This window comes from Hibiscus syriacus, unplaced genomic scaffold (genome assembly GCF_006381635.1).
Source record: "Hibiscus syriacus cultivar Baekdansim isolate YM2019G1 unplaced genomic scaffold, ASM638163v2 tig00117000_pilon, whole genome shotgun sequence".
Classification (NCBI taxonomy): domain Eukaryota; kingdom Viridiplantae; phylum Streptophyta; class Magnoliopsida; order Malvales; family Malvaceae; genus Hibiscus; species Hibiscus syriacus.
In genome coordinates, this window is record NW_024063516.1 from 1,257,736 (window position 1) to 1,401,445 (window position 143,710).

Here is a 143,710-nt window from a genome sequence, read left to right on the forward strand (position 1 = left end):
AATTTATTTATTAAAGTTTTAAAAATTATATTTCAATTATTGATTTATTATAGTTTAGTTATTGAGTTGTATTTTTTCTGAAAAAATTTGTTAATCTTATTAAAATGCGAAAATATCTAAAATTACAATAAGAGTTTATGACTAGTATTATAAACTAAATACATAATTCATATATTTTCTTATAACATTAACACAAAAATTAATCATTTTAGATCATACAATGATAATATATTAAAGAACTGATTAAATTATAATCCGATCAAAGTCCCTTTATTCAAAATACTCGACGCAAGCTCGAGAGACATGTACAGAGAGCGTGGTACTGGGAACCATCTGGTCTACCTTGTGTTGTAGAAGGCCCTGGCGAGCTTCCTTTGGCAATTGAAGATGCCAATAACTCCAATACATTTGTTCAAGTTCCATATTTTTAGAAGACTACAAACAAACCCCCCAAGCTGTGGATATTAATTTAGGAATCTACAAATTTTATGCATTACTTTACTTTGACTTCACTTGAGAGGGACTCAAACAACTGTACCTCTTCCCATCCATGCTCGGATCGGTGAATAAATAATCTCGAGATGATCTTCCTGCGTATTTGGCTCTTTGTACTTATCCACCAGATGGTTCTGTTGGATAAAAGTCGTAGGCTAGCACTTTGTTTTAAACTGCGGCAACAAAATCAGAGCTAATCAACATGTTTCTCTATAACAGTTACTATTAATTGAAATAGCATGAGCAGAACACAAAATAAATCCGTGTTAAACAACCGATCTCAAAATTTCTTCATGCTTCACTTGCCTGCAATGGAAGAAACATTTTGAGTAATTTGATGACACTACCGGCACTGAAAATGATGAATCTAGCAATCAATTCAAAGTCCCGGTTGATTAGGAACGAAGTATTTAGAGACGAGAAACAAGGCTTGTATCATTCAATTGATTAGAAGACTCATAGCGGACCAAGGCTCACTATGGATTGCTCGGTTAAAAGAATATAAAATGAAAGGTAGTTCTTTCTCGTAAAATGCAGCTAAAGGTAATGATAATTGGAGTAGGAAATATGTTTACTAACCATAGGGAAGAAGCTATTGATGGCTTCATTAGCAACCAGAAATTGCAGTGTTACTATCTCTACAATATAGAATGAGATAAGGCTGAAAAACGATATTATTTGGTTTTCACTTTATATACCAAAGCATTTCTTTGGATTGTAATTCTTGACGATGAACATTGTGTACTATGCCGCCGGAATATTGAAACGCGTGATCATCTTTTTGTGGGATGTAGTTTTTCGAAATTTGTTTGGAGAATAGTGTTGATGCAATGTAATCTGCACAGGAGCTTCATGGATCGGCAGCAAGAATTTCAATGGCTGTGTAGAAATCTTAAAGGTAAGTCTCTCGTTACTTTGTTTTTAATGCTTCCATGGAATGCGTTGGTTTATTTCATTTGGAAAGAGAGGAACGGAAAGTTATTCCAAGAAGTGCAGTAAATTGAAGAAGAGATCTTTAGACAAATTAAGAATTTTGTTAGTATGATGAGACTTGAGGGGAAAAGATAAATATGAGAGATCGTGCAGATGCCTTAGTATAGTTTGGAATATTCAAGAGTAAATAAGAGTATAGGTTGAACGTATAGTTTGAAATGTACAGCCTTTTGAGTTTCTGTTTGGTTATAGCAGTTTATCTGCTGTTTGGTTGTTAATGAGTTCTCAAGTATCAATAAACCCATCATAAGTGAACAAACAATGCACCATTAGACATGATGCAACAACACACATTTCATATCTCTTCTATTCAACCAAGAATCCCACACAGGGTCCGGCTAACCTAGAACCTAACTGCAGTACAGTACCAGCAAAAGCCATCTTACCAGAGGATCAGGTGACCTTATAATAATCCAGGCAGAAAAAGTTAATACAAATAACCACAATAAATAGACATGGGCATGCATCCTATTTTGTCAAACTTCTTTCATATCGGCTAGGAATGAACTCCGTTTAATTTGTTTAAATCCAAAACCAAATGTCTGCCAGAATAGATTACAAGAAGATTGATTGTAACATTTGAAGATAAATAAATGAGCATAGAATAGACGAGTGGGAGCATTATCCCACACACTTTCTTCATTACTGGAAGCTGCATGCTCTATTTCTGCCTCTTGTAAATCTTCGCCAAGAACGATTTCAGCACTGCTTGCACTGCTTTGCTAGGATGAGCATCAATCGAGGTAACAAGCTTCTCATAGCTTGTGCTTTCGTACTCCTCAAATACACCCTGCCAATATGGACAACAATAGGAAATGTATTAACCACTGAACATCTTCTGTTTTCTTTTTATGTTTCAAGAAGAAATCCTGAATAATATCAAACCTTGAGATTAAGCTCATTGTATAGTGCCTTCACTTTTGCAACGTTGGCAGGGTATGGTTTCCCATAGTTCTCCTGGGAGCAAACCATAACATTAATTGAGTAACCATATCAAATTTGATTAACAAATATGCCAATTGATAACAGTTCCAATCTTACGTATAATACTTTCTTCTGCCCCTCATTGCAGATTTCCAATGCTTTAACCACCAACCAGGAGCACTTAAAATCTTCGATATCAGTCCCAATCTGAGATTACACAGAGCTAGAGTAAGACTTAACATAAAACAAACAATGGGTATTCTTATGTTCACTGGACTTTTAGTTTCATAATTCATATCTCACCTTACCAATGGTCTCAGGATGGCCAAAGCAATCCAAATAGTCATCCTGCAGACAAGGAGAAAATCAATATTAACATGTAGGATCTGGAGAAAAAGGAAGAACATTTATTCCACCTACCAAGAAAGCAGATCGAAAGAACATTTGGGGAGTCATACACCACGTTGGGTAATTCCTAAATGAAACTTTCTAAAAGTTCAATATAACAGTTTTGGCAGTTTTTTTTTTCTTTTTTAATTTTCTCATGTATTCTGCTTTTAGTTCACGTCTATCCACTCTATTTGCAGAATAAAATTGTAGGAGCTGAAAGTCAGATGAATTAGTCCAAATATTACCTGTACTTGAAAGTAGATTCCCATGTCAACAAGAATGTTCTTTACATTGATGTGATTGTCAAGATTTTCACCCGCCATAACCAGTGCACATGCAACCTGAGTTCATTTAGGTAAATATCAGAGATAGCCCATACATTATAATGATCAGACGCTGACGTAAATGATTAAGTGTATTAAGAGAAAGTGAAATATGAGAAAATATTAGCTGTAAGTACTGCCTAAATAGATAAATGGAGCATTAGAAGCAAAATGGTTAATCTGAGAGGAGATATAGCCAATAAAGAAGAGACTAATCAATCCAACTAACAACCTATTGTTGTACATAAGCTTGCGATTGCAAATAATTCAAGGTGCATGCTTCAAGTGAAATGGGGGGTCAATACTTACAGGAAGATAAAATGAATAATAGGCAGTCTTGTATTGAACAATGCGACGGTGCCTGAAGAGATATTTAATCAATATATTAATAAGAACAAACATTAGAATTACTATTACAAAGGGCTGACATGAAAAAAATTGAAACGAGGCAAAAGGTGGGATCTTTTCCCTGTTTGATTACACTATGATAAAAGGTCAGATGTACATAAAACCTTCATATCTTTGAAACAGATAATTGCTAAAGTTTCACTCACTTAGACAATGAGTATTTGGATAGATCCTTTTCTCCTTCAAGTGTTGTAATCAGATCTATCATCTGTCCTGAAGCTGTTTGAAACTCCACCTGTGTAAAACAATATGTGAAAATGTTTAGGATAGTTTTTGAACGAAGCGAGTTTAAGATGCATCCAAGTTCATTACCTCATTGAATAGATCTAGCAGATCTACATAGTAAGGTTTCCCACGAAAGTGATTTTTGAGAATCCTGCCGATGTGATTGCGAAGTATCACACCATCGTTTACAGCAATCAAACCAACCTACGAAGAGTTTAAACAAAGTTAATTGAAATTGGCAGAGGGAAAGTTAATTGACTTTATACGAAGTACAGACTTAGCACACACCTTGGGGACTCTGAACCAACAAGGCTGTCCACGCCTGGTGTGAGAGTTATCCATTATGTCATCGAGAACAAGAAAATACGCCTGAAGCTGCAGTTTTTATTGTGAGAAAGCACGAGTCTTTTTATGTCATCATGTTATGTTAATAAGGAAAAAGAATAAAAAACAAAATTGCAGAGTGGTTTAGAGGGATACCCATTCAATACACCAACCCAGAGCACTTGCAAGAAAAATCTCATCTTGGGTCAATTCCTTTCCTTCTTTCAACAGGCGGTAGCTATCAATCACAGAGAGAGTCCACGATTCAGTTTCCCTGAAAACAGTAAAAACAAAACCAAGTGAATCAAGATCCAAGCCAAGAAAAGCTTGCAAAATTAACCGAGCCATAGAATACTAGTTAAGTTACCTCCGGGTACATTGTACTCCAGCATCTGCAGGGTTAAAGTAAATGTGACGGTCAAAAAGAGTTTATTTAAAAAACCTATGGCGACACAGATAGTTCGGTATGTTTAACCGGAAAAGGAAAGGGGAGAAAATGGAATACCCGATCAACCCATTGACGAGAATCGTCGGTGAACTCGAAAGAAGGGTCCTGAAGGAGCTCCGATTTGAGCTGGGAATACACATTGAGAAATTCTGACCTGAGATCCGCCATCAATGCAAAGCCAATATATTGAGAGACCCGATGTCTATTTCCTCAATAGTTCCTTTTGGAATGATTGGAACAGTGTCTTATCTTCTCTCCTCTCCTCTCCGCTCCACAAGTACAGTGAAGCAGCAAATAAGTAGTTGACGAATTGCTTCAGTTGTAGTGGTATTTATACATGGATGACGGTATCAAAAAAGAAGAAGAATGGAAATAGCAAATGAGGATGGGTAATTGACTCTGGACTCTTGACTAGTTGGTATTTTATAGACAGCAAGAAATATGGACTGGGGAATGTGTGGCGGCCGAACTTGGATTTGGCGTTCAACTTCAACTGCAAATTCATTCAAACTTCAGCAGCCACGTTTTGGATTTGAAATATGTTGTACGATCTTTAGTATCTGATTCACGTGAAAAATATATGTTGAGAAAGAATAATGTTCACATATATTTTCAAATAAATGAAAATATTCAGAAATAGTAATAGTATTAACTAATGGTATTTATTTGTGGATATTATTTAATGTCAATTTAGGGTGTAAAACGGCGATTTTGATAGATTACCAAACTTTTTAGTGTTATCTTGGGTGAGAATTAATTTAGTTTGTAGATTATTTATGTATTTTACCCTGAAATCGAATACAATTATAGGTTCTTAACCAACTAAATTAATTCTCACCCGAGATAACACTAAAAAGTTTGATAATCTATCAAAATCGCCGTTTTACACCCTAAATTGGACATTCAATAATATCCACAAATAAACTCCATTAGTTAATACTATTACTATTTCTGAATATTTTCATTTATTTGAAAATATATGTGAATATTATTCTTTCTCAACATATATTTTTCACGTGAATCAGATACGAAAGATCGTACAACATATTTTAAATCCAAAACATGACTGTTGAAGTTTATAATTTGTAATAATTAAAGGACTCGATAAAGTAATATCCGCGGGAATCATTTGTGTACTTTATAGTTGATTTAAATACTTAAATTATAAAATAGTTTGAATATTATAATTTATATTGTTACAATATTAAACATCTCACAAATAAAACTACTATTAAATAGTATTTAATATGATAATTAAAAAAGATGCATTGAAAGTTTTAGCAACTTAAAATAATATAGTGGAATTAGGTTACATTACATTATGGTCATGGATTGTCGGATATGAAAGTTGAGGGAAACAATAAAAATTAGGAAAAGATTGTAGTAAAAACATAAAGTAGTCCTTGATCTATATTTTAGATTGCATATTAGTTTTTTCTATTAATAAAATCAAATAAATTAATCGTTGAATAATTTTTATAAAACAAAATGATTTCCTCATTAAGATTTCTGAAGCTAAATGACATGAAAGAAGTAGAAAAAATAATTTTATATAATTTTGTTACTCATTATTTATTGTATAGATTACTCTATCCTTTTTTATTTTTAGATCAAATAATATTAAACTTTTAAATATATTTAAATTCATGTTTATATAATAATATAACCAATAAAATCAATTAAATTAAAATCGAATTCAATATTTTACTTTTAAATTATGTTTCCATATATTATTCGTTTAATTGTCATGGGTATGGGTCGTGATTACATTTATGAATTGCAAGACCTAAATGCCGAAACAAACATGAAAAGGAATATAAAAAGGTGATGATTGAGAGCAGAGCTGAAACCCAAAAACAAAAACAAGAATATAACATAAAGACGAAAAGATGGGATAAGAGATACAGATGGGCAATAGGTATGATTTGATTTGATTCGATACTCAAATATTGTATGTAGGGGTGTTCAAATGGCTAATTCAATTAATCGATTGAACAAAATTACTCAAATTTCATTAATCGAATTTTCCCCCATTAATTGTTAACCAAATCGAATTTTTCTAAGAAAATTTAACTGAATCGAACTAAGTTATGTTAATTAATGGGTTAACAGAATTAACCAAATTTTACAAATAATATATATTAAATATCTAATATTTAATATTTTTTGATGTATTCGATTAATTTATAATTCGGTAAAAATCAAATTCAAACACCCATAAAAATAAATAATATATATATATATATAATATTAAATATTTAATAATTTTGATTAATTCAATTAATTAACTTATTTTAAACTGAATTAATCGAAATTAAAATTTAAAATAAACCATTAACCGTTAACTGATTAAAATTTTTATTCAATCGATTAATTCGATTTTAACCGAATTTAAGTGAGGATCACTAGGAAAAGTTAGTACTCACAGCGCATCAGCGATTTTTGTTTGTTTTACTGTTTAAATTTGAATATTAAATAAAAACATGCCACCAACCAGCCAGCCACCGTATATTATATTAAAGAAATGAAATATAGAATAGTTTACAAATACAATTCTTTTTTTTTTTTAAAAAGCGCCAACAATAATTAAAGGAAGAGACTAAAAAAACTAAACGTCAAATTCCTAATCAATAAAGACGGAATTAGAACCTAATAGAAAAAAATAAATTATTTAATTTAAAAACATAATAATTTATTAAATATTTAAACTTAAAGATTGATTTATCTAAATTTTCAAAAATTAAAAGATGAAAATCCACTCATATTTTGATTCGTCGTTGCTCTCCAACCTCAAAAGTACACACAAGAGTCCAACTATGTTCAAAACCATGGATTATTGTTATTATATAATAAAATAAATCAATTAATTCGGTGAAAAACCAACCCATTCTCCGATTATTCTGAATTCTTGACTTCTCCATTGTACAAACTAATATTTTTTTAAAAAAATAACATTTTAACATTAAGTTATGATTATTTAAATGAAATTCAGTTTTAATTTTGACTGCTACTTCATTTTATTAATGGCCGCCTCCTTAGACTCTCTAATTTATCAATATTGGTGTCCTTATCCTATTAATATATTCCTTATTCTTGTTGTTGTAAAAAAAGAAACAACAAAAATTTTAAATTTAGAAATATGTAATGAGACGAGGGAAGTGCGGAGTTAAAACTGTAAGCCCAAGATTTTTATTATGAGATTCACTCATTAATATCACGTGTCTACGCGAGTCGATTCTTATTAATTAGGATGAAACCTAATGGTGATTAAAATTTCTTTTAACTGCAATAAAAGAAGATCAATACGAGATAATTTGTGTGATATAATATTTTATATCAATTGTTTAATTTAAATAATTTATTTTTTTATTTTACCGTAAATAAATATTATAAAATTAATTTTTAAAATAATTTAGTAATAATTATATAAAAATAAATAAATACTTTTTTTTGATAGAAACGACTAATTTTATTCAAAATAGGAAATATATCAAATTACAATAAAGACTTTCAATCAAAATCGTAAATTAAGCACATAATTAGGAAAATTTTCTATAATAATTGGAATAAAACTAGTCATTTAAGATCACATAAAGAGATACAAAGAAAGATTAAATATAACCAAGAAACTCGAACAAAGATAGATACAAACATATTTTATCGCATCAACAAACAAACCACAAAAGGAGATCAAGCTATTGAAAAATCACAAACAAACCACAAATCAGACTCGAACAACGTGAAAAGTTATTCACAAAAGCAAATCAGATATCCAAATCAAATCCGAGGGTCCAAAGTAGGAAATATCAATAGATATCAGATAAACGCCATATTGATTAGTCGTGACGATATCAAATCAACTCTTAAAAAAAACAACCAAAGAATCGAAAAATGTCATAAAGAATAAAAAACGTGCCATAAATAAAGATATGATAAATAAAAGCAAAAGAAAATAAAGAATACAGCGGTCGACAAGCAACATTAAAGTTGATTTCGCCATCGATCAATAAAGATGAAAAAGAAAAGAAATGAGCCACACACGAATTAGAGAAAACTAGATTTTTAAAGTTTTTTTAATAAATAAATAATTTTTAAATCTGTAATTTTACAACAATATAAATTAAGTATTAAATTTAGTGAAATGATAATAAATTTTTAGTCAAGTTTTGTGGTTAAGTATTTATTTATTTATTTTTATTAGACTATGATAATTACAAGATAATATTTGTTTAAAATATTTTTAGTCAATTGATAATAAACACACGTACACCCTATAAACACATTTACTAAAACTTAAGAACGAGAGCAACATTTCTTTTATCGTAAACATGCTTAATATGTCCAAATATTTAGCCTTTTTATATGAAATGCATGAGATTCAAAATTCCAATAGTGCAAAAAATATATTTTTTGTAACTGTAATATAAGTATAATTTAAATATAAATTGTGGTGAAACTATCACAAATAACATGCTTACTCATGAACCAAACGATTTTAATAGTTAAAAGTATGATTGTTGTCCTTAAAGATCTCAAGTTCGAGCACCATTATATGATATTTAAATATTTATTATCAAATAATTAAAAATCTTTAAAACATATACTATAATTTATAGTCACCGTACATTAATAAAAAAAATATCTAATCAAGTGACTAGGTAGGTGGCCCCTTTCCTCAAAGATCAAAGTTTTAAATTACTCTACTAATATTCAATATTTTTTTCTATTTTGATCTTATAAGGCGGTGATACAAAAATGTCGTTAGATTACCGATGATGAAAGGAAAAAGACGTAAAAATAAAATAAAAATTATAAAATATTAACAATAATTGACCAAAACAAAGGAACTAAAATAGATGAATGGCAAAATCGATAGTTTATCCTAAATAATCTATAATATGGAGTTGGTTTGGACTTGAAATTGTGTTAAAAGCATTTTAAGTTTACTATGAGTTCAAAAAGTCAAAGTCAGAGTCCAAAACAGAAAGCAGTTACGAATTGGGCTTTACTTAGCCTCATAAAGTCATAATCGTGATTCAGAATTGGTCTGCCCACAGAAATCAGTAACATTGTCACTCCGCATATATATTCACCTCAGTCCCGTCATCTTATTGCTATTTTTATTATTAGTATGAATTGGGTATTTAATTACCATTTATATACAGTTTAATACAAAAATAAGTATTTAAATCATATTTAAAATTAATTTTTAGTGTTTAATTTTTTTGTTAAAAATAGGTGTGTAATGTTTTTTTGTTACACTTTTAGGTGTCTATCGTTAAAAAAACTCGTTAAGTGACACATGTCACATTTATATTATTTTGATTTTTTGAAAACAAAAATATTATTTATTTTTTTTTAAAAATCTAAACATGACACGCGTCACTTAATGATTTTTTTAACGGTAAGTATCTAAAAGTATAACGGAAAAAACATTAGACACCTATTTTTAATAAATTTTTTTTATTTAAACACTAAAATTCAATTTTAAGGATAGTTTATGCCCTTATTTTTATATTAATCCTTTATATACCTATCACTTTCAGTTCTCTAAAACATTATCTTTCTATATCCCCCACCCCTCACTTCCATCACGAGAAAAAAATAAAATGTATGCTTCATCTGTTCAGCTTTCCCTTTTTAAAGGAGAAAGCAACCCCTAGCATTTCCATCTTATGGTTTATTCTCGGCTGTTCCTCTAAGCAAGCAATCAGGTTGGTTTTGCGTATCTCTGTGTTTGAGGTCTCATCTACGAGAACAAAGATGGCCAACATTTTTTCAGCCAGGAAGACTGTGAACATGGTTTTAATAATCATGGTCATTGGCATTGTTTTGGCTCTGATGGCACAATCAGCGTTAGGGAAAGGAGGCGCCAGAAGCGGCGGTTTCGGCCGCAGAGGAGGGGGAGGCCGGTTTACGAATGGCCATCGTGTTCGTACTCGGGGGCACCAGACTTTATCCGCCGTTGCATTGGACCCGGGCCCTGCCCTTTGCTTCGTTCAACTAATGATGTTTGTATTTTCTCTTTTCTTTTTCGCTTAGGCAACGGCACTGCGCGAAGCTTTTTTTCCCGCCATTTTTTAATCAATTTTGTTGTACCCCACGTGGTTTTATGATTTGCTATGGAGGTAAGCCACTTCGAGCATGCATTGCAAGTCTTATATGAATATTAAATTGGTTGTCTAATATTTAATTGCTGTTGATTCTCTGTTCAAATCTTCCATGCATGTTGGTGCTGGATTTTATTTATTTCTATTATCACGTACGTTTTACTCCCGCCACAGCCTGCTATCTTTCACTGCCCCTACTGCCTTATAATCGAAGCCAAGAATGGGATACTCTACACTTGGAACTTTGTTCGTTTTTGTAACTAAAACCAGCTGAAAGTTTTCACCGAAGAACCGAGAGATCAAGATGAGAGACAAAAAGAATTAAGTTAAACTGTAAAAATTAGCTTACACTGTTAATAAATGGCTTGAATTTCAAAGCCAATTCTGATGGGCACATAAAGTTGCAAAGCAACTTAATTTGTCAAGTGGCTGCACCAAATGCAGATGGAATTAATGCACCGACAGCTAGTGGCAAATTTTCTTCATGGGACAATTATTTTTAATCCTTAAAATATTATGTTATTTACAATTTGGTCTTTATGATTGAACTATATACCGGCTTAATCATTTGCCATTTCAAATGCTCCAAAGTATACAATCATTTCAACGCGCTCTCTTCTCTCACGTGATCACATGTAATGTTTGAAAATTCTAAGGAACTTTATTTGTTTATAATACTTTATAAATAGTGAAGTCACTATATCATGGTAGTGTCCGATGAATAAATTATATTTTATCTTGTAAATTTGATGTATTATTTTTATTATTTATTTATTATCGCATATCAATAATTAATTATTTGATGGATAAATTTGTTTGTTGCGCATTTTGATATTTTAATTTAGTTTTAAAATTACATTAATAACTCCACTAATATTTACATCATAGCCTCAATGAAGATTATCTCAATTATTAAATTATTAAAGAAGTAGACTATTATTGTGATAGTGCATGTGTAGAAAAAAATTGTCTAAGAAAGACCTAATATTTAGTGATCTTTATGATTTGACTCTCTTTCTTCAAAACTTAGTTTATGCATTATTTTTTAGCAACTTTTACTATTTTAAAATTACATTAAAATTTTGTCTAAGAAAGACCTAATATTCAGCTGATTGCTATTTTTATTTTTTTGGCATTTTTAGTATGAATTAGGCATTTATTTAATTACCATTTTTATATCTCTTTCTGTCCTCTAAAACATAATCTTTCTATTTCCTTTTTTTTAAACGTGCAAGGCTCTTCATCTCCTTGGAATGGTATAGTCATCATGGGCCTAGGAAGGCCTGAAACGCCACTTAAGTAATATTGGACTACTTCTCTTGTACTGACATCGGTTGTGGACTTGTGGTTAGTGACAATATTATTATTTATCATTATTATATGGACTGATTAGGCATGTAAACGAACCGAACATTCAGTTAATCGTTCGGCGAGAAATTCATTTATGTTCGTTTGTTTATTAAATGAATGAACATGAACAAGATTTTATGTTCTTTTAATTAAATGAACGAGCATGAACAAAAGGCTTATTCATTCATTTACCTTCGTGAATGTACGATAATCCGTTCGTCTATGTTCATTCGTTTATGTTCGTTTACATTATCCAGACCTGTTTGAAATATAAAGACTTAATAAATTTTAACGTTAAACCCATTAATATTTTTAATCTCAATTAATTTTAAACCAAAATAAAAATTATTCAAATCAATTAAAGAAAATTGTCGAAAATCATTTTCGTCTTGGTTTACGTAGTAATATAATTATATTTATTATTACTATTATTGTTATATTATTATTATTATTAAATAATTAAATAATAATATTACAGACCCGATTCAGACCCAGAGGCCTATTACAAATCCGAACCCAAAGGTCCATACTCAAACAGCAAATCGGGTCAATCCGTCAGTAGACCCGAAGCAGATCCAGGACCAGATGATTCAGACCCGAAAAGCTCAAACCCGGTTAGGGTTTCCACATTTTCGTCACCAGCCGCCAGTTCCTACCACCGTCCGATCAAAGAGGGAGATCAACGGCCCAAATTGATCCAGCAGAAACCCTAGGGTATCATTATCACCATAGGGCTATTCCGACCGCCGCCTCCAACTACTCCAACCAGCCATTTCCATGCCACCACCGCCTCAGCAGAAGAATCCAGAAGTAGAAGGACAGCCGCACACTTCATCGACCCAAGGGTGACTCACCAAAGCTTCATCATTACGAACGGATCTTCGAGGCCTATAAAAGGCCACTGATCCTGCATAACAAAGGGGGAGGAGAGCAAGTATACACACAACAGACAGAGACAACGAGAGACACGGACATAGAGAAATACACGACAACAAAGAGAAAAACGAACGGTAACCAATGAAATATAGCAACCAACAGAGTATTTGAAAGCGAAAAAGAAATGAGAGAAGAACTTACCCTCGCCGAAAACCAAAACGTCGTCGGAGATCTAAGTTCAATCGAAGGTAACAAGTTTGGTTTATTTTAGATCTAGGATAAAATAAGAGGTTTTAGGAGAAAGGAGGTTCAGATTCAGGATCAGGGTAAATCGGGCTTCAATTTGGAGTGTTTTCCAGAATTCTGACCACCGTGAATGGTGGTCAACGATGGTCGACAGGTGGACAGTTTCCCTCCGGCGAGAGAAACTTAGAGAGAAGGCAGAGAGAATTTTCATTTCTCTATTTTTGAGAGAGAAAATTAAAAATGAAAGGGTTAAGGCCCTTAAGGGCCAGATTTTGGGTATAAATACCCCTCCCCATGCGACGTCGTTTTGGGGAGGGGCTTATGAGTAATTTGTGAGTGGGTAAACCTCGTTTGTGGTCTCTGTATATTGTAAGCTTTACAATTTGGTCAATGAGATCAGGTTTCTACGTAATTCAATTTGGTCTTCACATTTTATTTATTTTTTATTTTAGTCATTAATTGCATGTATATATATATTTTAGGTGAAATAGCTTATTTAGTCCCTTATATCTTAATAATTTTTATTTTAGTCCCGTATAATTTATTATGGTTAAATCACACTTCCAGTACCTAGCTTTCCATGATATTTCGATCTATGGCCACTATTTTCGTTATTTTACAATTTAATCATCGAACTTTAATACTTTAATTTTTAATATTACTATTAATTTATTTACACTTTTAATACTACAAATATGATTTATTTACAGTATTGGCCTTAATTTTTTATATTTTCATGTTTTAATTATTTTATGTAATCGGGTTATATTATTTTATACAATGAATCATTAAATATTTCCTTAACTTGTTAGAAATATATTTTAAATGATTATTGGTATAAAATAATAACCCTGATATTTGTTGAAGGGATCATAAAATAAATTAAATAAAATTTGTAAATTTTATTGCAAATACATTAATTAATGAACAAAGGTAGCAATTTTAGGCTTTGTGGGGTGCTAATCATTCCTCAAACGTAACTAACTCCCAAACTCATTTTCTGGTAAGCAGACCCTTTTCGTGTTGTTTTAATAATATTTTTATAATTTTTATTAAAATAACCAAGCATTTTTTGTGACCAATCACACCTCGATAAATGATTGGTGGCGACTCCTCAAATTGTGTTTTATCTTATACCAGAAGAAAAACACTTATTTTTCGAGACGAGATTTAGAAAATAACGACAATTGTTTTCGCCGGGCAAATATCGTCCTGACAAAAAATATAAATTTATAATTATTTTAAAAGAAAAAAATATTCTCAAATATAAACCCAATTAATTTTATGTTTGTTCGTTTGTTTAGCATTTAAACGAACGAACATGAACAAAAATGAACAAGCTAAATTTCTTAATGAACGAACACGAACAAAAATCTTTTAGTTGTTCGTGCTTGTTCATGTTCGTTCATTTGTTTGGTTAAAGTTAAACGAACGAACATGAACATAACCTTGCTTGAGTTCGTCTGGTTCGTTTATAGGCCTAGGACCGATAAAAAAAAGATAAGAAGTTGTTATTGTTATTGTTATTGTCATTTTATTATTGTTATTTTTAACTATTTAAGAAAAGGTTATTATGTATTTATAAACAAATACTACATTGTATTTAGTCCATGTTAATAAAAAAAAGTCATTATTAATAGAAAATATATTATAATTACTAATCTGCATTGGTTGTACCAGCCTAACAAAAAAAAGGGGGTTTTGGCCCATTACAGCAAACATGCTATATATTTAGCCCATTAGAGCACCTGACTTTTTATTTTAGGGAATGCGACATTTGCTATAGTGTCATCTCGAGGTGACGAGTTCCATGATATATAATTTTTTAATAGACCTCGATGAGTAGGCCCCACGTGAGGTATTAATTTAATGTAAATTAAAAGAAATTATCACCCATTTAAAAATATTATTTAAAAAATTATAAAAATAATTTGAATTTTAAACCTTTAAAAAAAATTAATGGAACTCGTCAAGTTCCTTCGAATTTAAAAAATAGTTGTTTATAATCGTTGGTTAACGAGCAACAACGGTCACTTGGGCAACAGTCATCATAGAACTCATTACCTCGAGGTGATGAGTTCTGCTGGATTAAATTTAAAAAAATTAATTACAAAATAAATTAATAATTGTATTAAAAAAATAAATTGCTTGCAAACTAGTACATAATAAAATTTATTTATATTTTCTAAGTTTTTAACGATGTCGAGGAGTGGTCGAATGATAATGGTGTAGTGTTCGTCGAGTACGACGGGGTCGTCGGTCTTGATTGTCATCTTTGTCATATTTATCTTTATCTTGGTTTTGTTGATCAAAAGAAGGTTACTTAACAAACTCTAAGATCTACCTTTGAAATACGGTAATGGGCTTATGGTATTTGATCCCATCATTGTTGTTACTGAATCAACTTGGCTACCTTGTTGACCATATATGATATGATCTCATTCACCTCACTCGCATGTTCTGTCGAAGATGCTTGAGTGTGTTTCATTGCATCCCATGAACCTTTAACCAAGTCGGATGAGTCTCGGTTGAAGTATGATATGCATGACAGAAATCGAAACTAACCTGAGAGATGCATAATAGTAACTTCATATGTAGATGCTGAAGCAGAAGAAGAAGATGACGATGATTTTTTCGACTTGGCAAATATGACCTTATGTTGTTCCAATTTTCCCCTCTCTTTTGCTATCGTGAGATATGATTTCCTATTTTCTTTGTAATTTCAAAGATAGGGAGAATGGTCGAAATATAGGTCCATCGGTGTAATCTCATAACGCACCGGGAACAATTATTGACGCTGATTCCATCACTCAATGTAGTAAGCATGCTTCATCGGCCAATTTTCTGTATATTTCCTACGCGTATCAATTGTATAGAGCGCGTCCATATCAAATATTTGCGTAGGAATCAGTTGATGAGATGCAAATTGTTACAACACTCTATCAGCGACTTGCAACTCAACAATAGTAAAATATAATATAGGCGTCACGATACACCATAAATCAGACCCATCAAAAAATCCCGATGGTAATAACTTGTAGATCTCTTTGTCAGAATAAGGAAGCCAAGAAAATTGTAAATATTAATTATAAAAGTTTGTATATATAAAGTTAAACAATTTCAAAATAAAATAAAATAAAGAACTAATATTTATCGCATGTCGACCGACAATGTCGATCCTCATCCGTATATCATTTTTAGTGGCACCCGACAACTTCATCTCGGTTATTTTATGGCGCCATATAAAAATATTAAAAATGATTAAAAAATTAGTTAAAAATGAAGTTAAAAAATTACCTTCCAGCTAGAGAAAACTCAACTGAAGCTATTGTAATTTGCGTAAAAAATGAGAATCGATATCAAGCCCATGATTGTAGCAATATTAGACAGCATGCTACATCGGCTTTTCGACCCCGCTCGACGATTGCACCTTTGCAAAGCTCCCAGAACAAAAAGGTTAAAATCGTCGAGCACCAACTAGTATTACAACCCTCAACAAAATTATTTAAAATAGATAGATACTGAGTGTATGCCAAAATTACCGAATTTATCAAGTAATAATACTCATCTGATCAACAAGAAAATATATGCCCAGGATGTAAAAATAACTTCCTCCTCAAAAGAGTTGCCCATCACTTGAAATTTGGACTTCTAACCACGTTATCCGTATCCGATAGCCGTCCATGACCTCGAATAGTGGCAACCTTCCCAAAACTTTGTAAACCATACCCATGGGGTTATAATTATTTCGCCTCACGATGACGACACCATTCACAAGAACATCAAGTTGTAAGCGACATCTTCCAAAGTAATCTTCGTTTCACCACTCAAGAAATAGAAAGTGTGAGTCTCGGGCCTCTAACGTTCAATTAGAGTAGAAATCAACGCCAGGTACACCTTAAATCCACATACAAATATGGCTAGATATAGATCGGATTGTTGAAGATATATCATCATCCGTTGATGCGGATCTGTCGATATCATCCTGCGTTGACGAATGCTCCGTTCTTCTTCCGAACAGAGTTTGATCGATGAAATATTAACATTATGGAGGCGTAACATTTCTTCTCATGAAGCCATTTTTCGAGATTTCTTTAAGAAGTACAATTTTTTCTCAAATTTGTTCGTAACAAAGGATGATAAAAAACTTAAACTCTAAACCCCTATTTATAGTCCTAATCCCAACGACTATAAACGACAATAAATTTAAAAAATCGAGGTGACAAGTTCTATGATGACCATTGCCCAAGTGACCGTTGTTGTTACCCGTTGACCAACGACTATAAACGGCTATTTTTTTTGGATTCGATATGACGAGTTTCATTAATTTTTTTAATGGTTTAAAATTTATATTATTTTTATAATTTTTTTGAAAAATAATATTTTTAAATGGATTCGTCTATGTGGAGCCTACTCATCGGGGTCCACTAAAAAATTATATTTCTGAAAACTCGTCACATCGAGATGACCAGTGATAATGTAGCAAACGTCGTATTTCAAAAATGAAAAGTTGGGTGCCGTAATGGGTTAAAACCCGTTTGCTGTAAAGGGCCAAAAAGCCCAAATAAAGGACCGAGCAATTTGGATGAGGCTGGTATGAACTTTTCAGGCTTGGTGTTTGACCAAATATCTTTGAAACGGATGGTGCGAAATAATGAATGGTATTATCATAGACCAATAACAACGGTGATGAAAATAGACCTTCACTGCTGTTACAGCTGCTGTGGTACTGATATGTATTCCAAATGTATTCAACCTTTAATTCTCTTTCTTACGTTACGAAATTGCATATTAATAGTATATCCTCGAAAAAAACGAGTTCCTGAAAATCAAAAGGACACCAAGTGATTGAGAAGTCGCGTTCCATCTCCTATCATTAATTGAGGGTGTTGGATGATTTATAGATTGGACATGGGATTAATTTGAGCCACTTGGGCATGGGACACTTTTACGGTTGGGCGAATGACGCATAATTGCATTACATCATCAACCTCGCGTACGATATAATTTATGGTTTCCATGTAGTAAGGTGAGATGTATCCATCAACGCCAGCACATGGGAGGCTGAATATTCTACTGCTACACTTCGTTTTTAATTCACACCCCTTCGCCCCCTGCCTGCCTACCTACATTTTATAACGTTCTTGCCACCTTAACCCTAAACCGGAGTTTCCACAGCCTCGCACAGTTTTCACTTCAACATTGATCTTCAGCAGGTCCAAGGTAACAGACATGGCGGAGAAGGTAAAGGTTTCACTTTCCACTATAATTTTATTCTTTAATTATAGGAGTATCATTATTATTATAAAAGAGGCTAACTAAGATATAGCTCATCTGCTCATTCTTCCATGCCGGAACCGGAATACGTTATTTGCCTTTCTTATGCTTAATAATGCGGCAAAATTCAAGAATGCTAAATTTGGGATATGGAATTATTTATCTCTATAACTTTCATTTATCATACGTAATTGTTTCATGAAATATATGCTACGTACGGATGCAGGAAACGATAATGGTGTTGAAGGTCGACCTTCAGTGTTGTCGCTGCTACAAGAAAGTGATGAAAGTTCTTGCTAAGTTCCCTCGTGAGTTTCTAACCTTTTTCATTTTTATGATTTGTCCGCACCTGTATGTACATACGTAATTGTTCGTATTTGTCATTTTGTATTATTATATGTATTATTATCATTGAATTGCAACACAGTACTAGGTAGGTCTTGGGTGATAATTAAGCTCAAGGCGAGAAATAGTCTGAGTTGATTTTTGATAATGGCTATTGTGAACAAGAGAAATACGAGACCAGATATACGACAAGAAGGCCAACACGGTGACCATCACGGTGGTCTGCTGCGATCCAGAGAAGCTGAGGGACAAGTTATGCTGTAAAGGTGGCGGATCCATCAAGAGTATCGAGATCAAACCACCTCGAAAACCCAAGGAGCCCAAAGAATCACCGCCAAAATCACCAGCGAAAAAGGCTTCTCCACCGCCGCCGGCGGAATGTCCGCCGGTCAGATGTTGTTGCACAGAATGTTACCATGTCCATCTTTGGGGTCCTCCCCCTTGCTACTTTGGTGTACCACCACTTCCTCCCCCATGCTATTCTTATGGTAGGCCAGTTTACGATAACTGGGGCGGCTGCTGCTACAGGTACAAATGTGCGAGTCTCGGTGATTGTTTTAGCGACGAGAATCCACAAGCTTGCTCTGTCATGTAACTGTTTTAACATGGCGCATTCTAAAAGATGGTAGTAATAGCTTGGATATGTATCAGTTCTTTTATGTGAATTTTTATTTTTTCTTCTTTTTATTGAACAATGTTTTATTGGTCATAAATAGGAAGATTAGTGGTGATGGGTGTGTTTTATATTTATCTTAATTTGTGTGGGGTTAGTAGTTTGGTGACTGGCCCATTGTCCTTCAGTTGCGGTTATGAATTTGTCTTTCTTAAATGTTTAAAGCAGAAGTTTAGGTTCCAGTTTCCACATTCACGGCATGCAACGTAATGGCTTTGTGCCTGCCTTGGACAAATATTAAATGAGACCCAGATTCATTGCCACGACCAGTCATTCTCATTTCAACGTGCAAAGTCGTATGGATTTTGATGGTTTTCTTAATGAATCAAAATGATAACTATAAACATGAAATTAGTCAAAGGTTTCTAAACATAAAAAAATTATTTTAAGAGATTTAAAATTTATATTTTATCTACTGAACTTTTGCAACTTTATTTTCTTTTTTTACGGTTCAAGTTGATATATTTAATGACCTTTTAACGTATTTGATAAAAGTTTAAATTGTTCAATATGGTTTTATAGTTTGATGGATATGGTAATTTCAACATGTGATAATATCATACCTTAATGCTTTATTTCAACGAAAATTTAAAAAATGTATTGAAGAAGAAAAAAAACCATCAATCGCTACGGTTGTAATATGATTCAATTTTATATTTCCAGGAAATAGAAATATAGATATGAACGATTTTTACAAGTCATATACTAATTAAGTCGATGAACCTTAAACCTTAAATCATTGCAAACTTTCAATGAACCAACTCCCATCACTCTCTTTTTATTATTTCAGATATCACCATCTTTCGTATAATACCTAATAAACCAAAACATAGCTTCATTTTCTTTGACTAAAATGATAAATAATATAGAATGACTACAAGGAAATATCTGTTTAAAAAAAATTAATCCAAAACTTCAGTAATACTCTCCACTCACTTAGATCGTAGATTCATGATTATGATGTTCACTGCTTTTGTTTATTATTATCATTAGTTATCTCTATTTACGCAACTTTAGTTAACAAAACAGGTTTATATGTGTATTATATAGTGATCAGAAAGTCTTAGTCTAAAGCGTAAAATTACACCTTAAATATGGAAATGAAGTCACTCCTAGTGCAAGTCAACATATAGAAAGAGTTCAGCGACTGAATTAGTGTCGCATGATTAGACAATCACTCAAGAAAAAGAAAAAAAGCAATCATTCCTTAATCCCTGATGATTATTATTATAGCTGCAGCAGGCTGCCTCACTTAAGCTGCTGGGCATATGGTTCCGCATTTGCCACTGCAGCCTGCGATGAGCCTGCATTGGACTCACCCTTGAGATATCCTCCCATGGTTCCATTCCAAAGAAGCCATGGCCATGGTGATGGTGATTCCCCATGTGGAAGCTAGCAGGTACAAAAGAAGCAACACCTAAAGCTCCATAATCAACCACTCTCTTCACCAACGGCTCACCCCTGGTCGATCCGCGTTCACCCTCCAGTTCCCGGTAGCGATGGAGATATACCATCAAAGGCTCGATGTAGTCGTCGAAGCCTAGCTTACTCATTGCCCACAGCACATCCTCCGCAGTGATGGTCTTGCGTTGCTCACATTGGCAGTGCTCGTTGGCTTCTCCCGTTACGAAGCTGATGTACTCTGAGACCCATTCTTGGATGGTTTCCTTGGCATCATCGGATATTTTAGCGTGCGGAGGGACAATCTTGCGCATGATCCTTATAACATTAGCAATCGGCATGAAGCGGTCTTGTTCTTTCACGGTGCACTCGTTGTCATCGGAGTTCGAGTGGCTGTTGTGTGTATGGTTGACTTCACCCGTTCTCACGTTCATCTCTGGCACCTTCAATCCTGGACCAAACAAACTTTCCCAACTTATTTCAAAGACATAAAACACTAATCACATTATTAAAAATTAACTATTAATTAGCAAGATTTGGTCATTGAAATCGGGTGAATGGGACAAAATATATTAAAGTTGAGTGAACACAAGGCGAGGATGAGAAAGAGGAGTCCTTGGGAAACATGAAAGGCCCCATGAGTTATAGTTTAGGTACCCAGGGGCCATGGCACCAGTTAAGCATGCAAAAGGCCCGTTAGAAGCTCAGAATTGTTTAAGCTGAAAACATTTTTTTGACTTAAATTTGAAGTTTTGAAATGAAGATGCTTTCTTTATTCATTTAGCACAGAATGAATGCATGGCTGCCACTTGTTATCGTGGGGTCAAGTGCCAATGCGTTTCCGATTGGCTTCACACGCCTGCCGTAAGCCATTTGCTTTGGTTAAGTTAGTTTCCATGATCTTGTGTCTCCACTTAAATCTTCGCAAGCACCACCAAACAGAGGTAATGCAAACAGAAAATCAAGCAAGGTAAAGCATCCCGATCGAAGAAGAACTCGGAGGAAATCCGAAACACGGACATGCATCAAATTAAGAAAGTGAGAAACAACAAAAAGGGGAAAGCTGAAGACACCATCTGCATGTTAATATCGATGGATGGTAGCAAATCCAGGTCAAAGACAGAAACCAAAATAGTATCAGTTGGATGCAAGAGATAATTCAAATACTGGATTTCATGAATGAGAGGGGTAGATATAGTAGAATCATCTCATAAAGAAAGATAAATATATTGCAGGTGCAGCTGCATATGGATAAAATGGGGAAATTATCATGGATCCAAGCAGTAATTTTCACCATTTTTTCAAGTTATACACACACACACACACACTTTACCAGAGGCATTGTCGGGGAGTTTTCGGTAGCTGCGGAAGCCTCCGCGTTCCATCTGTCTCTCCTTTCTTGCAAACTCCCCCCTAACTGGAGCTGGATCCCTCTCTCACTCTCTCACACGCAGACAAGTTTAGGAGTAAAACTTGAGCTGTTTGTTGATTTTTAATCAAGAGGATACCAAGGAGAGCACTTGGCAAGTGTCAATATTTATAGTGCCAAAAAGGTTATGCCACGTGGCAAGGCGATGCAAACGAAGTATAGAATTAGCTCTTAGCAACCTCCCGGACCCAAACCCATACCCGAACCCGAACCCAATCACAATTGGCTGACTACTGGTCTACTGTATGCCAGGGTTCAGGTGGCATGCAGCAGTAGCTTCTTTTCGTCTCTTAGATATGAAGACTTAATGTGCCAATGAACTAAAACTAGCTATAGTTTTTATTACCAACTGTGTTCGTTCAAGTGGTACGCAACTTGATACAATTTAAACAAGGTCTCAGGTTCGAGTCCTTATGTATGCATAAAATTTTTGTTAGGAGAGTCACTCAACAAAGTTAGGTGTGCTACCCGGGTCGATCTAGATTAGCCAAATCTAAACCTTGGAACCGAAGGACAAAAAAATGATAGTTTTTAGTGGTGTATATGAAAAGAGAATAAATGTATATAACACCACTTTCAAAAGCACTTCCATCGGGTGAAAAACTTGGGGTAGATAGTGTGGAACTTCGATGATAAGATGTAAATAGAAAAGGCATAAACGTGCCCTAGCTAAGAAAGAAGAAAGAAAAAAGAAACCAGAAGAACAAAAGAGAGAGAGAGAGGAATTAATATTCAATTTTATTTTATTTACTTCACTAATGAAATACAAAAGTAAACCTACAAATATATAGTGTGCTAGAAGGAGCAATATAGCCCAACAAATACGGGTCATTCATAACAGAATGACCCAACAACCCAAACCAACGTAACAGAAACAAAATAGAATAACAGTGCATAAGAATATATATCCTATCAACGCAACAACTAGAAACAATCATATTAGAGCTCAAAGAAACAAAACGAAAGAACAAGCAACCAGCACAATGAAGAAAAGAAAAAAAAATAGAGGAAGAATATTACCAGGAGACCAATCAAAGAGCGAAACAAATGGACCAAACACATTGAGGGTTGCGCAGAGGAGATCGCGATCTCGCGAGACAACAAACAAACCTCGACAAAACAATAAAAAAAAAATCATTGATCTACCTTTGATTCACCATCGGCGACACTTCTTTTATCGAAAAATCGCTGTGATACCATATGAAACTTCGGTGATAAGATGAAATTAGAGAAGGCATAAAACATGCCCTAGCTAAGAAAGAAAGAAGAACCAAAAGAACAAAAGAGAGAGAGAAAAATGAATTAATACTCAGTTTTTATTTTATTCACTTCACTAATGAAATACAGAAGTAAACCCACAAATATATAGTGGACAGAAGGAGCAATATAGCCCAACAAACACGAGTCATTCATAACAGAATGACCCAACAACTCAAAAAAACTTAACAGAAACAAAACAAAATAACAGTACATAAAAATATATATCCTAGTATAGATTCTTTTCACTGTTCTTGGGGTATTCACCATTAAGAAACTCTACATTTTTTTTTAATTTTTTGTTGTAATATTTGTAAAATATTTCTAATATTCCAACTGTTACAAATAAAAAGTTCTGGGTGATGAGCTTTTATCTCTAAAATATTAAAAATTATATCACTTAGTAATAAAAGTTATGAGTGATGAGTTAATTAATGATTATATATATATATATATATGGATCTTACATGAGAGATCAAGCATTTGGGTTATTGTCACTAAAAAATGGAGGATATACGAACTCGGAGTTGTACTTGGATCAATAATATTAAAATTTCTTGATATCACTAGTCTTTTTATGATCATATTCTCCATCTCCTCCTCCTTTGCCTTCTTCTTTTGTGCATCTTGTTTGTTGTTTCTTCATCCTTCACTATGGATACTTGCTTTCTGGCTCTCTTGTATATATGATCTACCAGGTTTGTCGGATTTATAATCCCTTTCACTGTTGCTCGACCATTTCGCACATCCGTTTCCGCTGCCTCTACTCCTGTTAACTTGTTTTCATTACATACAAGATGTGTGGGAAATTAAAAAGATGTTAATTGGGTTGTAAAACACTAGGATCATCTTTTAATACTCTGAATGGGTTGCAAAATTACAAGTAATTAGCAGAATAAGGCTAGAAGTATAGATTCAATTATTAATTGAACGTCTGTCGGTCAATAATTTAATGCGAGAAGCGAATGCAATTAAGATGATTGATCACCATGCATGCTTGGAAGTATTGTTAATTCTAAATTACCTTATGATGAACATGGATTTGATAAAATATTATATTTTCAATAACATAAGAGAAGAGTGATTAAAATATATTGTTGACATCTTAAAGCTCATGGACTTAAACCCTCGATTAATAACTTCACTCAATATATAACCCGTGAAAGTTAGGGCTTGACCCCATGGCTGCGAATCAAAAGACAAAAACCCTTAACAACGGCCTTCCTCCTTGTAATATGCTCCTCTGTGTTTAATCTGTTAATATCAGCAAACAGAAAACCACTCACAGGCTTCACGGTAAACGATAATATGAAGTACAAACTCAATATCCCAAAAGGATTTGTATTAACTAATCGTATTCCAAATCTCTGACTCAAAAAGGTGGATTCACAAATCGACAAGACACTGGAGGTATGACAATAATTATCTTTCCACTGTAAATTCATCATCATGTGGATTTTGATACCATAAACTATGAAATCAATCACCAGCCTCTTCTTTTCTTCTTTAGGCTCTTCTTCTTTTTTCTTCCTTGAGTACAATCTGTGCAGGCTCTTCTTCCTTCTTTTCTTCCATATTCGCTTCATCCTGGTTGCCTAGGAGTAGGAGTACATATATGCTGGATGCTTATTAAATGATAAAGCAAAGCACCATGCATGCATGTGGGCTACTAAAGGTATTGTGTTGCAAACAAATTCATATTCAGTTGGATTTGGGTCGTTCCATATATATAAATTATAGTGCTTGTAAAAACTATGATTCATATATACCTTTTTCGGATGCTGATAAATCATAAAAGTCTGAAAATGATGTTGATAAGGTTTTGTTTTCTAAAGAAAAATGAAAATCAATATGGCTTTTTCTAAAGAAAAGAAAAATGAAAATCAATTGTGTTTGATTCGGAAATCCAATGGCTATGGGTGTCTAGTCAGTCTTTAATAAATCATTAATACCATGTCCATAAAATTATTATTTATAATATGTGAATATATTTTAATTCACAAATTCTTTTATATTGTCTTCGTAAAGCAATTTAACTTAATAATTCATAAAATAGAATTTTTAATCTAATTTAGTCTAATCTGTTACAACTCTATTCCATCCTGTTGAGTTAATCGATTGACTGAATCGGCCAAGAGGGTGGTGAATTGACAATAAAAAATTTTGTGGAAGCTTTTGCAGAAAATTGAAAGAAATTGCACAGCGATCTAGAGTGGTTCGACTTTATCAACCAAAGTCTACGTCCACTACCTTAGCTATCCACACTAAGGATTTTCTAACAAATTCACTAATTTGTTCTTTCTTTTGAGGCCAAAGAGATAACCTTACAACTCCCTCAAGAATATACCCCAATTCTTGAGAACACTCTTTTCTCAAAGAGAAATACAAATTTGCAAACTTACAAGAAAAACCTCACAAGGCAAATATGTTTGCACAATTCTAGAACAAAGAAAGAACACTCAAGAATAAATACAATTGAGTACAATAAGTGTTATTGAAAGCAAAATGAATATTGAATGAAAAATAGGCTTGAAATGCTCAAACTTGAGGTTTGATGCTTTCTCTTTGATTCTCTCTTGATTCTAATTGCTTGATGTTTCTTGTTTTTGATCAATGGCTTCTAAGCTTGCTTAAATACACCTTGAATCACTTCTGAACGTTGGGGATAATTAGAGAAAATAATATAGCCGTTTTAGTGTGAAAACAATTAATAAAACAATTTGGAGCGTAGAGGGAAACGATACCCCCTATGGGGAATCGGTTCCCTATGTGTAAAATTCAAATATTTCGACCGTTATACAAGGGGGGAATCGGTACCCCCTGGGGGGAATCGGTTCCCTCCGAGCATACTGGAATTCTCGGAGCCAAACCATTCAGGGGGGAATTGGTACCCCCTTAGGGGGGAATCGGTTCCCTATGAGCAATCTAGAATTTTTGGCTTTGAAATGTTTCGAAATACTTTGTAAAATTATTTTGAAATTGTTTTAAGATTAAAACTTAATTTTACACTTTGAGTAAGGATTAAAAATGATCTTTGAAAGATTTGGAGTAATGTTTTGATATTCGAATAATTTTATCGAATATACTTAGAAAATCATTTGGAAAATCTTAAAATTCATTTAACTTAATTTGTTATATCGAAATATCAAAATGTTTTCAACAATCTCCCCCTTTTTGATATAACAAAACATTTTAGTAATTTTAAGATTTTGAAATCAAGTTTTGAAATTACTCCCCCTTACTTTAACACTAACACTTCTCCCCCTTTTTGTTAAATCAAAAAGACAATTTAAAGAATTTAAACAAGGATTTGAAATCATTTAGCCAATTGATTATATATAATATAAGCTGCTAAGATCACAAGCAAGAGAAACGTTAGCCATTAGTTTCATAATCAATATTCATAATTAATGTGAAATGGCAAAATTGGTCATTTATCTAATCATGAAGTAAATGATGCAATAATGAATAAATTTAATCACACCAAATAGATAATTTCTAACCATTCATAAAAACAAATTCAAAGTCAATCAATCCACAAATTCAAACATTCCAAAATATTCAAAATGTTAAAACAATAAGTTTGGAGTTCAAAGCAAAACATAGAATCACATATCAGGATCAGAAGGAGGAAAACGAGCTCGCATAGCGGCCATTTCGTTAGTGAGGTCATTAATACGCGCGTTGGTTGCTTCATTATTTGTACGCATCTCCCGAAGAATTTCTAATTGTTGAGCTCCCATTGTGGATAAATGGGACTCTATAGAAGTAAAGCGCGAATCCATGGTAGCATATCGAAAATTGAATGTCTCCATAAAGGTTTAAAAATATGGAGGCCTTTGATGCATTTGTTGTGCTTGCTCCTCGGGCTGCTCAGGCTCATCTTCGGCTTCATCGATGTCTCGCATTAATTGCTCAAGCTCGAGATCTTCGTCAGCTTCGGGTGGAGCCTGTGAAGAACTAGCTCCCAGAGTATTTGCAGAAGATCGAACCCATTCACCGGTTTCCTTATCCTTAATCCATCCCACTCTCGTTAAGGAAAGAAGGTTAATTTGTTTCTTAAGGGGAAAAACGACATCTAGACCGACTCTAAGCCCAGCTTTGGAAAACAGATTACTCAAAATACAACCGTAAACAAGAGATGAACAGAGTTTTTTGTTAGGAACAAGATTTACAGTTTCAACAATTTCAGCAAAAATAATCTGAGGTAGGTTGATTTTAATATTGTTTTCGAAACAATGTAACCACCAAAGATCTAAGGCTCTAAGAGTATAATAACGACCTCCGGATAGTCGAAACCACCAAGAAATCATTAGATGAAGAAAACGTTCATGAAGGTCTAAGACACTTGCACTATCCCTTCTTTTATAACGAGATCCTAAAACCTATTTTTCATTTGAAATACCATCATTATCTAATCCGAATGTATTGGCTATGTAAGCCGAGTCAATATATAAGAATTGTCCTAGGAGGTAGGAACGAATTCCTATGGTTTCGGTTTCAGTTTGGTTTTTAACACAAATGGCATTAGAATAGAAAATACGAACAAGTTGATGGTAAACGATGGGTTCAAGGTCAAAGAGTTTATCAAATTTCCACTCTTGTAAAAGAGGAAGATATTTAAAATTGATAGCTAACATAGCTTGACGAGAAGGAATACGTTCTTCCCAGATTTTGTAAGAGTCAAAATATTGAAAATACCAAAAACGATGATTTCTAGGACCAGGATGATTGAAACACGAATTTTGGATAGTCAAGTTAAGATCAATGTGATTAGGATTAGAAATTGGAATTGGAGGAGGATTTGGAGGTTGATTTGGTTGATGGTGTGAACGACTAGATGATGACCTAGCACGTTTAGGATTGGACATGGTTTAGAAAATCGGAATAGAATTGATAACCTACAATTTAGAAAACACATGTATATAATTCAATCAATCTCAAAACTCAATTGAGTCCTCAATAATTCAAGGTTCTCTAAATCAATCCTAATGGGCAAAGTTTTTGAAAAACTTTTGAAAAATATGGTTTTGAGAAACAATATATGTATAGTTTTCATAACAACAACATAATTTAATCAAAACACAATAATTTGAAAATTAAAAAAAATTTTATTTCGAAAATTTAGGAAAATTCTTGTGTTTTTGATGAAATGAGTTGTAATATCTAGTTTCTAATCACTAAATAATCAATGTCCGATCTAAAATTCAACCTAGAACTAATTAAAACTAGTTCTATGTTCATAAATTGATAAAAAAGAAGTTTTGGAAAAATACCTTGAATGATTTCGGATTTGAGTGAGATTAGATGAAGTTTGCACGTTTTTGATGATTCAAACAGGTTTAGATGATGATATTTAAAGTGAATTCCGATTAAAAACGTTGATTTGAGGCAAAAATGGAGATTTGAGTGATTAGAGGGAGAGAAACGACGGAAGGAAGAAAAATAGAGTGTTTTGAACAAAAATAAGGGTTCTGCCCGTGTTTAACCAGAACCCCAGGGGGTATCGATTCCCCTGTGGGGGGAATCGGTTCCCCTTCAAAGGGTGAATCGGTTCCCTCAAGGGGGGATCGATTCCCTCTGCACCAAAATGCTAAAATCCGATTTTAAACACCCAAAATGCTAAATTAATTTCCTCTAGTGGTATCGGAACTCATATATAGAAAATTAATCATGTTCAAACAATTCAATTAATCTTTAAACGATATTTGAACATAAAATTAATTTTTCATCAAGAATCATAAACTCCCCCTAACTAATAGCAATGAATGCAATAAAAAATTACTATTATAAGCATTTTTCATTTATTATTAAAAGTGCTAAAATTATTTTAAACACTCAGTGAAGATAGATTGGTCAAACCTAATTCTCTCCTAAGTGTCCAAAATCGTTCCTTGTCTAAAGGTTTTGTAAAGATATCCGCTAATTGGTGCAAAGTATCAACAAATTCTAGAACTACATCTTCCTTAGTGACATGGTCTCTAATGAAGTGATGTCTTATTTCAATGTGCTTAGTTCTAGAGTGTTGGATGAGATTTTTACTGAGACAAATAGCACTAGTATTGTCACACTTGATAGGAATGGTACCTACTTTAATTCCATAATCAAAAAGTTGTTGTTTCATCCATAAAACTTGTGCACAGCAACTACCAGCTGAAATGTATTCGGCTTCAGTGGTAGATAATGCAACACAATTTTGTTTATTTGAAAACCAAGAAATTAGCATATTTCCAAGGAATTGGCAAGTACCGGAGGTGCTTTTCCTATCTAATTTGCATCCTCCATAATCCACATCAGAAAAAGCATGCAAGCTAAAGCTAGAGTCTCTAGGATACCAAAGTCCTAAACTAGGAGTGTCTTTAAGGTATCTAAAGATTCTCTTAACAGCTAGTAAATATGATTCCTTAGGACATGATTGAAATCTAGCACATAAGCAAACACTAAACATAATATCCGGTCTACTTGCAGTTAGATAAAGTAGAGATCCAATCATTGACCTATATAATTTAACATCAACACATTTACCTCCTTCATCTAAGTCAAGCTTTGTTGAAGAGCTCATTGGAGTGTCATGAGGTTTCCCATTTTCCAGTCCAAACTTCTTGAGCATATCTTTGACGTACTTAGCTTGATTGATGAAGATGAAATCTTTTCTTTGCTTGATTTGGAGTCCCAAGAAAAATGAGAGCTTTCCCATCATGCTCATCTCAAACTCACTTTGCATTAGCTTAGAAAATTCTTGGCAAAGAACATCATTAGTAGAACCAAATATTATATCAGCAACATAAATTTGAACTACTAATAAATCTTTACCTTTATGCTTCAAAAACAATGTAGTGTCAACCTTCCCTTTTGAAAAACTTTTTTCAATTAAATAATTTGACAATTTTTCATACCAAGCTCTAGGAGCTTGCTTTAAACCATAAAGAGCTTTTGTCAATTTTAAAACATGATCCATAAAATTTGAATCTTCAAAACCTGGAAGTTGTTCCACATACACTTCTTCTTTTATAAAACCATTTAAAAATGCACTTTTAACATCCATTTGATATAATTTAAATTCATTGAAACATGCAAATGCTAATAACATTCTAATTGCTTCCATCCTAGCTAAGGGAGCGTATATTTCATCATAGTCTATGCCCTCTTCTTGAGTATACCCTTGAGCAACAAGTCTAGCCTTGTTTCTCACTATATTACCACTCTCATCAAGCTTATTCCTAAATACCCATCTAGTACCTACAGTAGATTTATTACTAAGCCTTTCAACTAATGTCCATACTTTACTTCTCTCAAATTGATTTAACTCTTCTTGCATAGCCATAATCCAATGTTCATCATTTAATGCTTCTTTAATATTCTTAGGCTCTATGCATGAGATAAATGCAACATAATTACAAATATTTCTAAGAGAAGATCGAGTTGTTACCCCTTTGGATGGATCACCTATAATTTCACCATCCTTGACATAGTTGTACTTTCTTGGATAAGATACTTCCCTTTCTTCAATGGTTGGATTCTCAAGAGGATCATGAGTTTCCTCATTTTTCGTTTCTTCCTTTGATGATGGTTCTCCAACGTCATGTCTAACGTCATTTGTATTTATAACACCTACATCATCATTCACACAAGAATCCTTCCTCGGAAAGGGATTATCATCGAAAAAAACATGTATAGACTCTTCTACAACTAAAGTTCTTTTATTAAATACACGATAGGCTTTAGAATTTAAGGAATAACCCAGAAAAATTCCTTCATCACTTTTAGCATCAAATTTGCCAAGGTTTTCTTTACCGTTGTTTAAAACAAAACATTTACATCCAAAAGGATGAAAATAACTAATGTTAGGCTTTTTATTTTTAAAAATTTCATATGGAGTTTTCTTTAAAATTGGCCTAATCATTACTCGATTTACAACATAACAAGCGGTATTTGTGGCTTCCGCCCAAAAATATTTTGGCAAATTATTTTCACAAAGCATGGTTCTAGCCATTTCTTCCAAAGTTCGATTTTTCCTCTCAACAACTCTATTTTGTTGAGGGGTTCTAGGTGCTGAAAAATTATAGCTAATACCGTTAGAGTTACAAAATTCAGTAAATCCAAGATTTTCAAATTCAGTTCCATGATCACTCCTAACACTAGTTATAGAGTAACCTTTTTCATTTTGGATTACTTTTGAAAACGTGATGAATTGTTCTAATGCTTCATATTTAGTATTTAAAAATAGAACCCAATTATATCTAGAATAGTCATCTACCAAGACAAATGCATATTGTTTTCCACCCAAGCTAGTAGTTCTAGTTGGCCCAAAAAGATCTAAATGGATCAATTGTAAAACTCTACTAGTTGATACATCATTAATGGATTTAAAAGAAACTCGCTTTTGTTTTCCTTTAGCACAAGCATCACAGATTTTATCATTATCAAATTTAAGCTTAGGCAACCCTCTTACTAGGTCTCCTTGAATTAACCGTTGCAAAACACTCATACTAGCATGTCCTAGTCTCCTATGCCATAACCAACTATCATGTTCATCCTTAGCAACTAGGCATAAATTAGTCATATCAAAAGAATCTAAATGCACCATGTATATATTTCTTATTCTATGACCAACAAGCATAATCCGATTAGATGCAATGTCAATGACTTTACAACCATTAATTTCAAATAAGACATTGAATCCTTTATCACATAATTGACTAATACTCAATAGATTATGCTTTAATCCATTCACATATAAAACATTTTTAATTTGTATGGAAGATGTATTATCTATTGTACCAATACCTTCAATGTGACCTTTTGAATTGTCTCCAAAAGTCACTTCTCCTCCATTTTTGGCGTTAAGCTCAATGAACCGGCTTTTGTCTCCGGTCATGTGTCTTGAGCATCCACTATCAAGGTACCATGAATTTGAATTTGTTTCCCGTGCCTTGTAGCAATGCTCATTTCCCTACAAACATAGATTAATTTTTGATTTTTGGTACCCAAATTCTTTTGGGTCCATATTCATTAGTTTCCAAAATCCTAGTCCCCTTAGGTATCCATTTGTGTAGGATATTTTTATCTTTAGTAGTAATGAGTTCTTTAGGAACCCACATACTTCTAACGATTTTTCCATTAGAGGTTCTTTGGGGACCTCTATGATTGTAGTTTCTAAAACTTTTTCTAACAATGTTGGATTTTGAATTTCTACCTTTTTCAAAATGTTTTGTTCCAACTTTATCAAAAGAAGTTTTAAGATCATCAATTTTCTTTTGATGATCATCATTGATCTTTGAAAGTAAATTTTGCAAATCTAAATTTTTCTTTTTAAACTCTTCTAGTTTGACTTGCAAATCTTTGATTTTACTTTCAAGATCGTTGTTGGTTTTGGATATGAGTTTGTTTTCATTTTTCAATTTTGAAACATCATTTTTATATTTTAAAAATAATTTCTCATAATCCGAAGCCAACCCATTATATTCCTCTAATAACTCATCATAGGATAAATCATCAAAATCGGATGAGTTAGAGGTTACCTTAGAATCTTCCCCAAATGCCATCAAGCACAAGTTAGCTACTTCTTGTTCCTCTTCATCGGCACTTTCTTCATCGCTCCATGTAGCCACATGAGCCTTGTGCTTATTCTTTGATTGACCATTTTTCTTCAATTGTGGGCAATCATATTTGACATGCCCTGGCTTTTTGCATTCGTAGCAAATGATTGGGTCATTCTCTTTCGGTTCATTTTTTAGGCCTTCATTTCGTTTGAATTTTCTTCTTCGATAAGGTCTCATCATTTTTTTGAACCGTTTGGCAAACAATGCCATTTCCTCGTCATCGTCATCGTTATTCGAATCACTCTCATCTTTTGTGGATTTGAGAGCAACTCCAATGTTTTTCATCTTCTCCTTCTATTTTGGTGTCTCGTCAATCTTGTCGAGGTCCATCTCATCTTCGAGCATCATTTCATGAGTGAGGAGTGACCCAATTAGCTCTTTAAGAGTTAAGGATGTTAAGTCCTTAGACTCGATGATTGTCGTCTTCTTTGATTGCCACGATTTTGGGAGGGAGTAGACTAACTTCCTCACAAGCTTTTCATTTGAAATGATCTCTCCATATGATTTGAGACCATTGACAATCGTTGAAAATCTATCCGTCATAGCTTTGATATCTTCATTTGGTTTCATCCTGAAATTTTCATAGCTATGCGTTAGAATACTAATTTTAGATTTCTTTACCTCATCGGTACCTTCATGAGTGACTTGAAGTTTGTCCCATATTTCTTTGGCGGTTGTACACGATGAAACTCTTCCGTATTCATCTGGTCCAAGAGCACAAAAAATGATATGGATGGCTTTGGAGTTGAGCTGGAACATTCTTGTCTCTCCTTCACTCCACAACCTTTGATGAGTGAGAGGTTTGATGTATCATTCTTCTACAGCATTCCATGCTCCCATGTCACTTACTTGAATGAAGTACATCATTATATTCTTCCAATAGGCATAGTTAGCTCCATTGAAGAAAGGAGGCTTGTTGACGGGCATCGAGTCGAGACTGGAGTCGAAGTTTGAAGCGGAGGCCATTGATGACTTTGATTATCGATATAACTCTTCCCGAATCGACTCAAGAGGCGATTAAACCTTCAAATGAGTTAGGCTCTGATGCCAATTGTTGAGTTAATCGATTGACTGAATCGGCCAAGAGGGGGTGAATTGGCAATAAAAATTTTTGTGGAAGCTTTTGCAGAAAATTGAAAGAAATTGCACAGCGATTTAGAGTGGTTCGACTTTATCAACCAAAGTCTACGTCCACTACCTTAGCTATCCATACTAAGGATTTTCTAACAAATTCACTAATTTGTTCTTTCTTTTGAGGCCAAAGAGATAACCTTACAACTCCCTCAAGAATATACCCCAATTCTTGAGAACACTCTTTTCTCAAAGAGAAATACAAATTTGCAAACTTACAAGAAAAACCTCACAAGGCAAATATGTTTGCACAATTCTAGAACAAAGAAAGAACACCAAACCGGCGTTTCCAAAGCCTCGCACAGTTTTCACTTCAAAATTGATCTTCAGCGGGTCCAAGGTAACAGACATGGCGGAGAAGGTAAAGGACTCACTATCCTCTATAATTTTTATTCTTGAATTATTGGAGTATCTGTCGGAGATAAATGTATTTAGTTTCTGTTTGTTAGTTTCAGTTAGTTAATTTGTTAGATTAATTAGTTTTGCTTAACGTTATAGACTCTTGGTAGAATGAATAAACGGGCTGAAATATTTTCTCATTCGGCTACTTTCAACATGGTATCAAAGGTTCTTTAACTCGGTTTGGGCCTTTCTTTGCTTTCCTTTTGGGTTGTTTTTTCTTTCCCTTTCTCGTTGGTTAGGGTTCTCTCCTCTTCTCAATTTTCTCCTAATTTTCTCTCTCGATGCATTCATCTACTATTGCTGCATCGCCTGGTCTTTCGGCCGATGGTGTTGATTTCCACCATCCTCTGTTCTTGCATCCGTCTGATACGCCGGGAACGTTGCTTGTTTCTCATCAATTGACGGGGATAGAGACCTATAGTGTTTGGAGCCGCTCTATGAAGATTGCTTTGATGGCCAAGAATAAGCTTGGTTTGATCGATGGTTCATGTCGCCGGAGTGATTTAGGTGATCATCTCCAGTGACAATGGGATTGGTGTAGTGCCATTGTGCTTTCTTGGATCTTTAACACGGTTAGTATGGAGCTTGTGTTCGCCTCTAGTGCTGCTCTCGTCTAGCAAGATTTGCAGGAGCGATTCGATAAAATTGATGGTTTCAGGATTTTTTTCTTTATCGGGAGATAGCTACGCTTTTACAGGGAGAGTTTACTGTTTCGAGGTATTATACTTTTCTAAAAAACTTGTGGGACGAGTATGATGCCCTTGTGCCTTTCAGTTCTTGTGAGTGTGCTATTTCGCAACAAAATCTTCAGCGTTCAGTTCAACAACGTCCCTTCCAGTTCTTCATGGGCTTAAACGATACTTATGTCGTTGTTCGGAGTCAAATCTTGCTTTCTCAGCCTCTTCCTACTGTCAACAAGGCGTACTCTATGCTCGTTCAAGAATAATCCCAGTGGATTCTTACATCTCCTAGCTCGTCAAGTGACTCTTCTGTGTTCTTTTCTAACTCGGTTACTGGTTCTACTCGGCATCGTTTTTCGGGGATTTGTGATCACTGCAAGATTAAGGGTCACAAGAAAGAAAGTTGCTATAGGCAAATTGGGTTTCCCCCTGACTTCAAGATTTCGAAAGGAAAAGGGCCTCAAATTGCTAATGTTAGGCATCATGCGTCTGTCGAGGAGGGGTCTAAGGTGCCAGCTGTGTCGACACCCGGTCAGTTTGCTCCTACTTGTACCAAGGATCAGTACGATCATATTTTGCTACTGTTGAATAAGGCTACAGCGATTGAGACGACTGTTAATCTGGCAGGTATTGTTGCTAGTTGTACCTTAGATGTTTCTTTTAACTGGATTATAGACACTGGTGCAACTGATCATGTTTCTTGTGATTCTAAGAGCCTTCATCCTCTAGTTCCTTGCTTGTCTCCTCGTGTTGTTCACCTTCCTGATGGTACCATTACCATTGCTCCTGTTTTTCATCTTGGTTCTTTCTGTTTGACCCCTCAGAACACTATTCATAATATCCTTTTTGTTCCAAATTTTAATAACAATTTGTTTTCTGTTTCTAAAATCACTCGTGAGTTGAACTGTTCTGTCACCTTTTACCCAGACTTTTGTATTTTTCAGGATCTCTTAAATGGCAGGATGAAGGGGATTGGTAGACAATTCAATGAGTTGTATTTTTTAGTCTTTGGTATGGGGTCTGTTTCATGTACTGCTTCCTTTTCTGATTGTCCTTTGGTTAATAATTCTTTACCTCCTGTTGTACATTTGGTTAGTAGAAAGTGTAATTCTTCTTTGAATAATAAAACGGGCACGCTATTTTGACCAAAATGAACAAAATTACTAGTTTACCAGTTAATCACCTTGATCACGACACCATTCATACTTGCACCATTTGTCCTTTGGCTAAACAGACTCGCCTTTCTTTTCCCACCAGTACTTCTCGTTCCAGTTTACCATTCGACCCAATTCATATAGACCTATGGGGACCATATCGTATTTCTACTCACGGTGGCCAATCTCTGCATCCATAGCTCATGTAATATGAAGAAAGATAAAAATAATGGGAATGGGAAGAGAATGTAGATCACTGAGGGAAACTAGTAAATCAATTTTCTTTGAGAGCTTCTCTCCACATTTTTAATTTAAGTTTTAAAACTGTGAATAAAAGTACCATTGAATCAAAACCAAACAATCTTCATGTAATGATTTTTCTACCTGTTAAATCTAAGATTCAACAAAAGCCAAAATTAAGCCAACCCTTCTAGTCATGAGAAAGCACTTCCAAGGCACCTCTTTTTCGTCTCAGATTCCTTAACTTCCTCCTCGATCTCTTCTCCACCTTCTTGGCAGATTTCTGATTCACCGCTTTCAGTTCTTTTCCTCTGAGGAATTACTTGAAAGAAGGAATCTTTCCAGTCCTTGGTCTCCAGGAACTTGAGGATCTCTATATCTTGGTTCACAGTAAGGACCTGCACTCATAGGAATGAAATGCTAATTAGAGAAGAAACGCTTAGAATAAAAATTTGCTTCTTTGATAGAAAATTAGTCTGATAAATGAGCTATCAGCTAACTACCAAGCATGACCATCCTCAGAAAAAATATTCCACACCCTAATCATTCTTTGAAAGAAAGTGGCACAGTGATAAGAGCACTTCGCATAGCAGGATTAATCCTCAATACATTCCAGGCTTGCCTTCTCAGGTTAATGTATAATTGCTTCAAAATAAAGAGGTTAAAAAAATATTCAAGACCCTCTTTGCAGTGCAGTTGTTATATGTGATGAAAGAAAGTAAAGCATAACTGCGAACTGGACATCTTCATATAATCTCCAATTGGGAGTTTTTCCGTATGAATTGCCTGTTCCTCCGCTTTCTTCATGGTTATACCTTTCCATCGATTTCTGTCCACCAACCCGCCAACAATATAAACTTTAGTGGGATCGAGTTCATGCAGCACAGTTTCAGAATCTGCCGTAAGGTAGACTAAATCATCTTTCCGTTCGGAAAAGGCTTCGACATAAGATTGTTTTTCTTTCTCAATAATCCATTTATCAAACCCAGGGAGCCTCTGCAATTGAGTTTCCATTTCCCCTTGGCATCCAGTCAACCAGAGGTGAGAAGGCACACTGCATCTTCCATTTACAGCATAGCAGTACATAATCTGCAGGGTTTCGACAACAACAAAAAATAAATGATTAATACAATGTAATAAAAGGAAAATCTTTAATCATTTGCTAAAGATTTGAAGACAAACCTGTTGGACGAGGCTGTGGATCTCAGAGTGGGTCATGAGATGAGAGAATTCGAGATCGACGACAATGTTTTGGCCGGTCTTTTTGGCTTGAGTCAGTCTCTGGATTTTCTGGCCTCTTTCCTCGGACCTTTTCCCCATCCTCTCTTTCCTTAATTCTTTCTTGAATCTATGAGTTTAAGCCTTTCGTCTTCGGGTAAGGCAGCCAGTTTGTCCTCCCATTCTTTCCGATTCCCTCTCTTTTTGCTCTTTCATTTACGCTTTCTTCGCCTCGTACTTCTGTTGCTTCAATAGCTTCTTTTGGGCGTTCTTCGAAAGAGTTTGAGGCTGGGGATCGGTAGGGTTTAATGCACTGTTTTGCTCATTCTGCTTTGCCTCCATCGTTGAGTTCATCTGGGGATAATTGGATGTCGCTTCTTCGCCTTTTGTCTGTTTGGATGTAGGGTTTTGCTTATGGGCATTGGGCAGGGCACAAGTGTGTGCAGTTTTTCCCCCTCTAATTAACCCGACGTCGTTTCGCTTATGCAGTTTTTATTTTTTTGAAGTGGGATTTCAATCGGTTTTTCGGCCAGTTTCTAAACAAACCAACCCGATTTAAAACTACAAAAATCGAACCAACTAAATTTTATATAAAATTTGATCTGTTTAAACGTCTAACAGATTAAACGGACCTAATTTTATATATAATCAGTGCGGATGTATGTGGCTGAGAGCAACTGTACACCCATTACTTTAAAAAAAAATTAAATTTAGTTTAATTTGTTAATAAAAATAGAAAAAATTTAAAAAAATTTGTATACCCAAATTTTTTATAATATGAACATTAAAATTATGGATCCTCATTTTTTTTAATTTCTAGATTTGCCATTGTATATTATAATATATGGATAAAGTACATAAATAATTATTCGACTACATGTTGATTTTTTTTGAGTCTTTTAACTATTAAAAAATTAAAAATTATATCTATTATTTTGTTGAGTTATTCAACTATTAAAAATTATAAAATGATAATTTCGACTATTCATATGTTAATAAAATTATAAATTGAGAGTTGATAAAATATGACCCTAGAACCGTTTGAATTGTATAATCGTTTTAGATTCTGAGTTCATATTTTATTATATCTTAATTAGCAAGTTAACGTCCAACTTAGACGAATATAAATTTTAAAAAACGTGTTTAAAGCATATAATTAGTCGGGTGACCATTCTGTAGCTTTTAATAATCGGAGACTGAACAAAGAAACATAGTTGGAGGGTGATTTGTGTACTTTATCTTAAAATATAGTATATTATTATTTTGTTAAAAATATTACTTAGTAAAATCAAATCGAAGATGTCGATTTTTTTTTCCGGTTTAAACCGAGAAACGCAGCCCATTGGCAAGTGAATGCATGCACGACACTCATGCGTTTCATGATTTCGGATCCATTCAAAACAGTAAAAAAAAAAAATGGGATCCTAATTAGACGCAGGAATAAAAATTAGAATGGGTAATAGGTTCGTTCCCTTCTCTTCATTCCTGCCATATTTCTCTTCTTCTTACGACCAGGTTACATTTTCCTTTTCATTTGCTATTTAAAATTAATATATGTATATATATATATATATATATATGATTTTTTTCCTTCTTTTTATTTGATCATTTCGCTTGTGTGTTATTCTTCAGATCAGGAGCGCAAAAATAATGATTTAATGGCGGTTTAGCTTCCTCTTATTTCCATCGTCTGTTATCTAAATATAATTTTGAATTCATTTATTTATCAAGGATTAAAGCATAAGTTTTTAAAATTCGTTTTGCAGAAAAATAAAAATTATAAATAAAAAGGTGCACTGGAACATATATATTTATTAAGGCGGTGATTCTGTTGAATTTGTTTGGCGATGGTTATGGAAGGGCTAGAAAGCAGATCAGAGTTGCGCAAAGAGCTAGAGAGAGAACGCCGTCGTTTAAGGGACCGGCAAAGAAGGCAGTCTATGAGCCATGAGGAGAGAGAGAAGCATCTCGCTCGACGCCGAAGAAACTATCAATTGCGGAGACAGAGAGCTGAAACTGCTCGGTTGTACACCCTTCCACCTCCCGTTCAATTTGAAGAAACCTCGAGCATTTCAACAATTCACTCGCCCTTAAGCAATTCTGTTTCAAGTTCAAGTCCTCAGTTTAATGCTGCTGCTGTTGTGGATCCCAATCATGGTCACGATAGACTAATGCTGGATACGAGAAGCTCCCAGAGTTAGCTTCCACTACTTTACTTCTAGCATTAATGGTTGCCATGTCTCGTGTTCTCACTTGTTCCTTGTAATTTACTCAACAGGTTTGGAAATCCCTGCTCATAAGTTACATATTCTGCCCGGTAAGCTACGCTTGAATCGCATAAAACATCTGGCACGAGCAAAAAATGACACTGTTTGTAACGGGCTTGCAATTGGAGGGATGATGAAGGAATACGGAATTTCCAATTGTAAGTTTACGGATTTCATCTTAGTTTATATTGTTTTGAGGGTAGATGTTAATTATCTAACTGATGAAACCATTTATAAATGAACTGACCAATCACAAATTCCAAATTTATATATAAAAAATCTGTTGTTCAGGTTTAGTATCGAAAAGATTACGACTAAGCCGTATTAAAAGCATCGCTCGGTCAGTAAATCCTATTGTGCAAGAGACTTATAGTCAAAACCATCAAAGCATAACAGAAGGTAAGATTGTATATGTATGTTCTTCAGTCTGTACCATGGCATAAAAAAGTGCATTTTTCTGTGGTAAATGTTTTTGATTTCATGATTCATTCTTTTATGTTGCTGAAATGAATCAGCTTTGGGGAGAAACTCATTTGAGAAGGCATAGTGTATGTATATTTCACAGTAAAAATAATCTCTGATTTGAAACTGATGATTTAAACAAATTATAGCTTTTGATGGTATATGTATATCTGATAAACTAAAAGTTGCTTTTATGATGCAATTTAGTCAGTCCAACAGGTGTATTTTCTGAGAAGAACTGAGAACTTTTTGCTGTTATGTTTTAGGGTGAACATCTCTGCTGTACTCCTGACGACCAACAGCCTTTTCAACGAGTCTTGCACAAATATGTTTCAATTCTTCACCAGATTCTTTCTGTTGAAGATTTTGTAAGATTATTACACTAGTTAATTCTTTCAGAGACTTGCATATAGTTGATATTCTCTTCACGTTGCGTCGCATATCCTACTGGACTGGTTTCATCGGAGCTGTTTGTCTTAAACGGGTGAAATGTTTATATGAAAACTGAAGTCGTCAGCCGAGGAGCATCATGGATGTAGAGGAGTCGATGAAGAAGGTTGAGGGATGTTTAGAATTTAGTTGCATGATGATGAGAAGAGTCATCTATCTGGTAGGACTAGAATTCGACATATCAAGGGGAGGGCTGCTATCTATGCTAACAAATATATTTGTCGTCTTGAGATAGGTTCGGTTTTGTACATTCAATTTCTAATTTTTCATTCACTTGGTTCCTTTACTCCTCCCTCTCCGACAAATATATCTCATCAAATTCCATGATAAAGTTACTCAAAAGTTGAAGAGTTCATAATACTATATAACTAAACAGACGATTAATTCATTAGATTGTAAAAATATGTATGGTATGGAGTTCCAAAATTGTAATTTATCCTAAATTTTCGTATTTTACCCTGTTCATCGCCTAATTTTTGGAAATAAATATCATTTACAATGTGAAAATATATATTATTACTATGTATTTAAATGATTATATTATTAATATTTTATTGATATTATTTCTTATGGTTCAAGTATAATATTATAATTTATTTAGTAGTATAGTTCAATAATTTAGACTTATCCCAACTATTTTCATTGAATTAAATATTAATCCCGAAATATTTTCTCATTATTCCCCTAAAAAAAGCCGTAAAGTATATAACTATTGGGCTTTCGGCTTGGGCCATCTGAAATTTAGGTCTTCGGGTTCCATGAATATATTGGATTTTTATCTCTAATGCAATAGTAAACCCTAGTGAGCGACGGCCACTAAATCCAGGCTATAAATTAACAGCAGAACACCTCCTTCCTTAGTTGTGCAACCCCTTTAGTGAATTCGATTTTAGTCGATCTGCGTTGGGGAAGTTGCATTTTGCTTCAAGTGTTTCATTTTTAATGAAATTCGTACTTTTTTTGTTTTTTTATGATTATTGATTTTTGTTCAGTCTACTGTGAGTCTGTGACGGGGGTTTTAAATCCTATTCTCTAAATCGGGGCAAACCTGATTTTGTTTGTATATCCCTAAGATAACGTCACATAAAAAGCTCATTGATGTAGACGGTGCTTCCTCCGGGGAGTTCCTCCGTCGATGGGTTTTCTCATATTCCATTGCCTTGTGGAGCGGCGTCGCTGCTTTTACCATTTGGGACTTGCCATGAGACGTACATTCCAATTCATTTACTTTTAGATATTAGAAATTCTCACTTTTCAACTTTATCTAAGTTAAAGATGTAGACATTGATTTGGTTTTACTGATTGTAGCATGAATATGACGGGGGATCAAAAATTCCTTTCCTTCGGTTTGGGGCAAATCTATAAATTATATTTGTATATCCCAAAGGAAGCGTCATATATAAACTTCGTAGACGTTGACGGTCCTCCTTCCGGGGAGTTCCTCCGTTGACGGAAGTCTCATATTCCATCGCCTTGTTGAGCGGCGTTGCTGCATTTACTTCTTGGGATTGGCCATGAGAATCACATAGCTTTTTATTTAATATATGAAAGTTATGTTGATGTTTTCTGATTGTGAGCAATGAGGATTGCAATTACAAAATACCATCTTTCGGGACTGAATGGCTTCCAAAGCCTTGCTGTTATTCTGCAATTCTGATGCCCTTTTAAATTACAATTTTTGAGTATGTATTCATTTTTAAATTAAATTTTGAATGTGTAAAGTAATGGCATAATAAAAAAATAGTATATAATGTTTGACAAAATGATTTAACTTTTATTTTTGGATAAAATGTTTCCTAATTGGATGGTAATTATTAGTTAATTAACATTAAATACTTGCTGTTAATGTGACATATTCATATATGATGTCATGTTAGTAAATTTTGTTTTTAAATTAATTAATTATAAATAATTATTTTTTTATTAAGTTAACAACAATCTATTGAAGAATTGAGAATAAATCAAACCCAGGTCTAGTGGAAGAAAGTCATCATTGCGTAACCACCAAGCCCCAACTTCCATCCTTGGTAGATTTTATCAAACAAAGCTTTTTGAACTAAACTGGAATGATTAATCCAAAAAAAAACCTGAACTGGAATGATAATTAATTATATATGTTTGTAAAAATATATTAATCATAATACAAATTAAATTAATTAAATTTATAATATATACATCGAACTAATTTTATTTTAAATATTTATATATTTTAAATATTTGTATTTTTTAAATGTTTTTTATTGATCAACCCTTTATTATTTTTTATTTTTTTAGAAAAGGACGAATATTATTAGTACGAAATTAACTGAGTTGGTTTTGGTGATGGGAATGAATAGATGTTGGTGCACAACCAATCCCTTCTGTCTTTTTTAATTCTTTCTAATAATTATTTTAATAATAAAATTTAAATCTTTCTTAATTACTACAACAAAACTGCTTGTTTTCTATCCAAAGGCTCCTACTACTATTGTTTTTGTTGAGAATAAGATTAGTATATGGTATTATTTTATTACGTAATTTTAAGCATGATCAGGAAAAATATAAATATTTTTAAAATAAAAGTTTAATTTACCTCGTGAGAAATATTTTTAATTTGATTTACTTTGATAAATTAAATCGGATTTGTAATAATTATTTATATGATTCGATTTTCATAACCGATCCATTATCGTTTTTAACTTCAAAAATTTTCTTAACGGTTCCAGATATATAAAATTATGAAAGCTTGATAATAATTTGATTTGGTTTAATTTAAACCGCGTTAGGACGACATTTTAAATTAAGAAAAAAACATGGAAAACAGAGATGAAAATCTTCCGTCGTCTCCTTAACAACTTTCTTGTAAGAAAATGATAGCCAACGCCATTCTCTCCTTCTCTTCTAAATATATATATAAAATACAAAATTTTCATATCCAAATTCATTTTCTCTTGGCCTCTCTGTTCGATACACAAAATCCATTCATTTACACCACAGTCATATTTTATAATTGTTTATACATCTCAATTCCATTGATATTCAAAAACAGTACTTGGAAGAAGAGGAAAAGGAGGGCCTTTCAGCCCTCTCTTCTTGTTATGCTTCCTCTCAGATCTTAGATTCTACTGCTTTCCCTTCTGGGGTTTTCCCTCCACTGGTATATTTAATAAACCACCAAAAGCTTGTGTTTTTTCTTTCGTTTTTATTTATTAATTTCTCATTAAAGTTGATGCTTTGGTTTCTGGGAAACCTGGATATTTGGTCGCTTCATTATCGATCCGTAATCCGTCTTATGTTGTTCGACTGAATCCAACAACATAAATAACCAAGCTTGGGTTGATTTCCGTGTTCCGACAAGCTACGGTTATCTTCGTTAAATCTACATTACGGTGTTTATGTTGGTTTGCATTTTAAGACATGATGTTTAGCTTTTTAAATTGAAGAAAGCAACGTCTCCATTGTATCTGGCTTTATTTGCATGAAATTACGAGTCGAATTCTAGCTCCGATGCTTGCTTTCTTCTCTTGTTGAATATAGTTTGGCTTTCTTCTTATGATATGTTTATTCGTTTTGTGTATGATTGATTTGGAAATCGAATATTGAACTAGATTATATTGATATTGTGTTCAGAACGGAAATGGAGGTTGGCAAGCTATTCATCGGTGGGATTTCTTGTGGCACAAATGAGGACCGTCTTAGAGAGTATTTTGAAACTTTTGGGGAAGTTGTGGAAGCTGTGATAATGAAGGATCGGACCACCGGTCGTGCACGAGGGTTCGGGTTTGTTGTTTTCGCCGACCCGGCTATTGCAGAAAGGGTTGTTATGAAAGAGCATATGATAGATGGTAGAACTGTAAGTTCCTAACCTTTTCCTTTTAATTGGACATATTCTGAAATATACCTTTGCTCAGATATTATGAACTGTATAGCATACGATTCAAAATATTAGAGTTCTCAAGTTTCTCGTCCTGATGTAGTGGATGGCCATTCATACAATCTTTTATTTTTCTTTTTTAATTAAAACAGGACATTAATTTTTGTTAGTTTTTTTACTGCTTATATTGTACATTGTGAGGTTTAATTGGCAGCATGTTGCTATTGAGTATGAACTACTCTAGTAAAATGAATTTGCCTTTCGAGGGCTATTGAAGGTGATAGATTTCCAAACATCAGTCGATGTCAACAGCTTCATTCTGCAGCTTTGATCACCAATCCGAAATCGCTTTATGTGGTAGAATGAATTTTACAAAGACCAAATGCTTGTCTTAGATTATACTCGAATGAAACAGATCTTCTTACAGCTCCATTGGTAATTATTTAGCATCAAAGAGATTTTGTGGGAAAAAAACGTTATTTGTATGATGGAGAAGAACTCCGTCATTATAGATCTTATGTTTTGAGTTCCTCAACTGTAAAATAGTGAAACTTTCTAAGATCCATAAAACAAAATTTAGGGAAAGTTGACCAGCTTTAGGTGGTGGCTTCCTTTAAGATTCAGAGAGTTTGGGTACTTCTGATGCTAGCATTATGTCTTGCGACTGAAATCATGTATAAATCCATTTTCTGCCTGGTTTTTTCTTCAGGTTGAGGCAAAGAAGGCAGTTCCTAGGGAGGACCAGAACTGTCTCAACAAAAACAATATTAGCATTCTTGGATCATCCGGTCTTCCTCACACAAAAAAGATATTTGTGGGAGGCTTAGCATCCACTGTCACTGAGAGTGACTTTAAGAGGTACTTTGATCGGTTTGGTACAATTACTGATGTTGTGATGTATGATCACAACACTCAGAGGCCACGGGGTTTTGGTTTCATAACTTATGATTCAGAAGAAGCTGTGGACAAAGTGTTGCAGAGAACATTTCATGAACTCAACGGGAAAATGGTTGAGGTCAAGCGAGCTGTCCCGAAAGAATCATCTTTAGGTCTAAGTCGGAACCAGTTAGGTGGATATAATCTTGGTCTCAGTAGAGTTAATAGCTTCCTTAACGGTTACATGCAGGGTTATAATACTAATTCAGCTGGAGGTTATGGCGTTAAAATGGAAGGTAGATATAGTCCTGGTAATATTGGTCAGAGTAGATTTTCTCCATCGTGCCCTGCTTACGAAATGGGACTGAATTTTGAGTCAAATTTTAGTCCAATCTTTGGATGGAATTCAAACCTTGGTTCTAACCTGCGCCATGGACGGGGATTGAACACTTTATGTAATGAAAATTTGAACCGGTTTGCCAGTCCTTTTGGGTATGGTGTGGGAAGTGGAGTGCATAGTTATGTCTTAAACTCAGCAAGTCCAAATATTTGGGGAAATGGAAGTCTTACCTATGCTACGAACTCCACAAACTCTAGTCCAATCGTGGGATCTCGAAGTGGGAAAACAGGTGCGAGTTCTCTTGGCAGTATTGGAACATTTTGGGATTCCTCTACTAACACAGGTCTGGGTGGAGGTGCTGCTTCTGCTTACGGCAATCATAGGTACGGAAGTGTAGATTTTGGTGTTGCATCCCAAGGAATAGGCCATGAGAGAACCGGTGATACCCAGGTATCATTCCATGGTGCCTCTAATGGTGGTTATGCTGATTTTTATGAAAATGGTTCACTTCATGGGGATTCTACTTGGAGATCTTTGCCCTTAGACCTTGAGCTTTCTAGTTCTTCCGATTTTGGTCAGAGAAATACAACATCAGATGTTATAGCTAATAACTCTGCTGGTTACATCGGTGGTTATAGAGTTACTAATAGGTAGACAAATGGGGGTAGGACTTGATTTATTTTCTATTTTACTGTTCCATTACTCGAACAAAATAACAGCTCTGCAAATTTGGTCTCATTTCGGTTGCTTACCATTTTTTCTCTCCAGGAATTGCCACATAAGTTGATGATGATATGGTAAGATAGGATATTTGTATGGTGGAGCGGGTGAATGACCGGATTTCGAGATTTTCCCCAGCGAGACATTTCGGTTCCACATGAAAATATAAAGCTAATCCGGTTTACCTGTCGTGATCGACCTGTTATAGAGACAGTTGCATAGGATTCATGTACGTGCTGGAAGTTCTCTTTTTCATTTTCTAGCTCATGTTTTTTCCTTTATTGGGATCAATTAAATGTAAAATCAAATTATGGGTATACGCTGATTACTGTATTTATTTTTTAATTTCTCTTTCATTTGGCCTTTAGAGTGGTTCATGTACATTGTAGATCCTTGTGAGATGTTCATTCGGTTTGCATTTACATTGTGAAACTGCGTGTGGGATACTCATTTATGATCCCCATAGAATAATAAGAATCTGCAGAAATGGTGATATCATTGTGAACACAAGAGTTGGCATGAACCATCAAGTCCAATTGCACCCGATGAGGCATCTTTAATTAATAACAGAACTCTCTGGTCATTTTGCTCTCTTATCTTCTTATCCTTTCCTCGTAGTCATTTTCTTCGCCTTCAACTCCCATAAATAGGGATTTCTAGTCACCGGCTGAGTGGTCCTTCATATTTTCAAAGGTTAACTACTTCAAATACTACTTATCTTTGAGTTCGGACTCGTTTATGTCACTGACGTTTTAATTTTATCAATTTTAATACTGACATTTATTTTTAACTGCAGTTATGTCACCCACCATTAATCTATTAACAGGACGATAATATAACATTTGTTTACCGTAAAAGTGATGATTTGGACGATTTCATTAAACGACATAGTTTTATTAAATGACTATTTTTATTCGTTAAACGATGTAATTTTATTAAATGACTATTTTTAAACCCCAAATGACTTGGTATTATTCCTCAAACCCATTTAATTATTCATTAATCTTAGAAAATTGCTTTCTTGGCTTCATCATCTTCTGTCCAAACCCGTGTTTCCCAAACATTTTCCAATAACAGGCAATATGCCAACCTCATTGATTTTCCAGCGTCGAATAGTTAGGGTTGTTTCTTTAACCTCTAAATCTCTAATTTCACCCTTAAAAACAACCCCATTCTTTTCAAAAGATTCATTTTTTCATATTATTCTCTGAAAGAGCCTGGGGTTCATCAACTGAATCAGCTCCTACACCTATATTTCTGCTCTCAATCTTCACGAATTCCAAATTATTCTCTTTACATTCTTAAATGGAGCCACTTTCTGCACTTGAGGGCTTGTCTTCTTGGTGAAGGGCCTCAGTTTCAGTAGCATTTTTGGCTTGTTCAAGCATGGCGACTTCTTTCCTAGCAGCAGGGTCTTATAATGAGCTTCAAAGAATGCTTTCTTTTGAGCCACTGAACCAGGCCTCGCAAATCTCTTCGTTTCTTCAACATATTTGTTATGAGAAAACGCCGACCACTTCTCCTAAGACAGATTCTGACATGAATCTCTCTAATTATATCGACTGTCCAAGACCATGAATCGGGTTTCCCTAACAAAACCATTTCTGAAAATTTGGGTTGCTTGAATTTTACAGCAGGTTCCAACACAAAATTTAGAGTTAGTGTTGCTTGAGTTTTCCAGGTTCCAACACACAAATTATTCATTTCGAGGTTTTTAAAGTTGGGTTGCTTGAATTTTTCAGGTTCATAGAGTTTTGAACACTGTCGGCGGGGAATGAAACAAATGATTTTGTGATTTAAGGTTAGGGTTGCAAATTGATATTTTTTTATCAAATAAAATATTATTAAAATGTCTACAAAGATCTCACTTTTATTAAAGGGTTTTAATGAAATCATTTAGATGTTGTGTCATCGTTAATAAATTAACAGTATAGTGATATAATTACAGTTAAATATAAACGTAAATATTAAAATTAATAAAATTAAAATGTCAATAATAAAAACGTGTTCGAGCTCAAAGTGAATGATATTAGAAATACTTAATCTTATTTTTTATTAATAATATATTTTCATATCTTAAAATTTTATAAAGTTGATTGTTAATATAATTTTTGAATCCCTGCGAGTGTTATTACTGATCCAAAATTTCAAAACAGTAGCAAAGTTGTCGCTTGAACATAACGACGTCAAGTGTTGTTACGATAAGGGCAGTTTCGGGATTGTGGGAATTAAGGTTGAAGCCTTCAAAAAATTGTCCTCATCAATGTTATTAAAATCGGATCGGATCGATCAGTTCGATCGATTGTCTGTCTAGTCCAGTCATCTTTCAAAATTAGTTTTACAATGAATTCTTAAAGAATTGGTTGAAAATCGACAAAATCAGTGTGAATCAATGGTTCAAGCGGTTCTATTTTTAAAAAAAATTAAATCAAACGACGTCGTTTGTTATGATTTTTTTCAACCCCAAATTAAACCAGTTGGTCAATCATAAAAAATAATGAAGATTAATCTTTGTTTGTTTATTTTAGTTATATAATTATATTTATTATTTAATATGTTTTACACTTTTTTTAATTATTAAGTATTATTTGAGAATTTAAATTTAACTTTGTATCTATTTATCATATTGTTAGGTGATGAAGATCTTGATGCTGTGGACTTTTAAGTTCAAAGTGATGCTATGAAATTTCAAATACAAAGTGGTGATGGCGGTGGCAGTTCAACTAATGAAGAAATTTTTCTCAATATTTTGGAATTTGAAAGAATCAATTTTAATTAATATTATGATAATTGATACTTGTATTAATTATGTACTTCTTTTATTTAGTTGTTGATGAATTTAATTAGGTATTAACCTTAAATGTTATGTTGTAGTTGATTTAAATCATTTTGTTTCACTTGATATTATGGTATTTAACTTATATATGTTATAACTTGTGATATTTTTATATCTTTTAATATTGTGAACTTAAAAAAAATATTGTTATATATATATTGCTTTGAATATTATGTAAAATTAAAAAAAAATTATTTTATATAAATCGGTTCAACTGCGATTTAACTACGGTTAAATCAGTAAATTAGTATCTTCATCGGTTTAATGTTCGATTCGATTTTAAAAACTTCTAAGGCAATGTTTGGTTATCGAGATTCTCAAAGTCGTCGTTTGTTCAACGAGAGGACAATGAAGACGTGAGGGTACCAAACACGTCTCAGTAAATTTGATGGATGGGTTTAACGTTGGGAAGATATTACACGAGGATATTTATAAGTGATTCAAAAAGGGAAGAAAACGAAAAGAGAGGAGCAAAATAGATCGAGTGTTATCTTCTTTCTCTAATCACTAATGACGGATGAAACGAGAGCCTTAGCTCACTACTCACATTTCTTCAAAATTGCTTCTTCTCTTTGATCCCTCTGTTTCTTTCTTCTCTTTACTTTTACTTCTTTCTAGAGCTCTATAATTATTGTTGCTATGGCTTCTGCTGCTAACTGTGCAGTATATTTTAGCAGCAACACTATCTGCCTTACTGTATTTGAAATCAAAAACCATTATTTGCCCGCTACCTTCGTTAGCAGACTACCCAACACTTTTGGGAGAAGGTAGGATTGTTCAATCTGATTTATTTTTTCTGTTTTAAGTCTCTGGGTGTCGAAATTGTCGATTGGGAAATTCTATATGGTGTTTCTTATGTTGCTTGAAGTGAAACAATTTAATGCATTTCCATACCCATTGGGATTGGGTAAGCTCATTTGGATCATGTAGTTAATTTAATCATCTTATCCATATTTAATACAACTTGAGGGCGTCTTTAGGACAAAAATGGGTTATTATGTTGGGAATCGAATTAGAAATGACATTTTAAGGCACGTTTTACTCTTTAGTTATGTCTGAATATGATTATAGTGTTAAACTTGCTTGTCCATTATAGTTTTGGCTATATTTTTGCTTCCAAACTTTCTTCAATTGCGCTACTGTTATTGTTCAGCTGGCTTTGCACTTGCTAAAATTATATATATGTATATCTTGACTTTTGATCATAAGTCATAACAGTGTCATCTTGACATCATCGTCGACCGGAATCAATCCACGGACAGCACCATCGGCCACTGCTGTAGAGGTATGGAAGAGCAGCTATATATTTGGTTGATTGTTTGCCATCTGTTAACTGACTAATGTTCCGTTTCTTGTGGTTTTATGTTTGAAGAATGATGGGAGTTTGCTTGATACAGTTCCAACCCCCAAAGTTATAATTGATCAGGACTCTGACCCGGATGCCACTGTCGTGGAAATAACCTTTGGTGATCGCCTCGGAGCACTTCTTGATACCGTATAAATCCAATTTTACTTGACCGATTTAGAACGTCTATATTTTGCTTTCCAAGTACAATTTTCCATATACAATTTTGTATTCTCTCTTGTGATACGATTTTCTTTTTCTGTGTGTATAATTTTAACTATGAGCTAGTGAACTGCAGATGAATGCACTTAAAAGTCTTGGGTTGAATGTTACTAAGGCAAACGTCTATCTGGATTCATCTGGGAAGCACAACAAGTTTTCCATAACTAAGGCGTAAGTCGTATGCCTTTTAAGCTATTTAGCAGTTTGTATTTTCATGGTAAATTTTTCTATTTGAAAAAGTTAATGAGTTTAAGTTTCTTCTTGTTTGTGGTTAATGATCACCTAATTCAGCATAAGTCGGTTTTTCGACTAGGATTATTTTCAAGTGAGATTGAAACTACCCAATATATCTCTAGAGACATCAGAAGTGATTAAATCTGTATTTCCGCATACTCCTAAGTAACTCAAATGTGACAATGGTACAATAAACATAACAGATTATATCTTTCATGCACTGCATGATTATCAAACATATACATTTTATAAGTTTTGAATCTTCAAAGTTTAGATCACCATTTTTCTTGAATTATTGAAAAGGAGTAATTCTTCATTTCCCTTGAACTAAATTCTTATTATTGTGGCAAATCAATCAGAATCTCTTTGTCTGATTCTTGATGTAAATACACCCGGATGGGTTAATGCCAAAATTGAATGTCCCGCCTCGGTTGTTGTAAAAGCTATTTTAGGTGCAGTTTTACTAATACAGTGACAGCGTGTTTCTACAGTAGTACCGGAAGGAAAGTTGAAGAACCAGAACTGCTCGAGGCAATACGATTAACGATTATAAACAACTTACTTCAGTATCATCCGGTAATCATCTCTTGTTTTTTCTTATCCCTGGTGAAGAATCTCCTAGTGAAATCTATTGCCATGTTATGTGGTCCAGGAATCAAGCTCCCAGTTAGCAATGGGTGCAACCTTTGGTGTTGAGCCACCAAAAGAAATGGTATTCCTCTTGCAAAATCTCTCTTTTCTTCTCAATGAGTTCAGGCATTTTCCTATGTTGAATGTTTGTTGAAAACTGTTATATTGATATTTGTTGTATTCTAAAGGATACTTTTCATACTTGTTACTGGGACGGGTGCAACTGGTCATAAATGTTACAGATCAATTATTGATCTGAGCGTGACATCCCACATTAATCCTGGCTTAAATTTTGAATTCCTCAGGTTGATGTGGATATTGCAACCCATGTAAGAGTTCGTGATGATGGTCCTGACCGTAGGTAATGGTTACCGACTTACCGTAGTCTCTCTCCAACTGGCGCTTATAGCCTTATTCAATACAATCCCTGCTCCTGAAATTTTGATACTTATGACTATAGCCTTGGCCCCATTTTGTGGTTCCCATTCCGGATTATTCTTTGTTGTATTAGAGTAAATGAAAGGGCCGATATCTTTGGCTTTTTACATTCTTCATTCCAATAGAGTTTTATTTGGTTAAAAGAAATTTTGGTTCAGCTTGCTATTTGTGGAGACTGTTGATCGCCCAGGGTTGCTGGTGGATATTGTGAAGACTATTACAGATATCAACATTGCAGTTGAGTCTGGGGAGTTTGACACCGAGGTGATCGATAGTTATTTGTTTTCTTTCCGTCACCCACGAACTAGGATTAGATGATTATCTCTTCACCTGCTTATCTGAGAACCGGTGTTAGTAACTTAGTATTAGCATAATTAGTAATTTTGTCTACTTTTGGACCTTTGCCACCCAGGGGTTGCTTGCAAAGGCAACGTTTCACGTCAACTACAAGGGTAAAGCCCTCATCAAGCCTCTGCAGCTGGTAAATAACACTAAACTTCAGCTATGGACAAATGTGAGCTTTTTAATAACATGCCATAGGTTTAACCATTGAGGTGAAATTTTGGTATATGAAATCTTGCAGGTTCTTGCTAATAGTTTACGATATTTCTTGAGGCGTCCGAGTACGGAGGAGGCTAGTTTTTGAGGCACCATAGCCAAGTTTAGGAGCAACTTACCAATACCAGTGGGGTGAAGTTTTAGAATGTTTTTGCCAATAATCTCTTCCTGTAGCAATTCTACATATACTCTCCCCTATTACTGTTACTGCAACCATAATTGTTGTATAACTATTTTAATTATTTTGATCACAACTTGTTCTACACTCCAGGTGTGACTTTTGAATTCTTTGCTCAATTTGTGGATTTTGTGTGTAATTTGAATCAAACCATGCCCACTTTTTTATTTTATTTTATTTTATTTATTTTATTTTAATATTTTGTCTAATTAATTAATTTTTTTAGAGTTATAATTTATTTCATATAAACAAACTAAAAACAGAGAGATTCTGAGTCATAAATGTTTTTTTTTCGCGTACTATTATTTCATTTAAATAGGGATGGCAACAGGATGGATAGATCAGACTTTGTCACCTCAATCCCGACTTAATATATGGACCTCAACACATGACTCTAATCTTGACCCGATATGTGGACATCAGCACTTGACCCTAATCTATCTTGAATACCTGGGATATTATATATCCATGTCCTGAAATTAGATATATGTACTCGATCTCGACTCGATTGAACTTTCTCATTTTAAATTTTGAATCGCAAAATGAAAAGATGTTTTTTTTTTAACTTAAAGAATGGCCTATTTGCCTAAATATACCAAAAATTTCTCAAATATCAACCCTTGTTAATGAGAAGTGAAACATTGTATAAATCAAGAATTATATTCTTAGTAATTTTATGGGTTTGGTGAATGCTGGAACACATGGAGAACTCCTTACGTTATGAAACTTGCATTATCAGCTGGAACTGGAGGGCTTCTATTTGGTTATGACAAGGGTAAAAGGGTCTATTTAGTCGCTCGAGGAGGAGCGCGTTCATAGTTTTACTAATATACAATAATTAGTGTTGAATTGAGTAGTAGTATCTGGTGCTCCACTTCATATCAATGAAGTTGACAAGGAAACATGGCTGCAGGTTAGTTTCGGTGTTTACGATGTTTATGCGAGAAATTAAGAATAGAAAATTGTCCATAACTTGATTATATTGCGGGAAACCATTGTGAGTATGGCTGTGGCAAGCGCTATATTAGGAGGGTGGATAAATGACACGTTTTCGTTGGTTCAGGAGTTGGAATGGCTTCTATGACCGCACCTCTTTAGTCTTTATAGATCGGAAGCTTCTCCTGCTAGAATCCGAGTTGCACTTGTCAGCACCAATGGCTTGCTGATTACAAGAGGCCAATTTCTGGCCATTAACCGAACAATGATATATAGTGCTTGTTATGTTCACTTCAGAACAAGGTGCATGGAAGAGGCCAGGGCCATGCTAAAAAAAGATCCATGCTGCTGACGAAGTTCACGAAGAGATTAATGCCTTGAGAATCTCTGTACAAGCAGAAAAGGCCGACGAGCATGACATTGGGGACACTTCAATGATGGAAAAGTTGAAGGGTGCTTTGTGGAAATGATGTAGTCCGAAAGGGGCTGCATGCTGGGGTGACAGTCCAGGTGGCTCAGCAATTCTCAGGATTCACCCTGGTGATGTATTAGTACAGCCCCCTGATAGTTGAGTTCGCGGGGTCTGCATTGCATCGTACAAGATGGTCGTTGACAGCGGTGGGAGGAGGAAGATGGTGCTCATTTCAATGGGTATCATTGTATGCATCGTAGGGTTATCCGTTGTGTTCTGGAAGGCTGCGATCCTCGCTTCAAAAATTAACCCGTTGGAATCCACGAAATTTTGCTGCAAATACTACGTGTCCATAGGTCAGCTGCTAATCCAGCATCATGGAATTGCATGTCTTGCATGAGAGCTGAATGCGGTTTCTGTGATAATAAAGCAAATGAAGTAAACATCCACTTCTTTATCAATGGGCTTGTTTAAGTATTGTAATCCCATCCCAAATCCAAATTTTGGTTTTACTTTTACTGTCCATTGATGGCCTTTATAAATGTCGTACAATAAATCTTACTAATGAACAATCTATTGATATTTGCTCCTAACAACGATTTATTCTCTTCCAAAATTCTGAACATTGGAAATACCAGACCAGACCCCAACATGTTCAAGCATTCAAAAGAAAACATTTGAAGTTCGACTCTAGATAAAATGTTATACATGCTGTGGAACTTTTGCCTTTGGACTCACAGGATGCTGATAACACTAGAACGATCCAAGTGAAACATGTTAAAGCCACAACGGATGCCAACACTTGCTCTGCCAGCTAATTCATGATTAACATATGGTTGAACCAGTTCGCAGGAATTGTTAGATGTTTACAAGTAGGACTGATCGATGGTGAAGGTAATAATATACAGCAGATTACCTTACTTTACACCAAATAGGAGCAGATCAAGGGCCCTATGATTCCACAATATGCAATCCCTCCATAAAATGGCATAGTTCTCCTAGGCAAATTGGAAAATTGCGGGAAATTAAATGAAAACAGATACTGAACCATTTCTACAACATTAATCGAGGCATAAACATGCTATGAGCCTATGACCATATATCCGGAAAAGAAAACTTGAGGAAAAGTATTTTTCAACCACCACTTCATTTCTGTATCTACTACAGCTAGACATGATCAAAGAGTACTAGAACAGAAAGTTCATGATATGTGATCCTTGCGCAACTGCAGGAGGCTCAATCTACAAGATGCGATGATAAAATTACAAATGCGTTCGGCTGCAGATCACATCAAATTAACATAACCTCCATATTCACAATGCAGAAAACATACAATCCAATCCATGCAATGGAATTTCGGTTACTTGGACAAAACATATGAAAATAATCCAAATCTATCAACCTGAAATCCACAAGTCGATCCGGAGAACAGAAGTCAACAATAAGAGGGGGAAACCCCCCAATAATCTAGTAAAAATCATACAACTCAATGTCAGTCTCAGTCCCTTGCAAACTAACCTCCCCCCATTTGTCTTTTGTATTTGTACAACACAATCAAACTGTACAAATGATGCATACACTTCCTGTACAGTAAAGAAACCTGGTATAGTTATTACTAATTAAACGTCTCTTCTCTAAGGACTGGAGCACAAAGGCTCTGGTCTGGATCCTCTCAGATACCGAAGAAGAGTTTCAGCCTGCAAAATTAACATTCAACAAATAAGTCAATTGCTGATATGAAGCAAACATTACATAATGTTCGTCTTACAGATGCATAGGTAGAGTCGATGCAAAAGTAAAGCAATTCAGCGATGCTCGGTTTTGATCGTTCAAATGCAAATTACTTATTAACAGAACAATGTTTAGTCAACAAAGTAATTGGATCAAACTAAGCAAGCAGCATTGTGATTTCCAGAGACATCTATTACATTATCTTCACTCAACTTTATCATCCAGCAATCAATTAAAGGAATAAGTTATATTCATTAAAACACAAGTCAACCAACATGAACTAGAATTACCTTATGCTTAGCCATAGAGCTCCCGGTCTGAGAAAGAGCAACAAGAGGAGGGATCCCACCTTCCCTAACAAGCAACCCCCGATTCCTAACGCTATCAGAACACAACTGCAACAGTGTCAACACCGCGAACTCCTTCCCCTTGGTAGATCCATCCTCAATTGCCTCCACCAGTGCCGCAATCCCACCGTCTTCAACAATTGCTTCCCCGCCTTCTTCAATTCCTGCCAAGCTACTAAGAACAACCATCGCCTTCTCTTCCATTCCGGTCCCTTGCTCTACTAACATCCCCACCAAAGGCCTGACTGCACCTGCACTAACTGCCCTTTCCTTGTTCTGCCTTGCCGAACACAGCTTATAGAGAGTTGTTAGTGCATCTTTCTTGCCTCTGTTGGATCCGTTGATAAGAAGGGATACTAGTGGTGGTATCGCCCCGCATGCTCCGATTGAAGTCTTGTTTTCTTCGATCAAAGCTAAGCTCATAAGTGCGCACGCCGCGTTTTGCTTGGATGTTTCGGTTCCTGTCTTGAGAACATACACTAACGATTTTATAGCTCCAGCATTTATAACCCGGGCTTTGTTAGCTTCGAAAAGCGACAAATTTAGTAATGCAGTCACTGCGTGCTCTTGAGTCCAAGGATCGCTGTTCCTAAGGAGCGGAACTAGAGCAGGAATCGCTCCGGATTCTCCGATTAACTCACGGTTATCGACGCGGTTCTTTGCTAGCAGTCTGAGCTTCGCCGCAGCTGATCGTTTCACATCAACGGAAGATGACTGGAGGCCGTCGACACAGATCTTGATTGTCGGTTGAAGATCTTCGGGTGAAATACTCTCGATAATTTCCGTGGAGAAATTCTCTCTCAACAGAAATCCATGGCACGGCTCCGGCTCACACTCAGCTCCACTGGTACTCTCATTAACCAAGGCAGTTCCAGGTGAAGGCAGGGTGGTCAGCCTCTGCAGCTCGCCGGAGATATCGCTGCTACAAGCGGAGAAATCGCTGAATGCTTGAGAAATGTCTAAAAAGCCCTCGCTTCCTGAGTCGGACTTAACAGACTTGGTGTTGGGTTTGGAAGCCAGTTGGCTGAGGCGCAGTTCGACTACCGATTCGGTGAGGTTTTCGGAGACAAACCCAGACCTTTCAGTTAAGCAGTGTCCGCTGTTGTCGTTTTGGTAGAAATTGGAGCGTATCGTACGCATGGAACGGCCAGTAGTGTGTCGCTCGAGTTTGGTGACCGAAGCCGAAACTGGGTTGCAACAGTTTCGACCAATGCTTGAACTGGAATCTTCAGCAGAAACCATTTGCTTACAAAGGAATTTTGGAAATAAATGGTGAAAGTCGACGATTGAGGAATAAAGAGGGTGGGTCGATTTTATCTATTTATGGACTGGAACTGGATTTACTTCTTATGGTTAGATGTGTATCTGGTCTGGCTTTGCTGGTGAAAAGGTGAATAATAAAAAACTGCACAGCCAAGATAAAGTTAAAGTAAAACTTGGTGAGCCCTGAATTTGTCAGGTGGTTTGTAGGGTTGGCAATCGGGTGGGCGGAAAAACCGAAAATGGTGTATGAGAAATAATCGAAATCTTTACCTATGAGAGAATGGGGATGGGATAAGTTTTATCCTCAAAGTTTGAATGGGATGGGATAAATTTTATTCTTAAAGTTCGAATGGGGATGGAGACGGAGATTATTATATCCAAATCGTAAGATAATCAAACTGTATTCGTGTAAATAACTATGAGAATTCTAAAAAAATATACGTAAAAATCCATGATATTTTACAAAAATTTAAAAATATATTTATAATAATTTACCTATATAACCTTAATATATATTTTAATAAAAAATTATATATAATAAAATCGTGAGATTACGTGTTATCACTGTTATGTCTCAAAGGAACTAAAATTAAAGTTTAGATTTTTTCTCATTTAATATAAATTGATTTGTTGATATGGAAAATATAAATTGAGTGTTAGATAGATTTTGACGTTTGAAACTTTCATATCATAGATAGAGATCAATTTGTGATAATCTGATATATCTTATAAGTTTTAGGTGTTGCATTGATTTCAAAAATGTTTATTTAATTTTTGAGATTTGAATTAACCGAAATTCGCAGGAATTCGTAAGGGATTTGTACGAGTACAAAAAAATCTCCGAAACATATAATGGAGATTCTCAAAAAATGTACTTATAAGTATTGAGGACGGATTGAATAGTGGTTGGTCACCCCTGGTGGTTTGGTTGGTCAGATTAGGTGTGACGGTGGTCGGAGCCGTGTGAGGCTTGGAGCCAATGTGGTTGAATCCATTTCAAATTTCAATGCCCTTTTTCTCAACCCTGGCCAGCTTCGAATTTAGTTTATTACATCAAGTTTCTACGCGAATGCCCCAATGGCTTTACTTAACTGCCGACTCTAGTGGCGGCAGCCGGTAGGTATAACTTCAAATCCAATAACCACAAAGTTCGACTCCTTAAATTAAGTCAACCTTACCCATAATCTAGTTTTTCTAAAATGAAAGTTAAAACATTTCAAAAAATAAAAATAAAAAATAAAATGAAAGTTAAAACACAGCTTCAAAGTTCACACACAAGTAAATAAAGATTAAGATCTTTTATTAGTTTCCCCAATATTAGACTTAAAAGACGTGATTTTAATTTTAAAAACTTCAAAATTATATTCAAAAGCATGCATAATCTCACTTCACACACAAAAGTTAAGTATCAGATTCCTGGTAGGCGTTGCCAAAGCTTAAGAAAAGTTCCCATTTTATATATTAAAATCTTAAAGCATACTCTTCCATGTTGCAATATAATATGATATATAGTACCATCTAGCACTTTGTTTATATATAAATAAATAAAAGCGCAGTAAGTAATTATACGACATTCTGAGCTGTTTAGCACCCTAACCACTTTCATTCGTGTATATATATCGGGAGACACTGAAAAGATGATGTTTGTCCCTACACTACGCATGGTGATGGTGTGTGTGCATAATTATTAATTAATTGTTTAGCTGCTTTGCAAGCATTTGAAAACCGCAATAGTGACATTAGTAGTAGTAATAAGCAAGCAAGGTCGATGCTTTTGGTTCAACTAAACTAACGTCATGTGTGTGATACATGATAACGCGCATTTGACCACTTAATCAATTAAAGTAATTTAATGGGGGTAGTTGTTTCGGATAAATCAAAAGATGCACTAGCCTTCTCCTTTTTAACATTATCAACAATAAAACTCAACATTATGATCAGGGGGCGGAGATCCCTTATGGCCCAAAGGGATCGGGATCTGTAAAATTATTTTATGTTCGATAGATTTTAATCTAATACTATTTTAGTTAATGTAAAACTAAATATTTAAATTAAGAAATATAAGAATTTATTAGATATTTAATTAAGTAGGGGTGAATTAAAGAATGATAATCAAATACCAACAACCGATTGATTTAGTAAGTTAAGATACTAGATATTTCGTAATTGTTTCAACTTAACAAAAACTATAGTATATATTTTTATATGAACTATTATATATTTATATATCGCAAATTGATTTTACTCGAAAGTGTAACATAGATTTTGACAATAGTAAACACGATATTATTTAATGCAAGTAGCAAAGAAAAAGCACGTAAAATCCAGAGGATTTTTTAAATATGTTTTCCATTTTGATAAATATGGGGTAAATATAATGTAATATTTATTTAAAGACCGTCAATCATTTGATTATGAATGTTTATACTCTTATATATGTAAGATAAGAGTTCTTATATATGTAAGATAAGAGTTTAATATGTTTCTCATTTTAATAAATTTGGCGTAAATACAATATGATATTTATTCAAATACATCAATTATTTGATTACGAATGTTTATACTCTTATATATACGACCTTGAGACCTCAACAAAATAACAACTAATGTTTTAATTACTATGATCGTTTGATTCGTTAAATATTACATTATAATAAAGCGAAGCCACGAGGAAACAAGGTAAATACCATATGATTGGTTTATTCTGTTTAAATCCATAGATTAGATTAGTTTATTACAGTACGTGATAAGTCAACAGATCATTTATATCTGAGTTTTATGGTCGGTTTTGGATTAAGATTAGTTTTGGAAAAAGACGAGGCGGGAAGGAAATTCATAGAAGTCGGGATTTGTGCATGCAGCAAGCAGGACAGGGCGACAAAAAAATAGGTTATATAATAATTCAGTCACCAGCGAGTATTATGATAAAAACATGGACCATAACCTTTGGGAGAGTCAAGGGCCACATCTTCTTCGTGGACATTTCCCTTTGGATATGCCAATGGATCAATGTGCTGCGAGAGGCCACTACATCAGGCTAACTTAGTCTACATCAGGCTCAAGGTGGTCCAAATTGTTTCATTGAATTGGGCTTGTAGAAAAGATACATACACATTTGCATGATATAAATTGGGTTCAGCGCTCAGGGCCATCAGCCTATTCCAAGAATCATTAATGTTTTAAACAAAATCCCACAATCACAAGAAAGAAAAAAACAAGCTAATATATTATATCAAGTAGAGGCAATTTCAGGTCTTTGAGATTTATCCATGTTGCAAAGCCTCTAGAAATGCATCTTTCAAGGATGGATTCGAAGCTGCGACCTGTGGAACTGTGATGTCAAAATCTTTACCAAACCTGTTGCACAACAACACATCCATCATTTAGATCGGCAAACCTTAAAGCCTTAAACATAGATATAGAACAATTAAAACACCATGTTAGCTACTTGCGGATCATACACAAGGCCTCCAGCTTCTTTAACAATTAAAACACCAGCTGCAACATCCCTGATCGTAGAGGCACACCATGTCAGTCATGTAGCGAAAATTTTAACCTCCTAAAATATCAAACTGATTAAAAGCATACCATGTACCCCCGTATCCAAGTTCATAAAACAGGTCAAGTCTTCCACATGCAATTCCACAAAGATTCAATGCACACAAACCAGTCATTCGAAGTGATCTCACCTGTTAATAAGAGGAAGCAATTATGGATTTCAACAGATAGTAACAAAAAGAACGAATGTGGGCACAGCTTCGCTTTTACCTTGAAAAGCAAGTTATTGATTCTATTCGTACTAGCGTCCAAATTTGACTTATCTCGTTTTGTTCCAGCCTGCTCAATATGACAGAATTTGATTAAACTACACATATTTTATCAGGTCAATTAGCCTAACTCTATTTAATAATGGGATTGGAAGTTGGAGGCAGAATTTTCAGGTTCAGTTTCACCCAAAAAAGGAGGAAAAAGAAAAGGAAAACTTTGAAATTTCAACAAATAAGACCGTTAATACCTCTGTTGCAAGGAGAGACTTTACAAGTTCAGTCTGAGATGACACTGCAAAATTTCAAAAAACAAGATACCGGCTTTTAGAGATTCACTCGAAATGAAATTTGAGGACCGTACATCAAGATCACTGGATTCACCTGTAATAGGGGATCCATTGAGAAAAGCACCTTTCCCAAGTATACCAGTAAAGAGCTGCATGTCATAAAGTCAGTAATAATCATCTAGCACTTGCTAAAAGACACAAGTCTATTCAATGATATCAAAGAGAAAATCTCACTTCCTCCATTATTGGATTGTAAACAACACCAACAATAGGAACCTTTCGAATGGTAAGACCAATGGAGACGCAGACAAAGGGGAACCTGCAGGATTGCAACAATATAAACATGAAAAAGGACTTAACAAATGAATTAAGACACAATTCAAGGAAGAGCTATTACCCATGCACAAAGTTCGTTGTTCCGTCAAGGGGATCAACTATCCAGGTAGGTTCATCGGTAAGTGCTGATGCACCATTGGCAGCGGTAGTTTCTTCCCCAATAAACTACAATAAATATCAAACTATAGGAATCAGAAAAGATTCACTGATGAGAAAACTAAATTTTCTCTTAAGCTCAAGTTAACTTTTACTCTTGATAGATAGATGTTAGAGAACTATAAAATGTGCAAACCTTGTGAGAGGGGTAACGCTGCTTAAGATGATTAAACACAAGATCTTCACATGCTTTATCCGTCTCCGTAACCAAATCCACCTGAATTTAGATAAAAGAGAGAACTTTAAGTAACCATTTCCAATACCAAATAGGAAAGTTGTGGTGTCTACTTTTGGCTAGACTAAAAAACCAACCTCTACGGAGAATAGATACTAAAACTCCGGTACCAACAAATGAAAGCATTGATTGAACCTCAGTAATTTATCGGCATTAACCATTATAACACAATTTTCATCATACTGTTACAGTCAATAGAAATAGAGATAGATTTGAGAAGAAGAATTAGAGAATTTAGAGGATTCAGAAGAAATGCTTCATTCAATACTTGAGGAATTCAATCTCTCAGCCGTTGTTTATTTAGTTACAAGGCTAAAATGGTAAACTAAGTACTCCAGCTGGCAGTACTATATAACAGATATAACAAACTGCTTTTATCTTCCCTTCTCAGATATTGGGCCATCACGTGGGCTACCTTCTCTCTTCCTGGACTAGACTTGCCTGCTGATCCAAGCCTTCTTGACCCACGTGCTCCATCTGCTCCCTTTCAAAACACATCTTTACCTCTTCATTTCCTTTAATCCCTAATTTCCCAATTTCTATCTCCTCTCTCACCCCGATTCCCAAATCACCATCTGAAATCCCTAACCCTTGACCACTGCTTTCCCCAATTATTTCCCTGCTTCCTTCTTTTCTTCCGTGCTCTTCTCCTCCAACTGTAACAATACCCGCCGCTGGAAAGGATCCTTGTCCCCAAGGATCAAATTCATGGAACTGTCCCCGAAGAACAGTGTAGTCCTCCCATGTATCACTGGTGGCATCCAGATTCTTCCAGCGCACCAACAACTGCGTGACAGGTTTGTTCTGTCGATTGATGATTCGTCTACCCATTATCTTGTATGGCTCAATTCTAATCTGATCTTCATCGTTCATGTCAGGAGGATCCTTCGAAGAGATAGTTGAATCCCCTACGTGCTTCTTCAGAAGGCTTACATGAAAAACAGGGTGTATCCTCGAAGAAACTGGTAAGTCTAACTTGTATGCGACCTCACCTATCTTCTCAATAATCTTATAAGGCCCGTAGTATCTCGCGACTAATTTTAAATTCTTGCGCAGTGCCAAGGAAGTTTGACGATAAGGCTGTAATTTCAGGTAAACAGTATCTCCTACTGCAAAAACTCTTTCTGTTCTTTTCTTGTCTGTGTATTGTTTCATTCTGTTACTCGCATACTCAAGTTGTAGCTTCAGTAACTGCTTGATATTCTCCCTATTTCTCATTAATTCACTTACAGACTGCACATTAGTATCTTCCTGCCAAACCATAGTAGGAGGCTTGTAGCCATACAATGCCTCAAATGGTGTAAGCTTTAGGGCAGTGTGGTAGGTTGTATTATACCACCACTCTGCATGTGGTAGCCATTTAGCCCACTGCTTTGGCTGAAAGAAACATAAACCCCTCAAATACTGTTCCACACACTGATTCACCCGTTCTGTCTGACCATCTGTCTCTGGATGGTAAGCAGTACTAAATAGAGTTTTAGTACCTAGTTGCTTCATCAGTTCTCTCCAAAAGAGACTGGTGAATGTCTTGTCTCTGTCAGAAATGGCCATTTTAGGCTGGCCATGAAGTTTATAAACAGTGTCCAAGTACAATTTAGCTATATCAGCAGTTGTATAAGGATGTGATAAAACTAGGAAGTGGTTGTACTTAGTAAACTTATCAACTATCACCAAAATGGAATTCTTCCTATGAGATGTAGGTAATCCCTCTATGAAGTCCATAGTAATAATTTCCCAAGCCTGTTGAGGAATAGGCAGTGGTTGTAGGAGTCCAGGCTTAGCAACATGTTCTACTTTAATCTGTTGACAAACTGTATAGCATTTAATATAATTTGCCACCATAACTTTCAACTTAGGCCAATAAAAATTAGCCTTAATCTTTTGGTATGTTGCCTGTGTTCCAGAATGTCCCCCATGAGGTGAATCATGTAAGATTTGAAGGATTTGTAATCTTAATGATCCCGTAGCTCCAATATATACCTTGCCCTTAAATCTAAGAATACCCTTAGAATATGTCCATTTAGGGTCAGCATTAGGATTGACTGGTAATATAGATAGCCAATCAGTTGCTATCTTATCTCCTTTATAACTGCCTTCCACCTCCTGCACCCAACTAGGAATGATTAAGGTAGCACCCATAGCCATATGCTGACCTTGATCTTCCCACTGTCTAGAAAGGGCATCAGCAACCACATTAGACTTACCCTTCCTATACTGAATAACATAATCCAGACCCAATAATTTAGTCAATCCTTTCTTCTGAATAGCAGTAGTTAATTTCTGCTCCAACAAATATTTAAGGGGTTCATGATCAGTTTTGATGATAAAAAGATTACCCTCTAAATAATGCCTCCATTTAGATACTGCCATTAGAATAACAAGGTATTCCCTCTCATATATAGATAAGGCAACATGTCTAGGGCTAAGGGCCTTACTAAGGTAGGCAATAGGTCTACCATTCTGTGATAATACAGCCCCAATTCCTCCTGAACTGGTATCTGTTTCTAAGTAAAAACTCTTGCCAAAATCTGGTAATGCTAACACAGGAGCACTACACATAGCATGCTTCAAGTTTTCAAAAGCAGTTAGAGCCTCAGTAGTCCACTGAAAACTATCTTTCTTAAGCATCTGAGTCAAAGGCTTGCTGATGGTACCATAATTTTTTACAAACCTTCTGTAATAACCAGTCAATCCCAAAAAACCTCTCAAAGATTTTAAAGATTTTGACACAGGTCAATTCTTCATAGCTGCCACTTTAGTAGGATCAGTAGAAACCCCAGAAGCTGAAATAATATGTCCCAAATATTCAACTTGAGGCTGTCCAAAAAAACATTTAGACATCTTGGCAAATAATTGATTAGTCTTCAAAACTTCCAGAACTAGTTTTAAATGAATAATATGATCAGCCATAGAAGTACTATAAACCAGAATATCATCAAAAAATACCAAGACAAATTTTCTTAAGAATGAACTAAATAATTCATTCATTAAGGCTTGAAATGTAGCAGGGGCATTAGTAAGCCCAAAGGACATTACCTTGAACTCATAGTGGCCCTGATGAGTTCTGAAAGTTGTCTTGTATATATCCTCAGGCTTAATTCTGATCTGCCAATAACCAGTTCTTAAGTCAATTTTAGAAAAATAAACTGCTCCATGTAATTCATCCAGTAGATCCTCCACCACAGGAATAGGGAATTTATCCTTCACTGTCATACTATTCAGTTTCCTGTAATCTACACAAAACCTCCAAGTTCCATCATTCTTTTTTATTAAGAGACAAGGAGAAGCAAAAGGGCTCTTGCTTGGTTGAATAACAGATGAGGAAATCATATTAGCAATCTGCCTTTCTACCTCAGCTTTCTGATTATATGGAAATCTGTAGGGCCTTAAATTGACAGGGGTAGCTTCCGGTTTAAGAGGAATAGCATGGTCATGATTTCTTGTAGGAGGCAGTCCTGTAGGTTCAGTAAAAACAGGGTGATACTGGTCCAAAAGAGGCTGGATAACTGTAGGAATAATCTTGGAATCCTCCCACATATTGAATAATACAACATGTCCCAAAATAGGAGAGTCAGAAGCTGTCATCTTCAATAGTGTAGCTCCTGAAATCTGCTGCAAAAAATTTGACTGTTGTTGGCCTTTTATAGTAATTTGCTTTCCCATATGCACAAAACTCATTGTCATTTTATTAAAGTCCATCAAGATTGGACTAAACAACTTCATCCAATCCACCCCTAACACCATATCACTCCCCCCTAACTGAAGTAATCTGAAATCATGCAGAAAAGAATGACCTTGCATCTTCCATTCCACCCCATTACACCTTGCTGAACTGTAGAGTTGTTGTCCATTAGCTACTGTAATAGCCAAAGGATGAGTAGTGTTAATCTAATCCCCAGCCTCAGCCCACTGAGGTGTTAGGAAACTATGGGTACTACCACTATCAATTAATATATTTAATGGTCTCCCTTGAATTGTTCCTTGTATCCTCAAGGTATTATACCCAATACAACCAGTAATGGCATTGATAGATATTTCTAAGCTTTCCTCTTCTTGCACCAATTGCTGCTCTACTTCTTCTGAACCTTCTGGAAGTAAAACAATATCATCTTCAATCATCATATTTAACTGTTTACTTTTGCATTGATGACCTAGAACAAATTTATCTCCACACTTGAAACATAAATTGTTTTGCATTCTGTAATCCAGTAAGTTTTGCCTTGATGATATGTTTGCTGCATTTTTCTGTTGTATTGGTAACTGACTTGACTTTTGAGTAGATATAGGATTTGGGTAGGATGAGTTTCTAAAGGCTGATCTCAGTCTTTTGCTCTCAAATTCCACAGATAACTCATACAATTTAGCTTGCCTACAAGCCTCAGAGAGAGACTTAGGTTCTAAAACTTTAACTCTGTGTTTAATATCTTCCCTCAACCCACTCACAAACAAAGAAACAAAAAATTCTTCCCCTAGTGTAGGGTTTTGCAATAACATATGTGGCTGTAATTCTTCAAATTTGTCCTGATATTCTTCCACAGTTCCTTTTTGCACTAACTTTGTGAACTCCTCCACAATATCAACAAAAAATTTATCACTGAACCTATGACATAGGTCTGCCTCAAACTCATGCCAAGTAACATGATATTTTTGCATAATATAACCATCAAACCATACTTTAGCCTTCCCTGCTAAATACATTGTAGCTACTTCAACTCTTTGCTCATAAGCAATATTACAAAGAGAAAAATATTTAAGGCATTTTTGTAACCATCCTCTTGGATTAAGTCCTTCAAAAATTGGCAGCTCAATTTTTGGTCTTTGCCACATTACCCCTGACATGTTAGAAGACCCCCCAGTACCTCTTTTATCCACATCTACTGCCATTAGCTGATTCCTAGCAGCACTGTTCTCTCCCATTAGATTATCATTCTTTAAGCTAGTCACTTGGACAGGCAATTCTCCTGGTTTAGACTTAAGAATTCCAGGCTCCTCAGGGTTATAAGTAAACCTAGTCTTATCATTAATCACCGTCACTTTAACAGGCTGTTTACTACTCATATTAACTGAGTTAGGAGTCTGTACCTGGTCCTCAGCAGACTGGTTTTGGTCCTCCTTCCTACCAGTCAGGATCTTCAAAATTTCTTCCACATATCCATGATTCATAGCCATCCTTGATTCCAATGCAGAAATCCTATTATCCTGAGTCTCCCACCATTTAGGAGGGTTAGACTCATCCTGTCCCTGTTTCACCAATGCTGTCAGCTCCTCCATTTGTTTCTGCAACCCCATTAAATCATCTGCCATGTTCTGATTTTTCTTGGGCATGCCCCCAATTTTACCAGAAACAGAGGCTCTCGATACCAATTGTTATAGTCAATAGAAATAGAGATAGATTTGAGAAGAAGAATTAGAGAATTTAGAGGATTCAGAAGAAATGCTTCATTCAATACTTGAGGAATTCAATCTCTCAGCCGTTGTTTATTTAGTTACAAGGCTAAAATGGTAAACTAAGTACTCCAGCTGGCAGTACTATATAACAGATATAACAAACTGCTTTTATCTTCCCTTCTCAGATATTGGGCCATCACGTGGGCTACCTTCTCTCTTCCTGGACTAGACTTGCCTGCTGATCCAAGCCTTCTTGACCCACGTGCTCCATCTGCTCCCTTTCAAAACACATCTTTACCTCTTCATTTCCTTTAATCCCTAATTTCCCAATTTATATCTCCTCTCTCACTCCGATTCCCAAATCACCATCTGAAATCCCTAACCCTTGACCACTGCTTTCCCCAATTATTTCCCTGCTTCCTTCTTTTCTTCCGTGCTCTTCTCCTCCAACTGTAACACATACATGGATATCATGGCAACTAACCAGAAATGGGGGGAGGGGAGGGACAAAGTGAAATTATACATATGGTTTAATCGAAGTTTGAGATAGAAATTAAATAAAGACCTGGCCTTTATGCTCTACATGCTTGGTCTGGTAAAACCCTTTACGGATTATCTAAAGAATCATTAAAGACCAAAAAAAAAGGAGGTAAGAGAATTCAACTGAACGTACCAATGAAGTAAACTGCAAGACAAAAAACGGAGATAAAAAAGAAGATAATGAGATAAAGAAATGAAATCTTGAATGAACCTCTCCGGCTATCTTAGCTGCATCGACTGCAGTGGCCAAGAACTCTTCAACAGAACCTGAAATCCAGAGAATTTACAGAAACAAATAACTAAAACAAGAAATAAAAATCCCACAGGAAAAAATGAACCAAGGAAATCAATGGAAGAACAATAATGCTCAATCAAGTGACGAAAAGGGGGAAAAGATGAATGGGGGTCCTACCATTGTCAGCCATTGGCGGGAGAAAGCGTTGGGAAAATTGATGGGTTGTTTTTGGAGAGCTTTTCACGTAACAACCAACAAGCGACAAGCAAATGGAGACCATGCGTTTTGGGTTTATATAGCACAATAATTTTACCAGAAACAAAATGCCCCTGAAATTCCTTGAAATTCTCTTATTCTCTCTATAGGTTTAATACGCTTTAGGTTTATAAAAAATTTTGGTGTTTAAATAAATTTTTGTTTAAAATAAAGTGTTAAATGTTTTTTTTGCCTATCTTTAAAAATTTATTAGATAATAATATTTAGATTTTTAAAAAATATATTTTTAAATAATATTTTATTATTTTAAAATATCAGTAAATAATAAGTATGATACATGTCACTTAACACTATTTTTTTAACAATAAGAACTTAAAATTATAACAGAAAAATGTTAAACATCAATTTTTAATAGAAAATTTTTAAACATCAAAAATCAGTTTTAATATAGTTTAAACGTATATTTTAACATTAAGTCTCTCGATAAATATCGTCCTCTAATCATACTTCCTAATTTGCTGTTGAAATATAGCAATAGTAGCACATCGGATATATACAATTTTTTTAAATCTAAATTTTAATTTGAAGGTGTAAATTTGCTTTAAAATTTGTTCTTTGTGGTTGGTAAATTTAAGCTGGTCGTCCCAATTTGATCTAAAATTATATAAAAGCTTATATCGTACAAATCAAGCTACCTCAGTAGTTGAAAAATTGTTGTTATTTCTTGAGGTTTCGAGTTCGAGCACTAGAAATATTAGGGTTGTGAGCGTTTAACTTCAAATAATTGAGAGTTATATTTGAACATATATTATCTTGTACTTACCCTAGATTAATAAAAAACATATTAATTAGTAAAAGTAAACCAAATTAATTCACATACTAATTATGACATATATTAATTCATTTACCGGTTAGAGATATCACTGAAAAATTGGATATTACAGTAGTTATTTATTAAGGACTAAAAGGGGGTTCTTATACTCCTCACACTGCTCGACGAATATGCCTAAAACATGTGTTGATATCGTTAACACTGCCGAAAGCGTTGAAGGTTATTCTAGCCCAGTCCATGTCATAAGAATATCCATGGAATACGCCTAAAGCTTCTCGTTTGAATTTTGATGATGACCACAAACGTCCAGCGTCCATGGAATACGCCTAAAGCTTCTCGTTTGAATTTTGATGATGACCACAAACGTCCAGCGTATCGAGATCACGTGATTTGTGATCCTGAAATAGCCCAAATCCATGAAAATGTTACTATCACTAGCCTGGCCTGGTCTTAAAGCTCAAGGCAGCGATTTCCTTCACAACTTGAGCCTTGTCCGCCTCAAACTGTTTGTCAGCTGCAAGAGATCCATTTGGAAAAGATAAATACAAGTGCCAAGCCTATAAATTTACATGGATTTTTTTTTTTTGGTTACCATATTGTACCTTTACCAGGCTTGAAATCAGCAAACGGAAAGGAAATGGTGAGCCATTTAATGTTTCAAATTACTATCCAAGTGACCCAAGCGGAAAGGAAATTCAACACAGTACCTTGAAAACATGAAAAGCTTCTAATTGGATTGCTCTTGCTTGATTCCTGCGTAAAAGGGATTCCATGTTTAGTGTTTGAATTTTATAGCTGTGTTTTAATACTTGAACAAGAAAATCTCTGTGATCGCAGCTACTGTAGCTGGTAATAGCAATAAGCCAGTACTACACGACAACCATAAACCCATAAACTAAATGAATTACAATATTTGCAGACTTAGGTCTAGACAATAGTCGATGGAGGCTAAAGCTTCATGCCGAGTATAGTATATTGTTGGAATAATCTAAACCATGACATCAAGCATCAGAAAAATAACATTTGGGTAATAAAAAATGAAAGCAAAAAATCTGAGGAAGTATTTATATGATGTCATTGTTTTCCTTTTTGTCCCCTAATCAACTATTTATATGATGTAAATAAGGCAAAGGGTGTGGGCATTGGGCAAGACGGAAGAAGGCGAATTGATGTAATTACACAGTGGTGCAATGACATCTAGACTCACAGAAATCCTTTAAATTCCCCCCCACATTTCTCGTTACTAATTTCTGCTTCTGTTTGACAGAGTACAAACATCACATGTATGTATATTCCTGAGGATGGTGGAAAAGAAAATAAATAATTTTGCATTATTCCGTGTAGATGGTCTAGTAGGATAAGGTATCAAATTTTTTAAGTGATGTCAGTGATTTGAATCTTCAATTGTAAAAAAGAAAAGAGAATTGTGAGCGTCATTCTCGTAAAGATTCGATCAATATATTGTATATCAGTAATTAAATAAAAATTTGTAAAAAAATAGTAATTGATAAGATTTATGAACTTAAATTGATTCTTTATTATTTATATTTAATTCATATTTAAACTTTTAAGAGCCTATTATTGATATAAAAGGTAGGTGATTTATATTAAACAGTATAAATTTAACAATTAAATTATCAAAATGTTACCATTTGAAAACTGAGTGACTTTTATATAAATTATCCTGATTATAGTTGGTTTACAAAATTTATACAAATTACCCCAATTATATTTTTTTTACAAATACTCCTAATTATAATTTATACACTTTTATATAAATACGATTCAAGGGATCTTAGAGGAATGGTCGTTATCCCTAGATGTCTCAATTCACACACTTATTTGTTGGAATGTTTGAACGTTCATCGTTAAATAATTGTCTTTCGAACAGATACTACGTTCTAATCACAATAAATCATCTTAGACTAATCAAAAAGTAATTATTTTACAAACTACTTGTAAAAAATGACAGGGTAGAAGTATTTTACCTTTTAAAACTTTGTTTCCTTTGTCTTCCTTAATTTTCCCCTTAAAATTGAGATGATTTTTTTTAGAAAACAAACAATATTCAATTTCCTCACTTTATTTTATTTAAATTTATTTAAATAAAAGAAAGAACGATGTTTTTTCTTACTTTTATTTCTCTTCTCTCATTCTTGATAATTATTGTGCTTAAAATTAAAACATCAATGAATAATAACAAGTTCTTTTATCATTAAGCCCCGAATATTACAACACATATGTAATGCTGTATAAATACATATACCGAAATACAAACTTAGTAGAGATCACACCACACCATGTCAAACTGAACCACACACCAATCACCGTGATATGTGACGTGCGCTTAAATTAATACTTATATGTATCAAACCCGAAATAGAGCGAAAAGAATTTAGAAAAACTCCTCGTCACACATCCATCTTCCATACTTACCGTAAACAAATAATAGACGCAGCAGAAGTTATCCCCTTGTCTACTCCTCAGCCTTTTCAACTGGAACTTGTTCTTCTTTCTCAGAAACTCCCTCCTCTGCTGGTGCTTCCGTCTCTGCCTTCACTTCTTCTTCTGTAACTGTTTCGGCCTTCGCCTCTGTAGTCTCTTCTTTCACATCATCAGCAGCGGCTGCCTTCTCTTCCTCGTCAACTTTGGCTTCTTTGGTATCAGCTTCAGGAAATCCTGTTGTTGCTTCCTCTTCAACGAGGGCTTCTGTTGTTGCTTCCTCTGCTTTTTCCTCCTCCTTCGGTGTACTCTCATCAACCAGGGTCACCTCTGCTGTCTCCTTCTCCGGCATTGCCGTTGATGTTTGTTGAACCTGCAAGGGAAGGCCCCCGTATCATTGAAAATAAATGACGGATTAAGATATTGATGTTGCTCTAAATCAATCTTATATTAATTCCAAGCAAATTTCATTACCTCAACACTGGCCATTGGAATGATTAGGCGAAGCAAAGCAGAAGAAAATATTAAAGAAATGGAGAAGAGGAAGATCTTGAAAGTGCTCTGAGGGAAGCGAATGGACGGAGAGGTATTTATAGGATGTAAATGACTGATTTTTGTAATATAAAATAATTGGACGATAACAAGCTGACACACCTCCGTCTCACTTACTCTGGACATTACCATTGTTCATGTTCCTACTTTTCTCATCAATAAAGTATTCATTTGATAAGGTTTCTGATATATATATATATGCATATTATGATATGAAGTATGCTGGGTAGGCTTTCGCAGAACCTAAAAGACATGCGACATGCAAATAATCTCTCATAATTCGATTATTTGTATATATAAATATATCAATTTGGCATTTGAATGGCATCAAAAGCCAATCTCTTTTTATTTTTTTTGTTCTGTTCCTCCGATTGTTGTTAGTATAGTGTTATTCATGTTACAAACCAAATAATTTTACAAAATAATAATTAATAAAGCAATGAATGAATAAATTAAGTTCTGAAATTAATGTTGAGTTTGAGTTCAATTAAAATTGATTTTGATTAGATATAGTAACTGATGTATCCGTGATGCATGTATTATAAGAAAATGGACCAATGGCCAAACAAAAGAAGAAAAAGGAAAGGGCAGGCAAGAGTGTAGGACGGTGGCAAAGCAACCAAAAAGGCCCCACTCTCCCAACTCATTTTTTTAAAATTTGCTGCATTTTTTGCATATGGTTTCGGAAGATGGGTTGTGTCATGTGAATGATGCCCCTCTGCTTTTATCCTGGCCCTCTGATTTGCCGCGCATCATCCCAACGTGGTCCTCTCCTCATAAAAAGCCATTAAGCCTTCCTTCGTTTTATTCCAAAACAACATTTCTTCAAATCTCATCATCATCATGTTCCATGTTTTTCTGTCCACCTTGTTCTAGGCAGTTTTGAGTAATTCAGTTGTTGAAAGTGGTTTCAAAATCTTAACCATATTGTGAAATCTATTTACATCACAAATTAGTCTGAAATTCGAACAAAGATGATTCGGTTACATCTTATTGCCAGCACCAACGCTAATGATGTTCATGAGAACGTTCGGTGTTTGTGTGCCTCGTGTGACATGGCATAGGGAATAAGCTACTGAGCTTTGATGATGATATATCAATCGATTTGATTTGATGGATGGAGACCGAGCTCGTGAGTCGTGAGTATCTTTTGAGGTTCTTTTTACGATTCAACAATCTGTCGCTCTAAATATGCACATCCAGCTAGCATAGCAAGGCCCCGTGGACCGATGCTCAAAGTTAATGGCAGTGAAGGAATGAATAGTACAATCTATCTTAAATAATTATCAATAATAATTTTAAAACCAATCTGCAGCTTTTGCTAGCAGCAAAGAAATAAGAACCGGGGCAGATTAAAGGTTTCTGTTCGTGATTAAGTGAGCCTTTTTGAAAGGTTATGGGCCAACAAGATATTTTAAAGTTTCGGATCACCATTATAAAAGTTAGCCGAATGCAATGCTAATGATTTGGGTCTTCAAATAATTCAGACAGCATGATGACGGTTACTAGAAACTGAGTACAAACATTAAGTCATCCCCCACGGTAGGTTGACAAAGAAGGCTTCCCTATATATATTACTAAGCCATAAAAAATTATGAAGCAAGTCGTCTTCTAGCTTCTAAAGCCTAAAGACATGGTTCCTCAAGGTATTTCATCTATCAGGCAAACTTCACCTCAACCACCCTCTTCTGAGAGCTGTTTATATGTTCCAGAGGTGTTCACCTGATGAGCTTTTTCCACACTGCTTCAGCCGATGCTCAAATTTAGGGAGTGCACACTCATGTTGTACAATATCAAGACCATCTTTCTCAGCACCGTCTCTAATAAGAATGACAATCAACGTATTTGGAGGCATGCAATGTCAAGGAATCAAACAAAATCTTTTTTATTCTAAATTTCTGTACAGGTTGCTTTATAGATTTAAATTATTCAACCAAATAAAAAAGGCAATGCCCTTCCAGGATAAATCTATTATCAAAAAAATTAAACCAGATATCAACCACAAAAACAGTTTGGTTCATTGAACGTAGTTGTAATCATTTTCGCTGTTGATTTGATTGCTTAGCAAAGCAAAAGGGTACAGGAACACAACCTGGGGCTGTTGAGGAAAAGCACTGCCTGAAATTCCTACCACAAGGATTCTCAACAGGTAAATATCAAACCCCCAAAGTATGGGCGGTTCTAAATTGTAGAGTAAAAAACAAAAATCTTTACTAAAAAGTTTATCATTCATGATAATGCCTCAAAAAGACAGAGACACATTTTTTTTATGAAGAGCTTGACCCACATATACATCAGGGCAAACCTATTTAAATCGGGCAGTCCAAGCTGCACAGAGATTAGAGACACAAAAGATTGTGGTAGCACACTGATGGGGCAGTGTTGGTTCATCATCATAGGAATGGAATTCCAAATTCCCTGTCTAAACAATCTCCTAATTGACAAGCAAGTATTGCGGACAAGATCAAATCATTAACAAACCGCCCAGCCCACAGCAACAGCAATCATTTTTCCCTTGGCTAAAAGGCTAACACCCATGTGTCTCCAACATTTAAGATCACACTAGTTATTCTCCTAAGAGATATAATAAAGAATTCTTAGTCAATTGAAAAAAAAAAGACGGATACAATATCAAAAAACTGTGCCTCCACAAAACAGCTTGGGGATGAGTAGAGAACTTGTCATAAATGTATGTATATAAGGTGGCAAACCATTGTTCCCTGTACGACCAATTAAATTCTAAGCTCAAGGACTCTTTGGAAGACAAATTGTCCAAACTATGAGGCTGACACCCATAAGTTCTATTATTCTATATTCCCTACTAAATACCATTTAAGGTGTTATCATAAGCTTGTCTACCAAAACAACCCTAAGAAACTTGAGTATTTCAAAAGGATTTCAACTAGACTAATATCAAAATGTTAATAACTTGGATAAAAATTCTATTTTGCTTCACATGCTACTTATGGGGGGAAATCTCCATTACACGAAAATAACAGGTTTTGACGAATATAATACCTTTGATGGATCAAAACCAAATCCACTCATTTGCATCATTCGTTGTGTACCATCCATTGCTGTTAAAAAAATGACGACTTTCATTAAGAAACCTACAATAGATGATAAAATCCAAGAACTGAAGAAAGTTCTGATTGCTATCTATATAAAAGATCATATAAAGTTCATGATCTAACACTAACCATTTTCCTCTCCTAGAATCAGACTAAATAAACCCCTCAAACCAAACAAATTGAGGAAATACCTAGATATGAAATAATTTGTCAATAATTGGTGTAATACTTAGTCAAGAAAGTATCTCAGAAAAGAATAGATCATAGAGGGGAAAAAACAATTAAAAGAAACTTTATGAAGAGCTTCTTGCATACAAAATAAGACCAATACCATGAACGGCGACTAACATAGGTCACATCAACTGTGCTAAGGTCAATTCCATTCTGCAACATTGATCTGAACCTCTGAGTCAATGGGAAGGGTATTTTAGCTGCAAGAGAGAAAACAAATAGAAGAGGCAACCACATTATCATTACCAACAGCGCAATAGTACCAATAAATAAAAATCTTAATAACACTAACATGATCACTTGAGTTAGACTTCGATTGTCACACAACAAAATATTGTGTCCATCACCATGCAGAAAGAATGAAAATGGAACAGATCCAATCAAATAGGAAAGGGATTAACTTTGGAAAATTCGGTATATCAGATACATGAAACCAATTTTGTGCACAGATAGCATGAAAACGAAAATACTTGGAAATTTTGGAACTAAAAAAGTAGTAAAGGGCCAGACTTGCAACAAATCCAGAGAAGAAGAAGTTGACCCATGCAAAAGTGAGAGTCTGACAACAGCAACAAATAAACAGTGAGTTCTATAAAATGAGCAATTACACCAAAGCATACGAACACCAAAGGTGCAAGCACCACAAAAATACCTGAGGTATAATCATAGAGAGGTTTTTCTTCATCATATCCGTAGCCATATTAGGGTCAGAGAACATTTGAGCTTGAGCATTTTGTGCCTGCCCCCTGGGGACAAACAGTAATCCATTTTCCTACAAAGTGCCACAAAATTAGCTTTAGTTTATTCCTCTCTGAGAAGGAAACGAACTTACACTTGATGGATTGTTTTCATGAATTTGAACTGATTTTTACAAAGCTTAATATTAGCATATCCATAGCCTATTGATTAGTTGCAATCCCAACAAAATAATAATTCATCTACGGCTAATGAGCAATCGGCTAACAGCACAATAAGCTCTAAATAAAAGAAGAAAAACAACAAAAAATAAAAAGTTCAAAAAAAGGCAATTACTAGTAATAATTGTGGTCACAGAAGTTATAAAAGAAGAAGAAGAAGAAGAAGAAGAAGGCAAACCTCATTGCTGAAATAAACCCTACGTGAGCGGAAGGACTTGGGAGGGATAAAATTAGCAGCAGCTGGCAAATTCCGAGCCCGAACAATTACTTGCCTGGAAATATAAATTCGGGAATCGATGAATCTGAGACCTATTTATCTTTGCCGAATTTTCGTTATACAAAAAAAAAAGAGGTTGGAGAGAAATACCCCTCTTTGACTATCTTAGGATCAGGAAGTTGAGAGGAGCGCATGAGCTTAGACACAAAGTAGCGGAGGATGCCAATAAGAACCATCACCACCGATAGGGGTATCAGAACCCAATCTCTGATCGCCGTATCCAGCACCAGATTTTTCGCCATGATCACTACTATTTCCTCCCACGACGCGACGAGAGTTCCACTTATTTTTTGTTCCTCTGCTTCTTTACATGTATCCAATTGTTTGAAAATAATATTTTTGTAATCATTGTTGTTTATAAGGGTAACATTATACAAAAGGTTACTAAAGTATTAGTAACTTTTCATTTTAGTCATTAATGTTTTTAAAATTACATCATGATCACAGCGTTATAAATTCGTAGACGTAAGGCTAATTTATTTAATTTTGTGCAGGAGACCAAACTAGTGTCCTGACACATGAGGCATTTAGAACATTTTATGGTCAATAAGTATCATTTAGACATATCCACGTCATTAATTTATCATTGTATTACAAAGTATTTCTAAGAATGTCTTCGAGATTAAAAAATAATTTTATGATTAAAATAAAATACAAATGCTAAAAGAAAACAATATCAGTCATTCAAAGTATGACCAATCATTTAATGGACAACACCCTGTGAACTTGCTCCTAAAAGAATCCAAAATTCCTTTTAACAATAGTTAGTTGAAACCGCAAATAAATATTTAATGTTGAGAATTGAGGAACTTAGCCTAGTGGTTTAGTCTTGGTTTGCATATTCATCTGAAAAAGTATAATGTTGAGACAATATTATAAAATTTGATTCGACCTATATACTTCCTCTCAACTCAAATAGCAGATCAGGGCAGTGAATCAGCAAGATATGCCAAAAGGCCCAAAATTATGCGCAATTTCTAAACCCAAACTATCACGGGTCATCGTTCTCGACCCGAACCCCATCACTTGGCTTCCAATCTCTCACGGCCTCCCGCAATCAAATTGTTGATCTAATTGAAGCTCTCTGCCTAAGAATCTCGAGGAGACGCCAGATTTTCTTGGCTTTTCTCCTCATATGAACATGGACAGGTAGCACCAGAATCCCACACTTTCACCAATCTATATCTTTTCGCCCCTTATTTTATTCTGGCCACTTCATGTTTGATTGCTAACAATTGATTGAATCTTTTGGGCAGGCTGGTTACAACTCGGAAGTTTATGATTTTACAGCCGATAGTTTGATTATTGGAATTGGTATTCACAACCCTAGATATTGAAAACAATCAACTAGTATGATTCAAAGAATTTGTCCGTTTACTCTAATTGATATTTACTGTTCAAGTACTTTGTGCATATAATTTTACTGGTTCAAGATTTGGTCGTCTAATATTTTCGAATTCTTATTAACTTGTCGACAATGTATATATTTCTTCCAACATAATCTTTTAAATCCGGAATCTTTAAAAAATAATATATTTTATCACCAAATCCATTCAATAAATTCTCTTATAGTATATTAATTGGGTTTTGTTCTTTAGATTATATTTAAGCTTAAGGAAAGCTTAAATTACCTTAAAATTCAAGGATAAGAGAGTTAGATGGAATTAAAGAAAAGAAGGGAACAAGTGAAATATTGATAGAAAGATATTAATTAGATTTCAAGACCAAATTTGACTTGTAAATAGTGGAATTAAGAAGTATAAGGTGTTAGAATTGGAATTAGAACATGTTGGAAATTGAGTGTGATTCTTGAATGCCATATAAAGGATATGATGTTGAGTTTAAAGAAGTGATTATTGAGTAGAAATGAGTTTAAGTTATGATTATTAAAAGAGGTGAAAGATGAAGAGTTGAGATGAAAAGAGATTGAATTTAGTGCTTAAAATGGAATTTCTGGGTTGTGTGCATCGATGCATCTTCAATGTGTATCGATGCACTCTCAAATAAATAAACATCGAATGCAATTAGTGCATCGATGCATAAGGAGTGCATCGATGCACCCCCTTAAGATTAAAATATCGAAGGTGATTTGTGTATCGATGCATGAGTAGTGCATCGATGCACATGTTAAGGGATGCATCGATACACTATAGAATGTATCGATGCACTTCAATGGGAAATGGAATAAATATTTCTTTCAGACTAAGAAGTGATAGATTATAGTATATCAATTGGATACTGATAGTATAAATACATGATTGTGTAGACATCGATCGAAAGCAAAGTTTGGATAGGTCGTCAGAGTAAGATTCGCAAGAAAGAACAAGAACTTGATAGTGTTCATTGTGACCAGGTGAGTACATGATATTAACTGTATGTTATGTTAAGGAATTAAGACTTGCGATGAGTCTAATTCCGATATTATGTGATATGAGTACTGAAGCATAAACATGTAGTGATATGGTGCTAGATGTATTATATATGAGTAAATGCGTATGTCTAATTGTTGAATGCATCTTTATACGTGAAGTATGTAAATGCATGTATTTATGATAATAGGTCTTATGATCATAAGATATAGGATAAAATATATGTGAAAGTAATATGACTCATATGTGTTTCTATTAGAATGTCATATGATATGTTATGTATGTGATAATTGAATGAAGGGATTATATGAGAACATGTGTTATGAGATAAGAATCAGGACTATGAGCTATGTGAAAAGGAATACAAGTAAAAAAGAAAAGCTATGTGATAAGTGAATGTGAATTACATGGAAATATGCTATGTGAAAGTGAACTATGTGCCTACGTGAAAATATATGAAAAGATATAAAAGGTAATGCCCATGTCATGTGTTATGAAATCTATAAGTATAGTTGGCATGCCAATAGTCGAGGGATTATCAGTGGTCCTTCGGGACACAGTGGTCCTTCGGGACATAGTGGTCCTACAGGACAAATTCTACGCGCCCCTAGTGGGATTTATACGAATTGTGGTGACAACATTGTGCACAACCTCTATGTACTCACATACCTTAAGTTCTCAATAGTGTGCATGGGCTCTGAAAAGAAAACATAATTTGATATAATGATACGTGTGTTTCTCGTGAAATGGTACATGTGATATGTGATATGTATAAGTGATAAGTTAGGATTATAAGATAATAATGGTAACAAGTGCATATGTGTAATGGTGATATGAGATGTTATATGGTTATGTATGATATGATCATAGTAATTATTCATGTATTGTTGTGTTTTAAAGTTATATTATACATTTATGTTCAATATATGCTCATATGATGGAATTGAATTAATGACAAGGAAATAAGTAAGGATAAACATGTTAGTGATGAGTTCAATAGGTATATAAGTATAATGTGTATTACATAAGATGTTCATGCATTTGTTAGTTTACTTTATGTATTTACATGTCTCACTAAGTTTATGACTTAGTGTGTAAGTGTCTTACACGTAGGTGTGGATAAGTCAGAAGATCAAGCTTCGGATTCGTAAAGCATCATATCTCTGCGCAAAGTTCATATCAGAAATATTTTGTAAAGTATGTCTTGTCATATAATTTAGTACGTTGGCATGTAACTAAGTCATTAAAAATGTACGCTTTGATGGAGTCTGTTAAGGTTTTAACATGTTTATGTAAAAGAATTTCTTTATAGAATAAAAGTTTTAAATTTTTTATGGTTTATTTTATAAAAGTATGTACTTTGACTAGTCAATGTGACACCTTGGATTCGTATCTGGGTCGGATACGGATTGGGGTGTTACAATTGCCGTTTCAAATTTAAGCAAGTTAGTTGTTGTTGTTGATTACATGCATTATGAGGACAGAGAGAGATGGAAGCAACGTGCAGAAAGCGTTTGTTTTGCTCACGTCCAGTTTCAGAGTAGGCTTCTCAATCAAGACAAACCAGCTTATCACTAATCAATTATGAAATTGGGTATTTTCTGTAACTATGCATGTGATTGGTTGATTCAAATTGATGATTGTTTATCCACGAATCAGGCTATATTATATCACGGCATGCAGGGACTTCTATGTTCCTGTAATCTTTCTGCGGGTTCTTCCGATCAATATTGGATTCATCATTTATCCGGGTAACAAGTTGAAATGGAGATATGAGATTAAGACCTGGAATTACTAAAGTTTCAAAAAGTACGATAAACTGCATGGAGACCAATTAATTATGGGGTGGTTCTAATTTAACCATTGATATGTACGAATCGAGCGACCTTAGTGTTAAAGGAATTATTGTTATTTCTTGAGATTTCGGCTTTGAGCACCAAGAATGTTAGGAGCGTGAGTGTTTAATATCAAATAATTGAGAGTTATCTTTAAACAGATATTGCCTTGTATTTATCTCACATTAATAAAAAATCATTGATCTATTAATTTTTTCAATCAATTACATAGTTATGTAAATGATATTAATTAAATCATATATCGTTAATATTTAACAAGTAAACTAAGGTGACAATTAAAAATTAGTAAAATTACATATTTGAATCAAATTAAAATAAAAATCAAATTTATAAAATATATAAATAACAAATATCAAATATATAATCATACCTATTTTAATTGCCACGTCAATTTATGCGTTCAATACATGCAATTCTCCTCGAAATTCTGGCCTCCTGTAAAATGTCATAGAGATAAGGCTAAACTGTGTGTGAAGCCAAGGAAGCGACTTTCACAACCTGTCCAAAGGGTTGCAGCTTGCAAGTAGGACATGTAATTGAGAAGCATCACTTAGAAATTAAAAAAGGTTGGGAAAAAATAAATTTAATCGATGTATTTAATATTTATATTAAAGGGTAATATATATATATATATATATATATATATATATATATATATATATATATATAATTCATGAACTTTTAGAGCATTTGCATTTTGGTCACTGAATTTTTAAAATTTACAATACAATTATCTACTTTTAGTTCATTTTCATTTCTATCCCTGTTGTTACCTCTGTTAGATTTTTGCTGACATGACAGATAACGCTCGTTAACCCACCCCCTCCTCCTCCTCCTCCTCCTCCTCCTCTCTTCCTTCTTCTTCTACCTTTGAAAATCCTAACCTTAAAAAAAACAAAAACTTAAAAATCATAACCCCATTAAAAATCATAACCTCCACAAAATCATAATCCCAAATAAAACTACAAGTGAGAATAGTAATTATATTTAATTAAAATGTAGAAACGAGAATAATTAGGATAAAATAAGACTAGGCTTGTTTGAATGCTCGAGAAACGACCAATACACCCGAATTCCTTTAGAAAAGATAGTTGAGTTGAAAGTATAGTTCCAGTTTGAATATATTGTTAAGGAGTACGCAAGGCACTTAAAGTTGACTAGTTTGGGCGCAAGGTCCGACACTCAAGGAGTGGGCTAATGAAGAGTGTGGTGCCCGATGCAGAGATTCTGGGGACTAGAGGGGTGTGTGAGCTCCGAGATGTAGAACCCTCAGCCACACCATTATGTCTACAATAGAGTGTGAGTATACAAGTATACTCACTAAAGCAGAGCAACAGACATGATAGCTTGAGCCTTTTAGTGATATATAGTTAGTATGATTTAGTTGTTAGTGTGACACTGAGTTAGTTAGCTCAACGTTTGGAATTTGTTTCCTTACACATATTAGGTGGAGCAACTGAGGAGCTTTAGAGTGATCGAGGTCCAGACCAGAGCATATCAATGTACATCTCATCATTTTTTAAAGGCAAGCATATTTATAAACCCAGTTGTATAATTGAGTCGTAAATATATTTTAAAGTCGATCTGTATTATTATTTTTAAATGTAAATTATTTTATTTTGGGAGCTCTCCAATGTACAATTTAATTATATTTTTATAGTTAATTTTAATCGAGAAATAGTCATTTTAAGATAATAAAAAAAAGAAATGAGTTGATCAGCCCATTCTAATTAGTCAACTGTGTGTCGTATTGGTATAGGTGTTACATGTTCTCTCTCCTCTCTCTATCCGATCGTCGTAATTGGGACAATATCTATTTATCATATTTCCTTGAGAGCCTTGAACTTTTTGTTGGATCCATATCTCTCATTTGTTTAAAATGTTCAGGTTTTCGAATCTTTTGGTTATGTGGAGCTGATCCAGTTGCCTCTTGATGAAACCGGTCATTTTAAAGGTTTGGTTTTGTCCAGGTAATACTTAGTGAAGCAACCTGAGAAATTATTGGGATTTTTCTTTAGCAAATCCTTAACCCATATTTTATAGAATCTTTTGCTTTGACATTACAAAGTTATGTTTTTGCTCTATGTTGATTAACTATAATTAACTGTTTGTAATCAAACAGTTCTTTTTGGGTATGATACTGCAATTATTATTGACAGCAAGGATTCTGTTTTGAAAGGATAATGAAAGGATACTGAATTTGAATGGACAGCTGGAGATTGGGGGTCAAGTAATCAAGGTAATCACGGGTATTGATGTCTCAGTTTTGAAGCCGGAGAATCTGCTCTCAGTGCTTTCTCGGAACACTTGAAACAAAATGGGTTATTATTGTACACAACGTGTGGAACACCAGCGTATGTTGCACCTGAAGTTATCTCTAAGAAAGGATACGACGTATCTAAAGCGGATATTTGGTCTTGTGGGGTGATTCTTTACGTTCTTCTTGCTGGGTTTTTTACCATTTCAAGACGATTACTTGGTGGCAATGTATAGAAAGATTTAAGAGGAGATTTCAAGTGTCCGTCATGGTTTTCCCCTGAAGCTCACAGGTTAATCACTAATCTTTTAGATCCCAATCCAAGTTCACGAAAGTTGGAAAGAAAGAGAAAAGGGGAGGGAAGAAAGAAAGAAAGCTAGTGAGAAGCTAGAGAATCAATGAGTTGGAAGCTATGGAAAAGAAAAGTGAAGAAAAAGAAAGAAGAAGAAGATGGGCTGAGGAAGATGGGTTGGATCAGAATGATTGTCAACTATTTATCACTATATAATGATTTAGTTGTGTTTTTTTTAAGGTCTATTAATAACTATTAATATTGAGTGATTATTTTATAATAAGCGATAATATTAATAAATGATTTGTGATTTTTTAAATATTAATGATAAAAACGAACATTACTATTAATATTGAGTGATTATTTTATAATAAGCGACAATACTAATAAATGATTTGTGATTTTTAAAATATTAATGATGAAAACGAACATTATTTTAAATATGAGTGACCAGTTTACCCATATAAAAGAGTCATCATGAACCAAATTTGCGGCTATGCTTCTCCGCTTGTCATTACGTGAGAATGGAGACGTCCAAGACCCAGAAAGTTCCACCTACACTAGCTATCATGAATGAAAGATGTTTGGAATGAAATGGATGCCGTCAATTCATGCATGGTTTCGTGCCAAATTTGATTCGCCATTCGTATTGATAGCATTTTGAACCGTGTAACTTCCTTTGTCCGTTTCCATGGTTACTGCATAAACCAAGTGACCATTTCCCTTGGAGATCACTACCCAGAGATGATGTAACTCTAGCAGCCCAATTTTTCTTCATTTCCATTTAATGGTGGAAGTATACAAGAAAACCAATTATAGTTCGCAAGTATTTATGCCATGTATTCTCAGAGAGTTGATACAATCATGGGAGGATAAAATCATATATATTGAATAAGGTTGATCACAAAACCAAAATATCGGTCAGATAACAATGGGATTTTGAATTTTATTCTGATTAACTTGGTGAAAAAACTGATGCAACGGCAATGATGTTGCAATAGCCTTGGGGTATTTTAACTTTGCACCAAGAATATTAAGCCAATTTGATGCAATGGCGATAGTGCTGCAATGGGTTTTACTGTTTTAAGTCTTGAAGAAGCTTCTACCTGTTCCAATCATGCTTATCGCTTAGCATAATTATCAGATTGGATGGGACCAAAACCATTCAACATCAGCTGGACCTCATGAAGAATATAGGTTCTCCCATGTGCTCGTCCATTTTATATTTCTCGCGTTGCACCTTCAAAATTCTGTAGCAAATCGCATATTGATGTTCGTTATTTCGTCCCACTTTATTTGTATATTTCTATAGATTCCCCACTGATGAAAAGAAAAGCATGAGCAGAGGATTATTTTTTGCTGAATGTCAACTTTAAAATATGCTCTTTGAGAAAAGAATATCATATCAATCAAACCAGGGTTAGGGAAATAAAGGGAGAATATTGTACCAGCATTTTCCACGAGACCTTGTTGCTCTGCTTTTCGAATCAAATATATCTTTTAGATACAAATCTTTAGCTTAGTAAACAGCCAGCCAGCCTTGTCTAGGGTAAATGTTCGATCGAGTTGAATTGATTCAAAAAATTTCAAGTTATTCGAGTTGACAAGTTATATTTTACAACTAGGAGTTGTTTATTTTTTTCGAGTCGAGTCGAGTCGAGTCAATTTTTCTAGTTTTTGTTTAAATTTAATTGTAAATATTTATAATATTTTTTTATTCTAATTTAAATGGCTTTCTATAACCATATATACAATACAAATATATATATTTTTTCATATGTGATATACATATATCATATAAAATTGAAGGACTCGACTCAAACTTGAAAATTAATATATTAATTACTAAAAATTTTGAGTTATTCGAGTTATATTTTACAACTCGGTTTGAACTTGAAATTTTTTCGAGTAAAGTCGAGCTTATGAAATTACAACTTGAAGTTAATTCGAGTCGAGTTTTTTTTCGAGTTGAATCGAGCCGAAAAAATTAATTTTTCAAGTCGAGTTTTGAGCACCCATGTATTTCTCAATTTTGTTTCTTTGAAGAACATAAATTGTCATTGAACATCAAAATCAGTCACCAGATAAACACTATCACATTTCCAAATTTGATCATTTGATAGGTATATATGAGAAAATTCCAGACCAGGGAATAAAAGGCAAGCTCTAAACAATAGCCTTTCGATTTTTCAAGATTAGAAGAAAAAAAGGGTTACATTTTGATTTTGGTCCCTCAACTATAATTAAATATGAGATTTAGTTTTTTTTTAATTTATCATAACTTGATCCTTTTATTTTTATAATATCACTAGTTAATCCGATTAATTTAAAAGGCTACTTTAATTTAACTTTAAATCTTGATGCGATTTTCTAAAAGCATCACTTAATGAGTTAAAAATAGATGTTTTTAAGAACAAAAAATAATTCAATATTTTCATCGAATAGTGATATTGACTTTTTGAACTAATTAATGATATTGTACATTAACCGAGCGACCTCAGTGATAAATGAATTATTGTCATTCATTGAGATCTTGAGTTCGAGCACTAGAAATATCAGAGGTATAAGCATTCAATGTCAATTAATTGAGAGTTATCTTTGAACATATATACTTACCCCATATTAATAAAAACAAAATGAATGATATTGTAAAAATAGATTATTAAAATATATTAAGATAAAGTATACAAGGGATGAAGATCACAATTTACAAAAGTAGAAGGGTGGAAAATGTAAACTGTTCAGAAGCATGTTTCTACATGTGACCAGAAATATTTTGTTCTCCAGGAAAAAGGAAATTAAACCAAAAAAATTTACACAGCTGTTTTGATAGCATTTCCCTTCGAGTAGGAAAGGTTTATTTTTCAAATATTATTTTACTACACAGTTTGCGCTTGGCCGCCTCAGCCTTTTGTTACTTTTATTATTCTATTCGTCACTCTTTCGCTTGCTCTCGGGTTTCCAAGTTTTACTGCAAGTGAAAGCTAAACCAAGGTTTCTAACTCTCTCTTGCTCTCATTCTCCTTTAATGTTTGCTGCTTTAGATTGATCGCTGGTTTTCGATCCTTAGGTTCAAGAATTTGAGGGGTTTTTTTTTCTGCTTCAGATTTGATTTGTAGTGGTTATTGCCGTTATTTACCATGTCATATTTAAGTTTAGTTGGTTTACTTTGCTGGGTTTGTGTTATTGGATTCATTTCTATAGGTTTCTGTTTTTAATTAGCTTAAGATTTTGAGTAGAGTTCTATTTCTTAAAGCTTGCTGTTGCTGGTGGAAACTGGAATTTTAAATTGCAAATCTTGGACATGAAAAGACTAATAGAGGTAGTATATGACTGTCTGTTTACTGTAACTGGTTACTTTCTTTCTTGGTTTAGCTATCTTTTTATCCCTGACTTATAATCTCTTTACATAATTGCAATGTGATTAGGTTGTCGTTAAATCTGTGAAACTCTTGTTTGGCGTCCATCAAAACTTCACTTCATGGTTTGTGCCTAATTTTTAGTTAGAGTTTGTACCTTTAAAGTTTATAAAAGAAGGAATAAAGGTGTGGTCTTGTCAAGTATACCAACCCTGCACTTTCTCCGGTTCTCTCATCTTGTTGGAATACCACTATTTGTCTAAAAAAATACTTAAGCATCTGATTCCACTGTTATTTTTTAATAAGAAAAATACTTTTTGGTGTTTTTTGTTCTTTAGCTTTTGGACTTTTTCCCTAGGGAGTGGGTGGTGGGTGGCAACGGGGTAGCTCCTTACAATGAGAATGTGTTGGTTGGGACTGGTCTTTTCGATTGGTATAAATAACTACCTAGTGAGAACGACTTCATTATGAGGTAATAAAAAGCCTAAATATTTGGATAGTGAAAGAATACAGAAAACCATAATATATACATGATTTTGAGCTGGATAGAATTTTCTTATCTTTTTAAGATGAGATTTATTGAATAAAGAGCTTATTTTCTGGCTTTGTTATGTCTATTTATTAGTTTAATGGTTGGTCATTGTGAATGTAAGGCGCTGGATTTAACATGTTTCAGAAAAAGGAAAAGGCTGAATTGGTTGTCAAGACTGAATATTTTGCTGCATGAATGTTTAAGAGATTTTGATCTTCTTCTTTCTTGTTGCATGTTTTCTGCACCTAGCTGATTATAGCTTTTCTGTGAAATTTTGTCACCATTATTGTTTCCTAGATTTCATCTTTTTGTTACTACAACTCTTCTTCCAAGTAAGTTGCTTAATACGAAAGATCGCATTTCTTTCAGTAAGTTCCATTTGCTTCTCTTTTAGAGAGTGTAATTTAGGAGCAGCGCAGCAATTTACCCTGCACCAGAAATATATGTGAGGTTTTCCATTTGACGATCGACATCTAAGTAAAGACTAAAGAGCCATGGAAAAGGAGAATAATACAGCTGTGCCATCATCTGCTACTGCTAGAGTTCGGCACCGTAAACGGTCCAATGAGGTTGGTTACTCAAATACTAATGTGTTTTGCTTGGTTCCTTTTTCATGTCTATGATCATTGTTCCTGATGTTGCATTTGTAAAAGACGTTTTCCATTGTTAGCCAAGGAATATTTTCCCTCAACCTCATAAAATTTAAACATTCTATCAGGTTGTTCCAGAACCTAAAGCAAATGGTGGAAATTTTCTTGCTGATGACCGTAACAAATACAAATCAATGTGGATCCGCGCACACTCTACTGTTTGGATGATTGGGGGTTTCGCATTAATTGTTTACATGGGTCATCTCTATATTGGTTAGATTACTACTTTTACCTTCCATATGGCGACCAATACTTTTGTGCCATAAAAATTACTCTAAAATCTTACTTGCTTTCATCTGATCAGAATGTTCTTCGTTTTATGGGAACAGGCACTTCTTCTTCACTGCAATGTTTTTTGTTTATGGACGCCTTCTCAGCCAACCACTTGTCAATACTGTAACTTCGGACAAGTTTTTGTATCAGTTTGTTAGCAGCCTTGTCAAGTATCATATGGCTATCTGTTACTTCTTGTACATTGCAGGTTTGTTAAGCATTTTTGTTTTATGTTTTTAACGGAAGGGATGTTGGAAGAATTATGTCAAGAATTCATCTATTGATATCTTAAATTTCAATTTTGACCGAAGTTGGACTAGATGTTCTCAATTTCTGTAAATATGTTATTTTCTCATGTGTTGTATGGTTTTCTTGTGACTATTGATATCCTCATTATTATTATTTGGCTTTTGGGATTAGGTTTTATGTGGTTTATTCTTACATTGAAGAAGAAGATGTACAAGTATCAGTTTGGCCAGTATGCATGGACACATATGATTCTGATTGTGGTATTCACACAGTCATCCTTTACTGTAGCCAATATCTTTGAAGGAATTTTCTGGTAACTTTTCTTTCTCAGACATCCTTTACTAAATCGTACCTGCCTTGGTGCATTGCGTACCAGATGTGCACATACATGTGTGCATGGATAAAAAAGGAAAATAAAAAGTTCTAAAGGGTAAATTCTCTCATTAGTAACAAGTAAGCTGTTACCATCACCGAGCCACTGATGTAGTGATAAATGACTAGTGTTGCTGAAGTCCTTGTTGGCACTAGGTCTCGGGTTCAAACCTAGGCAACCCCTTGATAAAAAAATTGTAAACTGTTACCTCTTAAAATTTACAGCATTAATTGCATGCTTTTTGTATTATTGATTGTATTCTCTCTGTACTCTCCATCTCGTTGAACCAAAAGTACTTTCTTTTTTCCAGGTTTCTTCTTCCAGCATCACTTATTGTTATCAATGACATTTTTGCTTATATCTTTGGTTTCTTCTTTGGAAGAACCCCATTAATCAAGTTATCGCCTAAGAAAACATGGGAGGGGTTTATTGGAGCATCTGTTACAACTATCATCTCTGCATTTGTGGTGAGCATAGTATTTCCATATTGGTGTTCTCTCCATCTTGTCTTTGATAAGGGTATCATTTATCTTAAGCCAGTTTTACAGCAATACATTAGAAATTCACTAGTTGTACATATATGTGGAATGAAATAATGCAGGTTACTTGTAAATATTCAGGTTAATCCGGATCTGCATGAAAAGATTATTGCAGTGGTAGTCCGTTCTTACTTATTGCATGTCTGATCTAGCATTTTTAGCATGTCTGATCCTTCTAGTTGAATACATCATGGGGCCTGTCATTTTCACTATTCATATATTTTTCTTCTTTTTTCAGTGGCACTAACTTCTGGATTCATAGTTGTCATTTTATATTCCTGGACCAGTTTAATAGATTACATTTAACCTATGCGCTCACGGCATCCTTCTGAAGATCATTTGTGAATAATTTATCAAACGTGTTCTCTTTGGCATTCATGTGAAAAAGTCATCCTGAACCTGTAATCGAAAGATCTAATGCTAATGCTTTGATTAATTGTGCTGAATCAAGAATATTGTTAGCACTTTTTATTTATGTATGTATGTAATTTTCATATTTTCATTTTGCTTCAATAACCGGAGCACATGCCTTCGGTGGAACTGGGAAAGTTGTATTTTGTGCCTGTTGTTTGATGTATAGACTTCCATTATAGTACTTATCATAAACATGGAGTTTCTGCATATGCAGCTTGCAAATATCTTGGGTCGTTTCCAGTGGCTAACCTGTCCAAGAAAGGTAATTATTGGATTCGACCACTTCTTTGACCCTTCAATAAGCATGATGATTCCTTTGCCGAAAACTTAGTGTGTGAGGGTAATGCTTGCAGGATTTATCAACCGGTTGGCTTCAATGTGACCCAGGTCCATTGTTTAAGCCTGAGAATTTCTTCTTACCAGGATGGATTTCGCAATGGGTGAGCTTAATTAGTTGTCTCTGAATTTATCTTCCTAATTATTCCTTTTTAGTTGGTAAGGTTTGGTTTTCTTGGAAGAAAGGATTACACGTTTAAGTTTCCCATGAAAAAAATCACTTAAAATTTCTGGTATGATGGTTCTTGACTCGCTGTTTAAAGGGGAAAAGACTAGATGTTTGAATTGTGATGGACAATCAATAGAAAAGTTATCCTTCTTTGGATATGTATCTTGCTTAACAATTAACCATATCAACATATGAGATGCCATATTTCTCATTCCTTCTAGTTAAAGATCACAAGCCTTTTAAAATATCTTTAGCGTCTTTATCAATGCCCATCGATGATTATCACCTCAGATCAAAGTGCTTGAGTTCTTTTAACTCCTGGAGCCAAATTCTAAGGCTGGGAACTTTATTGTGGATGAATGTGGTTGCTGATGGATTGGATATGTTAAAACGCTAGTTATCTCATTGAAAACTCGTAATGCTATTGTCTCGGCTACAATGCTCTATCACTTGTTATACTTTTTCTTGGGCAGTTTCCTTGGAAAGAGATCTCTGTTTTGCCTGTTCAGTGGCATGCTTTATGCTTTGGTTTGTTTGCATCAATTATAGCACCTTTTGGGGGATTTTTTGCAAGTGGTTTTAAAAGAGCTTTTAAGATCAAGGTGTGGATTCCTTCCCTATTCTCTTTTCCCCTTTTTTTATATCTTTCTTTAAGATACCGACTCAAAGTATCTTATGTTAACTCCCACGTCTGATATTCCCACAGGATTTTGGTGATAGTATTCCTGGGCATGGTGGAATTACAGATAGAATGGATTGTCAGGTGAGAAATTGGGGCCTTGTAACTTAGTTCATCGTTTTCAACTAAATGTCGTATCTTTATATGTAAGCTAAATATACTGATATTTTAGCTGTTACAAATGGAAAGAGGAAAAATGTAAGTGGAAGGATGTGGATCATGAACTCTTTTACTAATTTGTATCCTTAGGAGGGTTGTTAAGTGGTAAAGGTCCCACTGGATCTATGCAGCTCTGACTTGTTTGACCATTCAATGTAGATGGTGATGGCAGTATTCGCATATATCTATCACCAGTCGTTTGTTGTGCGTCAAGGTATCTCAGTTGAAATGATCTTGGACCAGGTAAATTTATTGTCATATCATATGTTCTTCGACCCAGCACTATAAAATAAATGATCTTATAACTTATAGGTTGTGTTAATATGTATGCAGATATTGACAAATCTTACGTTCGAAGAGCAGCAAAGTCTTCTTATGAAGCTAGGGCAGATCTTGCAGGAAAGACTTGAGCATTCTTAAATATGTGGGCACAATTCTGTGCAAGTTACCATCTCTTACTTTCCCCCATAATATATTGCTTGCCCATCGTGGTTTAATTTGTAACAGCAAAAGGAGGAAAAGAAAATGCTGTATATGGTCTTTGTTAAGTTTCATGTTTTCTCCATTCAAATATTTTTAGAAAGTGTTCGTTATGCGCTCACTCTGTATAGTATATGTTAAGCCAATTAATTATTAATTGCCTCATTATGTCTAACATTTTCGTTTTTAAATTCAGAATTGGGATATGGATTGCTGCATTCTGTCATTATACACGCATGTTATTGTTAGTCATTATCCTCTTTCTAAAGGATACATATGTCTGGTAGGATGTACATATTTTCTCCTATTCAATTTTGGGACGTTATTTTGATATCACTTATCACAAGATCATTACCGTATTCCCAAAAGACATGTCTAATAGTATATGTAGTGTCGTTGCTTACAAATTTTAAGGACCTTTTTTTTCCTTTCTGATGTGGGATTAATGTTCCGAGACTAAAATTATTCGCTTTCTGATATTACATCAGCTCTTTAATTGTAGGAAAATATCACCTTCATATCTGTCGATTGGTATCTGTTTTGTGTAGTATTCCTTTGTGTTAAGATGAAGATTCATATAGGTGTATTTAAGGGCGACAAACCCTTACGGAAAAAGTTAAGCGTTTAAAAATGACAATTTTAAATTATTAATTTATAATACGATTCAATAGGGTGGGGTGGGGTATTGACACTAACCAAAGATGCATCTGGTGTAGAAGAATACTAGGTAGTTGATAAACTGAAATGCTTTTTCAATTTAAGTTGGTCATTATATTTCAAGAGCGGATATGATATTGCTATGCAACCTTGGTGCATGCCAGGTCCACGGTAATCCCAGAAAACATATGTCACGGTTGGAGGAGAAGCACGAAGCGAAGGGCATTGAGGATTCAGAAAATGAATTAGGGATTGAGAAATGCGAATTGGGAATTAAAACACGAAATAGCCAGGTGATTATCTTACCGGATGAAAGGGAGCAGGCCAGAGGGATACGAAGCATGCTGGAGCGGCCCAAATGAGACGGCCAATACCTGCTGAGAGAGGAAATGACACAAAACGATTCTGTTAGTAATCTGTTAGAACATATGACAGGTGGCAGAAATTAGATTATGCGTACTACACTGTAACTAAATAAAATACATGCTTGTAGTCATCTTTTTCTTATGAAATGAATGAATGAATTCTCAGCATTCTTGAATCCCTTTTCTTCTCTTCTTTAATCTCAATTCTATCCAATCTTCGTCTAATTTTCTTCTCTAATCTCCTAGGGTCATAACAATTGGTATTAGGAGCCTTAATTCCTAGCAAATTGCATACTGGATATGTAAAAGAAGAACCAAACCATAGTCGAATCTACTGATCTCTCTGCCATCAAAAAGCAAATTGAGGATTTAAAGAAAACAGTGCAGCAATCAAATGATGAAACCAACCCTCCCAAGTGGTGGGAGGCACAAGATAAACGTATCAGTTCGTTGGAGTCTAGGATGAACACTAATCAAAGGTACATTGAGCAAATTTTGAGTATTTTAATCGGTAAGAAGGATGGGCACGAAACTGAAAGCCCAAATGATAAACAAGAAAAGACATCGAAACCTTCTAAGGGAGATGTTATCTCTACCCAAAGTGTGTCTGGGATTTCATTTTCAAGCAAGTTTTTTCAAACTTCTAGAAGAGTCCACAAAGTGCTGAAGGACTTTGGAAGGGAATTCATAGACCAGGATTTATTTAAGCAAGGTCTTCAAGATTGGGTTTTGGAAAATTATGGTGTGGATGATGTCATCGGGAAGCAATCCCTTTTAAATTCTCCATTTCTGATTGATGAACTGCACAAGCTTGATCTAGTATTGGAAGGGGTTTTATTTCAACAACTATTCCGAATGCCATGTTCTCCTTTTGCTTCTAAAGGTTTGAAGGAAAATGGGTATCTTGCTTTGGAAGACTTTCTTAATGTTTTTGTAAATGGTCTGTGGCGTACATTTTGGCGTAAAAGCGGACCAGTGCAATTCACTCTGTTATGTGTGCAAAAACATGATAATTCTCACGTGTTCGATAAAATGTCTGTGAGAGTAGAAGATGATGAATTTCAATCAATCAATAACTCCATTTTCCAGCTTCATCAAAATGTCAAAATGGCGAGATCTTCGCAGTTGTTCTCATTGAAAACTCACTGTATATCCCTATCGATTCAGGTTGCTACTCTTGCATCGCATATTTTTTATTCACCCACACTCTTTGATGGCACAATTCAAAAAGCTCGAACGACAATTAAACAATTAGTCGGTTCTCCTTCTACAGTAAATGTGAATCAGTTTCCACAGTGCCAAAAATCTGGTAATTCAAATAACCTGAATTCTATAGTTCAATCGATGTTTAGAGAAAATTATTTCAGGGTGTTTATGAATGTCAGTGAACATATCTCAATCTTTTATCCTTATGTGTTTCGGTTTTTGTTGATGAGATGGAATAGGTTATTTGTTTGGACTGAGCCCCAAGAAAAGAGTATTGTCACATTTGGCTCAAAGTCGATGAAAAATGACTATGTTTATCAGTTTTTGAGTGAGTCTGATGATTTTTTTTGAAGAATGATATGATTCTGGTGATGATTTTCGTAGTTCAATACAAAATGGCATGTATCCAGAGGTGAACTTGAAGAATGTGTTGACTGGGTTAGTTGCAATTGTAACTAGGCGTAATAAAGGCTCCTCGAGTGTTTCTGTGAATCAGCAATACCAACGTTTTAATGTTTCAATTTTGGAGTCTGAAAAGAATAGGGATACATATTTGCACTCTGTTTATATACTAAGTGCCACTCCGCTTCTGGAGCCGAGTGGGTTAAATCATAACACATTATATGAGAATGACGACAATTGGGGTTTTAGTAGCACTGGAGACTTCAGGGACGATAATGATGAACTGAATGTTGCGTCGTGTTATGTTAAGCGGACAACAAACATGTCTAACCAGTTGTATGCTACAGCGCACCTATCTCCACTTTCAATTACTTATTATCGATATTGTTTAGAGAATGGGAGCTATTAAGTGAGATTACACTTTGCGGAGATTACAATCACCAATAGCACGAGATATGGAAGACTTGGGAGGCAGATTTTCAACATTTATATTCAGGATCAGCTGGTTGAAGAAGACTTCAATATAGAAGCTGAAGCTGGTGGGATTCTTACTCCGTTAATGAAACACTATAATGCCAATGTCACAAATGGTGAACTAGAGATCCGATTTTACTGGGATGGAAAAGGCACTCAAGATATTTCTGTTCGAGGAGTCTATGGCCCACTCATATCAGCCATCTCAGTCGATTCCAATTTCAGACCCAAGCATGAGGAGAAGAAAACAAAGACTTTCCCAATTATCATTGGTGTTGTAGGATCAGTTCTCGTATTCTTGGCATCTGGGATTCTCTTCTGGAGAGACTATTTTAAAGCTAAGAGCCAGAGAGAACAAGATCTCAAGGGACTAGATCTGCAAACAGTTTCTTTCACCTTAAAGCAGATAATGGCGGCAACTAACAACTTTGATTCTGGAAACAAGATTGGTGAAGGTGGATTTGGACCTATTTACAGGGGTCAGCTAACCGATAAAACAATAATTGTTGTCAAGCAGCTCTCTTCAAAGTCGAGTCAGGGAAACCGTGAATTCTTGAATGAGATGGGCATGATTTCATGTTTGCAGCATTCCAATCTTGTGAAACTTTACGGATGCTGTATCGAAGTGAATCAACTGTTGCTAGTATACGAGTACTTGGAAAATAATAGCCTTTCTAGGGCTTTGTTTGGACCGGAAAACTCTCGAATAAAGCTGGACTGGCATACTCGGCAAAAGAATTATGTTGGAATAGCTAGAGGTTTAGTGTTTCTCCATGAAGAGACTAGACTGAAAACTGTCCTCGAGACATCTCAGGAGCCATTACTTGAAGTTAAGGATAATATTAACTCAACTTATTCCTTGAGCGTTGAAGCTGCATATATAAATCAAAAGTTTACACAAGAGGTTTTAGTTATACATGGGAATAAGGTTAGTTTCGATGAGCTAAATCCGTTTGTCAATGAAGGCGACGAAGTGGCTTCTGTTGCTTATAGGTATAGAAGGTGGAAGCTTGATAATGATATGCAGTTAGATGTTCGGTGTGAGATTCAGAGTGTTGTTGATGTTAATAACCAGAAGTCTTTCCTTACTTTGAATGCACTTAATGAGTTTGATCCCAAGTACTCTGGTGTTAATTGGAGGAAGAAGTTGGAGACTCAGGGGTGTGGTTTTGGCTACTGAGTTAAAGAACATTGCGAATAAGTTGGCTAAATGGACTGCACAAGTGATTTTAGCCAATGCTGAATTGATGAGATTGGGACATGTTTCGAGGGTGCATCCTAGGGATCATTTTATCCATGTGATATTGGGTGTTGTTGGTTACAAGCAATGGCTAATTAGTTGGGATGGACTTCCTTCTTTTGCAACTTGGAAGGATTTTGTGGTCTTGCTATCACAAATTCGATACTTTGATCCTTGGGGACAAGGATCGTCTAAAGGGGGAGGAATTGTCACGGTTGGAGGAGAAGCACAAAGCGAAGGGCATTGGGGATTCAGAAAATGAATTAGGGATTGAGAAATGCGAATTGGGAATTAAAACACGAAATAGCCAGATGATTATCTTACCGGATGAAAGGGAGCAGGCCAGAGGGATACGAAGCATGCTGGAGAGGCCCAAATGAGACGGCCAATACCTGCTGAGAGAGGAAATGACACAAAACGATCCTGTTAGTAATCTGTTAGAGCATATGACAGCTGGCAGAAATTAGATTATGCGTACTACACTGTAACTAAATAAAATACATGCTTGTAGTCATCTTTTTCTTATGAAATGAATGAATGAATTCTCAGCATTCTTGAATCCCTTTTCTTCTCTTCTTTAATCTCAATTCTATTCAATCTTCGTCTAATTTTCTTCTCTAATCTCCTAGGGTCATAACAACATAACTAGAATCCTTTGGCGGTGTTAGGAAGGAAATGGCATGCATAAGCATTATTGATTGGTGAAGAAGTCAACCGTCATGGAAGGTGATCTGAGGGTAATCTGAATCATGAGAGAGAAGGTCGGAGAATAGTTAGTTTGCCCCCAATCCTCTAGTCTCTCTTGTGTGGTTTTTTGTAGGATCTTGGGTTTGTCTTGGAGTTGTCATGTCACTGTTCTTGACTAGGCTCTGATTGATTGTTCTGGGAGGTGATATGATTGGTGCTAATTGATTGTTCTTAGTTGTCATACCCTTAACCCTGATTGGTTGTCTTGTGAGGTGATAGGTTACATTAGGACTTTCCGTGTATTGACATGTGATTGTCGTTGGTCACTTATAAGGTGTGTTCGCGTGAGTGACACTCGATTAATGAGTAGTTGTTCGCATGGTAAGGAGGGTTCGCGTGAGCATTATATCCGCAAGTGGGAGTCGCGAGACCATAGGTTCGCAAGTGGTAACAAGCATAAAATGATGATAGTAATCAAACCCCAAATGCAATCAAATATGTCTAGAATAAAATGGAAGTACAACTACAAGGAGCCTGATTCTAACAGAATGGAATGCTCAATGACACCTAAATAACATGCTGCTCATGACAATCTGAAAACCCAAGATATTCTCTAGTGCTCAAATCTGGAAAGTTTAAAGAACTCACCATGTGTTACAGATAGACTTCGCCCTTCTAACTCGAACACCGAAACGTGCTGCTACACTTTTGTGTCTTTACCAGGTGATCTTCAACACAGTGAACTCTGCAAAAAGCCATCATTTTGATGAATTCATCTATTTTACCTTATTCTCTCATTTCTCAAAAGAACACAAGAATGTCAGGAACACCCTGTCATTTGGGGCTAAATATTACTTGTATTAAATTCTTTTCTAACAGATGATCATCATAGCAACATGTGCCATTATGGGTGTTAAACCTACTTTGAGTCCTTCTAAGTACCTAATTGGACAATTAATTTATTAAGACAGTGAAAAGAATACTCCATTTCAGTCTTCATGACAAACAAATAATTATATAATGTCAAACTCCCATTAAATAGTAACTCTTACCCCCTTCTGTAATTTTTTTTTATCTTCCTGTCTCCCTCATTTCGCAACATAAAGAAGAACCACAAGAGATTCCATCCAGCTAAGCAAATCTTTGTTGATTTCCTCCATAATTCAATCAGGCAATTAAAAGACTGCATGTTATGCTCTAAAAACAAGGGAACAAAAGGTTCAATTCAGTTCATCTAATCACTTGAAACCTAGAGAAGATTTAGAGTAGGAACCAAATTCTCAAGCTATAATTTTTTTAAGTTCAGTTGGTACTAACAAATTCTCAAGCTAGTAGTCTCAACTTGCTAAATGAAAGGCCAAATTAAAGGCTTCATCATTGATGGACCCAGTTTTTCCATTTAAGCAACGCCTTTGATAACAACACCACCTAACACTACCTATAAAGGATGGTGGTATTATAGATTTATTAATTCCACATGATGAATACAAGCTCAATTAACAAATCTAAATGTTCCCCTATTGCCTTTCAACAACCCCCTAATCTTTTACGTATTCAGTGCCTCGAACTGTAGACACAACATGCTTAACGTGACCCACTTTGCCTAATGAGCATAAATTATTACTTTGGCACAAATTTTCATTCAGAGATTTATGTCCATGCTAGAAGATGAAATCTTCTAAAGAATACAAGAACCAGAAGCTTCAACAAAGAGGATGCAGGGCTTTGTGCTGCAGTTGCAGGCTTAGTGTCTCTTCTTCAGAAGAGGCAGAAAGCACAAGTTCAGTCCGATATGCGTCGATCTCGAGTCTAGCACACGCTATGGTTCAAGAGAGGCTTGACCAAATGATAAGAGAAAGGCAGGAGACAAGGCATAATATAGAAAGAAGACGACAAAGAAGTGAGGGGACTAAGTTCGTTGTTATGGTAGCCATTGAGAAGTGTTCTTATGATCCGAGAGAAGATTTTAGAAGGTCTATGATCGAGATGATTACGGCGAACAGGATTCAAGAGCCCAAGGAGCTGCGCAGCCTCTTGAACTATTACGTATCTATGAACCCTGATGAGTATCATGGGATTATACTAGAAGTTTTCTATGAGGTTTGCACTGATTTATTCTTAAGTTGTAAACGCCATTGAAAGCAATGTGATATTCTTCTTCTTTTTTCCCCTCATAGAAATGCTCTGGTAGTCTTGAATAACCATGAACAATGTATAATGCATATATAAGGTGTTCTTCACCCATCATTGTGCAGATTGATGATCCTTGTGGATTTTATTATAACTTCCCCACTTTGACGCCTTCAGTTAAGGATACATGAGAATCGAGTCGAGAGCAGCAATAATATAATTTGCGTTTCAAAAGGACTATAACTAATAACAATGAACTATAAAGCTTGTCCACTGAATCGCCATTAAAGGGTATTTTCGTCGAAGGGAAAACCGGAAAGTAGGACAACATTGTCGTCGGCTTGCTTTGGTGCTCTTAAGGAATGGAAGCCTAAAATATTCTGTTGAAGAAAAATATATGAAAGTTTCATATATTATTACACCTCTCGCTCACTTGAGACGGCAAGTTCGAATATGGTCTTACAACAAATAGTATCCATGACCATGTATTATTTACCTATATAAGTATATAGTTCTTACATCAATCTAACAGAGTTTAAGTTCATGGGTTCAAGAGACTGCTGCCCTCCTTGAGGAGCACAAACACACTCCCACCATCCCCTCGTGAAATCCGCAGTTCATCGTCGAGGTATGTTGTAAGTAACCATGATTCGGCATTGCTGTTTGACAATGGGATCTTCAATGGTGGTTGGCTGGAAATTGTCTTTGCAACAGATGAAGCTGTGTCTTGCACTGAGGTGAGCAAGCCTTTAAGAGGAGTGAGATCGATTTTTTGTCCTAGAAACTCCACATTTTCTGGTAACACTATGGAGTCTGTCAGCTGGGGAGTTCCAATGATACCCTCCTGAAACTTGATCTGCACACAATATTAAAAAAAAAGTGCAAATTTATGTCACAACCAGAGGTCCAGAACAACTTCAAAATTAGTTTAGCAGAAGAAAAGTAGAGGCCTAAACTACGTACCTGCACACGTTTGGGGCTTCGGACCTCGAATTTAGCATTGGTGCTAATGGAACTCGAGGCTAATGGTCCAGAGAGCTGAACAGAGTTCTGCACAGTGAGATTTTCGGCATCGATGGTCTGTGATATTTCCTCCACCTTGACTAACTGAAATTGACCCCTTGACAACAACGGAAACATACCCGGGAAAGACGTGTACCTGTGCCATAACACAATAGTAGGTGTAGTATCTACTTAGAATTTTTATTATTTTATTAGCTGCAAGACAAAGAACTTACGCGAGAATCCATTTGCCGTTGAGCAGAGGCAACGCCTCGGTGGGTGCTGGAGTTGGGTTCTTCGCCTCGAGCTGAGTTATAAGCTCAACAATCTCAGCCCTGGTCTCACTACTAGCTTTCAATCCACGATCAGTCCCATAAAACGAATCCACCAAAGCTTTCTTCAAGCTCTGGATTTCCACCACTTGGTCAGGCTTCTTCTCTTCTTCTGCCACGGCCACTCCAGGACTCTCTATCACAACCGGCTCCTCCTTGTCTGGGCCCCATTCGTCGTCGGTGTCCGAAGCACGGACCCGGAAAACAGGTCTTGCCTGGATTGATCTCTGGGTCAAATATTGAGATTTCTTTATCAAATTCTGAGTTGGTTTTGCAGAGTTGGGAGACAGAGCCGAGAGTTTTGAGGTGAAGTTATTGGGCTGTGAGGTTATTAAGAAGGTCCTGCATGGAAAGTTAATCAACTGAGAAACTGTAGCCATGGTTGTGTAAATATGAAGAGAGGGGAGGAATCAATATTTGCAGGTCTGAGTGTAAGCTATACGATTTGGACAGTGACCAAATTAAGGAAAACCACCGTGTGATTTGCTAAATAGTTGACGGAACGAACGCTTGGGGGGAAGATATTGTGTCTATTTTGTATAAATAAATGTACATGCTTTCAACACGTGGATGTCTGTCTATCATCTTAATGAGCAAGGCAACAAAAAGAGGGCGAGTGGTTCGAAAATATTTTGTATTCCAATTGAGTCCTCTCACTTGTGACGTGTCGGCACACGACAGATTTGGAAGCCAGCGCTATTGGCGCGTGAACCAACTCTCGAAGCTTCTAAAGCTAAAATATCTCTTCTGAATTTAAGACAAAAACAAACAGCAAATTGATTATTTTTAAAAAGAGAAACATTTCAGAAACGACAATCCACCCACCATTATTGTCTCCGATGATCGTTTTCGCTTCTGTCAATCCCGAATTCCCAAGTTCCGACGTCCCAATTAAGCAAAAAAAGAAGAAGCTATTTTGAAGGATGCCATCCGGCTTGAATGTTACTTTAATGACCTTTATTTTTAAAGTTGAAAGTAGTAGCAAATGTAATAGGTTTTTATAAGTTTACAATTGGTTATGAGTTAGTTAGTGATAGGTAGTTGAGTTTCTGTTATGAAACTGTTATGCTTCTATTTCAAGTCAGTTGTGTATGCTTATAAAGCTAAATAAGCTTTGTTGCAACAAGAAATGTATCTTGAATCTTTCTCATTAACAAGGTTTTGAGAGTCGTTTCTCTCTTATCTCTTTTCTCTTTTCTTTGTTCATTAAGTTGTATTAATGAACCTTGACATGGTATCATTCGTCAATCCTGATGATCGTTTCTTCTGCTACTAGATCGTTTCTTGCCTTATCTTGTTCATCATTGTTGATCTAACTGCATATCCAATTCGAGGTTCTAAAACAGTGTCTCCAAATACCTCTCCCATGAGCTCGATGATAGTTCCGTTGGGGATTAATGAGATTCAGCACATTCCTAAGCATGCTACTGTCAAGCTTACCGAGAGCATCTACCTGCTTTGGAAGCATCAAGTGGCGTTGATAGTCGATGGCTATGGATTGACAAGCTTCCTTTCCAATGATGCAGTTCTACCAGATGAGTATGTTACAAATGTGTCTGGTCAGACTGAGATTAATCCAACTTTCTTGATCCATAAACATCAAGATAAATTGCTAGCCTCTTGGTTGCTCACCACGATTAGGACTGAGGTTCTTCCTTATCTTATTGGCCTTACAACAACCTTCTCCATATGGTCTGTGGTCTCTCGATTGTTCGGTGCTCGATTTGCTGCCAAGATCTCAGCCCTTAGGCATAGCTTACATACTCAAAGGAAATCCGGTCTGACTATTAGTGAGTATCTTGCAAAGATTAAGTCTATATGTGATTTACTTAATGCTTCTAATATTATTGTTACTGAGCAAGAACATGTGAGTGTTGTTCTTGCTGGTCTCTCGATGGAGTTTGAGTCGATCATCGCTATTGCATCTCGTGATAGTATGTATTTATAAACTCTGATTGATATGTTAATAGATTGTGAGGCTCGACAGAAAGTATTCTTGAATGAATGTGCTATGGTTAATGACATGTATACCTAAGGAGGTAAATAACGTTGAAGTGGATACTAAAGAAAGCAATGCATCACAAATGCGTTTAGGTCAAAATCGAGACCAGCAAGGTGGCAGTTATTGGGGTCGAGGCCGAGGACGGAGTTCAAACAGACCTCAGTGCCAATTGTGTGGTAAGTTTGGCCATGTGGTGCAAAAGTGTTATCACCGCTTTGATCATGACTTTACTGGTGTAACTGAAGGTGAGGAACAGGCTGGTGATGTCCAGAAACAGTTTGCTCAAATGAATCCAGTAAAACAACAACCTGGATGACAAGTGTTCTCTCATACGTTTCAACCTTTCTCGCCATTTTCTCATCATTTTCTCACCCGTTTGTTCCTTATTCTCACCTACCATTGTTTTACTCGGCTGGTCCTGGTTCATCAGGGATGATTGGTGTGCCTCATGTCTCAGGATACTATCAATTTCCCGTATCTTCTGGGCAACCAGCCTTTACTTCTGTGGCTCCTACATCGTTTAATTCTTCTGTTTCTTATAATTCAATTCGTTCATCAGTACCTTCAGAGACTGTCTGGTATCCTGATACAGGTGCTACGCATCATGTCTCGAATGATCTACAAGCTTTTGACTCATGTACAGTTTATACTGGTGTGAATACCTTACTCACGGGTAATGGTGAGGGGGTCAAAATTGATCATATTGGTCAAAGTTTTTTACCTACGAAACAAAAGTTTTAATTTTACAAAACATGTTGCATGTTCCTAATATTAAGAAGAAATTATTATCTGTCTCACAGTTCACGTGTGATAATAACATTTTTCTTGAGTTTCATGTTTCTGAGCGCTTTGTGAATGATGCTCACACCAGAATACTTCTTCTTCGAGGGAAGCTCACGGATGAGGGGCTATATCAGTTGTTTCCATATGATAATCATCTATCATATAACAAGTAGGAGGCAGGTTTTCAAGCTCATAATGTTTCTGGTTCACATGATGTTTTGGAGCTATGACATAGGAGGCCAGGTCACCCTTCTTTAGATGCGGTCTTGTCGGTTATGAAGTATTGTAATATCTCTTCAAATAAATCTAAAATCAATCGTGTTTGTACTGCGTGCATGCAAGGCAAAGCACACAAATTACCTTTTTTGTAAGTCTTTGACTGAATACAATGAGCCTTTTAAACTGATTGTGTCTGATGTTTGGGGACTTGCACCAGTTGTTTCTTCAGATGGCTTTGCTTATTATGTTTCGTTCATTGATGTTTTTAGTCGATACACGTGGGTTTTATTTGTTCAAACGTAAATATGGAGTCATGCAATGTTTTATTGACTTTGTTAAAATGTTTGAAGTTTAATTTGGTCATAAAGTCAAGATGTTGTAGTCTGATGGAGGTGGAGAATATCAGGCTCTGTGATCTTGGTTCAGAACGAATAGGGTGTTGCATTGTATATCTTGTCCTGGCACCTCTGAACAGAATGGTAAAGCTGAGTGGAAGCATAGGCATATTGTTGAGATGAGTCTTGCTATGTTGTCTCAAGTCTCGTTGCCTTTTAAATTCTGGAGCTATGCTTTTGTGTCAGCAATATACCTGATAAATCGACTTCATACGAGTGTTCTAAATGGTTGATCTCTGTTTGAAGTCCTTTATGGACAATCTCCAGATTATTCTCTTATTTATTTGTTTGGCAGTGTTTGTTTTCCTTGTTTGCGTACCTTTAATCAGCACAAATTGCAAGCTCGTTCTCAAAAAATGCGTATTTCTCGATTACAGTTCTTCTTATAAGGGTTACAAGTGCTTGGATGATTCAGTCAAGGTTATTCTCTCTCGGCATGTTGTTTTTGACGAGGAGGAGTTCCCTTATAAGAAAACAAGTTGTGTGGATTGTTCATGTAATCGAGGTAAATCTGTTGTAACTACTGGTGTGCTGTCAGTTGTTGTCCCTTATAGCTCTACCCCTGATACTGGCCACAGTCAGGAAGCACCTGTTACATCAAATAATACAGGAATACTACCTTGTAATGGCAATAGCTCATCTACTACAAGGTCTCCTGCTACCTCTGTGATTCCAGAATATGTGGAACCATCTACTGAATTTCCTCTTGCAGGTTGTGTGTTTTCAGATCATGTTGAACAACCATCTGCTGCGCAGGAGCCCCTTCCTCCAACTGTTGATCCAGTTGTTGAGCATGTTTCAAGGTCAGTACCTACATCAGAGGACAATATATCCGCCTTAGGTAATCCTCAGCTGCCCTCTCAAAATTCTCATCCCATGATTACGAGAGGGAAAATGACATTCGTAAACCGAAGGCACTTCAGGTTACCTTCCTAGAGAATGAACCCTACTCCATCAAGGAAGCCATGCGTAGTTCTCACTGGGCTAAAGTTGTGCAAGAAGAAAATGAGGCTTTAATGAAGAATGAAACTTGGTCGTTAGTGCCTCTTCCCAAGGGACGACAAGTTGTTCACTGCAAATGGATCTTCAAGGTGAAAAGAAATCCCGATGGGACTGTGTCTCGTTACAAGGCTCGTCTCGTAGCCAAAGGGTTTCTTCAATAGGCTGGAGTTTATTTTCATGAAGTATTTAGCCCAGTGGTCAAGCCAACCACTGTTCGTGTTATTATCTCACTTGCCTTGTCCAAGGGATGGCAGCTTCGCCAGGTTGACATCAATAATACATTTCTGAATGGTGTGTTGACTGAAGAAGTTTACATGAAGCAGCCGCCTGGTATGAATAAGGAAATGAAGGCTTGGTGTTCAAACTTAACAAAGCCATCTATGGGCTGAAACAAGCTCCTCGTGCCTGGTTTGATAGTCTTCGAATGTATTTGATTTCGGTGGGATTTGTTTTGGCACGATCAGATTCATCACTATTTGTTCGAAAGTCACTATTAACATAATGTATGTGTTACTTTATATGGATGACATAATCCTAACAGGGAGTAGTGCAGTTAAAGTTTAAGAGGTGATCAATGACTTGAACAAGTAGTTCTCCTTGAAAGATCTTGGCTCTCTTAGTTATTTTTTACGCATTGAAGTATGCTATGATGCTGATGGGTTAGTTTTAAGTTAGAAGAAGTACATTCGTGAATTGTTAGAGAGGTATGGCTTCAGTGATGCAAAAGAGCTTCCTACTCTTATGGTTTCTACAAGCAAGCTTTCATCAAATTGTGATGAGGTCATTACGAATGGTGCTGAGTACCGTAGCATAGTCGGTGCCCTTCAATATATCGTAATAACCCGTCCTGATATTGCTTACTCAGTAAACCGGGTATGTCAATTCATGAAGGTACCATATAATACATACTTTCAGGCAGTCAAGAGGATCTTACGTTATCTTCAAGGCATTGCTGACTATAGGTTACGGTTCACTTCATCACCAAGATTATCGTTAACCGGGTTTGCTGATGCTACATGGGCCTCTAATATTGATGATAGGAGGTCCACCTCGGGGTTTTGTATTTATTTTGGAGGGAATCTTGTTGCATAGAGCTATCGTAAGCAGCAAGTCATTGCACGATTTACTGCTGATGTTAAATATAGGAGCGTTGCCTCTGCTGCTTCTGATCTGGTGTGGATTATGACTTTGCTCAAGGATCTGCATGTTGATGTGCATGGTCGAGCTACCTTGTGGTGTGATAATAGGAGTGATGTGACTGTTTGTGCTTATTTTGTGTTTCATTCAAAATTCAAGCATGTTGAGCTTGATTTGTTTTTTGTGCGTGAAATGGTGGCTGTGTAACACTCCAACCCATACCCGACCCGGATATGAGTCCGAGATGTCACATTGACATTTCAAAACCTTTATTCTTGTAAAATAACTGAATATTTGAACTTATATTAAGAAAATACAATCTTATATTGTTCAATTGTGTTTGGTATAAAATTTTGAGATAAAACGTATTTATGAACAATGAAATACGGTATGAACAATACCGTGAACAGTAATGAACAGTGCTATAGTACCTGCTATAGTGCATCGATGCATGAAACTTCGAATGTCAATTGTGCATCGATGCACTGTTACAGTTATTTTCGTAAAATGTACATAAATCTCGTAAAAATTTAACCGTTCATTACTATACATTTACATTCACATAAACACGTTTAAAATATTACAAAACTCGATCAGAGCATAAATACTTAATTTACCGACTTTGTTTACATGTCAACCTATTTATCACATAATAATACATACTATACATTTCTTTTCTGATCTGATCTTTGGAAAGGAGAACTGACATGTCTTGCATAACTCTTATCAATCTTCCTCTTCTCAGAACCTACGTGTGAAACAATCACACGCTAAGTCTACGACTTAGTGAGGCATATAAAACATATAATATAATCATATAACATTTCATATAAACAAAAGGCATATATCTGCAAATACTATCATTAATCCCTTTTACTTACCATATATTCATCATATAACACATATATCACTATACCAAGGAATAAACATATCATCATGTAATTTCTATAACATATTTTATATTACCCAATATACATGTCACATATATCATTTCATAACAGAACACATATCGTATCATATTAATTAATTTATTTACTCTCTTTAAAGTCTATGTATTAGCCTATGTATACTTTTGAGAACTTAAGGTATGTGAGTACATTGAGGTTGTGCACAATTATGCTGTCACCACAGCTCGTATAAATATCCCGAAGGACCAGTCCATAGATTCCGAAGAACCTAGGTAAACAATCCATATATCTCAAAGAACATAGGTAAACAGTCCATATGTCCCGAAGAACATAGGTAAACCCTCGACCCTTGGCATGCCAACTATACCCCTAGCTCTCATATCACATAACATGGGCATTATCATTTATAACAGTTCACATTACTTATTCATATCCTTTCTCTTATAAACATATATCTTTTTTTTTCAGTCACGTATCACATGTACGTGTAATCATTGATCTTATAATCACATGTTCCTTCTCTTCTGTCACATACCACGTATGTGTAAACATATATCTCATATGCATATAACTTATAACTCTTTTATTTCATATCATGCAATACCCTTACAAAGTATCATATTTTCTTATCATGTATTTCATATCACATGTTCTTGCTTTCATACAGTCTCATAGCTCATGTCAATTAGTCATTTATATTACATATTCCTATAATTACTTATATCAATATCACATATATCCCAAGTGCGTGTATTCACGTAGATCGTTTCATATGGCTTATATCATTTCTCATTTGTTCATGTAAACTCGCATATCATATTATGTAACCTATATCACATGTTGCATTTTCACATAAGCATGTAAATCATGTAACATATAAGAACATACATCCATTTCTATGTACTAATGCACACATAATAATCACATAATATTTTAGAAGTTACTTCTTACAACAGTAACTCCGTCATTGGCTCATCGCAAGCCAATTTATGTTCAATAACATACATACAATTTAAATTGCACTCACTTTAGCCTTGCTTGCTTTGATTCAATTCTAACTCTTCGATTGTTCCGTAACTCGTTTAGGCTCGATATCTACATAAATATAATTTCTGAGATGATTATCAAAAGCCTAAACCTTATAACTTGATGTTAATAACTCAAGCTAGTTTAATGAACCAAAATTTCATTTTTCCTTTAGGGGTGTATCGATGCACTATGGGTGCATCGGTACACAAAATAGCTTCGAACTCCCATACATCGATACACCCCTTAATACATCGATGCACCTACCCAGAAATCACTGTTCATTGCACGAAAATTCACTCTTTCAACTTCAATTCTTCAAGTTTCATTCCCTTTCATATTCTTAACTCAAATATACATACTTAAACTCATTTATATCTATTTATTTCATCTTAAACCTCAAAATTCTATTCTCCATATAAAAATCAATAATCATACCAAATTTTCCATGTTATCCAAACTTAATTCTAACACTTCTAACTTCTTATTCTCGTAGATGACAAGTCAAATTTATCCTCCAATTTCATTTAAACCTTCTTATTCAAAATTTCACTTAAAAACTCATTTTCTTTAATCTATCATAACTCCTTTATCTTTTGATTTTAAGATAACTTAAGCTTTCGTTAAGCTTAGTTATCATCTAAGGATCAAAACCCATGCTTAAAATTAACAAACAATCAAGAAATCAGAGAACTCACATTTGCTTTGAGCTTTCACGTGGAGAAGAGAAGAAGATGAAGAAGAGAATTGCTTGGAAGCTTATCTCTTCAATCATTCTCCACATGGGTATTATAATACCCATTAATTATTATTTAATTATTTTCCTTGTTCAATTACTCATTTGCCTTTTGACTCCTTTAATATTTACTAACAACTTTCAGGAAATATCTATACATAAATCATTAAACTATTCAACTATTATACTTTAATCACCATATTCTAAAATTTTACAATGTAGTCACTAACCCGTAGTTTGGGATGTTACAGGCTGCTAGGAAACTGCAGGTGCATGAGGTCCCGGCTTATGAACAAGTTGCTAATGTATTGACAAAACCCCTCTCAGTACCTATGTTTGTAAAGCATCGACAAAAACTCTTAGTCACCCGATTGTTTAGAAGGTTGGAATAGCATGGGGAATGTTAATTCTCAATCTACTGTTTAAAAGGTTTGAAAGCATGGGGAATGTTGATCCTCACTCTGCTGCTTAGGAGGTTAGAGAGCACTGGGAATGTTGATGTTATAGAAATGCAGAAGATGGGTGAATGTAATAGGTTTCTATAAGTTTACAATTGGTTATGAGTTAGTTAGTGATAGGTAGTTGAGTTTCAGTTATGAAGCTGTTATGCTTCTGTTTCAAGTTAGTTGTGTATGCTCATAAAGCTATAAGTAAACTTTGTTGCAACAAGAGATGTATCTTGAATCTTTCTCATTAATAAGGTTTTGAGAGCCTCTTCTCTTTTATATCTTTTCTCTATTCATTAAGCTGTGTTAATGAACCTTGACAACAAATACCATAATTAGAGATTTAGACGACCCTTCCTTTTAATCAAATAGTTGGAGAGATAGAGAGAGAGAGATGAGATTTCGGTTTAGGGTTAGTAGTATTTGGGGCTCATATTAATTGAATGCAACCAATACAATTAGTTGAATGCCTGCAGAGATTTTGAATATTTAATCTCAATTTTATGAAAACGTGGTTCTATAAACCACCAAAGAGAACTGGCAGAGCTTCCCCTCATTAGAAACTGATACATTCTTTTTTTGCACATAAATAGAGACGAGTGACAGATGCGGTTAAATGGAACATATGGCAATACGAGACGTAGGTTGATGCGAACTCTTTTGACTTGGTTTTTGGCCTGCCAACAACAAACACCTATATCAGTATAATCTTGAAAATTAAACCCAAACAATTAAAAACTAATCAAACACCCCCAAGGTTCTGCTCTTTGCTCTAACTCCGACAAAAGCCATCCCTAGAACCAACACTCCAAACTCAAACATCCAGCCAAGCTCCCTCATTTCCTTTTATCTTCTTCTATTTTTCCCTTGACAGTGTTTTCTTCTGTCATTTTCATTAGTGTGAATCAATGCCAGAGGTGGGAATCTCTTAATTGTTTGTTTTTTTATCTCCAGTAATAAACTCATAGGACTTCCATGCTTCATGCCTCCTTAACCATCTTCACACTCCCTTTACCTTATTATAGACGTTATTTTTTTTCCTATTCTTCTTAGTTGGTTGGTTAGTTGTATTCTGGGTTTTCTTTGCAGTTGCAGTATTCGTGATCATTACAGAAAATGAGTCAGCCCCGTGCATTGTTGCAGGAATCGTTGCAGCGGGAAGGGAAGCAAAGAACAATCTTGAGATTTCTTAGTGAACAAATGGACGGTGAAGTTAGAGAAAGGAGACGATGGATGAGTTTCAAAATACGGTTAGGATTTAAAGTCATGGGTTGCTGTGGGACCACATTTGTGTTTCGAAACAATGACCACGAGCGCCAGAGACAATGACGCTGTAGTTGAAGTTGAAAAACGAGTAGACCCAAGTCATAATCCGGATCTAGGTTGCATCAACCCGGCTACTGTTTCGTCAGGCATGAATTTGGTTGAGGCCTTAACGGCGGAGCGACATTTTCGGGCAGCACCGGGACCGGAGGGAGGTAACGTAGGGATTAGAGCGCCCGGAACGCCGCTCAGGGTGTCGTTGATGAGGCTATTGGAGGAGGAGGAGATGGGAAGTGAATCAACGTGTTGCGTGTGCATGGGGAGGAAGAAAGGATCGGTGTTTATCCCATGTGGACACGTTGCAGGATGTGTTCGAGGGAACTGTGGTTTAATAGGGGGTGTTGTCCCCTCTGCAACCGTTCAATCCTCGAGATTCTTAACATTTTCTAATGATCCATCAGTCTTCCCTGGATTACGATGATGGTCCTGGTGCCTCGACATGCAGGGATGAGGTTGAGAAAGAGAATTTCATTTTGCTATAGAAATTACTTACTCCTGTATACTATTCGTACTCACTATTAGAAGTCTTGTTCATACTCGCATTTTTCTGTTTTTATTTCAATTTGCCATTTGCTATTCCTTGGTGCAGATTGCAGGCTGAACCTGTTTTAATGGGCTTAAACAGAGCTAAAAAACTTGAGCTTATTTTCTAAAGCCCATATTAACCACAGTCGAATGTAAATACTTTGAGCCCATGATGCCATGTTAGCCTAGTTGTAACATATAACGAGAAATCCCATCATTTCTAGGGTTCTTAATGAGTTGAGCAGCTCGAACTCGACTCGATCAAAACACGACTTGGGTTGACCCGAATTGAACTCGAACTTAACTCAATATCTTGACGAGTTGAGTCTAGTAAAGTCCAACTCGACTCGATAAGTTCACGAGTGGCTCTTTAATTTTTTTAATAATTTTTTCTAGTCGTTTTAAAAAATTATCTCATTCAAAAATTACTAATTTACTAATAGATAAAAAACATGATGAATAATTAATCTATATCTATTAATGTATAGTATCAGTAAATTTTACCTATAGTTAAAAAAATAAGATAAAAATTTCAGTGAGCTTAATGAGCACGAGTCAAGTAAAATTTTAACGAGCTTAACGAGCAACAAGTCGAGTAGAGCAATAAATTTTTTTAACGAGCACAAGTCGAGCACTATACAACTCACGATCAACTCGCTCGATAATCACCTTAATCATTTCTCTAACAAATCCTTTATGAACAAAATGGACCCTCCACTTATAATATAATCCACATCGCCGACTTCTGATTACCGATCAATGGTTGAGACAAACAATGCATATGTTAGAATAGCAGCAAAGCTTTTTCGTTTGGGCCAACTCTTAAACCAAGCTGAGCGTCTAAACTCTCATCCATGGGCTTATAGTCTAATTCAGCATGAGAGTGCGATCAAACTTGTTTCAAATGTGATATTTCATGAGAGAAAAAAACATGTTAAAATTCATTTTCACTTAGTTTCATAGAAGTTGACTTGAAGGGAGTTCATACAAGCAAACAAGTTGCTAGCATATGTACAAAGACTTTAGTTAATTCTAGGTTTGAAAGTTTCATAAATACACTTGGGAGTCGTTGATAGTAAGTATGCACCGAGGGGACTCTTAAAAAGTTTCATAAATTGTTATTTAGTAACATAAGAGAATACTTACTAGTTTGATAGGATATTATGTGAGTTAATTTCAAGAGAATCTCTTATGTTTAAGTCTTTAAATTCAACATTTTATATAACGTGCTCATATTAAGAAAAGAAGAACCAATTTATTCTTCATGTATCAATTCTTTTCTTTGTGTGCTTATAAAATTATGTTCTATTTTTTATTGGAAAGAGAATTTTTTGTCAGTAGATGTATAAGATACATTTTATTAATTTATATATCAATAATAAACAATTTACTCAAAAATATACAATTTTAATCTTGAAAATGAATTTTATATATATATAGGACTGTATGAGATAGTCCAAGTCTGAGAAAGAAACACGATTTCTTCATTATTCTTATATCAATTGTTGGAAGAGTTAACATCAATCAATAAACCAAAAGGTTGATACATCAACCTCAAGTTTAGAACAGTCAAGCTTCGATCAGTCGTAGTCTCAGGGAGGGAATATAAATGAATGCAAGGTGATGACGTGAACTAATTGCATGCCACAAAGTCCCGATATGGAAAGTGATGGGGCATCAACCATGGATAAGCAGTACCGCAGCTTAATCGGAAACCATTTATGTATGAACATATTGTGAAAGGAAGCAAACCATGTGACTCCGATGGACCGGACCATGATGATCATTTTAGTTATGAAACGGATGTTTTCCTGTAATATGCAAAGTACCAATGTGAACAGGAAGCCTTTATTAATTGAACTCAGTGGTGGGTTCGTTTGGTTTGCACCATAACACTACTTTTCAATATTCTCTGTGACATCTGGACATCTCTTTCTTCTTTTAGGTTAAAATCTTTGTCGTCATCACCCTCGTCCATTTCCCAAAAGAGATGCCTTTTTTGGTCAAGTTTGGTAATCCATAAACCATCTGTTCTTGTTTTCTTCTTTTTTTTTATGAGAATTATAGTACAGTAATAAGATTTTTATGTTTTACATGTAATAAAGATGATAAAACATACTGTTATACCAGCTCATAGTTATAGGCACTGGCGATACCTGTTGGCACAAACTCGCAGCAAATAGCAGATATATTTGTTTAATGCTGGAGTAGTGCATACATATTTGTTGGGAAAGCAATACTGGAAGAGGCCACAGGGAATCTAATGGGATGAGTTAATAAAACATGGCATGTGCACCAAGTACCTACAAGAATGTCTCAGAAATTCGGGTATGATCTCTACTCGCATGCAACCATTCATGCACTGAACATCTACTACAGATATGGGAACCAATTGGAAACTAAGATGATATATATTATATGTATAAGTATAGCAGGAAAATACTTTCGACTATCAAGATTTTAGGTATGGACATAATGGAAGATAACATTTATAAATAATAGTGAGTAGAATTATTTGCGACAATATCGATTACAAAACATGGATATTATATAATTTGAGGTTGGATGGCCCAATGCAAGTTGCAGGGCAAGAAACAGAAAATTCATCGAATCTGGAACTTGATTCCACGCCAATTTAATGGACCTTGGTGCACACCATCTAACAAGGCATTTAAATAAAAATTTTAAATATTGACGAATGAATTTTTAAATTTATCATTTAAATGATAAAATCTATAAGAACAATTTTTTTTAATTCATTTAAGGAATTCAAGAGATTCAATCAGCCACAAAGAGAAACTATGGCAGATTTTTGTAATGCAATTACAATAAAGATAATAATTATATATTAAAAAATAATAATGATATATTAACAAGGCGTTTTTCTCGAAAAATCACCGGTGACCGGTATATTTATCGATCTAACACCGGTCAAATTATATTTTTCGATCTAACACCCGTAGCAGTAAAGCGCGCTCTCTGCCCCACGCTATATGTTGTTTTGGCGACACGTGGGGTATAGCGCGCCCCATGTACCGCGCTATATGCTGACATAGCTTACACGTGGGTATAGCGCGCCCCCTGATCCGCGCTATACACCACGTAGGGGTATAGTGACGCCCTGCTCAGCACTATACCTGGGAATGAATTATATTTAGCGCGGACATAAAAATTTAACTAAATAATTACATATAGCGCGGTGCAGGTACCACGCCTTATATGGTTATAAATACCCTTCACTCTCGGTTAAGTTTCTCACATCTCTCCTCTCAACTTATAAATTAATACAACAATTTCGTCAACGAGTAATAATTCTGGTAATTTTCTCATATTTGATTTAGAAGTTCGTGCGCTTTTTCGTTATAAATTTCGTTATAATTTTTTTATTATACTTATTGTTTATTATGATTATTAGAAAAAATATTATACTAATTATTTTCAATTAATTTTTGTGTTTGTAAAATTGAAAAGCAGGAGCATACGTCAAAATAGTTTTGCGGTGCATGTAATAATATAAAATTATATTATTTAAATTATTTACGTTGATGTGTAAAAAATTTATTGTGTTATATTTTCGTTCATATATAATTTATTTAATCATGTTTGTTTCAGTTATTTTTTTTGCAGATATAATATTGCCGCACTTTTAAACTCAAAGAATGGCGCGACTTTCAGCTATTGTTTATTATGATAGTGAAATTCGAGAAGATGAAACCGGCGTTGTTTTCGTATCAAATGAGCGTGTTAACATATCATTCAAGAGAAACATAACTCTTGAGGAGCTGATAACGAAGATTTCGAGGAAGATTCATGTTGGAAGTAGTAGAAGAATGTCATCGTTGCAGTACAGATTTCCAACATCATTGTTGTCATTAACTTATATAGCGTTCAAACTTTCGAACAATGATGATGTTCAAATGATGGTTGAATCTCAAAGTAATTATTCAGTCGTCGCTATTGAGATGTATGCACATTTTGTTTAAGTGTGTGCTGTTCGGGGTCAATCATTAACCTCCTACTATGGGCTGGATGAACAAGTTGACAGCCCGACTACAGTAATGTGTAATGATTTTAATGCCATAATGGGGAGACATTCATCCGCAACTCCTTACGATATGTACCGATGTGGGTCTACGAACAATCCGTATAGTAACACCGCGTCCAGTTCAAGGGGAAGGCATTCATCTGCAAATTTCTTTGACCATATGGAGATGCCATCGACGCAACCATCTGTGCAGTTTCCATTTGACACGATGGCTTCAAGCACCAGAGGGAGGCATTCGACTGCGAGTTTTTTGGATCTCAATGTCGATATGCCTTCCAGTTCAAGGGGAATGCATGCAAGTAGTAGGTTCTTCGACCTAAATGTGGAGAGCATGGAGGAACCATCATCTCCATCATAAGAACCGCTTCGTGAGCCTGGTGCGGATGGTGCTGAGACTGGACTATTCATTCACCCAGAATCACCGCAATTCAACTCCGATGATGTTGAAGTTCCAAGAAATGTGGCACAAACTAACCTTCATGCATACATGTATGAAGCTGATTATGGTGCAATGTACGAGCCAGAATTTGTGGATATGCCTCATCTTGGTGACTATGGATATTACTCATCAATAAATAATGGTGAGTTATATTTAGGCATGGAGTTTTCAAGCAAAGAAGAAGCAGTGATGGCTATAAAAAATTACAATATCCGTAATTTTGTTCAGTCCAGAGTCAATCAATCGATGACCAAAAAATATGTATGCTATTGTTCCCCGACGCAAAAACGGATGCAATTGGATGGTTCGCGTATCGAAAATGAAGAGGAAAAACAATATATGGAACTAACAGTATACAACGGTCCTCACACATGTTGTGCTGGAGGGGTCAACCAAGATCATCCCAACTTGGACTCTGAAATGATATGCCAAGCCATCATGCCCATGGTAAAAACAAGCTCTCATATAGCTGTTGCAATGTTGATTTCAGCTATACAATCGTAGTATGGGTACACTGTCTCTTATAAAAAGCTTGGTTGGCAAAACAAAATACCATTGTCAAACTTCTTGGCGAATGAGATGCATCTTACAGCGAACTTCCAGGTTGGTTTAGGCTGGTGCGGACGTTGAATCATAGGACAATTGTGGACTTCAAAACCTCTTATGCATACCATAATGATCGAGTTCTTCGCGATCGAAGTCAATTCTACCGGGTTTTTTGGAGTTACCCACAGTGCGTTAATGTTGCCAAATACTGCAAGCCTGTGGTCCAGATCGACGGGACTTTCTTGTATGGAAAATACAAGCAAGTTTTATTATTGGCAGTTGTCCAAGATGGCAATCGCAACATTCTTCCAGTTGCTTTTGCTCTTGTCGAAGGACAAGATACAAATTCTTGGGTTTTTTTCCTCCAAAATTTACGTGCACATGTTATCACGAGGGAAAACATCTGTGTCATTTCAGATCGTGGAGCTGGGATCAAAGCAGCAATGGAGTCTTTGGGTCCAATATGGCAACCACCCTTTGTCCAACATAGGTATTGTCTCCGACACATTACTGCGAACTATCATAGAAGGTACAAGAAGAATGATGAGCGTCAGTTAATTGTGCGCATGGGTAAGTGAAACTGATGTAGTTTATTTTCTTTCAATCGTTTTAATTTTGCAAAGAAAGCAAGTTAGTAAGTTATACATTTTTTGATCAGATTACGAACTACTTCCTCGAACGTTTGAATCAACGCTTCAAGATTTGCGGGCGAAGAATGAGGAAGGATACGATTACATCAGCCTCATCGATAAAGAAATGTGGACGAACGCATATGATGGTGGATATCGATATGGACACATTACGACCAACTTGGTTGAGTCAATCAATTCAACCTTAAAGGGTGCACGTCACTTACCTGTAGCAGCTTTGGTAAAAACTATATATTTTTGTTTGGGGGCGCTTTTTGCGAAGCTCGGGGGACAAGCTCAAACTTAGATGCAAGGCGATCATGTCTATCACTCTAGATTAGTTGCAGATCTACAGAAAAAAATTGATGCATCAAATAGAATGTCTATAACAAGTTTCTCTATAAGGCATGAAATGTTTCGTGTCACAGAGTTGTCGCGACCTCTTCAAGGGATTGAAGCTGTGTCGTTAAGAGTAAATCTAAGGGACAGAACGTGCGATTGCGGGTTTTTTCAAGCTCTGAAGTATCCATACTCTCATGTGATAGCAGCTTGCTCGCATACACGTCAATACTATAACCATTTTTTGGATCCTGTATACCTACTATCTGAAGTTTTTAAGGTATACGAATTTGAGTTTCCCCCATAGGTAATGACAAAGACCCTGATGAGGTTCAAGATTAGCTTCCGATTGTACCAAATCCGAGTTTATTGAGGGAGCGTGGTCGTCCAAAATCCAATCGAATTCATTGCGATATGGATATTCAAGAAAGATCTAGATAAGACAGAAGATGTGGGCATTGTAGAAACCCAGGACACACTAGAAAAACATGTCCACTTCTGTTGTCATCAAGTAACAATTGATGAGGAAATGATGTATTTGTTTATTAAATATTAATTCTTCTACTTTAATTTACATTTACTTCAAGTTAATGTCATTCGATAATCGCTGATGAAGATTAAAAAAATGAACACAATCATTAGATTTTATCAAACTAATAACAATTTGGTATTTGAATATAATTTTAAATATAACAAACTTACAATAAGAATTAAATGGTAAATGATAATCAAATTACAATAACTGATATTAAATGGTAATAAATAAAATTAACTGAAATACATTAAAAAAAGTCCAACAAATTTAACAAAATAAAGTAAGTATTAAATGAGAAATAATAAAAAATTACAATTTAACAAAATAAAGTAAATACAAATATAATAAAAAAAATATATCGATGCTTACGATGCGAATGTGTTCCGCTGGGCGGTGGCTGTCGGTCTCGAGGAGGATTTCTTCGTATCACTGGTTCTGACTCCTCGCTGTCATCACCATCATCACCGTTGTCGTCGTCGTCGTCCTAAGCAGGTACATTAGGTTGATGAGGAGCTGATGACGATGAAGCACCTCCATAGAATAAGGACCCTGGAGGTGTATGACTGACTATCCCACCGGCCTTCGAAAACTGGGAAAACTCATAAAACCCATACATCGGTTAGTGTGAAAACTGTACAGGAGGTGTCTGTGCTGCGGCCATGGGTGATGAGGCTGAACCCGTCAGATATCCAGCATATGAACCCCAAGTCGGATCTACAAACATAGACCCATAATAGACTCCAAGAGGGGTCATCTGTGACGGTGGCGGCGGCGGGGTCATAAAACCAGGTGAAGGCAGCGGCGACGACATCTGGTAATGGAAAGGCGATGACATCATATATGGTTGCGGCATCATAAATGGCTGCAGTGGCTGCTGTGAAGGTCCTGCTGGTGCAGCAGAGGATGAATCGGAAGCACCTGCTCTCCGTCCACGAGTCGGGGGACGATGGTGCTGTGTCGGTGAGCATCTCTGTATACATCACGGAAAGGTCTGCCCTCGTGCATCCTCGGGAAGCAGAAATGGTTTTCCGTTACTGTTGAACCACTCATAATAACCGTCATCAACACTCAAGAGGTCAAGTAAAATGGGCTCTCTATGGGGAAGACGCCGATGTCGATCCTCCCACAACACGACCCACTCATGATGCCTCACCAGCCAATATGTATCTGTCTTGCCGCGTCTATCTAAGCTATGCAACTTGTCCATATTGCGAGGTGCTTCTGGAATTGGTTGAAAACAACCAAACTGATAGAGCACGCGATCAGTAGAGTGTCACTCGACGGTCGCATAACAGATCAGAGGGAGCATCGCCATCCAAACATCTGATGGGCCCCTCAACTCAGGTGGGATCACCGCCCTCACATCATCAGTACAATATGGCACCCATTCAAACTAAAACAAATATTATATAATTTTTTATCAAAATAATAATCTAATTATATAACTATAATCTAAAATCAATTTTTAAACATTAAAATTCATACATTTGTGTCAGCCTTTTGATCGATTAGCACCCTAATTTTGTCTAAATCATCAGGTAGCTCCTGATGATTTATCATATCAGTAGACCACCTATTCAAGGAAAAAAATATTATACGCTGTATAAAATTATTAATATACAAAATCAGTTTTATAATTACCTCAGAAGTAGTGGAAATACGAATGAGTTCTTCACAACGGGACATAAAAAGGGCAATTGATACCATGCCCAAGACTGTAGCAGCAGGAGACATCTACCGATAGCATTACGCCTGTAGTCAGTGGCTCCACACATCTCCCTGTACAGCAAAGCCAAAACTGCCGAGCCTCAACTGAATGATCCGGCCAGACGAAAGTCGCTAAGATGTCACAACCACATGCAATGAACTAGGTTGCGCGATTTGTCCGGCATCAGCAATCCTCCTATCAACTGCAGTATGCATACCCGTGCATACATCTTAACTTCATCCTCAGAGGCGTCTGCGTTTAACTCTCGAAAATTAGCATCTAACCAATTTAACGGTATTCTACCTCCAATAAAACTTTCCGGGACACGTCCTAGATTATCCCGGCACAAAGTAGTCCAGGAACCCTGCGAGATCCCTGATATCACATCTCCATCCACCGGAAACCCTAGGTGCATAGCAACATCCTCAAGTGTAATCGTGCACTCTCCGCACGGAAGATGGAATGTGTGGGTCTCCGGCCTCCACCACTCTACTAAGGCATAAATAAGGTCTGGTTCTATCTTACAGTGACCCTGATATCTACCTATGTAACAAAATCCAGCCTCTACTAAATACGACAAGATACAACTAGGTATCACTAACTTAAGATTCCTAATAAAAGGATCTAATACACGGTCCTTCTCCTAAAATTAAATAATTACACAAATTAATTCTTATTCTAATAATCATGCATTAAATAAATCAACAAATTATTACAAATAATTTAAATTAAATTAAAACGTTAAAATGTTACCGTATCAGCAAAGTGTCGAGATATATGATTTCCATCCAAGCGAAGTAGATTGCCTTCCATTATATATCTGTAAAAAAATTATATTAGTAAAATATTAAATAAAGTAAAATGCTTAAATTAATTAAATACATAATATTAAAAATATTATAAAATATACCTTAAATAGAGAGAGTATTTGAGAGAATTTGAGAGAATATGGTGTGATGAAAGTAATAGAGGATGGGGGTATTTATAGGGATGATTGGGGGGTAATTAAAGGTATAACGAGCCCCCTGTATCGCGTTATATCCCACGTGTCAGATAAATAACTATAGCGCGAATCAGGGGCCGCGTTATACCCACGTGTAAGCCATGTCAGCGTATAGCGCGGTACAAGAGGTACGCTATATCCCACATGGCGCCAAATCAGCATATATCGCAGGGCAGGGAACGCGCTTTATTGCTACGGGTGTTAGATCGAGAAATATAATCTGATCGGTGTTAGATCGGTAAATATACCGATCACCGGTGATTTTTCGGGAAAAATGCCTATTAACAATCATTTGGTCTAATGGGGTGAAACACTAGATTTCTTAAGTAAAATCAGGGTTTTGAATATTGACATTTACGAATAAAGAAAATTAGGTTGCGAGAGGCACCCTTATCTCTGCAATACCCGATTCAGATTAGTCAATTAATCGATTAGATATTAGTGAATATAAAAATAATAATGATATGTATTTTAATAAATTTAAAAATTTTAGTAGTACATCTTAATATAATTTATTCATGATACCCGAAGTTACATGCAGAAAATAAGTTAAATATAAAATCTAAAATTAATTTTGTGATTAAAGTGAGAAGAAAATTGGATATGTTAGTATCTGCTAGTGGGTAGTGTACTTGTAAATTAAGATGAGTTCTTGCATTGTGCCAATAGGTTAGACGAATCATACAAACAGAATTATTATTATTATTATTATTTAATCGATGTTGTTAATAGGGCTGGAAATGAGACGAGATGAGATAGATCGCGAGTTATTCGATATCGACTCGATCAAGGTTCGATAAATACTCAGATCGAATTGATTCGACTCGAGCTCGACTCGAGTTCTTAACTAGCTGAAACGAGCTACTCGATACTCGACTCGAAAAGCTCGTGAGCAGCTCGAAAATATAATATATTAAGATTTTATTTAAAAAAATAAATTAATAATAATATTTATGTATTGATTTTTTTTTAAAATACAGTAAGATTTCATGTATTTAAGGTTTATGTTTGAGTTTGAGTTTGAGTTTGAGGCTTCAATCGAGTTAAGTTTAAGAATTTGTTTTTTATTTCGAGCCTTTTCGAGCTGCTCACGAGTTTCAATTCAAGATTTCGAGTTCGAGTCGAGCTTAAAAATTTTAAACTCGTGAATTTTCGAGTCGAATCAAACTTCATTTCAAAATTTTCGAATTAAGTCACTCGAACTCGACTCGACTCATTTACACCCTAGTTGTTAATGAGAAGTGAACGACTAATCGGATGTTGTAAAAATAATGACCACACTAGGTAAACGTGAGTGCGTGGATTTTTTTATAATTTTTATTAAATTGGAGAATAAAGGAACTAGGTCAAGTCACATCAGCCGATATTGAAACATTTAGGCCATAAATAAAGACGCTACATAAATTTGTAATTGTTCGTATCTTATTTATTCCATGTTGTTGTGAACATAAATATGATTAATCGAGTAGATTGATTTGATTCCGGCGGCATCATACGTCGGGCGTCTCCGTCAATTCTTTATAGTCAAGTCGGCTGCTTTTGTATCCTTTTTCGTTTGAGAAATATTAATATAATAAGATACGGCAACTTGGGTTTATTCAAGATATCCTTTATACTGTTAGCTATCGAAAAGCATTTTGCTTATTAAATAATTTATCTGTACCTACCCGAATTTGCAAATTTTATTAGCACCGCGATACTTTTTTAGATGCTCAATCTGGTTTTTATTAGATGATTATAAAATAATATTTAAATATAATTTTTTTAATTATTGATAATATATATGGACCCTTCAGATGTTATTATTTGAATTTAAGACTTTGATTAAAAATAACATTCTTGTTAATCACTCAAATCGCTTAGTAAAGTTCATGCCTAACATAATTTTGATTCCATCAATAAAATAACGAAAACATTAATTTAGTAGAGAATGACGTGTAATAATGCTGATGTAGAAATATATATAGTGTCTCCGTTTTCTAACAGTTAGTTATTAATTTTTAAAAAAATATAGCATTAACGACAATTTTATAAAAAAGAAAGTTAAGGACCAAAATAAAAATAAAAATAATTTAATGACCAATATGATAAATTGGCCCCAAAAAACTAATGGAATTATGATGGGAGATTACGAGTTTCACCAAAATTGATAAAAAGTAAAAATGAGGCGTGCAAGAGTGAAAGGTGGCCTCGGGTTCGTAGAAGTGGTTGGGGCAGGAAAGCAAGACACGGACAGGCTAGGAGGGATGGGCAAATGGGTCATATTCTTCCCTCCCAACCAAGGAAAATTAATGTTTTAGATAAACTCTAAAGTAATAATTTTAGCTGACAAATATTGACCCAAGTAGTTAAGAATCAATAATTTGAGTTTATAAAATTAAATTTAAAATTTATCATTGTCATTCTTGATAGATAATTTAAAATTCCTATACAAATCTAAATTGAATCTTAAATATATTTTAATCTTAAATTAAGAGAACCACTTTTAATCTAAATTTTTTATAACGAAAAAGTAATAATTTTATAGATCAATGAATGAGTCACTTCAATACCAACCATGTGTTATCTATCTATTTATGTGCATGCTTGCCCAGTGCCACCACTCTTTTGCCGACTCCCCACCCACCTTTACAATTTCGTTCTAATCACTTATGATTTTGTCTTTTATATTCACGGACAGTTATGAGAGCCTTCTTTAAACGGGCTTAATTATTTGTATTTCTTTTGAAACACATTTTATGATGTATAAACATATTGTTAAAATTAGATATCCTTTGTTAAATTCTATTTTCTCATCAAAACAATCATAAGTATTAATTTTTTGCATTTTCTAATACAATCATCGATAAGATCTTTTTCTAAAAATAATATTTTCGTTGTTAATATTTCATTTATCAAATATTAAGGCATTCGGAGTATTTAATATCCTTTAGACTTTCTCAAAGTCCTCAGAATATCATTTCTTAGATAATAAAATATCTTGTGTGATCCTTTAATAAGCCTACGTGATTTATGATTTACCATCTAACAAACTAATTTATTTAACTGGCCAACTTACAACTGGTCATTATAGCCCTACGTCTGATATTAACACTAAAAATCATTATAAAATCTCCTAGTTAATATTAAAAAGCGGCTTATGAATCTTTTTTCTTTTTATAATTATATTTAAAGGAGAAGCAGATGACGTGAATCAGATGTAACTTCACAATCAACTATTAGTTGTTATTTTTCGTTCAAATCAAAATGAGTGAACGACCCACTACTATCACAATCTATTTATTCTCATCAACAATATTAATTAAAATAACATACTCACAGCCTTGTGATATTAGAATTGACTATCCTATAACACTTAACTCTTTATATTTTAGAGGTGATAACCATATTCCAAGACTAACTTTTTTCACTCCAATCTTTTCTTATTTTCTAAATAAAAAGTAATTATATTTAAATATAATTAACTTTTTGATCTTTTAAAAAATTAATTAAATTAAGACCTAAGAAATTATATTATTTTCTTAATTCTAATTAATAATACTTTGCTATTATTTCTATAATTATTTAAATGTACTCTTGTTCACATCAACGAAACATTTCTTTTAAAATCTTTAAATTGTGCAAACTAAATAACAAAAAATATATTATAGTCAATAATAAATAAAATACCATTACCACTTTACCAGTGATGAAATATAAATACAATTAATATTAATATAAAATACATTTAACAATAACGTGCTAACAAAAATAATGCCAGTCCAAGAGACAGTGGGTGCGGATCAATTCGAAATTGATATTATTATTAAAAAATGTAAAAAAAAAATATAGAGAAAAGCAGTGCCAAAGAGAAATGAAAAGACTTTTGGACTATGTCTGAACCGCATAACTCAAGTTGGATTCTTAAACGAATTCTGAAAACTCGAAGCATAGCCAGGATTGTTTTTCTTTCTTCTGCAGCTAACACTACGTAAATTTGGAATGAGATTCGACCTAAAACCAGCAATGTCATATGGCATAAGTTGATCTGGTTTTCTCTCCATGTACCGAAACATAATATTATTTCCTGGATGCTCATTCTGGATCGTCTTCCTATCAAGGACAGATTACATCGATTCGGGTTACTTTCTAACGCTGATTGTATCTTCTATAATGATGGAATCGAAACAAGAGACCATCTTTTCTACAATTACAGGTTTTCAGCATCTATTTAGACCTCTATGCTCATCCTGTCCGGTTTCCATATGTCCTTCTCGTCTTGGTCCAGCTTGCTGGAATGGGCTGCAACCTCATGGAAGGGGAAATCTTTGATTTCAACTGTAAGACTCTCTTGGTGTGGGTTTAATTACATCATTTGGGAAGAAAGAAATCGAAGGATTTTTACGGGGAAAAGCCGAAGCACCAATGAAATCATCAACAATGTTAAGAAGATTGTTGGGATTGTTCTTAGTAATAGGTCCATCGATAGAAACGATAGCATTAACTTAACTTTATGTAGCAATTGGGGTATAACTTAATTTTGATTGTACATATGTCCCTTTCTTTTGAACTTGATATGTCCCTTTCTTTTGAACTTGATTGTATTGTTTTGTAGCAGGTTCTGTTAATTGGGTAATAAAGTTTAATTATCCAAAAAAAAATGAAAAGAAAAGAAAGAAGCGACAATATTTTTAGGGTAAATAATTTAGTATCACGATGGTTACTTTCAAAAGTGTGAAACTTTATTCATATGAAAAGCGTCATCTAATTCGACAATGACAGTCTTGTTATTTGGTTTCAACAACAAAATATTTTACGAATATATTTAATTCTCTGCACATATATTTTACATACATTTTGGATTTTTTTTTCCAGTTGAAATCTCTTTTATGTCTAATCTGCTTTCATTTTCTAATTTTTTCAATTTCACCGGGTTTTCCCCTCAATTCTGTGCCTATAAATTGCACTTCCCCGGACCCCGTTTCACTCACGCCTTGAAACAAACACAGCAACACATTACTAGAAAAGCTTAGTAAGATCCCGAGACCAAAAATGGAACTCACTTTCCCCGTGGTTGACTTCTCCAAACTCAACGGCGAGGAGAGAGCAACCGCCATGGAAATGATCAACGATGCCTGTGAGAATTGGGGTTTCTTTGAGGTACTAAATGCTCTGAAATATGTGCTTTAGACTAAATCAAGCATATCTACAGTTTACAACTTTTACTCATTTGATTCGTAATTGGTTATAATTAATAATGCTTCTAATCCTTTGCTATTTTCTTGAAAAGTTGGTGAACCATGGGATATCTCATGAGCTGCTGGACACAGTGGAGAGGCTGACAAAGGAGCACTACAAGAAGTGCATGGAGCAAAGGTTCAAAGAAATGGTTGCCAGTAAGGGTCTTGAGGCTGTTCAATCTGAGATCAATGACATGGATTGGGAAAGCACCTTCTTCTTGCGCCACTTGCCTGAATCGAACGTGTCTGAAATTCCTGATCTTGAGCTAGATTACAGGTCAGACTTGAGACTTCACTTCCTTTTCTTAAACAGTAAGAGTCTTTATGTTTTTAACTGACATGGTTCACTTTGTCATTTTACAACAGAAAGGTGATGAAGGAATTTGCAGTGGAGTTGGAGAAGCTTGCAGAGCAACTTTTGGACTTGTTGTGCGAGAATCTGGGGTTGGAGCCTGGTTACCTGAAAAAGGTGTTCTATGGGTCCAAAGGGCCAAACTTTGGAACCAAAGTCAGCAACTACCCTCCATGCCCCAAACCAGACCTGATCAAGGGACTCAGGGCTCATACTGATGCTGGTGGAATCATCTTACTGTTCCAAGATGACAAGGTCAGCGGCCTTCAGCTTCTCAAGGGTGAACAATGGATCGATGTTCCTCCGATGAAACACTCCGTCGTCGTCAACCTTGGTGACCAGCTTGAGGTATAACAAAGCAAGTAGTGGGTCTTTATTATTTTACATCTTGTGGATTAGATGCAATTCATTAATATCTGCTTGAACCAGGTAATCACCAATGGCAAATACAAGAGTGTGATGCACCGTGTGATTGCTCAAACAGATGGCAACAGAATGTCGATTGCTTCCTTCTACAACCCGGGAAGCGATGCCGTTATATATCCGGCACCGGCTTTGGTGGAGAAAGAAGCTGACAAATCTGAAGTGTACCCCAAATTTGTGTTCGAGGACTACATGAAGCTCTATGCTGGCCTCAAGTTCCAAGCCAAGGAGCCAAGGTTCGAAGCCATGAAGACCGTGGACTCCACAGTTAACTTGGGTCCTATTGCAACTGTTTGAGTCCTTTAAGAAACGGGTTTAATTCAGCATTGTGTTTCTGTTTATAAGTTCAGTCGGCTTACGTATGAATTATCATGTTAAATTATTACAGTTGTGGAATGTGTGAGTGCTAGCAGGTGTGGATCTTAGTAGTCCAAATAAGCTTGGACTAAGAATCCCTCCGTTTTATATGACGCCTGGTCGCTAGTGGCTGTGATATAAATGACATGTTTTGAGTGAACAAATTATATTTGATGTGCAATTTGTCTTCTAGATGTTGCGGAAGACGGCTATCGGATAGAATAAAATCGCAACTGATAATTTGAGAAAATAAAAATGAAGATAAAAGAGACACAAAATTTACGTGGAAAACCCCTAAAAATTTAGGGTAAAAATCACGGGCAACGGTAGAAGAATTTCACTATGAGAAAATAGGAATTACAACATCTCTCGATCTACCAAGGAGAAAACAATGATAATTCTCTCTAGATAAAAATGAGAAAACAACTCTCAAGAAACTCTCTAGTATTGGAAGAAAGCTAGAATGCTTTGGGATGATTTTGAAGCTAAATGAGCTAGGATATTTATAGTTGAAACTTAAGGACTAATCTTATAAATACCCTAAATTACAATGACTAAAATTAATTATCCCATTACCCAATTTCAACAAAAATTAGGTGCCTAATTTTTGACTTTGACAAAGCACCATTTGGTGCCTAATTTGGTGCCTAAATTATTTGACTTTTAACAATCTCCCACTTGGAGATTTGATTAGAATAATCATATCTTCACACCATTCTTTCTACCTTGTACCTTCATTTTTGCTTACGTTTCTGACATGCCACAGGAGGATCGACACCAGGTAAATTTATCAGCATTGTTTGCCTTCGTCATGAAATCTGCTATGTTGTCTTTGGTATAGATTTTCTGCATATCTACCGTTCCTTCTTCCACCTTTTCACGAATGAAATGGTACTGAACTCATATGTGCTTTGTCCTTGAATGAAATGCTAGATTCCTTGCTAGATGCAAGACGCTTTGACTGTCACAAAACAGAGAGACATACTCTTGATTGTGCCCAAGCTCCTCCAATAGCATCTTCAACCAAATTGCTTCTTTACTGGCTTGTGTAGCTGTTACATATTCTGCCTATGTTGTGGACGTAGCCACAACTGACTGCAATTTTGAAACCCAGCTTACAGCTCCACCAGCAATTTTGAACACATATCCTGTAGTAGATTTGCTTTTATCTAAATCCCCTGCATAGTCAGAATCTACATAACCATTGATAAGTAAGTTTGATCCTCTGTAACATAATGCAACATTTGAGGTCCCTTTGATGTATCTGAGGATCCTCTTTACAATATTCCAATGCTCTTTGTCTAGATTCGCCATGTACCAACTAACCACTCACACTGCTTGTGCAATGTCTGGTCTTGTGCATATCATAGCGAACATTAAACTTCCCACTACTGATGCATACGATACTCGAGACATCTCCCTCATCTCTTCTTCACTGCTATGACTCATACTGGAGGATAATTTGAAGTTAATAGGAAGAGGGGTAAAAATTGGCTTACAATCTTGCATGTTGAATCGTGACAAGATCTTCTTCAAGTAATTCTTTTGTGAAAACCAAATCTTCCTATTACTTCTGTCTCGGTGAATTTGCATCCCTAGAATCTTATTTGCTGATCCCAAGTCCTTCATTTCAAATTCCCTAGCCAGTTGTGCCTTCAATTCTTCAATATAATCTTTGTTGGGTCCTGCAACCAATATGTCATCCACATACAACAGTAATATAACAAAATCGTTATCACCAGACCTCTTAAAATAAGCACAAGGGTCTGCATTAAGTCTGTTGTATCCAAGGCACATAATGAAGGAATCAAATCTCTTATAACAACACCTCGGCGCCTGCTTTAGACCGTACAGAGATTTGTTCAACCTGCAAACCAAGTTCTTCTTTTCTTTTCTTTTCAAAACCTTCAGGCTGGAGCATGTAAATCTCTTCTTCAAGATTTCCATGAAGAAAAGTTGTTTTAACATCTAGCTGCTCTAGATGTAAGTTCAATGTAAGAAAAGCTGATTTCATTGAAATCAATACCTTCTTTTTGAGCATATCCTTTGACCACCAGTCTTGCACGATACCTCTCAACTTGATCGTCGCCATTTCGCTTGATTTTGAAGACCCATTTGTTACCAATTGGCTTCCTTCCTTGTGGTAGTGGCACAAGGTCCCATGTATTATTTTTATAAAGGGCTTCAATTTCTTCTTGCATCGCCATCATCAATAATGAAGCATCTGAGTTGTTTATTGCCTCCTGGTATGTTGATGGCTCACTGTCCTCTGTTAAAAGGCAGTATGCAATATTACCTTCTATAACATAATCTGAGTGTCAATTGGGACGTCTTCTCACATGATCTTATTGATGAGTTGTTGGAGCTTCAGAACTCTCTGGTTCTTGTTCATCATGTGCTAGTTCTACTTCAGAAGAATCTCCTTGTTCAAACTCTTTTTACACATGTATCTGAGTAGTATCTGACTTTTCAGCGCTATCATCGTCTTCTTTTCTTTGTAGTTTATCTTCTACAAAGATAACATCTCTACTGATGATCACTTTACGGGCAATGGGATCCCACAAGCGATACACCTTTACTCCATCAGCATACCCCAAGAATTTGCATTTCCTGGATTTTGGATCCAACTTTGAAATTTCTTGGGAGTTGTACATCACGTACACTATACTTCCAAATATACATGGAGGTTTGAATAATCAGCTGGTTTTCCAGTCCACATCTCCATTGGTGTCTTCAGCTCTATTGTAGTTGATGGAGCTCGATTCACCAAATAACAGCCGGTATTGAGTGCTTATGCCCAGAATGATTTTTCTAGGCTTGCATCCCTCAACATTGCTTTTGTTCTTTCTAACAAGGTTCTGTTCATCCGCTCTGCCACTCCATTTTGTTGAGGAGTGTTCGCCACTGTGAACTGTCTTTTGATGCCTTCTTTCCTGCAAAAGTCATCAAATTCTTCGCTTGGGTATTCTCCTCCATTATCTGTTCTGAAACACTTGATCTTATATCCAGAATCAAGTTCCACCTGTGCTTTGAAGTTTTTGAAAGTTGAAAACACATATGACTTCTTCTTAATAGGGTACACCCAGCATCTCCTAGAATATTCATCAATAAATAAGACAAAGTATTTTGCTCCGCCTAGGGATGTAACTGGTGCTTGCCATATGTCAGAGTGAACCAATTCTAGAACAATTTTGCCTCTAGAATTTGACGTGTTGAATTTCAACCGGTGTTGCTTACTTGTTATACAATGCTCACACAAGGTACCTTTGTTAAGCCTGGAAGTAGCTTTTGCTCCACAAGGACTTTCATTCCTTGTTCTGACATGTGTCCAAGTTTCTGATGCCATAGTGTTGAAAACATTTTTGATATTTCGATATAACAAATTAAGTTAAATGAATTTTAAGATTTTACAAATGATTTTACAATTTTATATTCGATTCAATTAACCGAATATCAAATTATTACTCCAAGTTTTTCAAGATCAATTTTAAACCTTACTAAATGTGTAAAATTGTAATTTGTACTTAAACTATTTTTGAAACAATTTTCACAAAGTATTTTGAACCAAAAACAAGCCTTAAATCAATTATTCAAAGGCATGCACCGATGCATCAGTCCATGCATCGATGCATCGATGAATTAATTGAACATCGAATGCATTCCATGCACCGGTGCACACTCCATGCATCGATGCACTCTGAATATTTTCAAAACATCGAATGCATTTGATGCATCGATGCACAAGCCATGCATCGATGCATCAGGCTATTTCTCAAACATCGAATGCATTTCATGCATCGATGCACACTTGGTGCACCGATGCATCAAGTGTTCCAACGGTCAAAATATTTGAATTTTACACGAATGCACCGATGCATGAGACGCTCCACCTAGAAAAATTAATTGTTTTCACACTTAAACGGCTCTATTATCCCCACTAATTATCACCAACGTTCAGAATTGATTCAAGGGGTATTTAAACAAGTTCTGGAGCCATTGATCAACAACAAGAAACATCAATCAACTAGAATCAAGAGAGAATCAAAGAGAAAGCATCAAACCTCAAGTTTGAGTATTTTAAGCCTATTTTTCATCCAATATTCATTTGCTTTCAAGAACACTTTTGTACTCAATTGTATTTATCCTTGAGTGTTCTTTTCTTTGTTCTAGAATTGTGCAAACATCTTACCTTGTGAGGTTTTCTTGTAAGTTTGCAAATTTGTAATCTTGTCTTTGGGAAAAAGAGTGTTCTCAAGAGTTGGGGTATACTCTTAAGGTTGTTGTAAGGTTATCTCTTTGGCCTCAAAAGAAAGAACAAATTAGTGAATTTGTTGGAAAATCCTTAGTGTGGATAGCTAAGGTAGTGGACGTAGACTTTGTTTGAGAAAGTCGAACCACTGTAAATCGTTGTGCAATTACTTTCAATTTTCTGCAAAAGTTTCCACGAAATTTTTAATTGCCAATTCACCCCCCTCTTGGCCGATTCCATCGATCGATTAACTCAACAATTGGTATCAGAGCCTCACTCATTTGAAGGTTTAATCGCCTCTTGAGTCGATTCGGGAAGAGTTACATCGATTACCAAGTCATCAATGGCCTCCACTTCAAATTATGACTCCGGTCTTGATTCGATGCCCGTCAACAAGCCTCCTTTCTTCAATGGAGCTAATTACGCCTATTGGAAGAATAGAATGATGTACTTCATTCAAGCAAGTGACATAGGATCATGGAATGCCGTAGAAGAAGGATACATCAAGCCTATCACTCATCCAAGGTTGTGGAGTGAAGGAGAGACAAGAATGTTCCAGCTCAACTCCAAAGCCATCCATATTATTTTTTGTGCTCTTGGACCAGATGAATACGGAAGAGTTTCATCGTGTACAACCGCCAAAGAAATATGGGACAAGCTTCAAGTCACACATGAAGGTACATATGAGGTAAAGAAATCAAAAATTAGTATTCTAACGCATAGCTATGAAAAATTTCAGGATGAAACCAAATGAAGACATCAAAGCTATGACGGATAGATTTTCAACGATTGTCAATGGTCTCAAATCATATGGAGAGATCATCTCAAATGAAAAGCTTGTGAGGAAGTTAGTCTACTCCCTCCCAAATCATGGCAATCAAAGAAGATGGCAATCATCGAGTCTAAGGACCTATCGTCCTTAACTCTTGAAGAACTTATCGGTTCACTCCTCACTCATGAGATGATGTTCGAAGATGAGGTGGACCTTGATAAAGTTGAAGAGACACCAAAGGAAAAGGAGAAGAAGAAAATATTGGAGTTACTCTCAAATCCACAAAAGATGAGTGATTCTAATAATGATGATGATGACGAGGAAATGGCATTGTTTTCCAAACGGTTCAGAAAAATGATGAGACCTTACCAAGGAGAAAATTCAAACGAACGAAGGCCTCAAAAAAACCAAAAGAGAAGGACCTAATCATTTGCTATGAATGCAAAAAGCCGGGGCATGTCAAATATGATTGCCCACAATTGAAGAAAAAGGGTCAATCAAAGAATAGCACAAGGCTCATGTGGCTACATGGAGCGATGAAGAAGGTTCCGATGAAGAGGAACAAGAAGTAGCAAACTTGTGCTTGATGGCATTCGGGGAAAATTCTAAGGTAACCTCTAACTCATCCGATTTTGATGATTTATCTTATGATGAGTTATTTGAGGAGTACAATGGGTTGGCTTCGGATTATGATAAATTGTTTTTAAAATATAAAAATGATGTTTCAAAATTGAAAAATGAAAACAAACTCATATCCAAAACCAACAACGATCTTGAAAGTAAAATCAAAGACTTGCAAATCAAACTAGAAGAGTTTGAAAAGAAAAATTTAGATTTGCAAAATTTACTTTCAAAGATCAATGATGATCATCAAAAGAAAATTGATGATCTTAAAACTTCTTTTGATAAAGTTGGAAAAAAACATTTTGAAAAAGGTGGAAATTCAAAATCCAACTTTGTTAGAAAAAGTTTTAGAAACTACAATCATAGAGGTCCCCAAAGAACCTCTAATGGAAAAATCATTAGAAGTATGTGGGTTCCTAAAGAACTCATTACTACTAAAGATAAAAATATTCTACACAAATGGATACCTAAGGGGACTAGGATTTTGGAAACTAATGAATATGGACCCAAAAGAATTTGGGTACCAAAAATAAAAAATTAATCTATGTTTGTAGGGAAAGGAGCATTGCTACAAGGCACGAGAAACAAATTCAAACTCATGGTACCTTGATAGTGGATGCTCAAGACATATGACCGGAGACAAAAGCCGGTTCATTGAGCTTAACGCCAAAAATGGAGGAGAAGTTACTTTTGGAGACAATTCAAAAGGTCACATTGAAGGTATTGGTACAATAGGTAATACCTCTTCCATACAAATTAAGAATGTTTTATATGTGAATGGATTAAAGCATAATCTATTGAGTATTAGTCAATTATGCGATAAAGGATTCAATGTCTTATTTGAAATTAATGGTTGTAAAGTCATTGTCATTGCATCTAATCGGATTATGCTTGTTGGTCATAGAATAGGAAACATTTACATGGTGCATTTAGATTTTATTGATATGACTAATTTATGCCTAGTTGCTAAGGATGAGCATGATAGTTGGTTATGGCATAGGAGACTAGGTCATGCTAGTATGAGTGTTTTGCAACGGTTAATTCAAGGAGACTTAGTAAGAGGGTTGCCTAAGCTTAAATTTGATAATGATAAAATCTGTGATGCTTGTACTAAAGGAAAACAAAAACGAGTTTCTTTTAAATCTATTAATGATGTATCAACTAGTAGAGTATTACAATTGATCCATTTAGATCTTTTTGGGCCAACTAGAACTACTAGCTTGGGAGGAAAACAATATGCATTTGTCTTGGTAGATGACTATTCTAGATACACTTGGGTTCTATTCTTAAGTACTAAAGATGAAGCATTAGAAAATTTCATCACATTTTCAAAAATAATCCAAAATGAAAAAGGTTACTCTATCACTAGTGTTAGAAGTGATCATGGAACTGAATTTGAAAATCTTGGATTTATTGAGTTTTGTAATTCTAATGGTATTAGCCACAATTTTTCAGCACCTAGAACCCCTCAACAAAATGGAGTTGTTGAGAGGAAAAATCGAACTTTAGAAGAAATGGCTAGAACCATGCTTTGTGAAAATAATTTGCCAAAATATTTTTGGGCGGAAGCCACAAATACCGCTTGTTATGTTATAAATCGAGTAATGATTAGGCCAATTTTAAAGAAAACTCCATATGAAATTCTCAAAAATAAAAAGCCTAACATTAGCTATTTTCATCCTTTTGGATGTAAATGTTTTGTTTTAAACAACGGTAAAGAAAATCTTGGCAAATTTGATGCTAAAAGTGATGAAGGAATTTTTCTGGGTTATTCCTTAAATTCTAAAGCTTATCGTGTATTTAATAAAAGAACTTTAGTTGTAGAAGAGTCTATACATGTTGTTTTCGATGATAATCCCCTTCCAAGGAAGGATTCTTCTGTTAAATGATGATGTAGGTATTGTACAAGCAAATGACGATAGACATGACGTTGGAGAATCATCATCAAAGGAAGAAACAAAAGATGAGGAAACTCATGATCCCCTCGAGAATCCAACCATTGAAGAAAGGGAAGTATCTTTTCCAAGAGAGTACAACTATGTCAAGGATGGTGAAATTATAGGTGATCCATCAAAAGGGGTAACTACTCGATCTTCTCTTAGAAATATATGTAATTATGTTGCATTTATTTCATGCATAGAGCCTAAGAACATCAAAGAAGCATTAAAAGATGAACATTGGATTATGGCTATGCAAGAAGAATTAAATCAATTTGAGAGAAGTAAAGTATGTACATTAGTTGAAAGGCCTAGTAATAAATCTACTGTAGGTACTAGATGGGTTTTTAGAAATAAACTTGATGAAAGTGGTAATATAGTGAGGAAACAAGGCTAGACTTGTTGCTCAAGGCTATACTCAAGAAGAAGGCATAGACTATGATGAAACATACACTCCCGTAGCTATGATGGAAGCAATTAGAATGTTATTGGCATTTGCATGTTTCAATGAATTTAAATTATATCAAATGGATGTTAAAAGTGCATTTTTAAATGGTTTTATAAAAGAAGAAGTGTATGTGGAACAACCTCCAGGTTTTGAAGATTTAAATTTTCCGGATCATGTTTTAAAATTGACAAAAGCTCTTTATGGTTAAAACAAGCTCCTAGAGCTTGGTATGAAAGATTGTCAAATTTTTTAATTGAAAAAGGTTTTTTTAAAAGGAAAGGTTGACACTACATTGTTTTTAAAGAGAAAAGGTAAAGATTTATTAGTAGTTCAAATTTATGTTGATGATATAATGTTTGGTTATACTAATGATGTTCTTTGCCAAGAATTTTCTAAGCTAATGCAAAGTGAGTTTGAGATGAGCATGATGAGGGAGCTTTCATTTTTCTTGGGACTCCAAATCAAGCAAAGAAAAGATGGCATCTTCATTAATCAAGCTAAGTACGTCAAAGATATGCTCAAGAAGTTTGGACTGGAAAATGGGAAACCTCATAACACTCCAATGAGCTCTTCAACAAAGCTTGACTTAGATGAAGGAGGTAAATGTGTAGATGTTAAATTATATAGGTCAATGATTGGCTCTTTGCTTTATCTAACTGCAAGTAGACCGGATATTATGTTTAGTGTTTGCTTATGTGCTAGATTTCAATCATGTCCTAAGGAATCACATTTACTAGCTGTTAAGAGAATCTTTAGATACCTTAAGGACACTCCTAGTTTAGGACTTTGGTATCCTAGAGACTCTAGCTTTAGCTTGCATGCCTTTTCTGATGCGGATTATGGAGGATGCAAATTAGATAGGAAAAGCACCTCCGGTACTTGTCAATTCCTTGGAAATATGTTGATTTCTTGGTTTTCAAAGAAACAAAATTGTGTTGCATTATCTACCACTGAAGCGGAATACATTTCAGCCGGTAGTTGTTGTGCACAAGTTTTATGGATGAAACAACAACTTTTTGATTATGGAATTGAAGTAGGTACCATTCCTATCAAGTGTGACAATATTAGTGCTATTTGTCTCACTAAAAATCCCATCCAACACTCTAGAACTAAGCATATTGAAATAAGACATCACTTCATTAGGGACCATGTCACTAAGGAAGATGTAGTTCTAGAATTTGTTGATACTTTGCACCAATTAGCGGATATTTTTACAAAACCCTTAGATAAAGAAAGATTTTGGACACTTAGAAGAGAATTAGGTTTAACTGACCTATCTTCACTTAGTGTTTAAAATAATTTAGCACTTTTAATAAATACTGAAAAATGCTTATAATAATAAATTGTATTCTTGCTATTAGTTAGGGGGAGTTTATGATTCTTAATAAAAATTAATTTTATGTTCAAATAAAGTTTGAAGATTAATTTGATTGATTGAACATAATTAATTTTTGATATATGAGTTGCCATTACCATTAGAGCCAAATTATTTAGCATTTTAAGTGTTTAAAACGGATTTTTGACATTTTTGTGCTTCATGCACCGATGCATTTAACAATGCATCGATGCATCCTTGAATATGCATCGATGCATAAGACCATGCACCGATGCATCCGTCGGGTTTTAGGTTTAAAATCTTCATCTTCTTCATTTTTCTCAAAACCTAAAACATAAACTCACGGCCGTTCGTCCCACTCTCATCCTAAATCTCCATTTTGCTCAAAATCTTCGGGAAAACATCGGATTCTTCAAGTTTTATATCCTACAAACCTGCTACAATCATTAAATCGCGCAAAACATCTCCTCATTCCCCTCAATCCGAATTTTTCAAGGTATTTTCACAAAAACTCTATTTCATTAAATTTTTGAACTTAGGACTAGTTTAGATTAGTTCTAGTTTGAAATAATTATCGGGCATTGGTTATATGATGATTCTAAACTAGTTTCTACAATGAATTTCATCAAAAACGCATAATTTTTCAAAATTGTTTTTGAAATTTCGAATTTAAAAAAAAAATTCAAAAATTACTGATTCAATTGTGTTGTTTTCATGAAAACTATGCGTATTATGATATTAATTTTAAATAGTTTTCAAAACTTTGCCCATTAGGACTTTGTTAGAGAACCTTGAATTATTGAGGACTCATTTGAGTTTTGGGATTAATTGTTGTGCATACATGTGTTTTAAAATTGCAGGTGATATTCCTTTTCCGATTTTCCTTACCATGACTAATCCTAAACGCCCTAGGACATCCTCTAGTCGGTCTCACCAAAACCGTCCTCCCATTCCTCAACATCCTCCTCCCGATCCTCCGATGGAGTAGACTTACTTGCCATGCTTTCTTGTTCTTAAAACTTGGATTTGATTTTTGTGGTTTGATTGATACTTTGAACTTGATTAATTGTTGGATGTTTGTTTGAGGATGCTTGAACTTATTATATATATTTGGTTTGACATTTTAACGCTTTCTGTTTATTAATTTTGCATCATTAGAAATTTATGACCAAATTATGTCATTTCACATTTTATTATGAATATTGTTTATGAAAACTAATGGCTAATCTCTCTTTTGATTGTGATCTTAGCAGCTTATTATTAATAAATCAATTGGCTAATGTTTTTCAAAATTCTTGTTTAAAACGTTTTTATAGAGTCTTTTTGATTTAACAAAAAGGGGGAGAATTTGAGATGTGCTATAGTAAGGGGGAGTAAGTTTTTCAAAATCGATTTCAAAACTAATTTCTTAAACAAATCTTAAAATTACTCAAATGTTTTGTTATATCAAAAAGGGGGAGATTGTTGAAAACATTTTTGATATTTCGATATAACAAATTAAGTTAAATGAATTTTAAGATTTTACAAATGATTTTACAATTTTATATTCGATTCAATTAACCGAATATCAAATTATTACTCCAAGTTTTTCAAGATCAATTTTAAACCTTACTAAATGTGTAAAATTGTGATTTGTACTTAAACTATTTTTGAAACAATTTTCACAAAGTATTTTGAACCAAAAACAAGCCTTAAATCAATTATTCAAAGGCATGCACCGATGCATCGATGAATTAATTGAACATCGAATGCATTCCATGCACCGATGCACACTCCATGCATCGATGCACTCTGAATATTTTCAAAACATCGAATGCATTTGATGCATCGATGCACAAGCCATGCATCGATGCATCAGGCTATTTCTCAAACATCGAATGCATTTCATACATCGATGCACACTTGGTGCACCGATGCATCAAGTGTTCCAACGGTCAAAATATTTGAATTTTACACGAATGCACCGATGCATACTTGATCATGCATCGATGCATGAGACGCTCCACCTAGAAAAATTTATTGTTTCACACTTAAACGGCTCTATTATCCCCACTAATTATCACCAACGTTCAGAATTGATTCAAGGGGTATTTAAACAAGTTCTGGAGCCATTGATCAACAACAAGAAACATCAATCAACTAGAATCAAGAGAGAATCAAAGAGAAAGCATCAAACCTCAAGTTTGAGTATTTCAAGCCTATTTTTCATCCAATATTCATTTGCTTTCAAGAACACTTTTGTACTCAATTGTATTTATCCTTGAGTGTTCTTTTCTTTGTTCTAGAATTGTGCAAACATCTTACCTTGTGAGGTTTTCTTGTAAGTTTGCAAATTTGTAATCTTGTCTTTGGGAAAAAGAGTGTTCTCAAGAGTTGGGGTATACTCTTGAGGTTGTTGTAAGGTTATCTCTTTGGCCTTAAAAGAAAGAACAAATTAGTGAATTTGTTGGAAAATCCTTAGTGTGGATAGCTAAGGTAGTGGACGTAGACTTTGTTTGAGAAAGTCGAACCACTGTAAATCGCTGTGCAATTACTTTCAATTTTCTGCAAAAGCTTCCACGAAATTTTTAATTGCCAATTCACCCCCCTCTTGGCCGATTCCGTCGATCGATTAACTCAACACATAGCATTGTCGAATCTGAACTACATGAGGCAACAGAGGCTTCTGCTTCTAGCAATGTCTCTCCCTTCAGCATGTACAAGTTTGCTGCTATCTTTTTGCCTTTCAGCACCACAAGCGCTCCACGGAACACCTTCATGATTCCTTTCTGTGTTTTAATCTTGCTTGCATTATTATCCAACAATCCGTAGGATAATAAATTTTTCTTCAGGCCTTTCACGTGCCGCACATCTCAAACAACTTTAATTGTTCCATCATACATCTTTAATTTGATGGTTCCCACGCCAACGATCTCTAAGGCATGATCATTGCAACTATACACAGATCCTCCTGAGACAGGTTCATAATGATGGAACCATTCTCTTCTTGAGGTCATGTGATATGTTGCTCCCGAATCAATGAGCCATATATCTGTATATCTCTTTCTACCTTCCACGGTGGTTGACGCTTCACAGCATAGAGCATCTCCATCATCTGAAGTATTTGTGGTATTGCCTTGTGGATTGGAGTTTTTATTTAGACTCCAACAATCCTTCTTCAAGTGACCCTTCTTTCCACAGTTGTAGCACTTTAAATTCTTCTTGCTCCTCGACTTCGATCTACCATGTTTGTGACTGCTGCTTTGGCAACGTTCTGTTGATTTCCCTCTCATCGTTGTCAACGCTTCTGCTTGTTGCAGATTTACTTGTCTGTCTTCCTTGTTCTTGTGCCGATTTTCTTCTTGGAGAACAGCAGCTGCAACGTCATCGAAGACTAGACTGGTGACATTACTGTTTGTCAAGTTTATGATGAGTTGATCATACGAATTCGGTAGACTTTGAAGTAGAAGTTCAGCACGTTCTTGTTCTCTTATTTTACAACTTAAAGATGTAAGCTGAGAAAATAAAGTGTTCAGTGTATTTAAGTGCTCTGTCACTGAAGTAGATTCTGGCATACGGAGAGTGTACAATTTTCTCTTAAGGAAAATTTTATTGTGCAGCGATGTGGCCTCGTACAGTTTGGTGAGATGATCCCATATCTCCTTAGCTTTCTTCTTCTCCTCGATGCTTGACAATACTTCATCTGCTAATGCTAGATGTAAGTTTGTCATAGCATTCCCGTCCATTTTGATCCATTTGTTGTCATCTGTGAAATCCATCGGCCTTTCACTGATAGTTGCTAGACAACCGTCTTTTCTCAGGATGACTTTCATCTTCAATTTCCACAATGAGAAATTTCTCCCATTGAATTTTTTCAATATCAAATTTCGTTGCCATAGCTTGTTTTATGGATAGCTCCCACTATTTCACTATCGTGAATAGTTCTCTGGAACCTTCAAAGAATGAGTAATAACTTCTTACTTTCTTATGTTGGAGGATTCACCTTTTGGTGGCAACCACAAAGACAATAAGCAGATATTACACACTCTAATCTGGCTTGGATACCAATTGTTGCGGAAGACGGCTATCGGATATAGCAAAATCGCAACTGATAATTTGAGAAAATAAAAATGAAGATAAAAGAGACACAAAATTTACGTGGAAAACCCTTAAAAATTTAGGGTAAAAACCACGGGCAACGGTAGAAGAATTTCACTATGAGAAAATAGGAATTACAACCTCTCTCGATCTACCAAGGAGAAAACAATGATAATTCTCTCTAGATAAAAAGGAGAAAATAACTCTCAAGAAACTCTCTAAAATCTCTCTAGTATTGGAAGAAAGCTAGAATGATTTGGGATGATTTTGAAGCTAAATGAGCTAGGGTATTTATAGTTGAAACTTAAGGACTAATCTTATAAATACTCTAAATTACAATGACTAAAATTAATTATCCCATTACCCAATTTCAATAAAAATTAGGTGCCTAATTTTTGACTTTGACAAAATACAATTTGGTGCCTAAATTATTTGACTTTTAACACTAGATTCTGTTTTGGCTATATTACGCTACTGTCTTATTTCTGTCTTTAATATTTTAAATATTTTGTGTCGGTCCAATGTAATAATTTATAGTTGCACTCGGATGCATGTGTCGAATACAAATATATTTTTATACAAATACCACAAATTATTAATATTAATAATTTGTTAGATTGCAAACTATAACCTTTAATCCATTCTCCCTGCCTCCTCGACTTGATTAATTTCATTTTCAAATAAGGAAAGCGGCAACTTTATGACTCTGTTTTACATGTAATTTAATACTTGGGGTTTGACTCTAATGGCCTGCTTAAACCTGTGTTAGTGTAAATATAATACTAATAACATCCCGTCTTCCTTTTCGAAACTGAAAGTACGACGTCCAACTACTGTAATACCCGTTGCACCTTGGCATTAGTCACCTACAATGCAAGTAAACGTAGATTGATGTAAAGCATAGAATGAGAAAGTGACCAAGAAGCTTATCCACTGAAAAAGAAAAGAAACTGACCTAAAAGGCAATTTGGAAGTCACTGTCGCCAAAAGTTACTGTCCTTTCTGAGACTCTATATGTGCTAAAAACTTGCTATTGGAAAGTTGACGATAAGTGCATAGTGGAATAAAACAGATTGCAATTTGCCTAATCAATCTGAATGCAGGGAAAGCCAAAAGGGGAGCAATATTTTAGAAAACACCTATCTGCTTCTTCATGTGACTACAAATGGCAAAAGAACGAGAGAATGGGAGATTAGGTAAATATAAAACATGTCAAAATATCCAGCTTGGCCCAGCACTTGGCATATGTCCTCTAAGCCTTGTTGGAGTGCCTGTTATCCCCGATAAGTGCATCGATCATTGATTGTGAGGCTGAGTGGGTGAAGTCTGAAATTATGAATAGAACATAAGTAACTAATTCCGCCATCATTCATCATCCTACTTTTTTCCCATGGCCATCATTACTTGTTTCTTTGCCCCTGGTGAGTTGAGTCTAGAGGCAGAACATAATTATTGTTTCCAAGTGCCTAGTTACTTGGAATCAAATAAAATTGTTCATAGGCCTACTGACACAGAGTTTCACAACCAAACTCGTACATATGTAAATTATTATCTCCAAACGAATTAACAAGCACGTAGTAAATCCAATTTCAATTTGAAACTTGTGTTTATTTGCATGGTTGCTTGTTATGCCAGGAAGAAGAAGAATAGTAATAATATCCACGTATTTCTTTACTTTTGATTTGGCAGGGAGGTGGTTCAAACATCTAATATAAGCAAGTCCTGAATAAGTGGGAACGATGAAATGCAGTGGGCTGTTACTAGGGGTCAAACTCCCCATTCAAACGGATTAAGCCATGTCCCAACTTCAACAGCCCATTCAAACAGATGTGCAGTCAGTATACCCCGATTTTAATAGTAATCCAAAAAGGGACAGGAGCGTCTAGGGTTAGGTTAAGCCTCTATAAAATAATAAAATAAAACCCATAAGCCATAGGTAAACAAACATCAAACTGCTTCCACTGCTTCTACACGTTACTGATCCTTTGCGTTGCCTGTAGAGCTTATTGTATCTGTTCTTGGTTTTTCATTGTTTAGTGCCAAATTATTCGTCGGAAAACCTCAGTTCGTTTAAAAAGTGGGGAGAATAGTGAGGTATATCAAATTCAAAGGCCGAGAAACCGTTTCACTCGTCCATTGACGTTCTGATTGTCGCTCGTCCACACTTCTTTTCTTCACGTACCACCCCCCCCCCTCCTTTTTTTCCCCGCTGTTTCTGGATTTTCTTCACATTGCATTTCTTTTATGGAAGCTAGTACAAGTCCAGAGGGGCACATGAGATACCACGTATTAACTTAGTCCAGTGTCAATATTAGATTCACTTATTTTGGAGAACCGAAGAGAAAACGACTTTAACAATGAAAAGGGCACTGCTAGTTGCACAAATCACATATTGTAATCACTATCAACGTATTGCTTTGTATTGCAAGATGGCCTTTAACAATGTCCAAGAGGAATCCTTCCTTCTAAGCAGGGAAGGTATCTGAAATTCAATACAGAAACCTGCATTTATGAATTAAATGCAATAATATTGTAGCTATGTAATTTTCTTATATTTTATACATCTCATGTCACACTATGTGTTGAGTTTAGACTCGCATGAGTGCATTATCCATTTCTCTCAATTATATCTATTTGCTTTTCTTGAGTGGACGTGAAAGATTCTTTATACAGTCTACAATTCCTTCACAATCTGCTTCAGGAATCATGCAATCAGGCATGTCTTCAAAGTCATCCTCATATGAATGAGAAGACAGGAGGTTTCCGTTAGTCTGACAGGCCTTCATTGTCTTACAATGTTCAGCTTCATCATCTCTAATATTCACAAACACATCGTACAAATTATCTATGAAGTGTGAATGGACATCAAAATACAAACCACTTCTGTCAGTTTGCGTCAACAATTTAGCAACTAGATTCCTATAGTTTATCGTCACACCCTATGCAGGCCATTATTAATGGTCTTTATGATTACTACAAGCGGACTTGATGCAGAAATCACACTCGTATAGACAACACTGTATCTAGTTAAAGAATGAATTTCTAATTAACTTCTTCTCTAACAATGTAACACATATAGGCTTTGCGATGTGATAAAGTAGGACTGTGGAGGAAAAACCCTGTCCATTACCTATTTTTGGTCTTCGTGAACAAGGAGCCCTAGCAGTTTGAAATTCATCTGGACGGGA

The 143,710-nt window shown here is 35.3% G+C and overlaps 13 protein-coding genes, 1 non-coding gene and 6 pseudogenes across 19 annotated transcripts in view; 11 read left to right on the forward strand and 9 right to left on the reverse strand.

Annotated features, from left to right (window-relative positions):
- Positions 1–1,959: 1,959 nt before the first annotated feature.
- LOC120194611 lies at positions 1,960–4,785 on the reverse strand (annotated as a pseudogene).
- A 13,463-nt stretch (positions 4,786–18,248) lies between these two features.
- On the forward strand, positions 18,249–19,446 carry LOC120194629 (protein PYRICULARIA ORYZAE RESISTANCE 21-like). Of its 2 annotated transcripts, none has more exons than XM_039196889.1 (3): positions 18,249–18,356; positions 18,616–18,697; positions 18,902–19,446. In XM_039196889.1, the coding sequence occupies exons 1-3, from the start codon at positions 18,345–18,347 to the stop codon at positions 19,327–19,329; spliced, it is 522 nt and encodes a 173-aa protein (XP_039052820.1). In that variant the 5' UTR covers positions 18,249–18,344; the 3' UTR covers positions 19,330–19,446. The 2 variants fall into 2 exon arrangements, with proteins under 2 accessions (XP_039052820.1, XP_039052819.1); XM_039196888.1 differs by having other exon boundaries at positions 18,249–18,362; positions 18,902–19,416.
- Positions 19,447–20,502: 1,056 nt separating this feature from the next.
- Positions 20,503–23,524, reverse strand: LOC120194649 (annotated as a pseudogene).
- A 13,304-nt stretch (positions 23,525–36,828) lies between these two features.
- Positions 36,829–38,320, reverse strand: LOC120194698 (annotated as a pseudogene).
- A 1,084-nt stretch (positions 38,321–39,404) lies between these two features.
- On the forward strand, positions 39,405–40,745 carry LOC120194697. Its single transcript, XM_039196936.1, has 4 exons — positions 39,405–39,436; positions 39,782–40,117; positions 40,200–40,346; positions 40,480–40,745. The coding sequence occupies exons 2-4, from the start codon at positions 39,862–39,864 to the stop codon at positions 40,629–40,631; spliced, it is 555 nt and encodes a 184-aa protein (XP_039052867.1). The 5' UTR covers positions 39,405–39,436; positions 39,782–39,861; the 3' UTR covers positions 40,632–40,745.
- On the reverse strand, positions 39,416–58,070 carry LOC120194694 (U-box domain-containing protein 4-like). Of its 2 annotated transcripts, XM_039196931.1 has the most exons (3): positions 56,700–58,070; positions 56,304–56,375; positions 39,416–39,425 (listed from the first exon to the last, which is right to left on the reverse strand). In XM_039196931.1, exons 1-2 carry the CDS (start codon positions 57,996–57,998, stop codon positions 56,313–56,315), a joined length of 1,362 nt encoding a protein of 453 aa, XP_039052862.1. In that variant the 5' UTR covers positions 57,999–58,070; the 3' UTR covers positions 39,416–39,425; positions 56,304–56,312. The 2 variants fall into 2 exon arrangements, with proteins under 2 accessions (XP_039052862.1, XP_039052861.1); XM_039196930.1 differs by lacking the exon at positions 39,416–39,425 and having other exon boundaries at positions 55,991–56,375.
- Positions 42,675–42,762, forward strand: LOC120194779 (annotated as a pseudogene).
- LOC120194693 (heterogeneous nuclear ribonucleoprotein 1-like) lies at positions 43,900–47,178 on the forward strand. Its single transcript, XM_039196929.1, has 5 exons — positions 43,900–44,236; positions 44,710–44,932; positions 45,663–46,833; positions 46,938–46,956; positions 46,989–47,178. The coding sequence occupies exons 2-3, from the start codon at positions 44,717–44,719 to the stop codon at positions 46,821–46,823; spliced, it is 1,377 nt and encodes a 458-aa protein (XP_039052860.1). The 5' UTR covers positions 43,900–44,236; positions 44,710–44,716; the 3' UTR covers positions 46,824–46,833; positions 46,938–46,956; positions 46,989–47,178.
- On the forward strand, positions 50,234–53,417 carry LOC120194695 (ACT domain-containing protein ACR11-like). Of its 4 annotated transcripts, none has more exons than XM_039196932.1 (10): positions 50,234–50,492; positions 50,935–51,010; positions 51,098–51,220; positions 51,369–51,463; positions 52,018–52,102; positions 52,179–52,238; positions 52,462–52,517; positions 52,753–52,858; positions 53,007–53,108; positions 53,178–53,417. In XM_039196932.1, the coding sequence occupies exons 1-10, from the start codon at positions 50,365–50,367 to the stop codon at positions 53,238–53,240; spliced, it is 894 nt and encodes a 297-aa protein (XP_039052863.1). In that variant the 5' UTR covers positions 50,234–50,364; the 3' UTR covers positions 53,241–53,417. The 4 variants fall into 4 exon arrangements, with proteins under 4 accessions (XP_039052863.1, XP_039052864.1, XP_039052865.1 ...); XM_039196933.1 differs by having other exon boundaries at positions 50,235–50,492; positions 50,941–51,010; XM_039196934.1 differs by having other exon boundaries at positions 50,235–50,492; positions 50,944–51,010.
- LOC120194740 lies at positions 54,006–55,496 on the forward strand (annotated as a pseudogene).
- A 3,086-nt stretch (positions 58,071–61,156) lies between the features above and the next one.
- On the reverse strand, positions 61,157–69,338 carry LOC120194598 (inositol-phosphate phosphatase-like). The gene is made up of 12 exons (XM_039196860.1): positions 69,141–69,338; positions 68,940–68,995; positions 68,754–68,804; positions 62,702–62,782; positions 62,471–62,574; positions 62,308–62,392; positions 62,168–62,222; positions 62,035–62,078; positions 61,788–61,856; positions 61,608–61,708; positions 61,472–61,528; positions 61,157–61,376 (listed from the first exon to the last, which is right to left on the reverse strand). Exons 1-12 carry the CDS (start codon positions 69,241–69,243, stop codon positions 61,283–61,285), a joined length of 900 nt encoding a protein of 299 aa, XP_039052791.1. The 5' UTR covers positions 69,244–69,338; the 3' UTR covers positions 61,157–61,282.
- Positions 69,339–72,201: 2,863 nt separating this feature from the next.
- LOC120194599 (fruit protein pKIWI501-like) lies at positions 72,202–73,105 on the reverse strand. Its single transcript, XM_039196861.1, has 2 exons — positions 72,928–73,105; positions 72,202–72,826 (listed from the first exon to the last, which is right to left on the reverse strand). The coding sequence occupies exons 1-2, from the start codon at positions 72,940–72,942 to the stop codon at positions 72,488–72,490; spliced, it is 354 nt and encodes a 117-aa protein (XP_039052792.1). The 5' UTR covers positions 72,943–73,105; the 3' UTR covers positions 72,202–72,487.
- A 1,247-nt stretch (positions 73,106–74,352) lies between these two features.
- LOC120194600 lies at positions 74,353–77,792 on the reverse strand (annotated as a pseudogene).
- Positions 77,793–82,923: 5,131 nt separating this feature from the next.
- LOC120194741 (CBL-interacting serine/threonine-protein kinase 26-like) lies at positions 82,924–88,361 on the forward strand. The gene is made up of 7 exons (XM_039196959.1): positions 82,924–82,968; positions 83,614–83,696; positions 83,991–84,213; positions 87,532–87,597; positions 87,704–87,759; positions 87,993–88,054; positions 88,288–88,361. Exons 1-7 carry the CDS (start codon positions 82,924–82,926, stop codon positions 88,359–88,361), a joined length of 609 nt encoding a protein of 202 aa, XP_039052890.1.
- Positions 88,362–88,660: 299 nt separating this feature from the next.
- LOC120194742 (phosphatidate cytidylyltransferase 1-like) lies at positions 88,661–92,652 on the forward strand. The gene is made up of 11 exons (XM_039196960.1): positions 88,661–88,735; positions 88,938–89,029; positions 89,146–89,297; positions 89,510–89,651; positions 90,022–90,178; positions 90,879–90,926; positions 91,018–91,104; positions 91,643–91,771; positions 91,876–91,932; positions 92,167–92,250; positions 92,341–92,652. The coding sequence occupies exons 1-11, from the start codon at positions 88,661–88,663 to the stop codon at positions 92,425–92,427; spliced, it is 1,110 nt and encodes a 369-aa protein (XP_039052891.1). The 3' UTR covers positions 92,428–92,652.
- A 6,528-nt stretch (positions 92,653–99,180) lies between these two features.
- On the forward strand, positions 99,181–99,839 carry LOC120194743 (probable transcription repressor OFP9). Its single transcript, XM_039196961.1, has 2 exons — positions 99,181–99,618; positions 99,774–99,839. Exons 1-2 carry the CDS (start codon positions 99,187–99,189, stop codon positions 99,837–99,839), a joined length of 498 nt encoding a protein of 165 aa, XP_039052892.1. The 5' UTR covers positions 99,181–99,186.
- A 205-nt stretch (positions 99,840–100,044) lies between these two features.
- LOC120194573 (plastid-lipid-associated protein, chloroplastic-like) lies at positions 100,045–101,496 on the reverse strand. Its single transcript, XM_039196840.1, has 3 exons — positions 100,887–101,496; positions 100,612–100,807; positions 100,045–100,504 (listed from the first exon to the last, which is right to left on the reverse strand). The coding sequence occupies exons 1-3, from the start codon at positions 101,360–101,362 to the stop codon at positions 100,190–100,192; spliced, it is 987 nt and encodes a 328-aa protein (XP_039052771.1). The 5' UTR covers positions 101,363–101,496; the 3' UTR covers positions 100,045–100,189.
- A 24,181-nt stretch (positions 101,497–125,677) lies between these two features.
- Positions 125,678–127,085, forward strand: LOC120194772 (1-aminocyclopropane-1-carboxylate oxidase-like). The gene is made up of 4 exons (XM_039196979.1): positions 125,678–125,867; positions 125,998–126,224; positions 126,314–126,647; positions 126,729–127,085. The coding sequence occupies exons 1-4, from the start codon at positions 125,760–125,762 to the stop codon at positions 127,017–127,019; spliced, it is 960 nt and encodes a 319-aa protein (XP_039052910.1). The 5' UTR covers positions 125,678–125,759; the 3' UTR covers positions 127,020–127,085.
- A 15,492-nt stretch (positions 127,086–142,577) lies between these two features.
- Positions 142,578–142,687, forward strand: LOC120194783. The gene has a single exon (XR_005523001.1). It is a non-coding gene; the product is annotated as a small nucleolar RNA snoR111 (small nucleolar RNA).
- Positions 142,688–142,920: 233 nt separating this feature from the next.
- The window catches only part of LOC120194770 (ubiquinol oxidase 4, chloroplastic/chromoplastic-like), a 3,025-nt gene continuing 2,235 nt past the window's right edge, over positions 142,921–143,710 (reverse strand). The window contains exons 8-9 of the mRNA XM_039196978.1: positions 143,653–143,700; positions 142,921–143,367 (exon numbers count right to left, since the gene is read on the reverse strand). Of these exons, the coding sequence (XP_039052909.1) occupies positions 143,153–143,367; positions 143,653–143,700 (263 nt within the window). The 3' untranslated portion in view covers positions 142,921–143,152. The remainder of the gene's footprint in view (positions 143,368–143,652; positions 143,701–143,710) is intronic.

Coding starts and splice junctions, on each gene's coding strand:
- LOC120194693 (XM_039196929.1), top strand. CDS start 44,717: ATGGAGGTTGGCAAGCTATTCATCGGTGGGATTTCTTGTGGCACAAAT. Junction 44,933..45,662: donor ATATGATAGATGGTAGAACT/GTAAGTTCCTAA, acceptor TTTTTTCTTCAG/GTTGAGGCAAAGAAGGCAGT.
- LOC120194694 (XM_039196931.1), bottom strand. CDS start 57,998: ATGGTTTCTGCTGAAGATTCCAGTTCAAGCATTGGTCGAAACTGTTGC. Junction 56,376..56,699: donor GCTCTATGGCTAAGCATAAG/GTAATTCTAGTT, acceptor TTAATTTTGCAG/GCTGAAACTCTTCTTCGGTA.
- LOC120194629 (XM_039196888.1), top strand. Junction 18,698..18,901: donor AGTTCTTGCTAAGTTCCCTC/GTGAGTTTCTAA, acceptor TGTGAACAAGAG/AAATACGAGACCAGATATAC.
- LOC120194741 (XM_039196959.1), top strand. CDS start 82,924: ATGAAGAGTGTGGTGCCCGATGCAGAGATTCTGGGGACTAGAGGG. Junction 83,697..83,990: donor AAAGGTTTGGTTTTGTCCAG/GTAATACTTAGT, acceptor TTGATGTCTCAG/TTTTGAAGCCGGAGAATCTG. Junction 84,214..87,531: donor GACGATTACTTGGTGGCAAT/GTATAGAAAGAT, acceptor TATTTCTTAAAG/CTTGCTGTTGCTGGTGGAAA.
- LOC120194573 (XM_039196840.1), bottom strand. CDS start 101,362: ATGGCTACAGTTTCTCAGTTGATTAACTTTCCATGCAGGACCTTCTTA. Junction 100,808..100,886: donor AACGGCAAATGGATTCTCGC/GTAAGTTCTTTG, acceptor GTTATGGCACAG/GTACACGTCTTTCCCGGGTA. Junction 100,505..100,611: donor GAAGCCCCAAACGTGTGCAG/GTACGTAGTTTA, acceptor TATTGTGTGCAG/ATCAAGTTTCAGGAGGGTAT.
- LOC120194695 (XM_039196932.1), top strand. CDS start 50,365: ATGGCTTCTGCTGCTAACTGTGCAGTATATTTTAGCAGCAACACTATC. Junction 51,011..51,097: donor CATCGGCCACTGCTGTAGAG/GTATGGAAGAGC, acceptor TTATGTTTGAAG/AATGATGGGAGTTTGCTTGA. Junction 52,518..52,752: donor GATGATGGTCCTGACCGTAG/GTAATGGTTACC, acceptor ATTTTGGTTCAG/CTTGCTATTTGTGGAGACTG.
- LOC120194742 (XM_039196960.1), top strand. CDS start 88,661: ATGGAAAAGGAGAATAATACAGCTGTGCCATCATCTGCTACTGCTAGA. Junction 89,030..89,145: donor CATGGGTCATCTCTATATTG/GTTAGATTACTA, acceptor TTATGGGAACAG/GCACTTCTTCTTCACTGCAA. Junction 91,772..91,875: donor AAAGAGCTTTTAAGATCAAG/GTGTGGATTCCT, acceptor ATATTCCCACAG/GATTTTGGTGATAGTATTCC.
- LOC120194697 (XM_039196936.1), top strand. CDS start 39,862: ATGAGCCATGAGGAGAGAGAGAAGCATCTCGCTCGACGCCGAAGAAAC. Junction 40,118..40,199: donor GGATACGAGAAGCTCCCAGA/GTTAGCTTCCAC, acceptor TTTACTCAACAG/GTTTGGAAATCCCTGCTCAT. Junction 40,347..40,479: donor GGAATACGGAATTTCCAATT/GTAAGTTTACGG, acceptor TCTGTTGTTCAG/GTTTAGTATCGAAAAGATTA.
- LOC120194743 (XM_039196961.1), top strand. CDS start 99,187: ATGAAATCTTCTAAAGAATACAAGAACCAGAAGCTTCAACAAAGAGGA. Junction 99,619..99,773: donor TACTAGAAGTTTTCTATGAG/GTTTGCACTGAT, acceptor ATCATTGTGCAG/ATTGATGATCCTTGTGGATT.
- LOC120194598 (XM_039196860.1), bottom strand. CDS start 69,243: ATGGTCTCCATTTGCTTGTCGCTTGTTGGTTGTTACGTGAAAAGCTCT. Junction 62,575..62,701: donor AGCGTTACCCCTCTCACAAG/GTTTGCACATTT, acceptor TATTTATTGTAG/TTTATTGGGGAAGAAACTAC. Junction 62,223..62,307: donor ACAATCCAATAATGGAGGAA/GTGAGATTTTCT, acceptor TATGACATGCAG/CTCTTTACTGGTATACTTGG.
- LOC120194772 (XM_039196979.1), top strand. CDS start 125,760: ATGGAACTCACTTTCCCCGTGGTTGACTTCTCCAAACTCAACGGCGAG. Junction 125,868..125,997: donor AGAATTGGGGTTTCTTTGAG/GTACTAAATGCT, acceptor TTTCTTGAAAAG/TTGGTGAACCATGGGATATC. Junction 126,225..126,313: donor GATCTTGAGCTAGATTACAG/GTCAGACTTGAG, acceptor ATTTTACAACAG/AAAGGTGATGAAGGAATTTG.